General features: G+C 38.6%; 4 protein-coding genes across 4 annotated transcripts; all 4 read left to right on the top strand.

Annotated features, from left to right (window-relative positions):
• Window positions 1-7,517: 7,517 nt before the first annotated feature.
• LOC121393872 (vomeronasal type-2 receptor 26-like) lies at window positions 7,518-12,973 on the top strand. The gene is made up of 2 exons (XM_041563633.1): window positions 7,518-7,698; window positions 10,548-12,973. The coding sequence occupies exons 1-2, from the start codon at window positions 7,683-7,685 to the stop codon at window positions 11,447-11,449; spliced, it is 918 nt and encodes a 305-aa protein (XP_041419567.1). The 5' UTR covers window positions 7,518-7,682; the 3' UTR covers window positions 11,450-12,973.
• A 34,149-nt stretch (window positions 12,974-47,122) lies between these two features.
• LOC121393961 (vomeronasal type-2 receptor 26-like) lies at window positions 47,123-55,452 on the top strand. Its single transcript, XM_041563821.1, has 5 exons — window positions 47,123-47,398; window positions 47,506-47,922; window positions 50,851-50,991; window positions 52,692-52,815; window positions 54,445-55,452. The coding sequence occupies exons 1-5, from the start codon at window positions 47,123-47,125 to the stop codon at window positions 55,326-55,328; spliced, it is 1,842 nt and encodes a 613-aa protein (XP_041419755.1). The 3' UTR covers window positions 55,329-55,452.
• Window positions 55,453-66,579: 11,127 nt separating this feature from the next.
• LOC121393960 (vomeronasal type-2 receptor 26-like) lies at window positions 66,580-92,593 on the top strand. Its single transcript, XM_041563820.1, has 7 exons — window positions 66,580-66,687; window positions 68,180-68,362; window positions 81,661-81,792; window positions 82,141-82,329; window positions 87,004-87,228; window positions 89,073-89,196; window positions 91,484-92,593. Exons 1-7 carry the CDS (start codon window positions 66,580-66,582, stop codon window positions 92,365-92,367), a joined length of 1,845 nt encoding a protein of 614 aa, XP_041419754.1. The 3' UTR covers window positions 92,368-92,593.
• Window positions 92,594-102,119: 9,526 nt separating this feature from the next.
• On the top strand, window positions 102,120-127,761 carry LOC108716268 (vomeronasal type-2 receptor 116). Its single transcript, XM_041563819.1, has 9 exons — window positions 102,120-102,392; window positions 102,512-102,603; window positions 103,859-103,982; window positions 114,961-115,147; window positions 115,952-115,994; window positions 116,882-116,990; window positions 123,778-123,918; window positions 125,427-125,550; window positions 126,838-127,761. The coding sequence occupies exons 1-9, from the start codon at window positions 102,120-102,122 to the stop codon at window positions 127,719-127,721; spliced, it is 1,977 nt and encodes a 658-aa protein (XP_041419753.1). The 3' UTR covers window positions 127,722-127,761.
• The last annotated feature ends 16,418 nt before the right edge of the window (window positions 127,762-144,179 follow it).

Here is a 144,179-nt window from a genome sequence, read left to right as displayed (position 1 = left end):
TATATGCTAGCAGGTTCATTGAGGCTGCCTATTCCCGAAACTATAGGACGTCCGGGTGGCGACTGAGCATTTTTGTGAATTTTTGGAATTGTGTAAAAGGTGGGGATAATCGGGGATTTCACCCTTAGGAAATTGTATTCTTCTTTGCTTATGAGTTCTTTCTCTCTGCCTGATTGTAAGATCTGAGTTAGTTCAGACTGGAAGGTTTTCGTTGGATCGCTGCTCAGTTGAATGTAGCAGCTAGTATCACTAAGTTGGCGTTTGCACTCCTTTACATAGGATGTGCTCTCCATGATGACGATGTTCCCTCCTTTATCACTAGATTTAATTGTGATGTCTGAATTATTAGTTAAATCCCTTAAGCCCTGTCGTTCTTTAAACGAAAGGTTACTTAGGTAGTGTCTGGTCGAGCCTCTAGTCAACTGTAGTGCCCTCAAGTCCTCGACACAACTTTCAATGAAAATTTCTACCTTTGGACAGAGAGCATTGGGGGGGGTGAAGGTACTTTTAGATTTTAAATCAGTGAAAGGACCTTCTATTCTATTTCTGAAAAACTCATTATCATCTAAAAGATAACACAAATCCTGTAAGGCTTTTTGTTCCTCAACTGAACAGCTATTTTGTTTATTCTCTTTTATGAAATATTTATGTAATAGCAACTTTCTTCCAAATAGATGTAAGTCCTTTATCCAGTTAAAGGTATTAAAGGAACTCGTAGGAGAGAATGACAGACCCTTTTGTAGTGCAGTAACTTGATGTTTGCTCAGTTCATATTGAGATAAGTTAAAGATTTGTAGTGTATCAGTACCAGTTATTTGTTGAATCGGTAACCCCATCTTTTTCTGTCTCTCAGTCTCCCCCTCCCTTTTTCCCCCATTTGCCTTTGTTCTAAAAAAGTCATCGGGTTGAGGTACTATCTGACAAAGAAAGAGATGGCGGGCTTTCTGTCCTGCTCCGCTCATGTGAAAACTTTTTTTTAAAATTCGTTGGTCTTATTGAAGCAGCTGCACCTTCACTGACATCACTCTCTGATGTGTAATCAGAAAAGGATGAAAGGTTTTTAGCATTGATAGAACTGGACTGTGAGCCAAAGTCAGTGCTGTATATTTTGCCTAACGCAAAATCGGTTTTGTCTCGATTGAATTTCTTCCATTTGCGTGACTTAAGTTCATTAGCCAGTTTATCAATGTTCGTTTGTAAGTCGTTTTCTTATGGAATCCCTACCTAAAAATAAAAAACAAACTCCTAAACCATATCTTCCTAGCAGCCAGAATGAAGCAAAATACTGGAGATCCCCCTGCTATGTTTAAAATTAAGATTGACAGGAGATTTACTAATGAAAAACTTATCAGCATTATTACAGATAAATAAAAGGTTTGGCAACCCTGGATAATTTATAGGCTCAATAGAACCCTACCCACCTGCCTCTTTACAATATAATGGCACTAAGTTGCTGCAGGACAGAAAGAATATAGAACAAACGTGTATCAGCTATTTAGCCAATGTTTCAAGATTATTTAGGTTGTTAACCCAAATCTCACTCTAAGAAGCCATTAAGTTTCTCAGCAACTGCTTCAGGCCTCCCTGCTGGGGATACCCCTCAATTTTGGAAAAATCTATAGAATTATCATCATGGAAACCCCCCTAGCCTATAATCACCCCTCTTCCAACTAACCTTCCCATCTCTATATTTGTACATGCTTATAAAATGTATTATGTTAGTTCTTTTCTTTTAGTTGTTTTTTAATGAGCTAGTGGGCAGGTTTTGTAGGTATTCAAAACTGATTGTAATATGTGTGTGTGTATAGTGTAAGGATTACATGCAGTCATTTGCATCTTAAGAAATACCTAATTACTAACTGTGACATGCATTTTTACAGTTGTGGTCCTACGCTGTTTTTAAAAACTACAGGGACATTCAAGTATCTGATTTCTGTTAAATGATTCAGTGTTGGTATTGAATGTGGCATCCTTGCAACAGGATCTTGACAAACTGGCAATTCGGGCAGCTAAGTGGCAAATGAGATTCAAGGTTGATAAATGTAAAGTCCTGCACCTGGGATGTAACAATATCCACTTATACCCTTAATGGGACTGCACTAGGCAAATCCAATATGGAAAAGGACCTTGTAGATGATAAACTTGGCTGTAGCAAGCAATGGCAGTCAGCAGAATCAAGGGCAAATAAGGTCTTGAGCTGTATTAAAATGGATATTGATTCACGGAAGGAGGGGGCATTTTTCCACTGTATAGAGCACTGGTAAGGCCCCAGCTAAAATATGCCATACAGTTTTGGTCTCCAATGCTCATTACAGCACATTATAGTATTAGAGAGGTTCCAGAGGGAAACAAAGCTGCTAAAAGTTATGGAAAATCTTAGCTATGAGGAAAGACTGGCCAAATTGGGGATGTTCACACTGGAGAAGAGGAGCTTAAGGGGAGATATGATAACTAAGTATAAATATAAATATATCAGGTTGTATCCAAGGACAAACTTTGGTTTCCCCACAGTTCAGCACTTGCAGGTCCTCCTCCACCTGTTTGAGACGATCTCCAAGTACAGAAAATAAAGTGCTAGAATCCTCAAAAATTCATTGAGGAGGGGGATTTAACAGAAAGGATAAAATATAGTGTAGTATTTTTTCAAAAAAATTTTTTTTGTTATTTGTTTTTTTTTAAAAGAATTTCTTAAACACCCACCGTGATTATTGACAGTGATAATAGTGTTCTTTTATTTGACTTAGAAAAAAAGAGAGCCCAAACTGTGATGGTTGTGAAATAACAAGTGAAAAAATATATATAAAAAAATGAAAAATGAAAAATAAAAAATAAAATATAAATAAAAATAAAAATAAAAATAAAAAATAAAAAATAGAAAAGAGTGAAAAGTGAATTTGTTCAGTGAATTAATAAATACCCACGATTTCTTTCCAAGTGATAATAAATGCAGTGTTATTCATTACTTAAAACACATTCAGTGCAGTAGGTGAATATTAATCTGATTAGTGAATATTTAGTGTGGGTTAAACTTCCCCTTAGATTTTTCTCGTTTGAGATCCACACTCTATGGATTAGAGGAAAGGTAACGTAAAATACTTTGCCACAATTCCGGTACAACCGGTTGTGCAGCTCACTCACCAAATGTGAGTTAAGGGAGAGCGTCTGATAGGTCCTGTTCGCGCTGTTTCCACTCTTTTTCTGCTATCCAGGTTTTTGTAAGAGGGATAAAAATGGAGAGGGGCATGTGCAGGGATCACTTTAAAACAGTTTAATAGAATAAAAATACACTCACAAACACGATCGGTAAAACTGCAAAAAGGATTGGTAAAAGTCCCGCGAAAGTCGCTGTGTTTCCTTGGCGTCCCTCGGAAGGTACAGACGTCTCTCTGGGTCGGGTACTCCTGCAAAAGGTTAGCGTGGTCTTTTTCGCTTACGCGTTTCGCCTGGCTGGCTTCTTCCTGAGCTCAGGAAGAAGCCAGCCAGGCGAAACGCGTAAGCGAAAAAGACCACGCTAACCTTTTGCAGGAGTACCCGACCCAGAGAGACGTCTGTACCTTCCGAGGGACGCCAAGGAAACACAGCGACTTTCGCGGGACTTTTACCAATCCTTTTTGCAGTTTTACCGATCGTGTTTGTGAGTGTATTTTTATTCTATTAAACTGTTTTAAAGTGATCCCTGCACATGCCCCTCTCCATTTTTATCCCTCTTACAAAAACCTGGATAGCAGAAAAAGAGTGGAAACAGCGCGAACAGGACCTATCAGACGCTCTCCCTTAACTCACATTTGGTGAGTGAGCTGCACAACCGGTTGTACCGGAATTGTGGCAAAGTATTTTACGTTACCTTTCCTCTAATCCATAGAGTGTGGATCTCAAACGAGAAAAATCTAAGGGGAAGTTTAACCCACACTAAATATTCACTAATCAGATTAATATTCACCTACTGCACTGAATGTGTTTTAAGTAATGAATAACACTGCATTTATTATCACTTGGAAAGAAATCGTGGGTATTTATTAATTCACTGAACAAATTCACTTTTCACTCTTTTCTATTTTTTATTTTTTATTTTTATTTTTATTTTTATTTATATTTTATTTTTTATTTTTCATTTTTCATTTTTTTATATATATTTTTTCACTTGTTATTTCACAACCATCACAGTTTGGGCTCTCTTTTTTTCTAAGTCAAATAAAAGAACACTATTATCACTGTCAATAATCACGGTGGGTGTTTAAGAAATTCTTTTAAAAAAAAACAAATAACAAAAAAAATTTTTTTGAAAAAATACTACACTATATTTTATCCTTTCTGTTAAATCCCCCTCCTCAATGAATTTTTGAGGATTCTAAGTATAAATATGTAAGGGGATCATATAATGATTTATTTACCAGTAGGTCTTTCCAGCTGACACAAGGTCACCCATTCCGATTAGAAGAAAAGAGGTTCCAGCTAAATATTGGGAAGGGGTTTGTTACAGTGAGAGCTGTGAAGATGTGGAATTGTCTCCTTGAATCAGGGGTACAGGCTGATACATTAGATAGGTACAAGGAAGGGTCGGATGATTTATTCACCAGTAGCTCCTCCCAGCAGACAGGAGGGAGCCAATGAGATTAGAGAAGGGAAAGGGGTGTTACAGGGAGACCTGGGAAGTGAATCAGTGGTACAGGCTGATACATTAGATAGGTATAAGAAGGGGTTGGATGGTGTTTAGCAAGTGAGGGAATACAGAGATATGGAAGATAGCTCATAGTACAAGTTAATCCAGGGACTAGTTCCATTTTGGAGCCAGGAAGGAATTTTTTCCCACTCTGAGGCAAAATTCAGATGGGTTTTTTGCCTTTCTCTGGATCAACTGGCAGATAGGCAGGTTAAAAACAACAAAAAGGTTGAACCTGATGGTTGTGTGTCTTTTTTCAGCCTAATTTACTATGTTACTATGTATTTTTTTTGTTTAAAGGGATACTGTCATGGACATGGGTTTTTTTCCAAAATGCATCAGTTAATAGTGCTGCTCCAGCAGACTTCTGTGCTGAAATCATTTTTTTTCTAAAAAGAGCAAACTGATGTTTTTTATATTTAATGTTGAAATCTGATATGGGGTTAGATATATTGTCAGTTTCCCAGGTGTCCCCAGTCATGTGACTTGTGCTTTGATAAACTTCAGTCACTCTTTACTGCTGTACTGCAAATTGGAGTGATATCACCCTCCTCCTTTCCCATCATCATAACAATGGGAAGGTAATCAAATTACAGCTCCCTGGTACAAATAAGAACAACACTCAATTGTAAAATCCAGGTCCCACTGTGACACATTCAGTTACATTGAGAAGGAGAAACAACAGCCTGCCAGAAAGCAGTTCCATTGTGCAGCACTGGATCTTTCTGAAAGCACATGACCAGGCAAAATGACCTGAGATGGCGCCTACACACTAATATTACAACTAAATAAAATGTTGGATTAGGAATCACATTTTATATGGTAAAAAGTAAGCAAAATCATGACATAATCCCTTTAAGAAAGATTCTTTGCGAGGCAACTTTACATATTTTATTAAATTTCTTATTCTAGCTAAATAAATACATCCGTAATTTGAATTTTACGACATCTACTGGTGACACCATCTTCTTTAATGACAATGGAGAGCCCCCTTTTGCTTTTGATATAGTCAAGTGGTTTTTCCTGCCAAATGATCCAGTTATGAGACAAAAGGTTGGGAAATTTTATCTATTAAACAGTGAAAAACAGTTTTATATAAATAGCAGAGATGACGTATGGGGTCCTTATTTCAAAAAGGTAACAATTATATAATTTTTTCTCTAAATGTGTGTATGTGTATTGTACTGTAATGTAGCTGGAGGGGTGTTGGGAGTAAAGGGGGAAAATATGTCCATAGAAGGGACAAGCACAGACTTTTTGCTAGCTCATCACCAAACCCCAAAACTACGATTCACTGCATAAAGTTAATAACATCCCATTTATCCAGACTATTTCCAAAGACTTTGATCTTTCAAAAACTGTATAATTATGTAACATTATGTTAATTATGTAACATTAACAGTTGTTTCTGAAAAGGGGTTGGAATGTTTAGGATTACTATGACAAACAAATTGTATTGATTTGTAGGGAAGCAGTGATGCTTAGAATTCTAGGGGAATGCTGCATTGTGGGAATGTGCAAGATCCGAGACAAGTTTTATAAAATCACAATTCACTGGATGCTGCCAAAGTTATAAAAAATCAGAAAAAATCATGTATATGTAGGAATGGTTGCCCCTGGCCTGGGCAAACCATGTTATTGCCCTTTATTAGAAGAAAAGAATATTGAGGTCCTCCTAGAATATGTAACCAGTAGGTTGTAATGATTTAGGTGACCTGCAGTCCCAGAATCAGTTAAGCACATTTGCCTAACATCATAAGAATCATTTTTTTAAGAGGTCCATTTATTAAAGGTTGAATTTTGGAAATAGAGCTTTTTGAAACAATTAAGATTAAATATCAGAGTTAAAAAAGTATGACCAGTACGCTTAACAATCTGAAAAAATATGAGTAACTCATGAAACCTCTATAAATTTGTGGGCAATTACAAGCAAAATAAAATCCAATATTGTCTAAAACACTAAATGGTTAAATATAATCAGTGCATTTCCCATTGACTTTTATGGGACCTCTACTGTTTTTTCTTGGCAAAATTTTGTATTCGAGTTTTTCAAAATGTTTACACTTCTGGAAGCTTTAGAATTTTAGAGAAATAAAAAAAACGATTTTTTTAGAGAAAATTATGATTTGTAAAAAAAAAGTAGATCCACATATTAGTAAAAAGGTTCAATAGTGTCTAAAGAACTAGCACAAATTGCCATGCTTTCATGCTCTGCCCTACGTTGAACTTTTTTAAATTGCTGCAGGTCTCTGATTTCCAAAACGGCATGTTTCCCATGAATACAGTACTATCTGCATTTATCACGCTTAAGAGGACTGGCAATTTATTAAGCATTGGGCAAGTAGGGTGCAAAATACAAATTTCAGTTGCAAGCCACCATAGGTCTCATTTACAGTGTAGGATGCAGTGTGCAAAGAAAGGTCCCAATTAGCTTTTTTGTGCACTTTGTAGGCTGCATCCACATGTCTCTGCCATTTGTTTTTGGAGCACAGAGACCTGCAGCTCCTCCCATTAATAAAGCACTGACTGTGTTAGTAAATACTGGTTAGAGGAAGGTGAGGAGACACTAAGACTCCCCTCTATCACCAGTACAGGGTCCCTAATGTAAATGAGTAAAAATTAGGGTAAACAGTGCTTCCATTAGAAACAAAAACTGTGGTGTAATTTTTGGAATGTGCTAATGTGAACTTGAGAACTGGATTTGATATTGATTGATATCGATATTGGATTGCTTGCACAAGGAAACAATTTTTGTTTATTGTCACAAATACTTCAATCACATAATTACTGTAGCTATTTATAAACCCATTTTATTTTAAACTCTTACTGAGCTTACAAATTATACAGCCATATTTACATGGTTTAACCATTCTTAGCCCACAGGCTAAATAATCTTTATATCTGCCACATGTAGATTCCTAAATCTCAATGCAATGAACCCTGTTCCCCAGGATACAGGAAATCTAAAATAGAAGGAAAACCATCTTGTTGTTATGATTGTATCAAGTGTGCAGATGGAGAAATGTCCAACACAACAGGTAAGTCGTAGATAAAATTTTATTTCTGAAGGCCAGAAGTACAAATATGTGGAAAAACATTTTTAAAAATCTGTTTTTCACTTTTTTTCAGGAGTATTTCAGGTATTTACTATTATTAGCAGTTATTTTCCCCATGCAAACACACACAAAAATCATTTTCAGCAAGCCAAACACTGCCTTATGTGCCCTATATAAGAATTTTTACCTGGCTCCAAAAATGTTTGATGACTTTTACAATCGATCAAACAAGTTAATTTACAGAAATTGATTTTTCCGATTTTTTTTAAAGCCATAGGCAGACATTCTGTAAATTACCTTGTTTGATTGTAAAATTCAAGGTTCAAAAATCAATCATCTTTGCCGTCGTCTTGCGACGTGCAAGTTTTTATTCTTATTTGTGTGCAAATGTGTTCATTTATCGAATTTAATTACATTTCCCCCATAGTGTTTGGTACATCTTCTTGTTGATTTATAGAAAATTCTCCCCCAATACAGTCATTGGGTTTGAGTATGTTATACATTGGGTTTGAGCTGAGTCAAGATAAACATTAGTATTTAATTGAAAACAAAATGATTTCATGAAAAATTCAAAAGCACTTCCCTCCTCAACTCTGTTAATTCCTTTGATGTTACTGAATACTTTTTTAAAGGTTTTGGAGCCTTCCTGGTATTCTTTTGTAACCCTATATTGACCACCACCTATATTATAGGATATACACCAGTAATATCTTACCATCCACAGGTCCTGAATAGGGATGGGCAAATTTTTTGCCTTGTTTCGCCGAAAAAATGACGCCCATAGACTTGAATGGCGGCGTGCTTAAAAAAAAAAGATGCGCGTCAAAACAATTTCAACGCGCGACAACATTTTTTTGATGCCCATAGACTTTAATGGGTGTCTGCGACATTTTGCCGCTGGCGAATTTTTGGCGAAGCGAAACGAGTCAAAATCGCCCATCCCTAGTCCTGAATCCCCTTTGCTAAATAAAAGGGTACTGAGAATTTCTCTCCATGGCAGGGCTCCAGAGATACACACAGAGATGTCCCACTAGGAGACAAATACTACACACCAATGCAGTAAAACAAATAAGCTTTATATAACTGGCAAATATGAAAATTCACTTACATAATATCATATAAATAATAATACCCCGCCCTGTGGATTCAGTTTCCCTATCCTGGCACAGTCCTTACCAGGGAAAAGTACCACACTCCACTTTGGGTGGACAAAGCAAGTCACAGCCCCTTTTTCCCCCTAGAGCTATTGAACTTTTCCCAGGTAACACTACCTGCCCAAATACTTCTCTTATTGGACAGAGGTAGTGGCTCCCATGTTGCAGGTCCATGAACAACACCTGTTCTCAAACAGGGGACACACACGCTGGAGCCATTCTGATACCTTTACCTCAGGCAGATCACTCACCGAGGACTCACCAGTAATAACTTTTCCTCAGGCCAAAATTCACGGAGGGCTCACACAGAACTGTTGAGCATATCCCAGCCTCTTTCACAGGGAACCTTTTCCTGGAAGCTCCTTTACTCTCTCTGTTGCCTCTGAACACTAAATGATTATCAGGGTTGCTTTATCCCCAAGGCCTACCTGGGAACAATCACTCCATACTGAAGTGAGACTGGAAAGAACTGAGCAGAACAGACCCTGAGCACATGGCAGCTTAGCCTTTTATACACCTTACGCATCAATGGTACCTTCTGGCCAAATCTATTCCCAATTTAGGCACAACACCTAGGGGCACATTTACAAAGCTCGAGTGAAGGATTTGAATTAAAAAAACTTCGAATTTCGAAGTGTTTTTTTGGCTACTTCGACCATCGAATGGGCTACTTCGACTACTACTACGACTTCGAATCGAACGATTCGAACTAAAAATCGTTCGACTATTCGACCATTCGATAAGCGAAGTACTGTCTCTTTAAGAAAAACTTCGACCCCCTACTTCGGCAGCTAAAAGCTACCGAAGTCAATGTTAGCCTATGGGGAAGGTCCCCATAGGCTTGCCTGCGTTTTTTTGATCGAAGGATATTAGTTCGATCATTGTATTAAAATCCTTCGAATCGTGCGATTCGAAGGAATTAATCGTTCGATCGAACGAATAATCCTTCGATCGTTCGATCGTAGGATTAGCGCTAAATCGTTCGACTTCGATATTCGAAGTCGAACGATTTTAGTTCCTAGTCGAATATCGAGGGTTAATTAACCCTCAATATTTCGACCCTTAGTAAATCTGCCCCTTAGTTGTCCACAGCAGGTGATTTCCAACCACGTGGATCTTTTAGACCATAGGGGAATGTAACCCTATGGGTCCCTCCATTTTGTTGGTTAAACCATGTTGTGCTCATTTGGGCAGTTTTCAATGTATTAATATCTTTGAGAATTATGTTTGGATTTTGATCTAAGTCCACACAAAGTGACCTTCTGATCTCTACTATGCATATGTCTAATTCAACCTAGTTTATTTGCCTCCTATGCCACTGATGTTACTTGTGGTGTTATATTTAGAAACAATGATTATATCATGACCTAGTGTGCTTAGGTAACCTGCTATTTCTTTCTACTATTTACTCAAGTTCCTGTAATATGGTTTGTCAAATAATGTCTGTGTCTCCTTTTTAAAGAGTTATAATACTGAGGCGCTCTGTCTCTGTCACAATTAATATCTTGGAATATCCCAGATTGGTAGCCTGCATAAAATATGAATTCCACGTTATATCCAAAGAGTATATTTTGTTACAGTTATTTCATGGGGAACTGAAAAAGATTAAATTTTTCTGTCTTTGTGTTATTATTTTGTTTTTTTAATTCTTTAACATCTTGATATGTTGTATTTCAGATGCAGCAAATTGTGTGAGATGTACTGAGTATCAGAAGTCTAATACAGAGAGAACTGAATGTCTCCTTAAAGCTATAAACTTCCTTTCCTATACAGACACAATGGGAGGCAGTTTTACTTCCATTGCCTTGATCTTGTTCATCACAGCTTCCACAGTTTTGGGAATCTTTGTGAAATATTGGGGCACTCCGATAGTGAAAGCTAATAACCAACATCTCAGTTGTATCCTCCTCATCTCTCTCATGTTGTGTTTCCTCTGCACTTTATTATTCATTGGACGCCCAACACAAATATGTTGTCTACTCCGACAAGTAACATTTGGAATTGTATTTACTATTTCTGTTTCTTCTATACTGACTAAAACTCTCACAGTTATTATTGCCTTCAATGCCACTAAGCCTGGGAGCAAGCTGAAGAAGTATGTAGGAACCACAGTGCCCATTGTGTTAGTTATAATATGCACTCTGGGTTCATCTGTAATCTCTGCTGTATGGATGGCTTCTCACCCACCCTTTTTTGAGGCTGATACATTTTCAGAAATGGACACAGTTATTTTAATGTGTAATGAAGGATCTGTATCCCTTTTCTTTTGTGTTATTGGATATAAAGGAACCTTGGCCCTACTAAGTTTCATTGCTGCATTTCTAGCCAAGGATTTCCCTGACAGATTTAATGAGGCTAAAAACATCACATTCAGTATGTTGGTGTTCTGTAGTGTGTGGGTGACATTTGTCCCTGCATACCTGAGCAGTAAGGGGAGTAGAATGGTGGCAGTTGAGATATTTGCCATCTTATCCTCTAGTGCTGGATTATTGGGCTGTATATTTGTCCCTAAATGTTATATTATTTTTCTTCAACCTGAATTAAACACGAGAACATTTAAGATAAATCCTTTTGCTTGATATATTGATCTCCTTCAGAAAGCACAATAGTCATTCTTTTGCAGGTACCATAGATATAGCAGAAATAGTAAAACAATGGGATATATTCTATATTTGATAGACAAGAATGTGCCTATATAGATGAAGCAAAGTTTTGACACAGCAACCTTTTGTTCACGGATACTGCAAATTTCTGCAGTGGGGAAAGTGCCCCTTCTTTATTGGTTTATATCATCACCAACATTTGGGGGGTACAACATCCCTTCATCGTGTGTGTGCAGAACCGTGAACAAAAAGTTTCTGTTGCTAAGGGACCGTGCCGGGTCAACTGAGAACCAGCACCACTACTGCAAAGTGAGTAGTTTCCAGGTGTGCAGTGTATTTATTGGATAACTGTTGATTTTCGGCAAAGTATTGACACCACACATTGCATACTGTGAACTAAAATTAAATTTCAATAAAAGTGTCATGTTAATGAGTAGGGGATATAAGGAGTTAACAATTCCCACAATGGGGAACTGTACCTGTACCCTGGGGGAGGGATGTGTTCCCTTGTGGGGTTATTTATCAAAAATTCAAATATCAAATTTGTGAAGTTTTAGATGTTCATTTCTACTTTGAATGAATAATTTTTTAAAAACACTAGTATGTTTGCTTATTTATTAAAAAAATCTGAATATAAAAAAATCAGTTACATACAATTATGGAAAAACACTTGATTAGCTTGAATTTGTGAGTTTAATAACTCCAAAAACTCAAATATGTGAGTTTACACGCTTCAAGAAACCTTGAATTTAAAAAAAAAAAAAGGGCTAGAATTTTGCCTAGGACAACTCCCACTGACTTCTATGTGAACTTGCAAGCTTGTAGATCCCGAAGTTTTATATTTATAATTTTTTAAAGTCTTTTGAAAATATAGTTTGCGTTTTTTTGTGCAAAACAATTTGAATTGTGGAAAAAAATTGGAATTTGAACCTTGATAAATCACCCCTGAAAGAACTTGGGTAAAATGACAGGTATCTCTTGTTAAAGAGCACTTCAAGTATGCTAGATAGTCAATGTGAGGTAGTCAAAGTAGCTTTGTGCTCCACCAAGGATTGTAGTGTGGGGTAATTCCCTAGGCAATGCCAGACTGTGGGGACTCTATTTGCTAGGGATCAGTGAAATAGAGTAAATTTGGTGATATTTTGCTGGGGGCAGACTCCTATAGTGTATGTATTATAAAATATGAATTTGTTGTTATTCTTCTATCTGTTATCTGTGGAGGTTAGTGTAAAGTTGTCTACATGTTTATATTTAACCTTTGACCTAGGCACATTCATAGGTATGCCTATAGAGTAGTTTGAACTACATTATATGGAATTGTTCAAATCAGAATATTACCATATTAACATGTATACAGTGAGTTTTAGAAAACAGTCATTTGTAATTGTTGGAATAGTATAAATATATGTCTTAATGATTTGCTCAGGATCAGTAATCTCTTTGTATTGCTGGTCTACACAATTGTTTGTAATAAATCTTAATAAAAACTATTGGAATTTTCTTGGTCTCAGCTTTTGTTTATGCTTAAAAGTGAACATAAATCTTTTATATTGAGACTGGATACAGAGCCTGGGAAAGGATAAATAAGGGACTCACTAGTATTGGTGGCTGTTTAGCCTTTTCTGCTGTAACTGTGCCATTCTCTTTTAAGATTGTTATGGAGATAAATAAGACTGCTACTAATGCTTGGAGGAGGTCATCCAGGGACTCTACTTTAAGTATAGCAACTACTTGCTTGCTCTGTGTTGTGCAACTGTCATCTGTGATGTTTGGCAAAGCTTTTACAATCATTAATGTCTACAGAAAAACTTTGATATGTGATTGAATGATTTTTAGCTCATCTGTAAAGTTATTGACATGGTGGAGTCCATTCTGCTCATTAATGCATAACTGTACATCAGCAAATTATAGGCACTCAGTGGTAAGACAGATCCAGAATCCAGACTAGATCCTGATCATTTCAGAGCAGCAATAATACACTACTGTGCCTCACAACTGCAAGTCATCCCCATTCATAGTGGGCTGGGGGGAGCTTTCAACGTATCATTTTTCTTAGAAATAAAATATATTGGCTTAATATAATATAAATTAGTGTGTGAAACAGATGAAAAGTTGGATATGGGAACTCCCAGCACTCTCACTTCTACCATTCAGTGCTGCTCTACCCAAGTCCTACACAGTAGGTAACCTCTTGCTATTGGTTCTCTTATTTGTGAGATGTAGAAGTTCACAAATACTGTAAGTGGCCCTCCCAGCATTTCATGACAGAAACAGTCTGTGGGCCCCCAGCACTTCATGACATAAACTCAAGACTTTCACAAAAGAGACAGATGCACCCCCAGCATTATAAAACAGACAGATCTCTGGGTAATTAAATTTTTAAATTGATTGTACAATCCAGAGAGAAACAGGAAAATATTTTTATAAAAAATTAAAACTGGCTAAAAAGATAGGTTGTACAAAATAAAAACTGTTTTGAATACAGTTAGTTAGCCAAAAATATAATCTAAAAATGCTGGATTCAACATTACACTTTTGGCTAACTGTTTTTTATTTTGCACAGCCTATTATTTTTTAGACAGTTACATTTTTACAATAAACTGCTTCTTTAAGATAAGATTAGGTCAAAGTACTCACCAGCACACCCTGACCCTTAGAATTATGGTTCTGCCTGGTGCTTAATGTCTCCCGAGGGATGGGAATCCCCCAATAGGGATGTAGCGAACGTCGGAAAAAAAGTTCGCGAACATATTCGCGAACTTGCGCAAAAACGCGAGCGGTTCGCGAACGGTTCGCGAACCCCATAGACTTCAATGGGAAGGCGAACTTTAACATCTAGAAAAGACATTTCTGGCCAGAAAAATGATTTTAAAGTTGTTTAAAGGGTGCAACGACCTGGACAGTGGCATGCCAGAAGGGGATCAAGGGCAAAAATGTATCTGAAAAATCTGCCTGTGTGTGCTTGGAAGAGATAGTGTAGGGGGAGAGCTGTTAGTGATTTCAGGGACAGATGATAGTAAGTTTGCTGGCTAGTAATCTGCTTGATACTGCTCTGTATTGGAGGGACAGAAGTCTGCAGGGATTTGAGGGACATTTTAGCTTAGGTAGCTTTGCTGGCTAGTAATCTACTGTTCTCTTTAAACAACTGCCATACGTTGACCTTGTAGGCATTGTTTGCCCAGTTTTTTTGGACGCAGCCACTGAAGCACAGTTGCCAGAAAAAATATGCCATATAAATGCTGAAAATAGTAATTTTTCGCCATACGTTGACCTTGTAGACATTGTTTGCCCAGTTTTTTTGGTTGCAGCCACTGAAGCACAGTTGCCAGAAAAAATATGCCATATAAATGCTGAAAATAGTCATTTTTTGCCATACGTTGACCTTGTAGGCATTGTTTGCCCAGTTTTTTTGGTCGCAGCCACTGAAGCACAGTTGCCAGAAAAAATATGCCATATAAATGCTGAAAATAGTAATTTTTTGCCATATACGTTGAGTCAACGTATGGCAAAAAATGACTATTTTCAGAATTTATATGGCATATTTTTTCTGGCCTCTGTGCTTCAGTGGCTGCGGCCAAAAAAACTGGGCAAACAATGCCTACAAGGTCAACGTATACACTACTACAGCGGTGGATACGGATTACGTAAAATATATGAATGCTGCTTGAAAAAAAGTAACTCAAGTGGTTTTTCTAGAGACGATAATATTATCAATATTTAGACAAAATGTGAACAAGCTCACACAGCTAGATGGCGGTTTGAAGAAAACACTGTGCAAATAATGCCTACAAGGTCAACGTATACACTACTACAGCGATGGATACGGATTACGTAAAATATATTATGGCTGCTTGAAAAAAGTCACTCCGGTGTTTTTTCTGGAGACGGTAATATTATGGATATTTAGACAGAATGTGAACAAGGTCACACAGCTAGATGGCAGTTGGTTGAATAACACACTGGGCAAAAAATGCCTACAGGGCAAATAATGCCTAAAAGGTCAACTTATACACTACTACAGCGGTAGTAAAATAAAAAAAAGTAAAATAAAAAAAAATGAATATTAAAAAAAAAAATTAAAGTTGGTGCTGCTGAACTACTAGGAGCAGCAGATTAGCACACCAGTCCCACTCCCCAACACTGCTAGACTAATAGCACTGGGCTCTTATAGTAGTAGTAGTAGTAGTAGTAGTAAAACAACAAAAAAATAAATAAAAGCAGTCCTTACAAGGACTACTGTTATTGCAGCAGTCAGCAGATGAGATCAGAAGCAGGACAGCTGCCCACTGCAGCTACATACAGAGCACTGCAGTAGAAGGTAGATTACTAGCCAGCAAAGCTACCTAAGCTTAAATGTCCCTCAAACCCCTGCAGACTTCTGTCCCTCCAATAACAGAGCAGTATCAAAACGATTACTAGCCAGCAAACTTTCAACTGTCCCTGAAATCACTAACAGGCAGCAGCTCTCTCCCTACACTATCTCTTCAGCACACACAGGCAGAGTGAAAAAACGCTGCAGGGCTTCGGTTTTTATAGGGAAGGGGAGTGGTCCAGGGGAGAGCTTCCTGATTGGCTGCCATGTACCTGCTGGTCTGGGGTGAGAGGGCAAAAAAAAGCGCCAACAATGGCGAACCCAAAATGGCGAACGTCGCGCGACGTTCGCGAACTTCCGGCGAGCGCGAACACCCGATGTTCGCGCGAACAAGTTCGCCGGCGAACAGTTCGCGACATCTCTACTTGTAGACCACAACTTTTGAAGTTGACGTGGTCCATATTTTTGCTTACATTCATAACTATAGGCTGTTGGAATAGTTATCAGTCTTAACGATCTCACTAATTAGCATCTATGTTCTACGAGTGGACTTATTCCTGCTTATTAAGAAAATAAGATAAGTACGGTATCCTGCTTTTGCGATAGGATTGCCCTGGGGGCTAAATGGATGTAGACATGTATACAGTCATATATACACTTAACAAGGATTCTAATATCGCCACAGCTGGAGATCAGGCAAGATAAATGTTCTGTATATTCCAATGATAAATCAAGGTCTATTTATAAAACTGGTATGATATTCATCAGGATCTCTTTCTTGGTTACAGGGGTGCAACTTATCTGGTCTCAGTCTGGAAGACAGTGGGTACATCAGTCAGTGCAAATTTTTGGTTAATTCACATATACTGTATTCACTACTGCCACAGGGTTTTAGAGCCTTGTAATGAGGTATTTTATAGTACAGACCTATTTAGTTTGTCTCAAATACAATAGGGTCAGCTCTCGGACTATATACTCATGGAACATATTATATTAATGGGTACCATATAAAGCTGGCTGTAAAATTAGGTATTCTCCATCAATTCAGTTATAGCTAAAAGTTTTGATGCACAGGTTCATTATAACAGGCTATTTCTGTAATGTTAATCCTTATGGTGGACAGGAAGCATGCAATCTTGGCATGCTGGGTTTTCTAAAGGTCTATGTTACTCTGGGTTTAGCCTTTTACACCACCATAGACTGGCCTGGCTAGTTGAGGTAAGTATCATAGGGCTTAACATCAAGCTATAAAAAGGGTCTTATTGACTTTATCCTTTTAGACCGAGGCTGCAGTATCGGCCTTAGGCAAGGCCCTGGTTATTGCATCTCTTACCAACAGGCTTGGACATGCTAGTATGGAGTTCCACTGCAGATTAATAGGTAAATAATTATATCTCCATACCTAGATTGATTTTAATCTTGAACACTTAAGGATGGTCTCATGAACTGTCCATGTCCGGGGATTTGAGAATAACCAATCTCTAGCACTATTGTTGGTTGTAATACTTCCTTGAGTCATTCAAATTTCTTCCTATATGGTAAACTCATGGGAGCATACCATACAGATTGTTTATAGGCCCAATCTATGGGGTACAATAACTCCAGCTATGTACAGGTCAGATCCGTGAAGGCTCGAGGACTGTATCATAGCAAGGTTATGCATATCTGCAGGCATTTCTTTTACCTGGTCTACTCCAGGGCACGCTGATCTTTAATACTATCCAGTCTTGTTTGGTGTTGGATCATGAGCTAAAGATAAAAACAATTTCAATCTGTACAGACTGCAGAATGCTTCTAGATACCTCACAGGGCAGGTAAGGTATTCCCACATTGACAGCACTCATTCTCCATAAGTCATTCTACGGACCTCTCATTGAGAGGTGTATTGGTTATGGTCTATACAGGTTCCTTAGTATTAAAGAGACAGGGAACTACACTAGGTGATGCCATGTACCGGTAGTGTCATACAGAGTGGGGTCATGTAGAATACTAGTGATGGTATTTTTTCCTTCCCCCTACTAAATCCTCTTTTGCAGGTACCATGCTTTGTTCTCTGTAGTTTGGTGAGGGGTTTACTCTGATTTTGACTCTGATTTTTGACCTGTAAGTCATTATTGCTTCTAATGAATATATATATCCATGAAACTACATTTAATTCTAATTCATCATCATTTATTTATATAGCGCTGTCAAGATACGCAGTGCTTTACTGCAGTTATAGCAAACAGGGAATAAATGGTGGATAACAAACAAGGATTACAGAGTACAATAGGGTTAGAAGGACCTAGAGATTAGATTTTACAAACTAAAGGTTAGGGTACAATTGAGACATTAGGATTGTATAAACACTTTGTCATTTTTGATACAGCAATGATTAATTAAGGTACATCGAATAAGCCTCTTTAAACAGATGGGTCTTTAAGGAGCACTTGAAAGTTTGGAAAGAAGGAGAAAGTCTGACAGCTTGTGGCAGAGAGTTCCAGAGAAAAGCAGAAGCCCGAGAGAAGTCTTGTAGACGAGAATGGGCAGAAGTGACCAGAGGAGAAGTGAGGCGAAGATCAGAAGCAGAGCGTAGGTTTCATGAAGGAGTGTATTTGGAGATTAGAGATGAAATATAGGGAGGGGTTTCATTATTAAGGGCCTTGAATGTGAGTGTAAGTAATTTGAATTTGATTCTAGAAGAAATTGGGAGCCAGTGAAGGGACATACATATGGGAGCAGCTGATGTTCAGCGGCGAGATAGATGAATGAGTCTAGCGGCCGCGTTTAGAACAGATTGGAGTTGTGAAAGGTGATTTGTTGGAATACCTGTGAGGAGTAAGTTGCAGTAATCAAGGCGGGAGATGATGAGAGACTGAATCAGTGATTAAGTTGATTCTGAACTGAGATATGGTCGTATTCGAGCAATGTTGCGCAGTTGAATACGGCAAGATTTTGCAAGTCTTTGAATGTGTGGTGAAAAAGACAGATGAGAGTCTAAGATAACTCCTAGGCAGCATGTCTGTGTGGTGGAATGAAAGGTGGTGTTGTTTACGGTGAGTGATATCTGAGGGAAAGGGGAAAATCTTGGAGGAAATATAATGAGTTCTGTTTTAGAAAGGTTCAGTTTCAGGTGGTGCTGTGACATCCAGGAGGAGACAGCAGAGAGACAGTCTGTGACTTGGGAAAGGACAGAATTAGAAAGATCAGGAGTAGACAAGTAGAGTTTGGTGTCATCAGCATAAAGGTGATACTGAAGTCCAAATTACTGAATACGTTTTCCTAGTGAAGTTGTATAGAGCGAGAACAGCAGGGGGCCAAGAACAGAGCCTTGAGGAACTCCAACAGAGAGTGGGAAAGTAGTAGAAGTAGAGTTAGAGAAGGAAACGTTAAAGGAACGGTCAGACAGATAAGATGTAAACCATGAAAGAGCAGTGTCCCGAATGCCAGATGAATGTAGAATGTCAAGGAGGAGTGTGTGGTCAACTGTGTCAAAGGCTGCAGAGAGATCTAGAAGGATTAGAATGGAATAGTGACCTGTAGACTTTGCCAATAGAAGATCATTGGTTACTTTGGTGAGTGCAGTTTCAGTGTGATGGGCGGAAGCCAGATTGCATAATTAACTATAACTTATTACATGAATACATGTCATAGTGTAAATAATAAATAACTATATAACCGTATTCACGGACAGATTGCACGTCACTACTATCAAACATTGAGTCACTGTTAATTAATAATTAAGGTATTGTCCCTTTAACCTTAACAAAACAGAAAAGTTTTTATAATGCATGTAATTAAAAAGCAAGTGTTTGTTATCTGTTAACATGTTAAGGCAACAATTTTGAAAGTTACACACACATTTCTATTTTGGCAGACTTCTTATATAAATATATTTAATCATTGTTTTTCAGTATACAATTTCAGTAATTAGAAAAATTGTTACTAAAACATAGGACAGATATTTATGCCATTTGGTAAAAGTTTGGAGCCAATAATGTTTGCGATTATTAAAACATTTATATTTAATATTATTACCCTGCGGCTCTTCTCTTCTTTTCCCACATAGAAATATTGTAATGGTTATTGTTAAAAAACTAAATAAGGGATCTTTAAAAAGTCAGAACTTTAAATTAAATTGTATTACTTGTGCTTTAAATTGATTCGTTGATGTAACCTTCTCTTCTCCACCACCAGTTTTTGATCTTTTTTTCTCTATATCACTCAGTTTATCTTTAGTACGGCTAGAAATGTAAATATAATTACATTTGTGTAAAATGACATCAATACATTCACCAAAGTAGATGTCTGCAAGTATGGCAGTACTATATAGTAACAGTGTAAACAAAAAAATATTTTTTAACATTGTCAACTAGACAAACTGATACGTAATTTTGACAGCTGAACAAAGAATCCGCACACTGGAGGACGAACTGGAAAAAACACAAAAAACAGTGGACACACAGCAAAGGGAAAAATCGAAGCAGGCGGAAAAACTTTCGGATAGTTGGTATCCCAGAATCAGTAAAAGGAGCTGAACTGGAACAGCTACTAACCACCAAATTACCAAACCTACTAAAAATGAATGAGTCACAATCCAATATTGTAATAGAAAGATTTCACAGAATCGGACCAACACCAACAACAGATTGAACAAGACCAAGACAAGTAATATTCAAACTGCTTAACTACACAGACAAAGTTAATATCTTAACAGCAAACAGGAAAACAAAAACAATACAATACGAAGACAACCGCATGAAAAGAATTTTCATCAATCTGCACGACTCTTTTCACCTCAGGATACAAATTCTCTGTGCTGTTTCCAGCAAAATAAAAAATCATCGACAAAGACACTGGGAAACCCTTGTTCTTCATAAAATCCTAAACATGCCATGGAATACCACAAAGCAAAGTCAAGACAGACATGAAAACACTCAGTTACAGGGATAGACTGAAATGTTCAGGACTTTTCCTCTGCCATCTTAGTGAATATTATAACTAATGTGGATTCCTAACGTGACCTATGACTCTCTAACACCCTACACAACTTCAGCACCCTAGCTGAACCCAATAGGCAGGGCAGAATGAGAAGTGGTTACAGTCTTTTTGCTTCTTTTAACTTACTCATTTACTTACTTTTTCTCTTTTACTAAACTATTATAGATTTAATCATAATCATTATGTTATTATTAATATTTTTATTACAAATGTTTGCAACAGCTCAAATGACCTCATACAAAAGATACATAGACAAGATATTTATCACACCATTTTAGACCATCATTTCAAAATCAACCATGGACAAGCATTGGTAAAAAAAAAAATGTGTGATTGTGGTGACCCTTTGGGAGCACCACGACACAAACTTGAATTTAGCAAGGCTATAAAGAATTGGGTGGTAAATAGGGATGGGTGAAATTTGTTTGCCTTGTTTCTCTGCAGAAATTACGCCCATAGACTTGTAAGGTGTCGTGCATCAAAACAATTTCACTGTGCGTCAACATTTTTTTGACGCCCATAGACTTTAATGGTCGTCGGCGACATTTCACCGGTGGCGAATTTTTGGTGAAACGAAACGGGTCAAATTCGCCCATCCCTAGTGGTAAAGGCAGTGTATCAAGAAACAAGTTAAATGTTCATGTGCAACATAATTCGAGATGTAGTCAAATGTGCATCATGCGGCCTCAAAATACCCACTATTGACAATCACCGTAAGCTACCTCCAAATATTGCACCTTTACAAAAACCAGACAAAGCTTCAATGGTGGCCAAGCATCTACAGTATCAAGATTTTCCTATTGAACTGAAATGTACATGAACACCTCTCAGTACAGTAGTTTTAGTAGTAGGTGTGTTCATTACCGTATGCCATCCTAATAGGCTTGCACTGAAGATTAAAATTTGAGGATACACTTGCTCAACCTGGAAAGTCAAAACTGCACCAGACTGCAACATTTTACCTATGATAGTGTCTTACCTTTGTACAGCCTAATAATAATATCACTTTGTATTGTTTTCCAAATAAATGTTTTTTTTTTTTTGGCTCAAGACGGTTTTTATTGATAACATTGCATAGCAAATATTACATTTTGTTCATTACTAAGTTCTCATTTGTTAGAAAGGGGAAAAAGACTTGCCGGGAATCAAGCCAAACTCTAATTATCCCTCTGGGTGTCACCAATACTAAAAATCCAATGCCATGTCAGCAGCATCGATATCCTCTGCATAAAAGAAACCAGTATATTTTCCCTTTGGGTCAGGGAATGTGAATCGTACAGTTTGAACAATACAAGATGGGATCAGCAGGCGATACTTCGGCCCTAGAAAGCCATGGACCAAAACCGTAATGATCTATAAGCTGCTTTGCAAAGAAATCTAAAGAAAAAAATGAATGTAAAAATGAATTACAATTTATATTTTTAACATATTATTTTATACATTTCAATAACTAGCTTACATGTACATAGTGGACAACCTTAACTCATTTAAATAACATTGGTTTGTTACCCAGTCTTTCCAACACATCCGTTTAGGGGGTCAGTGATTTTTACAAAGCACAGTGAGAGGTTTATTGATCAACACTAGAGACTGAAATCACCTTTTGTTTTCTAACTTGTCAGTGACCACTGAAATGTAAAAGCTGATTGTTTGCCAATGGGTTGTCTCTATTTATGCCAGTTTGAAATACAATCTCCTTTTGTACAACTTATTTCACAACCACACAAAATGGCAACTTTTCAAAATTGTTTGTGATATTTAACATACCGGTGCTTGTGTTCTTTAAACTGACTTGCTGAAACTTTGTTATGGAATCAAATCATCAATGTTAACATATCCTCACACAGTATTATCTCTTTTACAGCTGGTTAATGCAGGAGATGTCTTCACTGAGGTGTTATTTTAGATCATCGAGCTCATGACAACATATAGATTCAGTGAATGTAGGCATAGAGACACATAAACTGCAAACACACCAGTTTGTGTTGCCAATCCTGGAGTTTTTAACATTTTCATCAAGAATGTTGGACCCAATAGGCCATACAGCAGTGATCCCCATCCAGTGGCTCATGAGTAACATGTTGCTCACCAACATCTTGGATGTTTCTCCCAGTGGCCTCAAAGCAGGTGCTTATTTTTTCATTTCTGGCTTGGAGGCAAGTTTTGGTTGTATAAAAACATGATCTACTGCAAAACAGAATCTCCTGTAAGATATCAGTTTACATAGGAGCTACCAAATATACAATCACTTTACTCTCTTTACAGACCTTAACCCAGTTTATAGGGAGTCCAGATCCTTTCATATAAAAGAAAATTGTAACAAACATAAGCCTTTTAAATAAACCAATTGCATAATGAGAAAAAGTAGCCATACACAACCCAGAAGACGGCCAAATTATAATGTAATTATAATGTAGTATTTGAACCAGAAAGTATTCTCATTGCAACGGTCCCATATCTTTTTGGAAAGGTTTAAAGACATGATTGGGAGGACATTTACCGATAACGATGGGCCTGTATGCTAGCCGAACTTTACTAAAGAGAAAATAATTTTTATTTAAATATCTGCAGTGGGTAGCAGAGCAGAATTAGTCCAAAGCTGTTGCTAAAGACAACTAATGAGACTCATCGGGTCACAGACAGTGTCTATTAGGTCATTGTGGTCTCGCTCATCTTCAGTGTCCTTAAGTGAAAAGAAATTAAAATAATTTAAGTTTGTGTTGTTTTTGTGTTCATATATATATATATATATGTATATATATTAAAATACATGACCAACTACAAACCTCAGAAGTGCTTAATTCTGTTGATTTTAACATCAGAATCCTAGGAGAAATTAAAAAAGTACATGTAGACTAAACTTTGATATTTCTGCATAATAATAAAATATACAGCTAAAAGATTTGAAAACATTATTTTAACAGTACATTTTAACAAACTATTAGGGTGTCATGCTGTAGTTTGTTGTATGTTGTATGAAGTTGAACCAAAACTTAGTTTAGGTTGAAATAGTGGGTGAATATATATATATATTTTGGCGATTTGTGTTATGGGACTTTCTGGTACTTGTCCACTAGATTGGAAAATAGAGAATGAGGAGGAGGAAACAAGCATTGGGGAGAAGGAAGGACAAGTATCTGGCAATGCAGGCATTTGCTTTATTTAGGCACAGGCAGGATAGACATGGTATGGTATCACTCATGTGTGAAAAAATGTATTAAGTCATATTAGGACATACCCTTAAATCCATATGCCTCCTCCTCCCCTGTGGATAATGCAGCAACCTCTAGCATATGATTAAACACTTCAGGGGATTTGCTCACCTTACCCCAGCAGAGTATGGCACATGCAGGCAGAGTATGGCACACACAGGGAACATAAGGAAGGCATAGTATGGCTCATACATGGAGCATAGGGCAGGCAGAGTATGACACACACAGGCAGAGTAGGACAGGCATAGATCATGGAGCATATGGAAGGCAAAATGCAGCAGGAGACTGGGAAGCCTACCAGGACCACTCTAAGATGAATAGTTCATACTATGCTACATACAGTGACACAGTGCTGGAGCCCCTCCAGCAATTTGAAAGTTCACCTGTTCACAATTGATACAGCCTTGGTTAAAGGTGTTAAAAGTATATGGTTTTAGGGGTGTGAACAATAGAGGAGTTACAGGTGTGAACAATGCAGGAATTTACTATCTGAATTTGGGTGTAAAAAATGTAGGGGTCAGTTAATCTCAGTACTGATACCATGTAAAGTTTACACAAGATAAGCAGACACAGCAGGTAGACTTTATCTGGGGGCAACACAAGTGGAGGTTGTGGGCCTGATTTGGCCTGTGGACCACCAGTTGGACAGCACTGCTCTACATGATAATCCTTGTGTTTCCCTTTTGTAACTGGGAACATTGACCCACATGAATTCCTGTAGAAGAAATGTCATTATTTCCTTTGTGATGAAGATCAACATCCCTGGCAAAATGACACATTCACTGATATTTTCCTCCTAGTCCATTATGTTAATGTTACATATAAATAATTGGATTTCAGCAGAATTTTACCACTTCAGTGACATTTCTACTTTTCAACTGATAACCGTTTCAACATCTCTCCAGTGCTGATGGAAATGTTTTGAATCTTAAGAACAAACAATTGCAACATTGATGTAAAATGTTTAAGTTAATTGAGGCAGTGTAATAAAAATACCTGTGTGTCAGGGTCGCCCGCCGCATGCTCCAACGCCGGCGCCATCGCCGCCATTTTGCCCCACTATGGGCACGCGCCTCCGTATCCCTTAAAGGCGCAGGTGCGCTGGCTTGATGACGCCAGCGCGCAATGGCGCCAAATTTAAACAGTATAAATAGACTGAAAGGGCTCTCTGAGGGTGCCCGTGATAGAATCTTGGTTCTGTGGTTCCTGAAGCTTTGTGCTGTCTCTGTAACTTGTGTCTGTTAATCTGGTTTTGATCCCTGCCTGTTCCTGACAATTCTGATATCCGAATCCTGACTTTTGCCTGCATCTCGACTACTCTTTCTGCCTGACACCATCTGTTTGATTACCCGGTTTTGACCCTTGCCTGCCTGACAATTCGATACCTTTTTTCGCCTTGACAAAGCTATTCAGCGAAACGTACGTCGGCGTTCTTAGTAATCCTCTTGTGCTCAAATTGAATCTTTTTGTAAAATCGATCTACAATTAATAGTCGGGCTGGGTTCTTTCAACGGAAGTGGGGGCAAGAAATTTTTGGGTCAAATCCTCTTCTACCCTATACAACCTCTTATAATCTTCCTTCTATTCTAAGGGGCCGACGGTTTGTGGCTTTTTAGGGTTACCTAGCCTCCTGTAAACATCTAGGGCAAGTTAAATACCAAGGCCACAGCCCCGGTTACCCTGTCCTGCCTTATCTTTGTGGTGTCCCAGGCTCTAGAAAAAATCAGGTAGCTAGTTTACGGGACAACTCCACCATCTATTCTTTCCAATTTCTATCATCTAATTCTTTGGATTGTGACTACAATTTTTAACCCACTACCATGTTTGGTCATTTTTAACAATTTTTTTTTTTTTAAATCAATTAATTTATCTTCTTGGGTCTAATATTCTAAATTATTGCACTGCACTTTACTTAAATAATGAATTTTCTATTTATGGATGAATTTATAGCGGCACTGGCACTTTAAAATCTTATTACAATTTTTAGGAATTATTGTTATTAAACAAGTAGGGTGCATCACCTTTTGAATTTTTCTGATAACTTTAGAATCATAACTATTGGTGGGGTTTCTTTTTCTTTCTCTTAAAATTCTTGATATCTGCCTGCCTCGACCCAGCCTGTTTTGACGATTCCTTTGCCTGCTCCATTTGTACTGTGACCTTCGGCCCAAAAGACTCTGCTAACAGCCGTGCCCCTTTGACAGCCAGAACATCTCGCCTTGTTCCCCTCGTTAAGTCCAGGTGGCACCCGAAGCCCAACGGTGGTCACACTACTGGTGAAGCCGAGACCAGGGTACTTGGCATCTGTTCTGGTATTGGGTGCCGGTGGTGACATTATCACGGGCCATGGAGGACGAAAGTCACGATGAAGCTGCTGCTGCTCCTCCAACTACCACCGAAGTGCTTCTTACCACCCTGTTACAGTGCTTGGAGGACCATGAACAGAAGCAAAATTATCTCCTGCAGGGTTTCCACAACCTAACCCAACAGCTGGAGACTACACAAGCTTCACAGCAGCAACCTGTTCCTCTTCCTCCTCCTGTGGGTTCAACCAGACACCATGAACCTAAAATTGTGTTCCCTGAAAAGTTCAGTGGGGATCGCACTCAGTTTTTTGTCTTTAAAGAGGCATGCAAGCTGTACCTTAGTTTCTTTCCTCACTCTTTCCAATCAGGTGAGGAGAAAGTAAATTCGTCATGACCCTGCTTTCGGGTGACCCCCAAATTTGGGCCCTCAGGCTGCCTTCCTCTGACCCTGCTCGTTATTCCCTTGATACTTTCTTTAACAGTATGGCAATTCTTTACGATGACCCGGATCGTGCATCTTCTGCCGATACCGCGATTCATAAATTGCACCAAGGGAAAAGGGATGCGGAGGTGTATTGCACCGAATTCCGCCGGTGGGCAGTAGAAACTGGGTGGAACGATTTGGCTCTATGGAGTAAATTCCGGTTGGGGTTATCAGATTCTGTAAAGGATAGTCTGGTTATTTATCCCTTAACCTCTAACCTGGATGATCTCATGTCCCTCACCATCCAGGTAGATAGAAGGCAAAGGGAGAGAAGGGGTGAGAGGAGTACAAACTTCTCTGGGGTTACTAATCTAAGATCTAATGTGGTAACCAATGTAAAATCTTCTAACCCCTCTGTGCCTTTGCCTCAGGAGGAGCCTATGCAATTAGGCATATCCCATCTATTTCCTGAGGAAAAGGCACGCAGGCGTTCCCTGGGTCTTTGCATGTATTGTGGTGAAAAGGGACATTTTCTAAACCAATGCTCTAAGAGGCCGGAAAACTCTGAATCCTAAATGGAGATGGGGAGCTCCATTTGGGTGCAGGAATTTCCTCTCCCCAATCTGCCCCTAAGGTTCTGTTACCAGTCAACTAACCTGCCCTACGGGCTCTGTCAGGGTGTCCACTTTTGTGGATTATGGGGCAGAGGGGAACTTTTTGGACGCTGCATTTGCAGCCAAACATAACATTCCATTGGTTCCTCTAAGTTCCCCCCTGAAAATTTGGGCAGTGGACAAAAGACCCTTAGGGTCGGGTATAGTGTCTAAGAAAACTATTTTTCTTTCTATTTCTGTTAATCATCTGCATGGTGAGGAGATAGCGCTGTACCTCATTGAGGGTGCTACTTCTCCTCTCATCTTGGGGATACCATGGCTCCAGAGGCATAACCCTCTAATTGATTGGGTTTCAAAGAGGGTAGTTCGATGGTGTTCAGAGTATGAGGGGTCTGTATTCCTAGTAGTAGCTACTACCTCTCTAGAAGGGTTACCTGCAGCTTATGCTGAATTTGAGGATGTTTTCTCTAAAAAGGCTGCTGAACCTTACCCCCACATCGGCCATACGATTGCCCAATTGATCTTACCCCAGGGTCTACACCTCCTCGTGGGAGAACCTACCCTCTTTCATTGCCAGAAGCCCAGGCTATGAAAGAATATATTCGGGAAAACCTGGAAAGAGGCTTCATATGGCCTTCCTGTTCCCCTGCTGGTGCTGGGTTTTTCTTTGTTGGGAAAATAGATGGTGGTCTTCGTCCCTGTATAGACTATAGGGGGCTCAATAAGATCATCAAATGGTAAACACACTGGCACACAAGGAACTTTATGCAGGGTTACCCCTTGCGTTTATTAAGTGCGGACGTGCAACGTTTCGGGGCGAGCCCCTTTTATTGGAGGTCGCCGGACTCCTAGCACTGAGCACCAGGAGTTTCTCGTTATCCAATCTCCAGGAGTGTGCTCTGCTTCACTCTTTGTCGCTCAAAAAGATCACCATAAAGAACCGCTATCCTCTCCCTTTAATTTCTGAACTTTTTGACCAGGTTAAAAGTGCTAAGGTCTTTACCAAACTTGATCTTAGGGGGGCTTATAACCTGATACGTATCAGGGAGGGTGACGAGTGGAAGACATCGTTTAACACCAGGGATGGCCACTACGCAGTGTTCCAGGAGTTTGTCAATGACATCTTCCAGGACCTGCTGGGGATCTTCATAGTGGGTCTACCTGGACGATATTCTTATTTTTCCTCCAATATGGAAGAACATCAAAATCATGTTTGTGAAGTCTTACAAAGGCTAAGGGGAAATAATCTTTATGCGAAGGCTAGAGAAGTGTACTTTTGGGGTTTCTTCTGTTCAGTTTTTGGGGTTTAACATTTCCAGCAAGGGTCTAGAAATGGATCCAGGCAAGGTGAGAGCAACCCAACCCCTTTCGTTACGTGCAACCCAAAGATTTCTTGGTTTTGCTAATTATATTGGGCAGTTTATCAAAAATTTTCCCTCATTGTGGCCCCCATCACTAATCTGACTAAAAAGGGTGCTGACCCCAGCATGTGGCCTCCTGAGGCCATTCAAGCATTTGAATCTTCAAAAAAGAATTCAGTTCAGCCCCATTCTCAGACACCCCGATACTTGCACTACCTCTTCTTTAACATTTCGGCCAGGGTCTAAAATACCAAGGCGGATGCACTCTTTAGGAGTTTCGAATCCATTTCTCCTGACACTAGTGAGTGTTCTCCCATCATCCCTAGGGAAATGATTGTAGCAACCCTAGAATCTGACCTTTCTTCTTTATTGCTCCCCTTACAAACATCCGCTCCCAATGATACTCCTTCTGGGAGATGGTTTGTACCTCAGGAGTTAAGGGAACAAGTATTAAGGGAGGTTCATGATTCTAAAATGGCAGGACATCCAGGCATTGCTAAAACGGTGTCTCTATTATCTCGACATTTTTGGTGGCCTTCATTCAAACAAGATACTAAGGCCTTTGTAAATTCTTGTTCAGCCAAAGGTCAAAGTCCTCTCGAAAATCTTCCCAGGGTTTGCTACTTTCTTTACCTATCCCAGAAAAACCATGGACCCATCTTTCGATGGATTTATTGTAGATTTACCTCCTTCACAGGGGAAAACTGTGATCTGGGTGGTGGTGGATAGGTTTAGCAAGATGAGCCATTTTGTACCCCTTCCACACCTCCCTTCTGCTAAATCCTTGGCTGATCTGTTTGTCACTCACATTTTTAAGTTACATGGTTTTCCTGAAAATATTGTTCTGACAGGGGGGTTCAGTTTGTATCTAAATTTTGGCGTGCCTTCTGTTGTTTGGTTGGGGTTGAATTATCCTTTTCTTCTGCTTATCACCCCCAAACCAACGGTCAAACCGAAAGGGTAAACCAGTCCCTTGAGCAGTACCTCAGGTGTTATGTTTCGGATAACCAGTCCACATGGGCAGGAACTTTTACCCTGGGCAGAATTCGCATACAATAATGCTACCCATTCCTCCTCAGGGGGAGTCCCCTTTTTTTGTGGTTAATGGGTTGCACACCAAAGCATTTTCATTTTCTGGTTCCGGTTCCCCTGTTCCCTCTGCTAATTCTTGTATTGACCGTTTTTCTAAGGTTTGGTCGCAGGTTCACGCTTCCTCAGCTCAGAAAAAAGCTGCTGACAGGACCAGTAGAGAAGCACCCCAATATAAAGTGGGAGACTCAGTGTGGCTCTCTACAAGGAATATTAAACTGAAGGTTCCCTCTCTCAAATTGAGGGCCTAGATTCATTGGTCCATACCCCATTTCTGAAATTATCAACCCTTCTTGAGTTTGTCTTAAGTTACCCTGCTAATTTCAAGATTTCTGACTCATTTCATGTTTCTTTGTTAAAACCTGCTAACCTTGTTCGTTTTGTTTCTGTTCCTCCCCCTGTTCTAGTTGAAGGTCAGCCTGAATTTGAGATCCAGGAGTTCCTTGATTCCCACCTTGTGCGTGGTAAGTTACAATATCTTACCAGATGGAAGGGCTTTGGCCCTGAAGAGAACTCCTGGGTCTCAGTTGATGACATCAGGGCTGACCGCCTCAGGAAGCAATTCCATCTAAAATTTCCTGGTAAGCCTGGGGGTCCAGTGCCCCCCCTGGAGAGGGGGGTAATGTAATAAAATACAAGTGCGGCCGGGTCACCCGCCGCATGCTCCATCGCCGGCCCCATCGGCGCCATCTTGCCTCCATATCCTTAAAGGCGCAGGTGCGCTGGCGTGATGACGCCAAAACAGTATAAATAGACTGAAAGGGCTCTCTGAGGGTGCCCGTGATAGAATCTTGATTCTGTGGTTCCTGAAACCTTGTGCTGTCTGTTTGTAATAACTTACCCCGGTAGGGGTTGTGGAGTGCGACGGGGACGCTCGTCGCACTCCAAGCGGGGACGCCCGCAGGGATCTTCTGCGCCTAGGGCGCGCACGCCGCTTCCGTCCGCGTCTTAAAGGCGCAGGCGCGCTGACGTGTGACGTCAGCGCGCAATGGCGCGAGTTTTGAATGTATTTAAAGGGACAGTTTGTAATTTTAGAATTGCCCGTGATAGGATTTGTTCCTGGTGCTTTAGCTGTTGCTATTCTGTGTGAATCTGTTCCTGATTATCTGTTTTGACCCTTTGCCTGCCTGTTTGACTATTCTGATCTCTGGAACCTGACCCTTGCCTGAAACCGACCTTGACTCTGCTTAATCCTCCTGTTTGACGTTCCGTTTGACCTCTGCCTGTTATTTGACTCCGATTCTGCCTCAACCATCTGATTGATCACCTGGTTTTGACCCTTTGCCTTCCTGACGATTCTGTTATCCGCCTGCCTCGATCCAGCCTGTCTGACCATCCGCTTGCCTTGACCTTTTGTACCGTGACCTTCGGCCTAAAGACTCTGCTAAACAGCCGTGCCCCTTTGCCAGCCAGAACATCTAGCCTTGCACCCCTCGTTAAGTCCAGGTGGCACCCAAGTAAGCTGAGGGCTCCTCCCGAAGCCCAACGGTGGTCACACTACTGGTGAAGCCGAGCCGAGACCTGGGTGCTTGGCATTTGTTCTGGTATTGGGTGCCGGCCGTGACATTATCACGGCCATGGAGGACGAAAGTCTAGACGGTGCTTCTGCTGCTGCTTCCGTTTCACCTCCTCCAACTACCACTGAAGTACTCCTTACTGCCCTGCTACAGCGCATGGAGGACCATGAGCAGAAGCAAAACTATTTGCTTCAGGGGTTTCACAATCTGACCCGCAAGCTTGAAACTTCGCAGCAGCCAATCAGACCAGTTGTCTCTTTCCCTGAGGGTTCTTCTGCTGTTTGGGGTGATTCTGCTAGACCCCAGGAACCCAAAATTGCATTCCCTGATAAGTTCAGTGGGGATAGAGCAAAATTTTTTGTCTTTAAAGAGGCATGTAAATTATACCTGGGTTCTTCCCTCACTCCTTTCCAACAGGTGAGGAGAAAGTAAGGTTCGTTATGACTCTATTACAGGGTGATCCCCAAATTTGGGCTCTTAAGACTGCCCGCCTCTGATCCAGCCCGTTTTCTCCTTAGATACTTTCCTTCGAGACCATGGCCATACTCTACACGATGACCCCGGATCGCGCCTCTTCGGCCGATACCACGATTCGTAAGTTGCGCCAGGTGAAACGGGATGCGGAGGTGTACTGCACTGAGTTCCGCCGGTGGGCAGTAGAGACCAGGTGGAACGATATGGCTCTACGTAGTCAGTTCCGTATAGGGCTGTCAGATCCTGTCAAAGACAGTCTGGTAAATTTCCCCCTATCTTCCAATCTGGATGACCTCATGTCTTTCGCCATCCAGATAGATAGGAGACAAAGAGAGAAGGGGTGAAAGGGGGACTTCTTCTTATTCTGGTGTCACTAATGTTAAGGTATCTAACCCATCTGTGTCTTTACCTCAGGATGAGCCTATGCAGTTAGGCCTATCCCACTTATCTCCTGAGGAAAAGGCACGCGCAGGCGTTCCTAGGTTTATGTATTTACTGTGGGGAAAAGGGTCATTTCCTTAATCAGTGTACTAAGAGGCCGGGAAACGCCCAAGCCTAAATGGAGAAGGGGAGCTCCATTTGGGTTCAGGCGTTTCCTCTCCCCAATCTGCCTCCAAGATTTTATTACCAGTTAAATTGTCTTGGCCTACGGGTTCTGTTAATTTGTCCGCTTTGTGGACTCTGGGACGGAGGGTTTTTTGGATACTGCTTTCGCAGCCAAACATGGTATTCCTCTGGTCCCTCTGTGTACCCCCATGAGAAATTTAGCGGTGGATAAAAGACCCCTAGGGTCAGGTGTAATTAACAAAAAAAACTGCCTTCTTATCATTGTGTATTAACGATTCTCACAGTGAGGAGATAGCCCTTTTTCTTATTGAAGGTGCCTTTCTCCTCTTATCTTGGGTTACCCTGGCTCCAGGCTCATAATCCTCATATTGATTGGGTTACGGGGGAGATTTCTCAGTGGGGTTCAGATTGTGGGGGCGTATGTATTCCACCAACAATAGCAACTACCTCAATTGAGGGTTTACCTGCAGCCTATTCGGCATATGCCGATGTTTTTTCCAAAAGGGCTGCTGAAACCTTACCCCACATAGACAGTATGATTGTCCATTGACCTAGTTCCAGGTTCCACTCCTCCTCGTGGTCGTACGTATCCTCTTTCTTTACCCGAAGCCAAGCAATGAGGGACTATATTGAAGAAAACCTTGAGAGAGGTTTCATCCGACCCTCTAATTCTCCTGCCGGTGCTGGGTTTTCTTTGTGGGTAAGAAAGACGGTGGTCTTCGCCCTTGTATAGATTACAGGGGTTTAAATAAAATCACCATTAAGAACCGCTACCCCCCTTCCTCTAATTTCTGAGCTATTTGACCAGGTTAAAGGTGCCCAAGTCTATACCAAGCTTGATCTTAGAGGTGCTTACAATCTCATTCGTATTAGAGAGGTGGATGAGTGGAAACAGCATTTAACACCAGGGATGGCCACTACGAATACTTAGTAATGCCCTTTGGGCTCTGTAACGCCCCCGCAGTTTTTCAAGAATTTGTCAATGACATCTTTCGAGATCTGCTGGGGGTATTCGTAGTGGTCTACCTTGACGATATTCTTATTTTTCTTCCAATCTAAACGAACACCGTAATCATGTTTGCGAAGTCTTACGTAGGCTAAGGGAGAATAATCTTTATGCAAAACTAGAGAAATGTACCTTTGAGGTTTCTTCTGTTCAGTTTTTGGGGTTTATTATTTCCAACAAGGGTCTAGAAATGGATCCCAGGCAAGGTGAGAGCTGTCCTGGATTGGGCCCAACCCCTTTCGTTACGTGCTGTTCAAAGATTTCTTGGTTTTGCCAATTACTATCATCAATTTATTAAGAATTTTTCTCTTATTGTAGCCCCCATCACAAGTTTAACCAAGAAGGGCGCTGATCCCAGTATTTGGCCTCCTGAAGCCTTACACGCCTTTGAAACCCTCAAAAGAGAGTTCTGTTCTGCCCCTATTCTTCAACACCCTGATCCCGCTCTTCCTTTCATTGTAGAGGTTGATGCTTCTGAGGTGGGAGCGGGGGCAGTCCTTTCCCAAAGGCATCCGATTTCCAACAAATTGCATCCCTGTGCCTTTTTCTCTAAGAAGTTTTTTACCTGCAGAGGTAAATTACGACATAGGGAACAGGGAATTGTTGGCTGTCAAATTGGCCTTTGAGGAATGGCGGCATCTCCTAGAGGGTGCAAAACATGTGGTGACGGTCTATACTGATCATAAGAATTTACTTTATATTGAATCCGCTAATCGCCTAAATTCTAGGCAAGCCAGATCGGCCTTATTCTTCTCAAGGTTTAATTTTGTTTTAACTTTCAGGCCTGGTTCCAAAAATACCAAGGCGGATGCACTCTCTAGGAGTTTTGAATCTTTCCCCTCCGACTCTAGTGAGTGTACTTCCATCATCCCCAAAGAATTAATTTTAGCCACTTTAGAATCCAATCTTTCCTCCCTATTACTTCCCTTACAAACATCTGCTCCTACCGATACTCCCCCTGGGAGATGGTTTGTTCCTGAGGAGCTTAGGGAGCAAGTTTTGAAGGAGGTTCATGATTCTAAAATGGCAGGGCACTCAGGAGTTACTAAGACTGTTTCTCTACTGTCCGTCATGTTTGGTGGCCTTCTTTCAAACGGGACACAAAAATTTTTGTCAACTCCTGTCCAGTCTGTCAAAGATCTAAATCCTCTCGTCAGTTATCTCAAGGTCTGTTAAATCCATTGCCAATTCCTGAGAAACCTTGGTCCCATCTTTCGATGGACTTCATTGTAGATTTTGCCCCCTTCCCAAGGGAAGACTGTGATTTGGGTGGTGGTGGATAGGTTCAGTAAGATGGGCCATTTTATTCCCTTCCACACCTCCCTTCTGCTAAAACCTTGGCTGATCTATTCATTACTCACATTTTTAAGTTACATGGTTTTCCTGAGAATATTGTTTCTGACAGGGGGGTCCAGTTTGTTTCGAAGTTTTGGCGTGCTTTCTGTTCTTTAGTAGGGATTGAATTATCCTTTTCCACTGCATATCACCCCCAAACGAATGGTCAAACTGAAAGGGTAAACCAGTCCTTGAACAATACCTTAGATGCTATGTGTCTGATAATCAGTCTACATGGTCCGAACTGTTACCCTGGGCAGAATTTGCATACAATAATGCTACCCATTCCTCCTCAGGAGAGTCTCCCTTCTTTATTGTCTACGGGTTACATCCCAAAGCATTTTCTTTTTCTGGCTCTAATTCCCCTGTACCTTCTGCCAATTCCTCTGTCGTTAAATTTTCTGAAATTTGGTCTCGGGTACACAACTCTTTGTCCGCAGCTTCCCTAGCTCAGAAAAAGCTGCTGATAAATTCCGTAGGGAAGCACCCAAGTACAAGGTGGGGGACTTGGTATGGTTGTCTACAAAAAACATCAAGCTGAAGGTCCCCTCTCCCAAATTGGGTCCCAGGTTCATTGGTCCATACCCCATCATTGCTATAATCAATCCATTCTCTGTACGTCTTCAATTACCCGCTAATTTTAAATTTCTAACTCCTTCCATGTTTCTCTCTTAAAGCCTGCCACTAATGTTCGTCACTTGTCTGTTCCTCCCCCAATGTTTGGTTGAAGGTCAGCCTGAATATGAGATCCAGGAGTTCCTCGACTCCCGCCTTGTGCGAGGTAAGCTACAATACCTTACTAGGTGGAAGGGCTTTGGTCCTGAGGAGAACTCTTGGGTCTCAGTTGAAGACATCAAGGCTGATCGCCTCAGGAAACAATTTCACACCAAATTTCCTGGTAAGCCTGGGGGTCCAGTGGCCCCCCTAAGAGGGGGGTAATGTAATAACTTACCCCGGTAGGGGTTGTGGAGTGCGACGGGGACGCTCATCGCACTCCAAGCGGGGGAGCCCGCAGGGATCTTCTGCGCCTAGGGCGCGCGCGCCGCTTCCGTCCGCGTCTTAAAGGCGCAGGCACGCTGACGTGTGACGTCAGCGCGCAATGGCGCGAGTTTTGAATGTATTTAAAAGGGACAGTTTGTAATTTTAGATTGCCCGTGATAGGATTTGTTCCTGGTGCTTTAGCTGTTGCTATTCTGTGTGAATCTGTTCCTGATTATCTGTTTTGACCCTTTGCCTGCCGTGTTTGACTATTCTGATCTCTGGAACCTGACCCTTGCCTGAAACCGACCTTGACTCTGCTTAATCCTCCTGTTTGACGTTCCGGTTTGACCTCTGCCTGTTATTTGACTCCGATTCTGCCTCAACCCATCTGATTGATCACCTGGTTTTGACCCTTTGCCTTCCTGACGATTCTGTTATCCGCCTGCCTCGATCCAGCCTGTCTGACCATCCGCTTGCCTTGACCTTTTGTACCGTGACCTTCGCCTAAAGACTCTGCTAAACAGCCGTGCCCCTTTGCCAGCCAGAACATCTAGCCTTGCACCCCTCGTTAAGTCCAGGTGGCACCAAGTAAGCTGAGGGCTCCTCCCGAAGCCCAACGGTGGTCACACTACTGGTGAAGCCGAGCCGAGACCAGGGTGCTTGGCATTTGTTCTGGTATCGGGTGCCGGCCGTGACACTGTTCCTGTGTAACTTGTGTCTGTTAATCTGGTTTTGATCCCTGCCTGTTCCTGACAATTCTGATATCCGAATCCTGACTTTTGCCTTCATCTCGACTACTCTTTCTGCCTGACCCCATCTGTTTGATTACCCGGTTTTGACCCTTGCCTGCCTGACAATTCTTGATATCTGCTGCCACGAACGGCAGCCTGTTTTGACGATTCCCTTTGCCTGCTGCCATTTGTACCGTGACCATTGGCCCAAAAAGACTTTTGCTAACAGCCGTGCCGCCTTTGACAGGCCAGAACATCTCACCTTGTTCCCCTCGTTAAGTCCAGGTGGCACCCAAGTAAGCTGAGGGCCTCCTCCAGAAGCCCAACGGTGGTCAACACTACTGTAAAGCTGAGGCCAAGACCAGGGTACTTGGCATCTGTCTGGTTGTTGGGTGACGGTCGTGACAGACAGTAAATGTGCTGAATTATTTTGGAATACATTCACACCCCAAAATTATGTAGATAAACAATTTTGGTTTAATCACAGGGGGCTGGAGAACCCCTGGAGGCCGATTGCAACAAAATGCAGCCATTAATTTATGTCATTTTTCAGATATTTATCATGTTTCCTGATTTGGTGTGTTTAATTTCCCGTCTCTCTCCTGCTCACAAGGTTCTGACATTTATATTGTCCAGTGCTGATATTAGCTCATTCCCTTTTAGGACTTGTATTTGGTGAAACTACGTTAAAAAAAGTTCCAAAAGCAGACCTTTGTCTTTAAAATTCTCACTTGGAATGATATTTTAAAGCGCCTGCCGCAAAGTATATACTTGGCTCTGCTGAATGGAGAATGACATTATGGGAGGCTGCTACTGTACCTGTCTATTTCCACTGAAAGAAACATGCTACGCTGATAATAATTCTGCTTGTGGTATCAGAGGTATCAGCGGCATGCCGGGCACATCAGATCAAATTCCAGACAGTGGGTGCACTTAGGAGGTCACTATTTTCCAGTCAATTTAAAGCTGGGGACTTTGTTATTGCAGCATTTTTCACGGTTATAGTGAATATAAATTATTTTACAGCGGTATTCATTATAAATCATAATCCATATTGAACTATTCATGTAGCAAGTAAGTATTTGTCTCTGTGTATTTACTGAGATTGTGATGTAATCAAGAGCTACAGTATAGCAAGCCCCTGCTCTGATTACATTGATTTGGTAGGGAAAGGTTTCTCCACCAAAATAGCACTACCTGTCTTTCCACGATTGTTCTTTGGCTTAACATATATTAAGGGGGTTGTTTATGTTCAATTTTGAATGTTAAAATCTCTCGAAAATTTTAAGAAAGACTACATTTTTTTAAAGGAAAAAAAACTATTTTTTTTTAGATTTATGAAAATCCGCCATCTCAGACCTGTGAACCGAGGTCCCTGTATAGGTAAATTTGAAGTTTCTGTGGTCGTGAAGCTGGGTTTAGCCCAAAAAGTCTTACTTTTTTCGGAGTTTTTAGCAAAAAAACTTGAAAAATTGTAAGTGATTTGGGTAAAAACTGCCTGAAAGAAAAATATTTGAAGCAATTTGGGATAAAGCCCAAAAAAAAGTTTATGTTGGGTTTTTCATTGAGTATAGCAAAACTTTGAAGAGGGTCTCCAATAGAAGTAGAATTATTACTCCCCTACATTAGGGATGTGGCCCAAAGGTTGCAACTGACGCTTAAGGTCCTCAGCATAGGAGCGGACAAAAACCGAAAAGTATTATGGAGGCAGCCACTCAAATGAAAGGCTAAATCTTCTGCCAACTTTTTTAATACTTTGCTAACAACTACTTGGTGAAATATTGCCTTTATTTTGAGTGCCTGCTCCATACATACTTTTCGTTTGTCCCTCTCCCTATGTTGAAAGCTATGGACATACTACAGTAGTAATATGGTGAAATATGGGAAAGAAATCAATCATAATACACAGTGTATTGTTTAAATGGCTAAAATAATTGCAGCAATAGAAAAAGCCTGCTTGTATCAGCGCAGGAGAAATTATTAAAAATATCTAGAGAAGCATATACGTGTTTCCACAATAGTCAGTAGATTGAGGATATCTTCCAGTGGCAGACTAAGGGGAACTCCCTGACATCGCTATCTCAAACACTTGGTTCCTTACTCTGGGTCAGTAATACCTGGGATCTTAATCCCTCAATCTCTCGGCAGAGCCTTGAGCTGCTCACTAAATAACCTCTCTATCACTGCCTAGAGCGATCTATAAACCGTATAGCTGTTCTATTAGCTAGGGCCAAGGCGCCTAGGGTCAGCAACTACCCATTCCCTTCCAGCCTGCTTGGTTTGGCTAAAAGCAATGGACCCAGAGCACATGGTTCTAAACCTTTTATACTCTGGCACAGTGCCATCTGGTGTACACTGTGTGAACTGCAGGGGTTACATAAGCACAAGGTCCCGATAAGGACCACTGAGGTGTCCTATTACTAGGGTGCCTGTCTGTAAAGTGTAAGGGTGTCTAAGATTTTCACATCCCTACATAAGCATAATTCAATGGCTTCACTGTGATTACTAGGGGCAGATTCCCATCGAAGGTGTGGAGATTAGAAGTTTACCATGAAAAAAATGGTGCCCAACTTTCTATTCTTCCTATCAGATTTTCAAGAGGCGTATTTACAAATGGTGGACAACTAAGGCGGTCAAGATTTTTATCAAGGGTCGAAGTGAATTCGAGGGAATTTCGAAGTTAAAAAAAATTCGAAATTCAAATAAATTTTTGGATACTTCGACCAATGGGAATAGGAAAGTAACGACTTCGAATTTACTTTGGAATTAGATTCAAAGTAAAAATAGTTTGGAATATCGACCATTCGATAATCAAAGTACTGTCTCTTTAAAAAAAACTGTTGACGCCAAATGAAATGCTGCCCAAAGTGCTATGTTAGCCTATGGGGAACTTCTAGACCCATTTCTACTATAAGTCTTCAACATCAAGTAAAATCGTTTGAATCGAATGATTATTACTTTGATCCATTCGATGGCCAATTCCGGTGAAAAAATACTTTGGCTTCAATATTCAAATATTTTCTATTTTCATGGTCGAAATTTCTGGAGTATTTTTTACTTTGAAATTCGACTCATTGATAAATCTTGCCCCTAACTTTCACTTAATGATAAATGCACTTCTAAAGATCCCTAGAAATTATAGAAAGAAGTGGGGTGAAACGCCTGAACTTCAACTTGTTTGACTGCTATGGCATCTTGACAGTTTAGGTGGCACAATTTTCAATTTAATTTATTTTAAATCATTTTTTAAATCTTATTGTAATTGTATTGTCTTTTAAATAAAAAAAAATAATAAATATGAATCATGTTAACAAATCACGAATTTGCAATCAAACATGCAAAATTACATCACACTTGTTATGAAATTTTTCTTAATTTTATTGTTTTATTCCTAGCACTTGGAAATCTGGCATTATTACTCCTGCTTTAACCCTCCTCCCTGTCCAGAAACGTAGCTCTCTATGTTATTTTAAAAAAAGGCTGGGCAAGTGCCAAGAAGTAGGAGCTACGTTCTTTCCTTTTAATCAAACTGCTGCTCTGCACTCCTGCAAAAATCGAAGTGCAGAGAGGTTCCCTGGCCCCTCCACCCCCTAACAAGGAGCCTAGGGGGCTGCCAAGTCGGGTTCCTATTGCTTCGATTGTCGGCAGGATCCGACTTCTTACCTGATCCTGTGGTGCTGTCTGCCTGCTCCTGTGGCTGCTTCTTCCTGGAACGCAGACTCGTGGTAAAGCTCCGCCACGCACATTCCTGCTGCTGTTCTATGTGATCCTAGAGTCTGCAGATCTGTTTCTGAAGCCCTTCTTCTCCAAAAAAACTGTAAGTGCCCTTCCTATTACACAGTTACAACACACACATACAGTGGCAATCACACCCATACTATACATGCATTATACACATGCACAGTCCAGCACAAAAAAAATTCTGGCTTTTTTATTGTATTTTAGCAGAGTCACATACAGATATACACACACACTAAATACCACTTGTCAGAGCTGTAGCACACATGTATACACAACACAATCACATGTATCACAAACACAACACACTTATTAGGATCTGTGTTACTTTTTTTTTTTGTTTTTTAGTTCTTCAGTTTATCAGTTTCCGCCTTCTTGTTTATTGCCCTAAAAAACTGTTGCCTTTAACCAGTGTGACTAGTGGAATCAAAGCATATCTGAGCGACTAACCGCAACTGTTGGATCAGTTATTTTGTTTATTTATTGATTTGCCTAATTGTATTTGAGTTTTTGTGATTTTTTGCTTTCACTTGTAGTTCCTTTTACATTTTTTTTTAGAGTCATTTGCTCTTTGATCATTTGGAGGTACAAACACATTTTTAGCAATTTTTTGGGTTCGTCAGAATGGTGTACTTTCCAAATATAAATATGGTTTTGGGGGTCTTTGTGCCGTTAGGAGGGTCTTGGTGCACACTGTGCAGTCAAGGTCTTTGTTCATGCAGAAAGGCGAATCGGCAGCCCTGAAAATTCATATGCAACTATTTGTTGATTTGGGGTCCGCAAATGCAGTGCCTTGGTATATCTATGCATATTGGGCATCAAACTGTTCAGATAGACCCTTGGCATTCAAATATTTAGAGTGTTTTTACAAAATTGGTAAGTAGAAATTGGGTGAGAAAAATGCAGCCAATTACAATATTTTTAGGTGATTTTTTTAGAAATGTCCCATAAAAACCACAGCCTTTAGCGTAGCTTTTGCTAGTATGGTACTTTGGAGTACAAAGACATCATACCAAATTTGTATTTTAGAGGAATGTGTACTTTCGCGATGGTGTTCTGGGGTGAAATTACTCTTTTCTAACTTTGCCCCTCTCACAATGATGTAAATGTGTTGTTTTGCGGTACCCTGAAATGACAGACCATATGGGGGGGTCTTTTCGGTTTTGTGGGGCCGCCTATACTGCACATGCTTGGGGTACAGCCTATACTATCGGGCATCAAACTGTTCAGAGGAACCCTAGGCTTTCATATGTGGGGTGATTTCTCTTGATAGCTAAAGGTATGTGGGTAATACGATAGCCTGCAGGGTGAATTTTGAGGTATTTTTGTAAATATCAGCAAATTAGGAATGGTTTGCGGGCTTGGTACTATGGAGTACAAGACGCCATACCCGAATTTAGATTCGTGGGAATGTGTACTTTCCGAAAATATATGGTTTTTCTGGTTGAACCTACTTTTTTTCTACTTTTCCCCCAAAAACGATATAAATGTGTTGATTTTTTGCAGTACTGAAATGAACAAGAAGCATATGGGGGTCCTTCATTTTGGGGCTCCTGTAAATGCCACGTGACTTGGGTACAAACCTATACCATATTGGGCATCAAACTGTTCAGAGGACCCTAGGCTTTCATATTTGGGGTCAGCTTTTCTTGATAACTAAAAGTAAATTGGTTTAAATATATGCTGCAGGGTAGAAATTTTGAGGTGATTTTTTTGGAAATGTCCAGCAAAATCACCAAATTTTAGGAATGGTTTTGCGGCTTGTAACTTTGGAGTTAACAAAGACATGCATACCAATTTAGATTCGTGGGAATGTGTACTTTCGAAAATATATGGTTTTTTCTGGGGTGAACCTACTTTTTTCTACTTTTCCCCCCCCCACCAAAACGATATAAATTGTGTTGATTTTGCAGTATCTGAAAGAACGCTATTGATGGGGGTCTTCCTTTTGGGGCCCCTGTATGCCACGTGCTTGGGTACACCTATACATATTGGGCATCAAACTGTTCAGAGGACCCTAGGCTTTCATATGTGGGGTGATTTCTCTTGACACCTAAAGGTATGTGGGTAATACGATGCTGCAGGGTAGATATTTTGAGGTAATTTTTGTAAATATCACCAAAATCACCAAATTTAGGAATGGTTTGCGGCTTGGTACTATGGAGTACAAAGACGTGCATACCCAATTTAGATTCGTGGGAATGTGTACTTTCCGAAAATATTTGGGGTGATTTCTCTTGATACCTAAAAGTATGTGGGTAATACGATGCTGCAGGCTAGAAATTTTAAGGGGATTTTTGGAAATTTCGCCAAAATCACCAAATTTAGGAATGGTTTGCGGCTTGGTACTTTGGAGTACAAAGACATGCATACCCCAGATTCGTGGGAATGTGTCCTTTCCGAAAATATATGGTTTTCTGGGGTGAACTTACTTTTTTCTACTTTTACACCCCCCCCCCCAAAAACGATGTAAATGTGTTGATTTTGCAGTATCTGGAATTACAGAACTGATCGCTCAAATGAGGTGTCTATATTTTAGGGCCCCTATATGCCACATGCTTGGGTACACCTATACATATTGGGCATCAAACTGTTCAGTGGACCCCAGGCTTTCATATTTGGGGTGTTTTACATTGATACCTAATGATGTGTGGGAGATATGATTCTGTAGATTGGAAGCTTTGAGGTAATTTTTCACCAATTTCTATAAAACATTTTAACTTTAGGAAACAATTGCAACTTGGTAGTTTGGAGTACAACGATATATTTACCTATTTTTGATTCACCAGATTCTGTTCTTTCTAATAATGGGTAGTTTTCTAGAGTAAACCTACTGTTAGTGGAATGTTTGGCCTTGAAATCAGAAGTATGCCGTTTGGGGAGCGGTGCTTTGGACATTTGGTAGTGTACTGCTTGTAGATTTTGATCTATACAAGTGAGAAATCTCCATAAAACTATATATATTTGGTATTGCCGCGTTCAGGAGACATAGACCATTCCAAATCGTCTGTGTTCTCGTACATAAAATAAATGATGTTTTCTGATATATGTGATTGTTCTTTGTGAAACATGAATTTTTTCATTTTATTGGACACTTAGAAGCCTAATATTTTTTACAGAAGTAGAATTAAACCAAAATTCTTGCATATTTGAAAGTTCAGGTTGTCCTGAAAAAACAATATATTGTTTTCCTGGGTAAACTAAAAGACCGCCCCAAGAAAGGCCCTTAAAGTGAAAGAGTGCAAAATATCTAAAAACTGCTTGGCAGTAGATGTTCGCATCTAGGACAAAACGGCTGGCAGGGAAAGGGTTAGTGTTCTGAAAGTTCAGAAAAGGTCACAGGATAATGTCACATTTAAATAATGTTCAGCAAAATAGAAGCAGTAAGCACACCTGGTCTCTCAGTATCCTCACCGGTGCTTGGGGTTAAAGGAGGACGGCACCTCCAACCAATGATCAATAAGACGAAACTCCAGCACACGAATGCTTACAGGGTTCATAACCCGTGTTTATTGTCAATGCCAAACAGGAAACAACGTTTCGGGGGCGCACCTGACGAAGGGGTACGCCCCCGAACACGTTGTTTCCTGTTTGGCCATTGACATAAACACGGGTTATGAACATTAAATAATGCTCATTTGTTAGCAGCCTCTTAAATATAACTGTTATTCATGTTTTTACTATTGTTCAATGTAGTAGACAAGCAGTCAGCACAACGATTTTCACTCCTTTTGTGGATGGTGCACGTTCACCAGTGGCCACTTTCCACTGGCACCAAAAATCAACAAGAACTTCAGGACAGCACCAACAATTCTTTTGTATTAAAACGCCTTTATTCGTGCTTCACAGGGCATCACGGCAACGTTTCAGGCCACATGGCCTTTTGTCAAGCTTACTGGCACATAATCAAAAATGGCTTTTTATACTCTATCTCACCACCCAGTGGTCTAAAAGTGTTAATACATTCACTTCAATAACAATCCAGAAATAAAGTGCATATTACCAAATGTCAAGTGTCCATCATATCCTCACATGCAAGTCCATCGTATAAAGTGCAAATTAGACAAAAAGTCTACAATATTAAGATCTGTAGAAAAGATAAAAGCAGACATAATCAAAAGGGACATTTGTCACATTATCAGTATTATCCCAAACACAAACAACTGTTTAAGAAAAATATAGTTATTTGTTTTAAAAGGAAGGGGCTGACATACCTAAAAGATTTTTATATATAGCATTAAAATTATCTAAAAATAGGGCCCAGGTCATATTCTTTATTTAAGCCATATGGCTCCAAAGTCTCTAGTTTCCTGATCCAATATGCTTCTCTATACAAAGTTCCTTCTGTTTGTTACCCCTCGTTGTTTAGTTTCAATAGTCTCTATTATTGATATTTTAACTGGTTCACCTTATGGGCATGTCCAAGAAAGTGCCCTGCCACTGCTTGTTCCTTTTTACCTGTCTTAATTGCCGACTTGTGTTCCCTCATGCGTTCGCGGACCGTTCTTTTTGTTTGTCACACATACGCTAATCCACACGGGCATTTAACTACATATATAGCATATGTTGAATAACAGGAATAACGGCCCTTGATCTTAATTGGATAACCCTTTGTAGGGTGGAATACATTCTATCCCAGTTGGACATTCGAGCAACAATTACAATTATAACAGGGGAAAGTCCCCACCTTTCCATGGTCTTTTCACCAACCTTTGTGCTCTTCCTTATATCCGAATGTACCAACATGGAGCCCAATGATTTTTCTTTTTTGTATGCTATAACTGGTGGTCTAACAAAAGCAGAAACTTGTGGCAAATTCTCTTTCAACATTGGCCAATTTCGCCGTAAAATGTTGGAAATATGCTTGCTAAGTGTGTTATACTGAGTTATAAACATCACTTTATTTTCCCTATTTTTTGGCTTTTTCTATTGTTCAATACAAAAAAATATTTGAAACATATTTTTTTGGTGTTAATCAAGAGATAAGGAAATTCTAGATAAAAAAAAACATTGATTGTCAGTAGCTATTTGAATAGACAAAATGATCCTCTTGATTCATCAATGTCTTCACTAAATAATAGATTTTCCTGTGAGCTACTTCTGTATTACAGCATACGATTTATTTGGATAAATTAATTAAAGGTAAATATATCCACCAGGCCATCGTTCCAAAACTATCGCCATTATCTGGCTTTCCAATTTGCAGTTGATGAAATAAAATAACAGTTCAAAGATTTTACCGAATATTTCCCTGGGATACAAGATATATGACTCTTGTGCAAATGAAGTGAAAACACTCTACGATATGTTGGCCATAATGTCTGGAGCAAGAATTCAAATTCCAAATTATGATTGCTGGCAGAAGGCAAAGTTAGTGGGATACTTGGGAGATGTGACTTCTAGCACAAAATTCTGCCTTGCCCAAATTGCATCAATGTTTAGATATCCACAGGCAAGTAGATCCATAATTTACTATTTTCTTTTGATATGGAGCCCTGGAGAAGCTCAGTCTTTATCTGATTTCACTTTCATAAATAAGTGCCTATGTGAGCAATTTAGGAAATATTTGTCGGCCATTTTTTCCAAGGAAAGCAAGAACAAAGCTAATAAATTTAACTTTAAAAGATCTGCATTTTGTGTGTCTGAATTATTTTCCCCTAGACTGGTTTCAGTGGAGGCTGCCACTAACGAAAGGAGAACCTCTTTGAGGCTTGTGTTTCTTTTAAAGCCACATTTGTCATGTTGCCAAATATTAATCTGATTATAATCTTGCTAAGAACCCTCTAGTAGGAGGATTTAGATTTTTGCTACAGTAATTAAACAGTCTGTTAATCCTCTTTTGGTAATTCCTTAAAACAGTTGAAACACCCCTCTTCTGGCCCAACTTGTCAAGCTTGGGGTCACACAACACACAGAATTGATGTCAAATAGTTATGTAATTAGATCATTTTAAGATAATTTTTTCCTGTCACAGAATCCCTTTAATTCAAATATGAACTAGCCCTATAAGGTGTCAGCTCTGTCCTATCATTTAACCCCTTTGGGCATATTGTATTCAATGTAAGTATATACCTGTTTTTTCTTAACACCAAATTATCTGTATTGCTTCCCCTTTTATACTCATCATCTCCTAAGCATCTTATCACTGCGAACACACTCTTATCAAATACACACCAACGTTTTGAAAATAAAATTGCTTGGAAATGCACAGGATCCACACTCCTCCCTGTAATAAAAAATCAGCTTTATTCATATAGTTCATGTGTAACCAATCTTAAAGGTTAAAGATCTATTAGTTTCCAACATATCTAAGTTTTTTGTTTTTTTACCATACCTGAGTAAACAGCTCTAGAGACTGTCTGTTTGTTTAGGGTAGAAGCTGCCATATAAGCTTGCTGTAACATCACTTTACAGCAGTGATGGGAAGAGGAGCAAACTGAGCATGCTCAAGCCCTAGCCCTGGAGGTATAAGCTGAAAACAGGAAGTCTGATACAGAAGCCCATGAGTACACAATAGAAGGAAAGAAATGTGGTGTTTCTTTTGACAGAGGACTCAGAGCAGCATTAGAGGGTTTATTGGTGTATTTATATAGACCTTTCTGATAAAGCTTACTTAGTTTTAGCCTTTCCTTCTCCTTTAATCAGATACATTTCCCTAAAGTATATTGGCAATTAAATAATCTCCCAAACGGAATTGTAAAACTATCTTTGTGGGGGCGGCCATTGCAAAAAGTATCCTTTTTACATTTCTCAGTCTTTTGGGGGCCACCATTTCTGTTATATTAATAATACTTTTGAACAGGAATACAGGGGATTTTCCCCAAAAAAGTTATACAGCACTTCCTCTTCACCAAGGCTATAAGAAAATAATTTGTATCCACTAATTTATAAAATGTGTTATTAGTCTGATTATTCTGAAGTACATTGGATAGTATAAGTTTCATCTATACATTTCCTTCTTTATATTTAAGATCAGTTACAGCACCACAGACCCAGTACTCAATGACAGGATCCAGTTTCCATCATTCTACAGAAACTATCCCCAATGAAGAGGCAGAAATTGATGGGATTGTGCAGATACTGAAGCACTTTGGCTGGAAATGGGTCGGACTCATTATATCAGATGATGACACTGGATACAGAGCCCAGGAAAGGATAAGTACAGCACTTTCCACTTATGGGGGCTGTTTAGCTTTCACTACTGTATTTAGAGACATATATTTCAGCTACCATCATGCAGAAGAGATTGCCCAGCCAATCAGGAAAACATCTGCTCATGTGATTGTCGTGTATATAAGCACACAATATGGTTTTGTCTTTACAACTATATTTGCAATATATCGATTCCCAAAAAAAATTTGGATAACGTCGTCTTTTTTCCCCAGAGTTATGGTTTTCAGACATCAAAAATTAAAACCACATTTAATGGATCGTTGACATTGTTAATACAGGAAGGAGAGATTCCCGGCTTTGAGCAGTTTTTCCGTCGATTTTCTCCTAATCGCTACAAAGATGATTTAACTATAAATACCTGGGCATGGTTATTTGGCTGCAATTTTCCAAGACGTGTCCGTGTTAGACTTGAGACAGGTGAAATGGCTGAAGACTGCACAGGGAATGAGACTCTCAGTGATGCAGATTTATCAGTGTATGGGAATCACAATTACAGAGTCACTTATAGAGTTTACACTGCAGTCTATGCACTGGCACACGCCCTGCACAATCTCTACTCTGCTCAGCCACCGACTAACCAACACTTAAACAAATTAAAAAGTTTGACAGCAAAAATAAAGCCATGGCAGGTAGGGTGTTATTCATAATACTGTTGTCTATCTGTCCTGTTTTGCTTCTATAGGTGTAATCCAAATAGTTAAATAGTGAACTTTTCATGCAAATCTCAGCTCTCCTGAGAGTTCCTAACTGCCCACAAAACTGTGCTCCCGACATTCTGCTTGAGCTATTGCTTAACTTTTAGGGGCAGATTTATTAGAATGTGAGATTGATCACACCTCAACGTTGGAAACAGTTATAATTCGAATATTCACCACCTAAAACCTGCCGAGTTCATTTACAAGTCAATGGCAGAGGTCCGTTGAACCATTTGATGATGATAATTGTCTTCCTGACAGTCAAGTTTTTTTTCTGCGAAAACCTCAATTTGAATTAGATTCAAATATTAGATGTTCCCATTCAAGTTGTGAGTACATTTGAATTTATTAGAGTTAAAAAAATTCACATAACTTCGACCTTTGATAAATCTGTCCCTTAGCTTAAACATGGATTCCAGGATATTTGCCAGATATCTTGCTAAAAGCTTGATTCACTACTTGCTTCATCTTATCCATACAGATCAAGTAGACAAGTTATACCAATTTAATATAAATACAAAACTAATATTGCTATCAAGAGAAGCTGAGGATGCTTTTCTTTCCTCAGTGACCCTCCAAAACAGATAAACATGGCCCCCACTGTCCAGTTCACAATCATGACCATTCACAGAGACGCTTCAGTCTATATTTAAATCAGTAACTCTCTTGTTTAGTTGCTGTAACGTGTTCTTTGAAAGGCAAGTGCTATCAATTCTATAGATTTCAATGTAAAACCTTCCCAAACGTACTAGTTAAATTACAACCCAATCCTGTCCTAAATAAAGGCAGATTCAGATTACTTAAAATCACCAACACCAATATTCAGAGACACATTCAAATACATTATTGAAAGAGATGCAAGCCTGCATTTTAATGGGGAATCCAGGGAGATGGGGAAATCGTAAGAGGTTTAGACTCAAGTAAGAAAAACTTATTCTTGCAGACTCTAAAAGAGGCTAATAGGCAAAGGGGTTTATGACAAAATTATATAACAGCAACAAAAGCCCAGTTAATTCACTGTAAAATAATCAACTGGTGGTACAGTGATCCTACATACTCTTAGCTTATTTACAGATGATGTAACAATACTTATATGTCAGCTACTTACATCATTACCTAATTTATAAAACATATTGTAGAAATATTGCACTAGTAATAACCCCTGCTAAAACCAAAGTCTAAAATATGTCCCAAAAAATCAAAGCTATATAATTTCTCTACTGTAATATTATTTCACCCAAAAATATTACAAATATTGCATATATTACTTCTTAGTAAAAAGACTTGGGAGCGTAGTTGAAAGAAGACGACTGGTTTAAATATTAATATTGTTAATATTGTTTTATCAGAAGAATGCTATAAGGTGTTCTTTTGCTAATATTTAACCCCAGTCAAGATAGAAAAATATTTTTCCAAGGCTGCTTGATGCCAGGCACCATGAGTTATATATGGTGGATCTGTGTTACAATTAAACTTACAGAAAGACCCATATGAAGGTCTTATGGGATCCCTACCTAAAGCGATCCCCAAAATGAAAAAAAAAACCTCTTAAACCATATCTTCCTAGCAGCCAGAAAGAAGCAAGCTATTGAAGATCCCACTGTTATGTTTAAAATCAAGATTGACAGGAGTTTTACTAATGAGAAACTTTATTACAGATAAATAAAAGGTTTGGCAACCCTGGATAATTTATAGTCTCAATGGAACCCTACCCACCTGCCTCTTTACAATATAATGGCACTAAGTTGCTGCAGGACAGAAAGAATATAGAACAAACTTGTATCAGCTATTTAGCCAATGTTTCAAGATTATTTAGGTTGTTAACCCAAATCTATAAGTAGCCATTACGTTTTCCAGCCACTGCTTAGGCCTCCCAACTAGGGATACCCCTCAATTTTGGGAAAATCTATAAAATTAGCATCATGGAAACCCCCCTAGCCTAAAATCACCCCTCTTCAAACTAACCTTCCCATCTATAGATATTTCATTTGTACATGCTTATAAAATGTATTATGTTAGTTCTCAGATCATATATATCATATTCTCAGATCCCATTTAACACCCTTGTTTTCTTAATGAGCTAGTGGGCACATTTAGTAGGTATTCAAAAATGATTGTAATATGTGTGTGTGTATAGTGTAAGGATTACATGCAGTCATTTGTATCTTAAGAAATACCTAATTACTAACTGTGACAAGCATTTTTACAGTTGTGGTCATACGCTGTTTTAAAAACTACAGGGACATTCAAGTATTCTGTTAAATTATTCAATGTATATTTTTTGTTTAAAGGGATACTGTTATGGGAAAACATGTTTTTTTCAAAATGCATCAGTTAATAGTGCTGCTCCAGCAAACTTCTACACCAATATCCATTATTTTTTAAAGAGCAAACATATATTGTCAGTTTCCAAGGTGTCCCCAGTCATGTGACTTGTGCTCTGAAAACTTCAGTCACTCTTTACTGCTGCATTGCAAATTGGAGTGATATCACCCACCTCCTTTCCCATCAGTAGAACAATGGGAAGGTAACCAGATAACAGCTCCCTGGTAGAAATAAGAACAATGAGTAGGAGAAACAACAGCCTGCCAGAAAGCAGTTCCATTGTGCAGCACTGGATGTTTCTGAAAGCACATGACCAGGCAAAATGACCTGAGATGCACCTACACACCAATATTACAACTAAAAAAAAATAAACTTGTTGGATTAGGAATTACATTGTATTTAGTAGAGTGAACTATTTGCAGTATAAACAGTGTAATTTAGAAATAAAAATAACACCATAAAAATCATGACAGAATCCCTTTAAGAAAGATTCTTTGTGAGGCAATTTTACACATTTTATTAAATTTCCTATTCTAGCTAAATAAATACATCCGTAATTTGACTTTTACAACATCTACTGGTGACACCATCTTCTTTAATGACAATGGAGAGCCCCCTTTTGCTTTTGATATAGTCAAGTGGTTTTTCCTGCCAAATGATCGAGTTATGAGACAAAAGGTTGGAAATTTTTATCTATTAAACAGTGAAAAACAGTTTTATATAAATAGCAGAGATGAAGTATGGGGTCCTTATTTCAAAAAGGTAACAAATATCATTTTTCTCTAAATGTGTGTATGTGTATTGTACTGTAATGTAGCTGGAGGGGTGTTGGGAATAAAGGGGGAAATATGTCCACAGAAGGGACAAGCACAGACTTTTTGCTAGTTCATCACCAAACCCCAAAACTATGATTCACTGCATAAAGTTAATAACATCCCATTTATCCAGACTATTTCCAAAGAATATGATTGTTAAAAAACCCTGTATAATTATGTAACATTAACTGTTGTTGTGTTGATTTGTAGGGAAGCAGTGATGCTTAGGATTCTAGGGGAATGCAGCATTGTGGGAATGTGCAAGATCTGAAACAAATTTTATAAAATCACAATTCACTGGATGCTGCCCAAAGTTATAAAAAATTAGAAGAATTCATGAATATGTAGGAATGGTTGCCCCTGGCCTGGGCAAACCATTTTTATGCCCTTTATTAGAAGAAAAAAATATTGAGGTCCTCCTAGAAAATGTAACCAGAAGTTTGTAATGATTTAGGTGACCTGCAGTCCCAGAATCAGTTAAGCACATTTGCCTAACTTCGTAAGAATCATTTTGTTGAGGTCCTTTTATTAGGTTGAATTCTAGTAATATTAGAGCTTTTTGAAACAATTAAGATTAAATATCAGAGTAAAAAAGTATGACCAGAACGCTTAACAATCTGAAAAAATATGAATAACCCATAAAACGTCTAAAAATTTGCGGGCAATTACATGCAAAATAAAATCCGATATTGTCTAAAATGCTGAATGGTTAAATATGATCAGTGCAGTTCCCATTGACTTTTATGGGACCTCTACTGTTTTTTCTTGGCAAAATTCTGTATTCAAGTTTTTCAAAATGTTTACCTTCTGGAATTTTTTGCGTTTTAGAGAAATAAAATAAAATATGATTTGTAAAAAAAAGTAGATCCACATATTAGTAAATAGGTTCAACAGTGTCTAAAGAAGTAGCACAAATTGCCATGCTTTCATGCTCTGCCCTAGGTTGAACTTTTTTAAATTGCTGCAGGTCTCTGATTTCCAAAACTGCATGTTTCCCATGAATACAGTACTTTCTGCTTTTGTCACGCTTAAGAGGACTGGTAATTTATTAAGTGTGCAAAGAAAGGTCCCAATTAGCTTTTTTGTGCACTTTGTAGGCTGCATCCACATGTCTCTGCCACCTGTTTTTGGAGCACAGAGACCTGCAGCTCCTCCCATTAATAAAGCACTGACTGTGTTAGTAAATACTGGTTAGAGGAAGGTGAGGAGACACTTAGGCTCCCCTCTATCACCAGTACAGGGTCCCTACTGTAAATGAGTAAAAATTGGGGTAAACAGTGCTTCCCATTAGAAACAAAAAACGGTGGTGTGATTTTTAGAATGTGCTAATGCAGACCTGAGAACTGGATTTGATATTGATTGATATCGATATTGATATTGGATTGCTCGCACAAGGGAACAATTTTTGTTTATTGTCAGAAATACTTCAATCACATAATTAGCTATTTATAAACCCATTTTATTTTAAACTCTTACAGAGCTTACAAATTATACAGCCATATTTACATGGTTTAACCATTCTTAGCCCACAGGCTAAATAATCTTTATATCTGCCACATGTAGATTCCTACATCTCAATGCAATGAACCCTGTTCCCCAGGATACAGGAAATCTAAAATAGAAGGAAAACCATTGTGTTGTTATGACTGTATCAAGTGTGCAGATGGAGAAATGTCCAACACAACAGGTAAGTCGTAGACAAAATGTAATTTCTGAAGGCCAGAAATACAAATTTGTGGAAATGTTCTCTATAAATCTCTATTTTTCACTAGGTGTATTTCAGGTATTTACTATTATTATCAATAACTTTGGGTGGACAAAGAGGGTCATAGTGTAAATAAACTACCTGGGGGTCTAGTGGGGGTGCAATGAGGATGCCCATTGCACCCAAGGTGGGGGAGCTGCAATCCTCTTTGGTGCACCTGTCGGCTATGTAATGGCAGCACATCACTTCCTGATTTTCACATGTCACTGCGTGTGATGTCATTGTGCACCTGCAAATATTTAAAAGGCTCTTCTGCAAGTGTTTCTTGCCCAACGTAGGTCTATTCACTTAGTTCCTGAGTGCATTTTCCAAGTATTCTGACTTGTTCTTGACCCTGCCCAAACCTTGTCTACTGCCTGTCCTGACCCTAGCCTGAGTCTGACCATTCCCTCGGATCCTGTCTAGTGATTGTAATTTTTGTATACCGACCCGGCCTGTGACCTTGACTATGCTTACGTCTCTTGTTTTGGTACTGCACTTCCTGATTTGGTATTGACCTGGCCTGTTCTTTGACCACACTTCTATTCTCTGTTCCTGTTGCATGTATGGTTCCCTTGCTCGCTCAGAACTCTCCCCTTGGTCCTCTCACATTAAGACCTGGTGGCATCTGAGTAGGGGAGAGCTGCTCCCAAAGCGAAAGGCAGTTGTTAAAGGCAGAACATTGAGCTGAGACCGGGGCCTTGGGGTTAGTTCTGGGTTTTGGGATATCTAACGTCACACACAGTAATTTTCCCCCAAGAGCTCTAAAAACTTTTCCCAGGTAGCACTAAAATACCAAAATACCTGCCAAAATACCTCTCCTGTTGGACAGAGGTAGTTGCTCCCATGTTGCGGCACACACACACACACACACACATATATATATCTATATATATAGATATATATAGATATAACGCAAGAAAGAACCGCACACACAGGTCTTTTATTGAAAAACAAAACTTGGCTTTATTACGAAGTTTTGGCTCCTAAACTCAAGCCGTCATCAGGAAGTTCATCACTTCCTGATAACGGCTCGAGTTTAGGAGCCAAAATGTCGTAATAAAGCCAACAAGTTTTGTATTTCACTAAAAGACCTGTGTGTGCGGTTCTTTCTTGCGTTATGGATTACTGTTTATAACCAGCACCCAGGCATTACTACATAGTGACTGGTGCACCAGATTTGAACTGTATATATAGATATAGATATATCTGATATAACTTGTGGTATTATATTTAGAAACAATGATTATATCATGACCTAGTTGGATCCCAAGTTGCTTAGGTAACCTGCTATTTCTTACTTCTATTTCCTTGTGTTCCTGTTAAATGGTTTGTCAAATAATGCCTGTCTCCTTCTTAAAGAGTTATATACTTATGGAGCTCTGTATCTGTCACAATTAATATCTTGGGATATCCCAGATTGTTAGCCTGTATATATTATAAATTCCAAATTTTACTCAGAGTATATTGTGTTTGTTATATCACAGGGAACTGAAAAAGGTTAAATGTTTCTCTCTTTGTGTTTTTCTTTGTTTTTTTTATTCTTTAACATCTTGATATGTTGTATTTCAGATGCAGCAAATTGTGTGAGATGTTCTGCGTTTCAGAAGTCTAATAAAGAGAGAACTGAATGTCTCCTTAAACCTGTAAACTTTCTTTCCTATACAGACACCATGGGGGCCAGTTTTACTTCCATTGCCTTGATCTTCTTCATCACAGCTTGCACAGTTTTTGGAATCTTTGTGAAATATTGGGGCACTCCGATAGTGAAAGCTAATAACCAACATCTCAGTTGTATCCTCCTCATCTCTCTCATGTTGTGTTTCCTCTGCACTTTATTATTCATTGGACGCCCAACACAGATATGTTGTCTTCTCCGACAAGTAACATTTGGGATTGTATTTACTATTTCTGTTTCATCTGTGTTGGCTAAAACTCTCACAGTTATTATTGCCTTCAATGCCACTAAGCCTGGGAGCAAGCTGAAGAAGTATGTAGGAACCAAAGTGCCCATTGTATTAGTTATAATATGCACTCTGGGTTCATCTGTAATCTCTGCTGTGTGGATGGCTTCTCACCCACCCTTTTTTGAGGCTGATACATTTTCAGAAACGGACACAGTTATTTTAATGTGTAATGAAGGATCTGTATCCCTTTTCTTTTGTGTTATTGGATATATAGGAACATTGGCCCTACTAAGTTTCATTGCTGCATTTCTAGCCAAGGATTTCCCTGACCGATTTAATGAGGCTAAAAACATCACTTTCAGTATGTTGGTGTTCTGTAGTGTGTGGGTGACATTTGTCCCTGCATACCTGAGCAGTAAGGGGAGTAGAATGGTGGCTGTTGAGATATTTGGCATCTTATCCTCTAGTGCTGGATTATTGGGCTGTATATTTGTCCCTAAATGTTATATTATTTTTCTCCGATCTGAATTAAACACAAGAACATTTTAGATTAACCACTTTGCTTATCCTCCTTCAGCACAATATTCATGCCTTTATAGGTACCCTAGAAAAAGCAAAAATAGTAAAATTATATTTTATAGACAAGAATGTTCCTATACAGATGGAGCAAAGTTTTGACACCACACATTCCATACTGTGAACTAGAATTTAATTTCAATAAAAGTGTCATGTTAATGTGTAAGGGATGTAAGGAGTTAACCATCCCTACTTTTTTTTGGTAATTCTGCTTATCCATATACTGCTATATACACCATCCTATTGCAACTCCTTATTCTGGTAACTCTGCTTATATCCCTACTTGTATCTGTTAACCCCAATAGTGTCTGTTAGGCCTACTCTGCTTTAGTTCTTTTGATAAATATCTCAAACACACATCTGAGTCCACTCCTCAGTGAACAAGAGATATTTTTATAGCCCCAAACTTGTTTCTGGTGTCTGTAAAACTCTGCCCTTTGATACCTGGTTAATTGATTAATCAGTCAATTAGGCTCTGGTTTTCCCAATCAGCTGCATTTAAATTCAGACCCAGCATAGGGGATGGTTATACAAGGCGGTGCTAATATTTCAAAAGTGCTTAGTTGGACAAGGCATTGACAAGGCAAAAAGAACTGGATTCCCCTGCGATCAACAGTGAACCAGCAGGGAGAACAAGAAAACAAAATTTTTTGTACCTGCTAGTTTGTTACTTCTTATTACAAAAAATCCCTTATAATGTATTTCTCCTCCTTTCACTCTCATACTTCCTAAAAAAATTTTCACCACCTCCACCATCAAGTCACAAATCTATACAAATCTCAGCCTCTCTGCTTTCCTCTCCACACATGAAGTTTATAAAGTACTCTGTCTAGCTATTCCAAGAAACTCCTTTGTTTCATGCAAACAAAGAATTTACAAATCACACTCTTACATAGTCTCTCTCTCCTTCCTATTGCTGACAGCTGGGGACATTTCCCCAAACCCTGGCCCCTACCCCATCCCAGTTATATCACGGCCATGGGCTCCTTCTCTCCAGTGCAAATTCCAACAGTACAGAACTTTTCACCCCTATACCCAAAAACCCAGTAAATCTTTCCCGTGCTCTCTGGAACAAACTCATCGATATACACAACCATTTCATTGCAAATTCCTTCAACCCTCTCGCACTTACTGAAACCTGTATTTCTCCTACTGACACTGCTTCACCTGCTGCCCTGTCCTATGGGGCCTACACCTTACTCATACTCCCACTCCTGGTAACAGACCTGGAGGTGGGGTAGGTTTGCTTAGATCTCATATTTACCAGACTCTGTTCAACCACCAATTTTATGAACTCACCATTTCCCTTCTCTGATCACAATATGCTCACATTTTAACTCTCACTAACTCCCTCCTCAACCCCTGCTATTCCCCAAACATGTACTTACCGTGACTTGCAAGCTCTAGATGTGTCACATCTCTCTTCTTCCTTTGACTCTCTTCACTCTAATATATCTGCCTTCTCTTGTCCTAATGTAGACTCTGTCTACTACAGCACACTCACCACTGCCCTTAATGAGCTTGCTTCTGCATAAACGAAATGTGTTAGACCCAAACCACTTCAACTTGGTATACTGCTCATACAAAAGTGTTCCAAAGACATTCACGTGCACTTGAGCGTCGCTGGCGCAAATACCAATTAGAATCAGACTTTTGGAGCTACAAATCTCCCTTTCTAAAAACGGGCACAACTTTTCTCCACCTTTAACACTCTTCTCTTCCCTTCTCCGCCCCCTCCGTGCCCATCTGTCTCTGCTCAAGATATTGCTGAGCAAAAAACTGACACTATCAGAAGGGACATCACACTGCTCAACCCCCCTAGACTTCCACCACCCTCCCTCCACACTCCCCAGTCTCTCCTGTGTTCCTTCACCCCTGTCACTGATGAGGAAGTCTCAAAACTGTTGGCCTCTTCTCACCTTACCACCTTCCCGCTTGATCCTATTCCTTCAAAACTTCTCCACAATGCCAATCCCTGTGTAATCAAAGCCTTAACACATCTATTTAATTTCTTGCTCTCAAAAGGAATCTTTCCATCTTAACTAAAACATGCTCTTGTCACCCCCATTCTAAAAAAACAAACCTCTTTTGATCCCTCCAATCTTGACAAGCTCCGGCCTTTCTCACTGCTACCTTTCATATCTAAACTACTTTAGCACCTAGTCTACAACCAACTAACCCCCTACAATCTGGTTTTAAGCAACAACACTCCACTGAAACTGCCCTAACCAGACTAACTAAAGACCTTTTGACAGCAAAAGCCAACAATCACTTCTCACAACTAATGCTACTTGATCTCTCCACTGCATTTGATATTGTAGGCCATCCTCTTCTTCTCCAGTCCCTCCATTCACCTGGATTTTGTGGCATGGCCCTGTCCTGCTTCTCTTCTTACCTCACTAATTGTTCCTTCAGTGTCTCCTACAATGGAGTAGCATCTTCTCCCCTTCCTCTTTCTGTTGGGGTCCCTCAAGGCTCTGTCCTGGGCCACTTATTATTCTCCCTCTATATTTCCTCCCTCGGCAATCTAAGCAAATTGTATGGTTTCCACTACCACCTCTATGCTGATGACACTCAGATCTATCTCTCCTCTCCTGATCTCAACCCAGAAGGCCTTACTCTCCATCTGCCTGTCCTCTATCTCTACTTGGATGTCGCAATGTTACCTTAAATTAAACCTCTCCAAAACGGAAATGGTTCTCTTCTCTCCAACTAACACCATTAACATCCCAGAAGTATCCATCATAGCTAACAATTCCACTATCACCCCATCTCCCAGGCTCTGTGCCTTGGGGTTATCCTAGATTCTGCCCTGTCCGTCACTCCTCATATCCAGTCACTTATTAAATCATGAATCATGTCACTTCCACCTAAGGAACATATCCAAAATACGATTATTTATCACTCAAGATGCTGCCAAAGTTCTTATTCACTCTCTCATCATATCACGTCTAGACTACTTTAACGCTCTTTTAATTGGCCTTCCCTTCCAGAGACTGTCACCTCTCCAGTCCATAATGAACACTGCCGCGAGGCTCATAAACCTCAGCAACCGCTCCTTCTCTGACAATCTCTGCACTGGCTTTTGCTACCTTTCAGAATAAAATTCAAATGAATGACCCTGACATTCAAAGCACTTCATAACTCTGCCCCACCCTACATCTCTGATCTCATCTCTATATACCCAACCGCTTGCTACGCTCCTCTACTGACCTGCTACTCAACTAGTCTCTTATTACCTCCTCACATGCTCGCATTCAAGACTTTGTAAGGGCTGCACCCCTCCTCTGGAATTCTCTCCCACAGTCTGTCCGACTTTCTCCCAACCTTTCTGCTTTTAATAGATCTCTTAAAATGCACTTCTTTAGAGAAGCCTATCCCCACTCTGCTTAACTACCAAGTGCAATTCCACGTACAGTACCACATCTCTCACCCACTCAATTCTGATCTTGCCCACTCCCAGATCTTGTGTCTTATTCCCTTCCCTTTAGATTGTAAGCTCTTTTGCACAGGGCTTTCCTCACCTTTTGCACCGGTATTGGTTGTGATGTATGTAACGCCATATGTTCTATGTATGTAATTAATGTGATGTAGTTGTATAAACACATTTACTTTACAGCACTGCGAATTATGCTGCCGCTATATAAATAAATGTTAATAATAACAATGAGTAGAGGATGTAAGGAGTTAACAAATCCTACTATGGGGAAAGTTCAATTGTGAGATATGAGAATAACATGCAGAGAGCAGAGTACCTGCTTATTAGTGTTTATTGTGCATCCACATATACTATGGGGAACTGTACCTGTACCCTGGGGGAGGGATGTGTTGCCTTGTGGGCTTATTTATAAAAAAATCTAATAACAAATTTGTAAGGTTTTAGAGTATTTTTTCTTCTTTGAATTAATAATTTAAAAAAAAAAAACTAGAATATTTACTTATTCATTAAAAAATCCAAATATAAAAACTCAATCACATACAATTATAGGAAAACACTTGAATATCTCTAATTTGTTTACAAGCTCAAAAAATCTTGAATTTTAAAAAAATGGCTTGAATTTTGAATAGGAAAACTCCCATTGACTTCTGTGTGAATTCATAAGCTTTTAGATGCCAAAGTTTTATATTCGGGTTCTTTTTAAATCTTTTGAAAATATAATTTGTGAGTTTTTGTGCAAATAAATTTGAATTGTGAAAATTTTTTTTAATTTGTACCTTGATAAATCACCCCTTAGGGAAGTTGGGTAAAATGGCAAGTATCTCCTGTTATTGAGCACTTCAAGTATGCTAGATAGTCAATGTGTGATAGTAAAAGCAGCTTTGTGCTCCACCAAGGATTGTAGTATGGGGTAATTCCCTAGGCAATGCCAGACTGTGGGGACTCTATTTGGTAGGGATCAGGCATATAGAGTAAATCCACATTGTGGTGATATTTTTATGCTGGGGCAGACCCCTATAGTGTGAGCAATACAAATTATGAACATGGCGTTATTATTTTTTTGTCGCCCATAGACTTTAATGGGAGTCAGCAACATTTCACCGGCGGTGAGTTTAAAAAAATAGTCATTTGTAACTGTTGTAATGGTATAAGTATATGTATTAATGATGTGCTCAAGATCAGTAATCTCTTTGTATTGCTGGTCCACACAATTGTTTGTAATAAATCTTAACTATTGGAATTTTCTTGGTCTCAGCTTTTGTTTATGCTTTAAAATGAACATAAATCTTTTATATTGAGACTGGAAACAGAGCCTGGGAAAGGATAAATAAGGGGCTCACTAGTAATGGTGGCTGTTTAGCCTTTTCTGCTGTAACTGTGCCTATGTCTTTTAAGATTGTTGAGGAGATAAAGAAGACTTCTACTAATAAAGAGGTCCTAGTGGGACTTTCCTTTAAGAATAGCTACCAAAGGCCAGAAAACTACATATAAAATGATTTCATGGTGGTTTCATAGTCTCATTTTTCAACATCCAACAATGGAAGCCACCCAAAGGGTTACAGGCAATATTCTACCACATATTGCCAAATTCACCCAAATTACTATCCACTCTTTCAGTCCGTTTTAATTTTTGTCATGGACAGTAGAGGGTTCAGACGCTTTCAGAAATCTTAAAATTGCTCTACAACAAGCTCCTGCTTTAGTACTTCCAGAATAATCTAATCATTTTTTCTATTTTGTCATGAATCTAATGGACATGCTGTTGGTGTTTTAGGTCAAACATATCTTGAAAACTATAGGACGTTGGCCTATTAAAGCTAACAGTTAGATCCAGTTGCCAAACTCATTTGTTCTCATTGTTATCAGATTGTAAATGACACTGAATCAGGCATTGCTGATGTCCCTCATGACTGACCTGCTTATGGTGCTGGTACCCCCTTTTGTTTTGGAAGTGGGTGGTTTTGGAGGGCAAAAGTGTGTCCAGGGACTTTTATGTATTGTTTCTGCATTGCGTTATTTCTTTTTACAAAAAATAAGTAATACATTAATATCTACAGAAACACTTTTGTATGTGAGGAGATGGAATGATTTGTAGCTCATTTGTAAAGTTATTGACATGGTGGAGTCCATTCTGCTCATTAATGCATAACTGGGGGGAGCTTTCAACATATCATTTGTCTTAGAAATAAAAGCAAACTTTCGGGGAAGCCCCTTCATCAGATGTACTAGGGAGTGAGGCAGTGCAATTCTTATAGGGTAACACCAGTGACATCATCAAAATAAACATATAGAATTGATAAAAAAAACCTTGATACTAATGTGAGTGAAAAAAGTGAGTTTACACCCATGGGTAATTTTTCATCCATTGATGTCTTTGAAGCATTCGTAATGATGGATTCGGAAACAAGTTTGCACAGTAATAATAACAAAACACCGAAATAGAGAAATATTTCTTACCCTGAAAAAATGGCTTTAAATCATCATTACACAGGCGGATAAGGGAGGTGGAACTGTTCTTTCTAACTCTACACATTATAAAAAATTAAGACAGTGATCCCAAATGAAAGGCTGAAATGTAAAAGGGCAAGTCAACCCCAAAATTTGCCTAATAAAAGTAAACATAATTCTAAGCAACTTTCTAATAATAATTTATTACAAATTGTCAGTGCTTTTAAATTATATGTAATAACAATTGCTATTGAAAGCAGTTTTAGCTTACCTCCTGGTTGTGCAAAGACAGGTCTATTACTCAGCTGCCTTGTCTTACATGGGTTCAACAGTCTGAGCCAGCAGTGCTGAGAACAGAAAGGGGCAGACACTGCTTTCAATAGCAAACCATATAATGTGTAATCAATGTGAATTGCAAAGTTCCTTAGAATTTTTATTTTGGGGTTTACTTGCCCTTTAATATTATGTTAATATATGTTATATACCAATATTATGCAACAGTAATAGAAGGAATTACTACTGAGGAATTATATAGAATATTATTTTGCAATCATCCAAAGGGCACCTTACATTTATTATTTGCCCAAGATCCATAAGAGCCTCACAAACTCTGACCAAAATTTCTAATGTGGGTTCTCTTACTTACAACTCAAAGGCCGTGCCATGGGTGAGAAATATGGCTCCATCATATGCCAATGTGTTTATGGATTGGTTTGAGTCTAGCTACATTTTTTAAACAAGGAATATGAGTGTTTTATCCAAGCATACATATGTGGACAACACTTTTTTTCTGTGGACAGGAACAAGCACTAAGCTGCAAGAATATTGAGTTTTCTTAATTGTGTTCATCCCACTATTAAATTAACGTTGGAGGCGCATATCACTTCTTTGCATTTCTTTGATGTTAACCTCATGTAACAGACTGCCTGGATTTGAATGGGGGACTCACTGTTTGCTGTGCGGTCTCCCTATAGGTGATTTGTATTAACCTATAGCCTATAAATCCCTACTTCTCAGTTCCTACCATGGCCGTTATAGGTCTATCTAGCAAAGTTATAGTATAGAATTTTTCAAAATGCATCAGTTAATAGTGCAGCTCCAGCAGAATTCTGCACTGAAATCCATTTCTCAAAAGATCAAGCAGCTTTTTATATATTTAATTTTGAAATCTGACATGGGGCTAGACATATTGTCAGTTTCCCATGTGTCCCCAGTCATGTGACTTGTGCTCTGATAAACTTCAGTTACTCTTTACTACTGCACTATAAGTTGAAGTGATATCATCCTCCTCCTTTCCCACCAGCAGAACAATGGGAAGGTAAACAGATAACAGCTCATTGGTACAATTAAGAATGACACGCAATAGTAAAAACCATGTCCAACTGCGACCCCTTTCAGTTACATTGATTAGGAGAAACAATAGCCTGTCAGAAAGCAGTTCTATCCTAAAGTGCAGCACTGGATCTGTCTGAAAGCACCTGACCAGGCAAAATGACCTCAGATGGCACCTACACCCCAATATTACAACTAGTGATTGATGAATAAATTTGCCAGGCATGGATTTGCATTGAATTTCTTCGTTTCATCTCCCTTGAATGCATTTGTGAAACTGTGATGAGAATTCGGCAGTGAAAAAAAAAAACCAGCATGTCAAAATCGTTTGCGAGCATAAAATTGTCGAGCGTCAAAATTATTTGGATGTCCATTGACTTTACAGCATTTTGACAACCATTCACCGTTTCATGAATTTTTCGCCGTTTTCTGAGTTTTTTTGGCAAAACGCCACCGATTTGTCCATCACTAATTACAACTGAAAAAAATACACTTGTTGGATTAGGAATAAAAACTACACCATAAAAATCATGACAGAATCCCTAAGAAAGATTCTTTACGAGGCAACTTTACACAATTTATTAAATTTCCTATTCTAGCTAAATACATCCGTAATTTGACTTTTACAACATCTACTGGTGACACCGTCTTCTTTAATGACAATGGAGAGGCCCCTTTTGCTTTTGATATAGTCAAGTGGTTTTTCCTGCCAAATGGTCACGTTATGAGACAAAAGGTTGGGAAATTTTATCTATTAAACAGTGAAAAACAGTTTTATATAAATAGCAGAGATGAAGTATGGGGTCCTTACTTCAAAAAGGTAACAATTATATAATTTTTCTCTAAATGTGTGTATGTGTATTGTACTGTAATGTAGCTGGAGGGGTGTTGGGAATAAAGGGGGAAAATATGTCCACAGAAGGGACAAGCACAGACTTTTTGCTAGCTCATCAGCAAACCCCAAAACTATGATTCACTGCATAACATCCCATAATAACATCCCATTTACCCAGACTATTTCCAAAAACTTTGGGGCAAATTCATGAACCTGGAAAATCCAACACTTTGCCAGGTGAAAATTCGCTCAGACAACGCTAACTTACGTATATGCGAAGTTGCGTCCAGGGTGGCGAACACTGGCAAATTTTTGCAAGCGTTACTTCAACAATCAAAGTGAAGATGCGCTAGCTAATTTATATACGGCAGGAAATGATAAAGTTGAATGGACGTATAAGTTGCAGCAAATACATTACATTACACAAGTCCAGGGAAACCTTAATAAAAAAAATAGAGTTGTTATATTGCCCTACATATGAGCCCGGTAAATAGTTTATGTTCCATATGTAAGTAAAAAAAAAATTTGCAGGCTATCACTCTGAAAAAAGGAAAAGACGCCAGCGTTTTTTGGGACTTTGAAAAATTTCCACAAAAATTGAGGAAGATCTATGCACGCCATTGCACTTTGCCTGGTCTGAGCTGGCGAAGTCAAGTCTGACGAAAGAGGTAATGTTCAGTAAAATCCACATCTTAGTGAATTTGCGGAGTAACCTCCATTTGCCAGAGCAAACATTTGGCTGGCGACAGAGTGCAAATGATCGCTAGGGTCTGTCTCTTTCGCTAGCGAAGTTACGCCTGCGGTTACTCACTTCGCCCTTTAGCAAATCTTCCCCTTTGAACTTCCAAAAACCTTGTATTTAGTTTTATAAAATCACAATTCACTGGATGCTGCCCAAAGTTATAAAAAAATACAGGGTGTGTTAGCGGAAAAAGTTCAGTTTGTGACCAGATACAGCAGACAGTTCTATCGCATACTTGATATAGTCAAGAGATATCCACCTATTTTTTATGCGGACGATGATTTTCATAAAATATTAGTATCAGGTGTAGCAGTATCCCCGGGCGCTCACATACATTGAGGGACCTGTTGTCACCGAGTACGTATAGTGAGAAGAACAAAGGAGATAGAATAGGGAACATGGGTCCTTTAAGGGTGGAGGGGTGCTATAAGTGTGGCAGCCATAGATGTATAACATGCCAACATTTAAAAATATCAAAGGAGTTTAAATTAACTGTAACAAGTAAAAGTTTTAAGATTAGAGATTATTTACATTGCAATACATCCACGGTGGTCTATCTGGTGACATGTATAAAATGTCAAAAACAGTATGTGGGGTGCACAAATAGAACACCTAAAGAGCGCACACGCGAGCACCTGAGTCAGATTAAAAATTGCAACTTGGTTTAAACGATGAGTTTGACGTAACATATTTTACTTGATACATGGCTCAGATGATACAGGGTTAAAACATTCAAAATATTTATGATATGTATTTGTATTAATAGAATCTTTTCATTGTAAAGTAATGACATTCGATGTGTATATTATACTATATTGCTTTTAATATGTAATGGCTTGATGCGTTAATTATGTGACATGAATATTGTTTAGAAAATACCAAGGGATTTGTGCTAATTTGTTTAAAGTAAGGGCATACGAAAAGGATTATGTGACCTAATTGATTTGATATGCATTGTTGCTTTAACATCAGAGTGTGACGTGGCAACAGGTTATTGGTTTTAAGGTTTGAGGGAGGGATCTCTATGGGTTTAAATGTTGGAGCCAAATGTAGCATTACTAGTGCCTATGATTAAGTACCAGTGGGTATGAAACATGTAAGGCGGAGCATCAATGAGTCTGTATGCCTACTTTTTTAAATTTTGTACTGAAGAAATATTGATTTTAACATTCATTGGCAGTGGGAAAGCATACACTGCACTAAGTTGATTATAGTTTCCTCACGAGCAACTTTGGAAAGTGACTATTTACTTTATTGTCTTTTGGAAAATATTGTCCGTAGTGAACATTTAATTACTGACAAAAGATGTCCCAACACTTGAGTGAGAACAAATAGCCACAGGCCTCTGTGCTCAGTTTCATAGTACAGAGAACTGCCCGTTAGTACTATTGCGCTTGCACCTAGGGCTTAAATAATGTGGCCTAATTTGCTGTACAAACTTTTCCTCGCGATCAGTAAAACACACACATAGATCAGTCTCGGCATTATATGCGATTGAATAGAATTTTATCAAAATATTTTCAAAACTGAGTTTATACCATTTGTAAAATCCCACACGTGTAATGTCCAGACTATTAATAATATACAGTAAATGAGTAAATTACATTATTGAAATCTAATCATAAATTTCTCTCACAGCATTAAAAATGCCAAGGTGCATTGTTGATGGATGTTCCCATGGCAGCAAAGAGAAGCCTATGCCTGCAAATGTAATTCTTCATGCATTTCCAACAACATTTGGAGCAGATTATAAAATGTCTTATGGCTACAGGTTAGAATTGTGAAGATCTTAAGATATTTCCAAATGCTGAAAAGAAACAGATAACTATAGATTATGCTTGGTACATTTAACTGAGGACTGCTATAAACCTAAGAGAAAACAAGAGATCTCCAAAAGAATGTCATACCCAGTATATGTTCCTGAAGAAATAGGTCAAAAAATTGATCCTGTAAAAGAAGCATGTCAGTTTTATCTGTCAAGAACATCTTCATTAGCTGTTTCTTCCTTTTTTTGGAAAGTTTTGAAAAATTCTGATGGCAGCATGGTTGGAATTAAAGGAAAAACTCAAAAGCCCAGTGTATGCAGAGTCATTGGCATCTCTACAGACTATTTTACATTAATAAAAGAAAAAAGTCACCAGTACTAATCCAATACTTGGCAGGAAAAATGCTTTGTGTACTGCTGTGAAAATGAAAGATCAAAGCACAATGTGTGACCTTTCACATTTCAATCTTTTTTTAGTGCAGAAAGTATGACTTTCCTTCAGCAAAAATGAGTTTCATTCACACCTATAAAATCTGTCCCTGGTGGACCCCTAGCAATTACACCATGGTTGGAAAATAGTAGTTCTCTTTCTGATATAAGAAAAGAAATGGAAGACACAACTTCCTTCAAAAATGGACAGTTCTCCAGAAAGTGATTTTCAAGATGCAGATGAATCCTACATGCCACACAAAGACACTTGAATATTTCACATTTGTAAATGACGATTATGATGAAGATCCTGAGTTAACAATTAGAGATGATATGAATCATGTAGAAACAGGGACAATTAACACAAATGATAAAACCTTCCTTGTGTTCGAATCTTGTCTAGACAAATTATTGTTTTCTGCAAAATGCACTCAACAACCATCATGTAGCAGTCCAATAAGGAGAAACTAAAAATATGTTCAAGGCTCAATTTAGTTAAAGCTGTATGTTCTTCTGGGCATTATTTCCACTTATGGGACAGTCAGCCACATACAGGGAGACTGCATTATGGCAATATAATAATGGACGCAGCAATCTTGCTAAGTGGATCACATTTTTTCAAGGTTTACTCGATGAATCAGCTTTTGCATTTCCATCAAATTTCTCAGGCATCGTTTTACAGATACCAGTATATGTACATTTTTCTGTTGTCAACCATCACTGGGTTCTGAAAAAAAAAACTCATTAAAGAATTTGAGGGTAAGGCTGTAGCATTATCTGGGGATGGACAATGTGACAGTCCTGGTTACTCAGCTAAATACTTTGTGTATACCCTAATGGAGCAGACAACTAAAAAAGTCTTACATTTTGACATACAGCAAGTATCCCTTCAGTATGCTCCAATAATTTGGAGAGGGAAATCTTAAAGATATGTCTGAATGAACTAATTGATGAGAAAATAAATGTTAAAATTGTATCCACTGACCGGCACAAGTTGGTAAAGAAAATCTTGAAAGATGAATATCCTTTAATATGTCACAAATTTGGCATTTTGGAAAATCTTTATGTTCCAAGCTGACAGCAGCAAGTAAGAAGAAAAACTGAGAAGAAATTGTCCAATTTCTGCCATACAGGCAATCTTAAAACATTTCACAGTACCGTATTGAAATATGATCAAAACACAACCATTATTTTTACGATGGGATGCTATGTAGAGCACAGCTGGCCATTTTAGACCATCAGTTCAACATCAACCGTGGACAAGAATTGGTAAAAAAAACTATTTGATGGTGGTGACCATTTGGGAGCACCACGACACACAATTTGAATTTACCAAGGCTATAAAGGATTGGGTGGTAAAGGCAGTGTATCAAGAAACAAGTTAAATGTTCATGTGCGACATAATTCAAGTTGTAGTCGAATGTGCATCATGTCGCCTCAAAATACCCACTATTGACAATCACCGTAAGCTACCTCCAAATATTGCACCTTTACAAAAACCAGACAAAGCTTCAATGGTGGCCAAGCATCTACAGTATCTAGATTTTGCTATTGAACTGAAATGTACATGAACACCTCTCAGTACAGTAGTTTTAGTAGTAGGTGTTGCTAAACCTGGAAAGTCAAAACTGCATGCACCAGACTGCAACATTTCACCTATGATGGTGTTTTACCTTTGTACAGCCTAATAATAACATCACGTTTTATTGTGTTATGCAATAAATGAATGACATTTTCCAAATAAATTGTTTTTTTTGCTCAAGACAATTTTATTGATAACATTGCAAAGCAAATATTACATTTTGTTCATTACTAATTTCTCATTTGTTTAAAGGGGAAAAAGACTTACCGGGAATCAAGCCAAACTCTAATTATCCCTCTGGGTGTCACCAATACTAAAAATCCAATGCCATGTCAGCAGCATCGATATCCTCTGCATAAAAGAAACCAGTATATTTTCCCTATCATAGCAAGCACGGATAATCCAAATAAAAGGACAAGCTTACCGCTTATCTCGGTGAGTGCTCATGCCCCAGACCTTCAGCAAGGGGAGCAACACACGAAAATTTTGAATGACGTGCAGGCACCACTCCGGAACACCAAATCAAACAGTCAATGGAATCCAGGAGGTAAAATTTTGAATAGTAGAAAAAAAATCGTTATCTTACATTGTATATAAAAAGCTAAAAGCCTGACACATTTTGTGTCACTCCTGGACACTTAATCATAGGCTAACTTGTTTCTGATACATGCACAGTATTTAAAAGAAAGGGAGCCAATAGGAAGTATCTTGGGCGGAGTTAAAATAGATGTATGTCTGTATGTCCTTGCCCCTAGTGGCTCATTTGTAGAATCACAATCTGTATAGTTAAAGTACAACTAAGTATTAGATAGATAAAAAAAAAATATTTGTTTAGGTACATTTTATAAACATAATGCAAATGAATGTACATAGGCGACTGATGTCACATCCAAGCGTCCAGGAAGTAACAAGCAACAAGTGGAGCGTGAAGGAAACGCGGGTCAGAACCTTTAACACAAACCTCTGGAAAGACTTGTAGCAGGACGGACTTGCATGAAAAAGAGACGTTATGCCTATTTTAACTACTGAAATGTGAGTGTAACCAATTGGTTTTTACTGTTATGCAAATAAAAAGGATTTTACACTATATTTGCACATTTTTAACCTCCTCCAGCTAGAAAGAATATTTAACAGCTTCATTTTCTACAAATCCTGATGTGCATGTGTTAGACTTAAACGTCTGTAAGAACCCATCTAATAGCCACATGTTGTGAATCATAAAGGGTAACTGCACCAAAGAGTTCATTTTGGTTGTGGAACTACAACTCTCAGTAATTACTACACTATAAAAAAAATGTTTTTCCCTTTTTCATCATATTTTTTCCCCCTGAGCTTTGAATTAGTGTTGACCCTTAAAAAAATCTTGGATTCCTGCTTTTTACTCGAGGAGAAACGAGGACTGTCGGGTCGGATTCAGAGACTTTGGTCACACAACTTTTTATAAGTTTATTTATATATGCAAATTAATGTATAACTATATATATATATATATATACACAAATATTCAAAAAATACAAATTAATATAGATGCATAAATATAAACAAATATAAATACAAATATAGAAAAGAGATATCAAAGTTTAGTTTAAACCTAATGGTTGTCTGGTTCCTAGGTGGAAAATCCATTTGGCTTCTTTTCTTAGAAGGTCAGAAGTTCTATTCCCTCCACGAATATTTGGTACTATTTTATCCTCTCCTGATTAAGTGTCCAGGAGGGACACGAAATTCGTGAGGCTTTTAGCTTTTTCTATACAATGTAAAATAAAGATTTTTTTCTACTATTCATAATTTTGGCTCCTGGATTCCATTGACTGTTTGATTTGGTGTTCCCGAGTGGTGCCTGCCCGTCATTCAAAATTGTCGTGTATTTTCACTCTGGGTCAGAAAATGTGAATCATACAGTTTGAACAATACTTTTTGAGGTAGTGGTTTGTCCACGAAATGCGTCAAAGCTATGGAGCTATTGAGCTCATTAAGCTCTGTTTTCACATTTTAATGATTTTCAAATAAATGGATGTTTTAAACCTGCTGGTGCTCCGTGGTCGCAAGAGTTTGAACAATACAAGATGGGATTGTCAGGTGATACTTCGGCCCTAGAAAGCCATGGACCCAAACCGTAAACGATCTATAAGCTGCTTTGCGAAGAAATCTAAAGATAACAAATGAATGTAAAAATGAATTACAATTTATATTTTTAACATTATTTTATACATTTGAATAACTATCATGTACATAGTGGACAACCATAACTCATTTAAATAACATTGGTTTGTTACCCAGTCTTTCCAACACATCCGTTTAGAGCAGGCATGTCCAAAGTCAGGCCCTGTGGGCCAATTGCGGCCCATTATATAATTTACACCGGCCCTCAGCCTACATCATGAAATTGATAATAATGCGGCCCCCCAGCACAGTGTGATCAGGAACCGCGTAGCCATAGCAGTAATATTTGGGCAAATTAGTGAAATGATCTTCCACTTGGTCTATACTGCTGCCTGTGAGCTGAAGGGATTAGTAATAGACACATAGGGGCAGATTCACCAAGGGTCGAATTTCGAAGTAAAAAATACTTTGAAATTCGACCCTCGAATTGAAATCCTTCGACTTCGAATATCGAAGGATTTAGCGCTAAACGTTCGTTCGATCGATCGAAGGATTTTTAATCCAACGATCGAAGGAAAATCCTTCAATCAAAAAAAGTTTAGCAAGCCTATGGGGACCTTCCCCATAGGCTAACATTGACTTCGGTAGGTTTTATCTGCCGAAGTAGGGGGTCGAAGTTTTTTTTAAAGGGAAAGTACTTCGACTATCGAATGGTCGAATGGTCGAATAGTCGAACGATTTTTCGTTCGAATCGTTCGAATCGAAGTCGAAGGTCGTAGTCGAAGGTCGAAGTAGCCCATTCGATGGTCGAAGTACCCAAAAAATACTTCGAAATTCGAAGTATTTTTCATTCGAATCCTTCACTCGAGCTTAGTGAATCGGCCCCATACTGACACGCCGCTCTCCCATACTTTTTTAGAGCTGAAGGTGCAATAGACGTACTGACGTTCCAATACAGTAAAATAAAGACGTATGTGAGAGCAGCTCGTCACTATGTGCCATAACGTGTCTATTGATAACACCTTCAGCTCACAGGCAGCAGTATAGACCATCATTTCACTAATCATGTGCCCAAATATTACTGCTACGGCTACGCGATTCCTTGTTTAAATGAGGCGCAGAGAATAAGTCCAAACAGACTCCACTTCTCCACATCCTAAACGCAGTGTACGCGTCCATCTCCAGGAGTGAATGATCCTGATCACAAGTTAGCTACATCGCAATGAATATCAGGCTGAATGGTCGACCCTCACACATTTTAAATCTGGCCCTTGTTGCAAAAAGTTTGGACACCCCTGGTTTAGAGGGTTCATTGATTTTTACAATGCACAGTGAGAGGTTTATTTATCAACACCTTTTGTTTTCTAACTTGTCAGTGACCACTGAAATGTAAAAGCTGATTGTTTGCCAATGGGTTGTCTCTATTTATGCCAGTTTGAAATACAATCTCCTTTTGTACAACTTATTTCACAACCACAAAAAATGGCAACTTTTCAAAATAGTTTGTGATATTTAACATACCGGTGCTTGTGTTCTTTAAACTGACTTGCTGAAACTTTGTTATGGAATCAAATCATCAATGTTAACATATCCTCACACAGTATTATCTCTTTTACAGCTGGTTAATGCAGGAGATGTCTTCACTGAGGTGTTATTTTAGATCATCAAGCTCATGACAACTTATAGAGTTAGTGCACAAAATTTTTTTTTTGGAATAGATTAGTGATAGATTCAAACCCTACCAATAGGATAGGTGATTGACTTAAATTAAAGTGCAATGCGTGCCTATTTTTATTAGTTCATCAATGATAATATATATGAAAACCAATCACTTCCTAAATTAATTAATTCCAAGCCAATTCATAAATAAATAACTATAAAGTGCAAATTAGTGCATATACCCAATGACTGCTGTCCAGTTAATGGTAACACCCAGTTCATTGACAATTCATGATTGGACTTGAATAAATTAAGTGAAAAAATACCCAAATTCATTAGGAAGTGCCCAAAGTTTATACACACGTGCTTAATAATAAATTGATGTTATTCTTTTTTTTAAAAAAAAAAATTATTCTAGGTAAAGTGCCAGGCATACAATTATCTATTACTAAAAAGATAAGTTAATGAGAAAAGTTTAAATCTAATTGATTATGACCAAGGATTGGGTAAAGGTCAATCAGAGAGCTGCGGTCTTAAGGAAAGAAAGAAGGATATAATGAAAAAATAGAGGGTGGAGCTGTCCCAAACTAACTGCCTATTATTTTCTAAGACTGGGACACGACAAAGAGGAGGCAGGACAGGGTAACCAGGACTGTGGCCTTGTATATTAACTTGCCCTGATCTTATTGGAGACTAAGTTAAACCTGAAAAGCCACAAATCACAGGCCCCTTAGAATGGAAAAAAGATTGCGTAGATAGCAGATCAACCGTAGCAACACTGAATGAACCCAGCCCAATTAAATAACACAAAGATAAAAGTTTGTTAAAAACCAGAGAAATTGAGCAGCTCGCCAACGCGTTTCGCTTAACAGCTTTATCAAGGAGAAATGGACGGTCTCTTTGGATGCGCTCCTAAAGTAATTTCCGTGTTTGGCGTCATATTGCGTCATTCGGGCGCTCTCGCGTGATTACAACCAGGAAGCGCTAATCCGATTCGTTCCTGCAGCCGACACGTCAAGCCTGTCATCAAGAAGTCTGGCGACTGGCGTCTTTTACTTTTTATAGGGTGATAGGTTGAAAATCGAAAAAAAAATTTTTAGGGTACCCTCCTTCCCCCCTACATTTGATAACATATGGCACCTAAACTATACTGTGGGCACATGTGTAGGGCATTAGAATACATTTATTAAGGTTCCCTGGCCTTGTGCAGTTTAATGTGTTTTCTGCTGCATATACGGCCATTGTACTTTAACTGCACACCATATGCTAATTTCCAATCACTAGCACAACTTCGCAAACGATCGGTAACTTGTGCGCAATTTCGGTTCTTCGTGAATTTGTGCAGCCCTGGCGAATCTACGCTGGCGCAACTTTGGAGGTAAGTAAATTTGCCCCTAACTCTCTTTACATTTGAATGTGGCTCACAGGTATAAAAGGTTGGGGACCCCCTGCTATACAGGGTCATTTTACATAGTAAGTAAGGTTGAAAAAAGACACACGTCCATCAAGTTCAAGCTTTTACCTTTTTTTAACCTGCCTAACTGCCAATTGATCCAGAGGAAGGCAAAACCCCCATCTGAAGCATCTTAAATGTGCCTCAGAGGGGGAAAAAATTCCTTCCTGACTCCAAAATAGCAATCAGACTAGTCCCTGGATCAACTTGTACTATGAGCTATCTCCCATATCCCTGTATTCCCTCACTTGCTAAGCACCATCCAACCCCTTCTTATACCTATCTAATGTATCAGCCTGTACAACTGATTCAGGGAGACAATTCCACATCTTCACAGCTCTCACTGTAACAAACCCCTTCCCAATATTTAGCTGGAACCTCTTTTCTTCTAATCGGAATGGGTGACCTTGTGTCAGCTGGAAAGACCTACTGGTAAATAAATCATTAGAGAGATTATTATATGATCCCCTTATATAGTTGCCCTTCTCTGTACCCTCTCTAATACAATAATGTCCTGTTTGAGTGATGGAGACCAAAACTGTACGGCATATTCTAGATGGGGCCTTACCAGTGCTCTATACAGTGGAAGAATGACCCCCTCCTCCCGTGAATCTCTGCCCCATTTAATACAGCTCAAGACCTTATTTGCCCTTGATGCTGCTGACTGGCAATGCTTGCTACAGACAAGTTTATTATCTACAAGGACTCCAAGGTCCTTTTTCATAATGGATTTGCCTAGTGCAGTCCCATTAAGGGTATAAGTGGATTGGATATTCTTACATCCCAGGTGCATGACTTTACACTTATCAAAATTGAATCTTATTTGCCACTTAGCTGTCCAGATTGCCAGTTTGTCAAGATCCTGTTGCAAGGACAGCTAAAGACAACTAATGATACTCACCGGGTCACAGACAGTGTCTATTAGGTCATTGTGGTCTCGCTCATCTTCAGTGTCCTTAAGTGAAAAGAAGTGTGAACAGATGAACTTTCAGTCTGGGTCAGGGGTGTGAAAAGTATAGGTCTAAGCGGTGTGAACAATAGAGGAGTTACAGGTGTGAACATTGCAGGACCTTACTGTCTGAATTAAGGTGTAAAAAATGCAGGGGTCAATTAATCTCAGTAATGATACCATTTAAAGCTTCCACAAGGTAAGCAAACAGAGCAGGTAGACTTTATGTGGGGGTGACACAAGGGGAGGTTTTGGTCCTGATGTGGCCTGTGGACCACCAGTTGGACAGCACTGCTCTACATGATAATCCTTGTGTTTCCCTTTTGTAAATGGGAACATTGACCAACAAGAATTCCTATAGAAGAAATGTCATTATTTCCTTTGTGATGAAGATGACACATGATGAAGAAAAATAACACATTCACTCATATTTTCCTCCCAGTCCATTATGTTAATGTTACATATAAATACTTGGATTTCAGCAGCATTTTACCACTTCAGTGACATTTCTACTTTTCAACTGATAACCGTTTCAACATCTCTCCAGTGCTGATGGAAATGTTTTGAATCTTAAGAACAAACAATTACAACATTGATGTAAAATTTTCAAGTTAATTGAGGCAGTAAATTTGCTGAATTATTTTGGAATACATTCACACCCCAAAATTACAGTTATGTCATAAACAATTTGGTTTAATCACAGGGGGGCTGGAGACATGCACAAACACACCCAATTTAATATATGTCCTTATTTTTCAGATATTTATATGTTTCCTAATTTGTGTTTTGATTCCCTCCTTCTGCTGCTCATGAGGTTCTGACATTTATATTTTAGTGCTGCCATTAGCTCATTCCCTTAGGACTTGTATTTGTGAACTATGATTAAAAAATAGTCTCCTCATCAAAACAGACTTTGTCTTAAAATTCACATTTGAAAATGATATTTAAGCACCTGCAAAAGTATAACTTGGCTCTGCTGTTGGAGAATGACATTATGGGAGGCTGCTACTGTACCTGTCTATTTCCACTGAAAGAAACATGCTAACGCTGATAATATTGCTGCTTGTGGTATCAGCGACATTTGGCAATCAGTTTGATCCCAGACATGGGTGCGCTTTAAGAGGTCACAATTATCCAATCAAATTTAAAGATGGGGACTTTGTTATTGCAGCTTTTCTACGGATAAGTGAATACATTATTCTTCAGTGGTATAAATATAAATCATATCCAACTGAATATTCATGTGGACAGTAAGTACTTGGTTCTTTGTTATTTACTGAGATGTGATGTACAGAAGCTACAGTATATATTAGCCCTGCTCTGATTATATTCATTTGTAGGGAAAGGTTTCATCACCTGACTCTCACATTTTCTTGGCTTAACACACATTAAGGGGGTTATTTATTAAAATCTGAATGATAAAAACTAGAAAACTCTTTAAATAAAATTTTTAGAGGGGGAACAAACTAAAATTTTTGTGATTTATTATACCCTGATGTTGCAAAAAGCCCAAATCCGAAAATCCGCCACATCAGACCTGTCGAGGTCCGGTATAAGTTAATTTAAAGTTTCGGTGGTCTGAGCTGGGTTTAGCCGAAAATCCGACTTTTTCAGTGTTTCGGGAAAAAACTTAAAAAATTTGAGTGATTTGGGGAAAAAAGCCCAACAAAAATTTGAGCAATTCGGGAAAAAGCCCAAAAAATTCAAGTGATTCAGGTTTTTGCTCGATTGTCAAGCTTTTCTGTTTTTTCATGAGTATAGTAAAACTTGAAGAGGGTCTCCATAAAGTAGAATTATTACTCCCCACATTAGGGATGTGGCCCAGGTGCACTGACCTGAGCCCTCAGCACAGGGAGTGGACAAACCTAAAAGTATTATGGAGCAGGCACTCAAATGAAGGCAATCTTCCGCCAAGTAGTTGTAGCAAAGTAAAAAAGGTTTATTGTGTCCACAGCTTTTTTGTGGACATAATAAACCTTTTTTACTTTGCTACAACTACTTGGTGGAGTGCCTGCTCCATAATATTTTTCAGTTTTCAGCTCCCTATGCTGACAGGCTGTGGACACAATAAACCTTTTTTACTTTGCTACAACTACTAGTCAGAAGACTTTTTCTTTTGTTATGAGTTCTATTCAACATTTTTGATAAAAATGCCTCATTGTGGGAAATGGAGTCCTGGGTGGTGGGAAGCTGCCTACTTAAACATTGGGGCATATTTATTAATGAGCTAATTCTCAGATCATCTAATTCTACCAAAGATTGCAGGAATAGGGCAGGAACATTTTTTAAGTCATACTGCAAGTGTAATATGGTGAAATATTGTTCAAATAGCTAAAGGAAAACACTGCTGTATCAACCAGTAAGAAATTATTTAAAAATATCTAGAGAAGCATATACGTGTTCACACAATATTTCACCATACAACTATAATGGGTAATGACACCATAAAGCAATGAGGTATGTGGGGTATTAACAGGGAAGATGTGACTAAGATAATAAGAAACTAAAGTGCCTGGTTTATCTTTATATTGGATTTTCAAAAACCTGGTAGTAGCAAGATTCCAGTGCTGAAACCACAGCTAATTTATCTCTAAGTAAGCACTGCAATTAAAATTTCTTTAAAATACAGTTATGGGACCTGTTATCCAGAATGCTTGTGACCTGGAGTTTTCCAGATAAGGTGTATTTCTGTAATTTGGATCAACTTGTCTTAAATCTGCTAAAAAACATTTAAACATTAAATAAATCCAAAAAAGATTAATTAAATCTTAGTTGGGATCAAGTACAAGCTACTGCTTTGTTATTATAGAAAAAGAGGAAATTGTTTTGTAAAATGTAAATAATTTGATTAAAATTGAATATATGGGAGGCAGCCTTCCCGTAATTCAGAGCTTTCTGGATAACGGATCCCATACCTGTAGTTAAAATTATATGAATGAATGTGGTAAAACTGCTAAGGGCCATATTTATCAATATCTGCATGACCACAGTAAAAAATCACAAATGTGAAAAAAGTAACAAAATTGATGTCAATATTTTCCACATTAACATTTTTTTTAAAATTGCTTGCATATTTCTGGCAAATCTCTAATGGCTTCACTGTGATTACATAGGGGCAGATTTATTTTAGTGTGGGATTAGCGTTTACCACAAAAAAAAATTGCCTTCTTCTATTCATTCCTATAAGATTTCAAGAGGCGTATTTAACAGATGGTGGACACTAACTTTCACCTATTGATAAATGCACTTCTAAAGATCTCACAGAAATGAACAGAAAGTGGGTGAATTTTTCTGTTAAACTCTAATCTCACATTTTGATTAAACTGCCCCTCAATGTTAAACAATTGAAAGTCACAGTTTTTCCATTGACATTCAATGAGCGTGAAAGATGGTGCCTCGTGCAAAAACTGTGGGAAAAAAAACCCTGAACTTCAACTTGTTTGACTGCTGTGGCAGCAGGTTTAGGTGGCACAATTTTCAATTTAATTTCATTTTAATTGTATTGTTTTTTAAATAAAAAACAATAAATATGAATCACGTTAACAAATTTTGCTGTTTCACAGTCATTCTGGAAAAAAGGCATTTAGTGCAATCGTGATTTGTTAACGTGATTCATATTTATTGTTTTTTAAATAAAAAACAATAAATATGAATCACTTTAACAAATCACGATTGCACTAAATGCCTTTTTTTTCCAGAATGACTGTGAAACAGCAAAATTACAACCACACTTATTAATAAATCTGAGTTATATTTTCTTTAATTATGATATATTTTTTATTGATTTATTGTTTATGCTAGCACTTGGAAATCTGCATTATTACTCCTGCTTAAAGTGTTCTGAAAGTTCAGAAAAGGTCACAGGATAATGTCACATTTAAATAATGCTCATTTGTTAGCAGCCTCTTAAATATAACTGTTATTCATGTTTTTACTATTGTTCAATATGAAAAACTATTTGAAACATATATTAAGAATGTTTGTGGTGTTAAGCATGAGATAAGGAAATTCTAGATAAAAAAACATTGATTGTACAGATGAAGCCACTTGGATTTGTGAGTTAAATGCGTCATGACTCAGGGTTAATTGAATAAACTGTGTTATCTAAAGTCATCTTAACTCATTTAATGCATTTAACCTTTTCATTAGCATACCAAAGCACCATTGTTCACAATGGTGAATGCTTTGATTAGGTGGGATGTTGTGACACAGTTTTCTGTGTTAAATGAGATAAATGGGATATCTGTGTTTAGTTATTCTGTGTCAAACAGATAAACCAAAGTGGCTGCATCTGTAAGTAGCTATTTGAATAGACAAAATTATCTTCTTGATTCATCATTGTCTTCACTAAATAATAGATTTTCCTTTGAGCTACTTCTGTATTACAGCATACGATTTATTTGGATAATTTAATCAAAGGTAAATATATCCACCAGGCCATCGTTCCGATACTATCGCCATTATCTGGCTTTCCAATTTGCAGTTGAAGAAATAAATAACAGTTCAAAGATTTTACCGAATATTTCCCTGGGATACAAGATTTATGACTCTTGTGCAAATGAAGTGAAAACTCTCTACGATATGTTGGCCATAATGTCTGGAGCAGGAATTCAAATTCCAAATTATGATTGCTGGCAGAAGGCAAAGTTAGTGGGATACTTGGGAGACGTGACTTCTAGCACAAAGTTCTCCCTTGCCCAAATTGTATCAATGTTTAGATACCCACAGGCAAGTAGATCCATAATTTACTATTTTCTTTTGATATGGAGCCCTGGAGAAGCTCAGTCTTTATCTGATTTCACTTTCATAAATAGGTGCCTAAGTGAGTAACTAAGGAAATATTTTTCAGCCACTTTTTGCAAGGAAAGCAAGAACAAAGCTAATAAATTTAGCTTCACAAAATCTGCATTTTATGTGTCTGAATTATTTTTGCCCTAGACTGGTTTCATTGGAGGCTGCCACTAATGAAAGGAGAACCTCTCTGAGGCTTGTGTTTCTTTTGAGGACACATTTGTCATTTTCCCAAATATTAATTTGATTATAATCTTACTAATAATACTCTAGTAGGTGGGTTTAGATTTTTGCTACAGTAATTAAACAGTCTGTTAAGCCTCTTTTGTTAATTCCTTAAAACAGTTGAAACACCCCTCTTCTGGCCCAGCTTGTCAAGCTTGGGGTCACACAGAACTGATGTCAAATAGCTATGTAATTAGATAATTTATATATATATATACATTTACTTTAGTTTGCCCTTTGTTGTTGAAGTGTGAGTGGTATCACTATGCCTAGATTAAGCTCTCTGGGGCCTTCAGAAAGAAGGTTATAAATGCCTATTAGTCTGGAAAGGGATTTAAAAAGATCATCAAACAACAAACATTTCACTGTCCAAAAGATCATCCACACAGATCATCTAAAAGTAAAGAAGATTTCATACAACTACCAAGCTTCCTAGGCTAGAATATCCCAGGAAGTTCAGCCCATGAGCAGAAAGCAAAATGGCTAAACAAATCTCTAAGAACCCTAGAATTTCATCATGGGACCTACAGGTAACTCCAATGCCTCCTTAAAGACACCTCTCAAATTACTTGGAAAGAATTACTAATACTCCTTCAATTAATGAATACAGTGTGCCATTCAATGTTAATTAATAGATAAAATTAGTGAAATCCTATGGCTATAGCTATAAATTAAAATTTTAAAATCACAAAAACATTCCCAGCTCTTTTTACTGTACAATTAGAAAATTGTATCAAAATTCATAAACTCAGAATCAAGATTAAATTCTGTTATAGTTGTTAAAAGGACAATTGCATTCTGAGAGAATTCACAATTAAATTTTGTTTTTTTAAAATGTATTTTTGTTCCACAGCTCTCCAGTTGAATTATAGCAGCTATCTGGTCTAGTGTCCAATTTACCGTTGCAACCAGGCAGTGTTTTTTAGTGAGAGATTGATTTATGAATAGTAAGGGTATTGAACAGACAGATAAGTGGTAAAAATTAGCAACAACAATAAAATTGTAGCCACACAGAGCAATAGTTGTTTGGTTTCTGGGATGAATGACCCCCACCCCACATGGGAGATGGAAAGAGTCAGAAGAGGGAGGGAAATAATTCATAAATTGTAAAAAAAAAACGTTAAAACATTTGCTAAGAATAGACCATTCTGTAACATGCTAAATGTTACAGGGATTCTGTCTTGATTTTTATGGTGCAGCTTTTACTTCTAAATTACTACTACTACTATTACTACTAACTATTTACATACTTTATACATATATTTACTAAATAATTCACTCTATCATATATTTTTTTTATTCCTGAACCAAGTGTATTTTTTGCTATAATATTGTCGTGTAGGCGCCATTTAATGTCATGCCTGGTCATGTGCTTTCAGAAAGAACCAGCACTGAGGCTTGTGTTGTTCTCATATATATCAGGGAGCAGTTATTTAGTTACCTTCCCATTGCTCTGTTGATAAGTTGCTAGGGGAAAAGGGAGGGGGGGCGATTCCACACCAACTTGCATCATTGCAGTAAAAAGTGAACAAAGTTTACCAGAGCACAAGTCACATGACTGGGGGCACCAGGGAAACTAACATGTCTAGCCCTATGTCAGATTTCAAAATTAAATATAAAAAAATCAGTTTGCATTTTTGAAAAACAGATTTCAGTGCAGAAGTCTGCTGCAGCGGCTTTATAAACTGGTCCGTTATGAAAAAACATGTTTTCCCATCACAGAATCCCTTTAAATCAAATGTGAACTAGCCATATAAGGGTGTCAGCTCTGTCCTATCATTTAACCCCTTTGGGCATATGGTATTTAATGTAAGTATATACCTCTGTTCTTTTTTTAACTATAAATTATCTGTATCACTTCCCCTTTTATACTCATCATCTCCTAAGCCTCTTATCACTGCCACCACACTCTTATCAAATACACACTAATGTTTTTGAAAATAAAATTGGTGGGAAATGCACAGGATCCGCTCTCCTCCCTGTAATGAAGAATTCATTTTATTCAATTAGTTTATGTGTTCCCCAAGTTTTATTCATTTAGTTTATGTGTTCCCCAATCCTCAAGGTTAAAGATTTATTAGTTTCCCACATATCTAAGTTTGCAGCTTCACAACAAATATTAGACATTCTAATTTTTCCTTAAATAACCTCCCAGTCGAATTGTGAGTATATTCAAATTAAAAAAAATTACATGAATATGAAATTTGAACTTTGATAAATGAGCCTCTCTATGTATTGTAATCTAATACTATAGTAAGCTTTTATCTTTATTCTCCTTTCCTTCTTGTGACGTTAATAAACCTTCCTTACTTATTTCACCTGCTACTTCCAAGACTTTTGCTATAACAAGTTTATTTTACCCTTTTAAGCTTCCTTCTGCAGTTTTTGCTTGTGCCCAGAAATCCTCCTCCTTTGAGAACTTCCTCTTCCCCAAGGCTATATAAGAAGAGAATTTTTATTCACTAATTTATAAAATGTGTTTTTAGCCTGATATTTCTGAAGTACATTGGATAGTATAAATTGCATCTTTACATTTCCTTCTTTATATTTAAGATCAGTTACAGCACCACGGACCCAGCACTCAATGACAGGATCCAGTTTCCATCATTCTACAGAACTATCCCCAATGAGGAGGCAGAAATTGATGGGATTGTGCAGATACTGAAGCACTTTGGCTGGAAATGGGTCGGACTCATTATATCAAATGATGACACTGGATACAGAGCCCAGGAAAGGATAAGTACAGCACTTTCCAGTTATGGGGGCTGTTTAGCTTTCACTGCTGTACTTAGAGAAATATATTTAAGCTACAGTCATTCAGAAGAGATTGCCGGGCCAATCAGGAAAACATCTGCTCACGTGATTGTCGTGTATATAAGCACAAAATATAGTTTTCTCTTTACAAATATATTTGCAATTTATCAATTCCCAAAAAAAATTTGGATAACATCGTCTTTTTTCCCCAGAGTTATGATTTTCAGACATCAAGAAATTAAAACCACATTAAATGGATCTTTGACATTGTTAATACAGGAAGGAGAGATTCCCGGCTTTGAGCAGTTTTTCCATCGATTTTCTCCTAATCGCTACAAAGATGATTTAACTATAAATACCTGGGCATGGTTATTTGGCTGCAATTTTCCAAGACGTGTCAGTGTTAGACTTCAGACAGGTGAAATGGCTAAAGACTGCACAGGGAATGAGACTCTCAGTGATGCAGATGTATCAGTGTATGGGAATCACAATTACAGAATCACTTATAGAGTTTACACTGCAGTCTATGCACTGGCACACGCCCTGCACAATCTCTACTCTGCTCAGCCACCGACTAACCAACACTTAAACAAATTAAAAAGTTTGACAGCAAAAATAAAGCCATGGCAGGTAGGGTGTTATTCATAACAATGTTGTCTATCTGTCCTGTTTTGCTTCTATAGGTATAATCCAGAGGTGCTAAAATTTCAAACAAGATCTATTCAAGTAGATTAGTAGAGGTGAAACAATAAAGCCAATTGGTAAATGCAGTGCTGTTACCTTCCAACAGGGGACACTGTGTTTTGGCCTCTACCTGCCCTTAGCCCAGCCAGGTGAGGAGCAACTCTGAAACTCAGAAGGGCCCTCACTATTTTGGTAGAAGAAAGGTACTGCAGTTTACTATAACTCTCAGGTTAAATAAATCAGTTGGGCGCCAGTGGTTCTTAAACAATAAAAGTTTATTTGCTGGATCAGAAAACAATCACTTTAGAGGATGAAAAAAGATGATGCAATATAATTGATCAGTAATTAGCTCTCAGGTGACTAACGATGCTTTCTCAGTTCCGGTATTAATGACAATATGTAGAATATTACCCACCATTTCTTATGCAAATCTCAGCTCTCCTGAGAGTCCTTAACTGCCCACAAAACTGTGTTCCGTAAACAGGATGAAGTCCCGACATTCTGCTTGAGCTTCTTAGGGGCAGAGTTATTAAAATTCGGATGGTTATTTGAATTCAAAATTTTTGGGGGGTAAAATCACCAACTGGAATTTGAATCTGAGATTGATCACACCTCGACCCTGGAGACTGTTATAATTTGAATATCCGCCGCCTAAAACCTGACAAATTCATTTACAAGTCAATGGCAGAGGTCAGTTGAACCATTTGACAATGTTAATTGCCTTCCTGACATTCAAGTTTTTTTTCTGAGGAAAACACAATTTGAATTAGATTCGAATTTTTGTGTCTTTCAAAGTCGATCAAACATTACACATTCAAGTTTTTTCATAAATAACTTCCCATTCGAGTTGTGAATTTATTAGAGTTAAAAAATTTCACATAACTTCAAAATTCGACCTTTGATAAATCTTTCCCTTAGCTTAAAATGGATTCCAGGATATTTATCAGATATCTTATGAAAAGCTTGAATCACTTGCTTCATCTTATCCATACAGATCAAGTAGACATGGTCCCTCTGAAGGAGGCAAGTTCTACCAATTTAAAACATGTTTTTAAACTATATAAATACAAAACTAATATTGCTATCAAGAGAAGCTGAGGATGCTGTTTTTTCCTCAGTGACCCTCCAAAACAGATAAACATGGCCCCCACTGTCCAGTCCACAATCATGGCCATTCACAGAGACCCTTCAGTCTATATTTAAATCAGTAACTCTCGTTTATTTGCTGTAACGTGTTCTTTGAAAGGCAAGTGCTATCAATTCTATAGATATCAATGTAAAACCTTCACAAACGTACTAGTTAAATTACAACCCAATCCTGTCCTAAATAAAGGCAGATTCAGATTACTTAAGACCAGCCATCACCAACACCAATATTCAGAGATAATTCAAAGACATTATTCAAAGAGATGCAAGCCTGCATTTTGATGTGGAATCCAGGATGATGGGGAAATCTTAAGATGTTTAGACTCAATTAAGCAAAATGTATTCTTGCAGACTCTAAAAGAGGCTAAAAGGCAAAGGGATTTTGGGCAAAATTATATTATAGCAACAAAAGCCCAGTTAATTCACTGTAAAATAATCCACTGGTGGTACAGGTTCTACACACTACATAGATTAGTACTACACTACACAGATAGTATTTCAGATAATTGTAGGTAATGTAAAACTAAAACTAGGTCTTGAAAGGGGCACACAGCAAGGTTGCCTCTTGTCCCTCTTGCTATTTGATATAGCTATAGAGCCCTTCGCAATAGCCATAGGAAGTTACCTATATATCTATGGCCTTTAGGTAGGATCCTACATACTCTTAGCTTAATTGCAGATAATGCAGTATTGCAGACATTCTGGACTAGTAATAAACCCTACTAAAACCAAAGTCTTAAATATGCCCCCAATACGCTGCCCTCACAGTTATATAATTTCTCTACTGTAATATTATTTCACCCAAAAATATTACAAATATTGCATATATTACCTCTTGGTAAAAAGACGGGAGCGTAGTTGAAAGAAGATGACTGGTTTAAATTGTGGAACAACTTGAAGCATAGCTCAGTTAATATTGTTTTATCAGAAGGAGGCTATAATGTGTTATTTTTCTGATATTTAACCCCAGTCAAGACAGAACAATATACTGTAGTCCAAATAACTATTATTTCCAAGGCTGCTTGATGCCAGGCACCATGTGTTATATACAGTGGATCTGTCCAGGAGTTTGAGATGACAGTATATAACTCGGTCCTCTCAGTGTTATAATTAAACTTACAGCAAGATGCTTATGAAGGTCTTATGGAATCCCTACCTAAAGAGGTCCCCCCCCCCAAAAAAAACTCCTAAACCAAATCTTCCTAGCAGCCAGAAAGAAGCAAAATACTGGAGATCCCCCTGCTTAAAATTAAGATTGACAGGAGTTTAACTAATGAAAAACTTATCAGCATTATTACAGATAAATAAAAGGTTTGGCAACCCTGGATAATTTATAGGCTCAATGGAACCCTACCCACCTGCCTCTTTACAATATAATGGCACTAAGTTGCTGCAGGACAGAAAGAATATAGAACAAACTTGTATCAGCTATTTAGCCACTGTTTCAAGATTATTTAGGTTTTTAACCCAAATCACACTCTAAGAAGCCATTAAGTTTCCCAGCCACTGCTTCAGGCCTCCCTGCTGGGGATACCCCTCAATTTTGGAAAAATCTATAGAATTATCATCATGGAAACCCCCCCCTAGCCTATAATCACCCCTCTTCCAACTAACCTTCCCGTCTCTACATTTGTACATGCTTATACAATGTATTATGTTAGTTCTCAGATCATATATATCATATTCTCAGATCCCATTCAACACCCTTGTTTTCTTAATGAGCTAGTGGGCACGTTTAGTAGGTATTCAAAAATGATTGTAATATGTGTGTGTGTATAGTGTAAGGATTACATGCAGTCATTTGCATCTTAAGAAATACCTAATTACTAACTGTGACAAGCATTTTTACAGTTGTGGTCCTACGCTGTTTTTAAAAACTACAGGGACATTCAAGTATCTGATTTCTGTTAAATTATTCAATGTCAGTATTGAATGTGGCATCCTTGCAACAGGATCTTGACAAACTGCCAATCTGGGCAGCTAAGTGGCAAATGAGATTCAATGTTGATAAATGTAAAGTCATGCACCTGGGATGTAAGAATATCCACTTATACCCTTAATGGGACTGCACTAGGCAAATCCATTATGGGAAAGGACCTTGGAGTCCTTGTAAACTTGGCTGTAGCAAGCAATGCCAGTCAGCAGCATCAAGGGCAAATAAGGTCTTAAACTGTATTAAAAGTAGCATAGTCACTGGAGGAGGGGGTCATTCTTCCACTGTATAGAGCACTGGTAAGGCCCCATCTAGAATATGCCGTACAGTTTTGGTCTCCATCACTCAAACAGGACATTATTGTATTAGAGAGGGTACAGAGAAGGGCAACTAAGCTGGTGAAAGGTATTGAAAATCTTAGCTATGAGGAAAGACTGGCCAAATTGAGGATGTTCACGCTGGAGAAGAGGCGCTTAAGGGGTGATATGATAACTATGTATAAATATATAAGGGGATCATATAATAATCTCTCTAATGATTTATTTACCAGTAGGTCTTTCCAGCTGACACAAGGTCACCCATTCTGATAAGAAGAAAAGAGGTTCCAGCTAAATATTGGGAAGGGGTTTGTTACAGTGAGAGCTGTGAAGATGTGGAATTGTCTCCCTGAATCAGTGGTACAGGCTGATACATTAGATAGGTATAAGGAAGGGTTGGATGGCTTTTTAGCAAGTGAAGGAATACAGGGTTATGGAAGATAGCTCATAGTACAAGTTGATCCAGGGACTAATCCCATTTTGGAGTCAGGAAGGAATTTTTTCCCCCTCTGAGGCAAATTGAAGAGGATTCAGATGGGGTTTTTTGCCTTCCTCTGGATAAACTGTCAGATAGGCAGGTTAAAAAAAGTAAAAAGGTTGAACTTGATGGACGTGTGTCTTTTTTCAACCTAACTTACTATGTAACTATGTATATTTTTTGTTTAAAGGGATACTGTCATGGGAAAATGCATCAGTTAATAATGCTGCTCCAGTAGACTTCTGCACTGAAATCCATTTTTTTTTTTAAAAAAAAAGAGCAAACTGAGTTTTTTATATTTAATGTTGAAATCTGATATGGGGTTAGATATATTGTCAGTTTCCCAGGTGTCCCCAGTCATGTGACTTGTGCTCTGATAAACTTCCAGGCAAAATGACCTGAGATGGTGCCTACACACTAATATTACAACTAAAAAAAATGTTGAATTAGGAATAACATTTTATATGGTAAAAAGCAGTGTAATTTAGAAATAAAAATAACACCATAAAAATCATGACAGAATCCCTTTAAGAAAGATTCTTTGCGAGGCAACGTTACATGTTTTATTAAATTTCCTATTCTAGCTAAATAAATACATCCGTAATTTGACTTTTACAACATCTACTGGTGACACCGTCTTCTTTAATGACAATGGAGATCCCCCTTCTGCTTTTGATATAGTCAAGTGGTTTTTCCTGCCAACTGGTCGAGTTATGAGACAAAAAGTTGGAAAATTTTATCAATTAAACAGTGAAAAACAGTTTTATATAAATAGCAGAGATGAAGTATGGGGTCCTTATTTCAAAAAGGTAACAATTATATCATTTTTCTCTAAATGTGTGTATGTGTATTGTACTGTAATGTAGCTGGAGGGGTGTTGGGAATAAAGGGGGGAAATATGTCCATAGAAGGGACAAGCACAGACTTTTTGCTAGCTCATCACCAAATCCCAAAACTATGATTCACTGCATAAAGTTAATAACATCCAATTTATCCAGACATTTCCAAAGACTTTGATCTTTCAAAAACTGTATAATTAAATAACATTATGTTAATTATGTAACATTAACAGTTGTTTCTGAAAAGGGTTTGGAATGTTTAGGATTACTATGACAAACAAATTGTATTGATTTGTAGGGAAGCAGCAATGCTTAGAATTCTAGGAGAATGCTGCATTGTGGGAACATCCAAGATCTGAGACAAGTTTTTTAAAATCACAATTCACTGGATGCTGCCAAAGTTATAAAAAATCAGAAAAAATCATGTATATGTAGGAATGGTTGCGCCCCTGGCCTGGGCAAACCATTTTACTGCCCTTTATTAGAAGAAAAGAATATTGAGGTCTTCCTAGAAAATGTAACCTGTAGGTTGTAATGAAATAGGTGACCTGCAGTCCCAGAATCAGTTAAGCACATTTGCCTAACATCATAAGAATATTTTTTTAAGAGGTCCATTTATTAAAGGTTGAATTTTGGTAATATTAAAGCTACTGAAACAATTAAGATTAAATACCAGAGTAAAAAAATTATGTACAGAACACGTAACAATCTGAAAAAATATGAATAACTCATGAAACCTCTATAAATTTGCGGACAATTATAAGCAAAATAAAATGCGATATTGTCTAAAACACTTAATGGTTAAATATGATCAGTGCAGTTCCCATTGACTTTTATGGAACCTGTACGTTTTTTCTTGGCAACATTTGTTTTCGAGTTTTTCATCATTTTTACACTTAGTAAATCTGGAATTTTTTGAGTTTTAGAGAAATAAAAAACATGAATTTTTTGAGAAAAATATGATTTGTAAAAAAAAAAGTAGATCCACATATTAGTAAATAGGTTAGATAGTGCCTAAAGAACTAACACAAATTGCCACGCTTTCATGTTTCATGCTCTGCTCTACATTGCACTTTTTTAAATTGCTGCAGGTCTCTGATTTCCAAAACTGCATGTTTCCCATGAATACAGCACTATCTGCATTTGTCACGCTTAAGAGGACTGATAAGTAATTTATTAAGCATGGGGAAAGCAGGGTGCAAAATACAAATAACAGTTGCAAGCCACCATAGGTCTCATTTACAGTGTAGGATGCAGTGTGCAAAGAAAGGTCCCAATTAGCTTTTTTTATGCACTTTGTAGGCTGCATCCACATGTCTCTGCCATTTGTTTTTGGAGCACAGAGACCTGCAGCTCCTCCCATTAATAAAGCACTGACTGTGTGTTATATAATGTTTAGAGGAAGGTTAGGAGACACTTAGGCTCCCCTCTATCACCAGTACAGGGTCCCTACTGTAAATTAGTAAAAATTGGAGTAAACAGTGCTTCCCCTGATAGAAACAAAAAACTGTGGTGTGATTTTTAGAATGTGCTAATGCAGACCTGAGAACTGGATTTGATAAAAGATAGATAGATAGATAGATAGATAGATAGATAGATAGATAGATAGATAGAAGAAGAATTTGATATTGGATTGCTCGCACAAGGGAACAATTTTTGTTTATTGTCAGAAATACTTCAGTCACATAATTAGCTATTTATAAACCAATTTTATTTTAAACTCTTACAGAGCTTACAAATTATACAGCCATATTTACATGCTTTAACCATTCTTAGCCCACAGGCTAAATAATCTTTATATCTGCCACATGTAGATTCCTACATCTCAATGCAATGAACCCTGTTCCCCAGGATACAGGAAATCTAAAATAGAAGGAAAACCATCATGTTGTTATGACTGTATCAAGTGTGCAGATGGAGAAATGTCCAACATAACAGGTAAGTCATAGACAAAATGTTATTTCTGAAGGCCAGAAATACAAATTTGTGGAAAAACATTTTTAAAAATCTGTTTTTCACTTTTTTTTTGTATTTCAGGTATTTACTATTATTAGCAACTATTTTCCCCATGCATACACACACAAAAATCATTTTTGAGCAAGCCAAACACTGCCTTATGTGCCCTTTATAAGAATTTTTACCTGGCTCCAAAAACGTTTGATGACTTTTACAATCAATCAAACAAGTTAATTTACAGAAATTGATTTTTCTGATTTTTTTTAAACCCATAGGCAGAAATTCTGTAAATTACCTTGTTTGATTGATTGTAAAAGTCATCAAACATTTTTGGGCCAAGGTTCAAAAATTAATCATCTTTGCCTTTGCGAACCCTTTGCCCCTCATAATGATATGTAATAAAGCTTCTTAAGGAAAGAGTTGTAATGGCTCCAAAAGTTTACGCTACCTTCAAGCACGTCTTATGAGTTTGCAATTAAGATTCACAATACAATAAAAGTCTAATGAAAAATATTACATTGCGACATGCAAGTTTGTATTCTTATTTGTGTGCAAATGTGTTCATCTATCGAATTTAATTACATTTCCCGCATAGTGTTTGGTACATCTGCTTGTTGATTCAGAGAAAATTCTCCCCCAAAACAGTCATTGGGTTTGAGTATGTTATACATTGGGTTTGAGTTGAGTCAAGATAACTCTGTTAATTCCTTTGATGTTACTGAATACTTTTTTCAAGGTTTTGGAGCCTTCCTGGTATTCTTTTGTAACCCTATATTGGCCACCACCTATATTATAGGATATACACCATCTTACCATCCACAGGTCCTGAATCCCCTTTGCTAAATGAAAGGGTACTGGGAATTTCTCTCCATGGCAGGGCTCCAGAGATACACACAGATGTGCCCCAGAGGTGCATACCAATGCAGTAAAACAAATAAGCTTTATAACTGGCAAATAAGAAAATTCACTTACATAATATCATATAAATAATAATACCCCTGTCCTGTGGATTCAGTTTCCCTATCCTGGCACAGTCCTTACCAGGGAAAAGTCCCACACTCCACTTTGGGTGGACAAAGAGAGTCACAGCCCCTTTTCCTCCCAAGAGCACTTAAATTTTTCTCAGGCAGCGTTACCTGCCCAAATACTTCTCTTATTAGACAGAGGTAGTAGCTCCCATGTTGCAGGCCCATGAACAATACCTGTTCTCAAACAGGGGACACACGCTGGAGCCATTCCAATACCTTTACCTCAGGCAGATCACTCACCGAGGACACACCAGTAATAACTTTTCCTCAGGCCAAAATTCACGGAGGGCTCACACAGAACTGGTGAGCACATCCTAGCCTCTTTCACAGGGAACCTTTTCCTGGCAGCTCCTTTACTCTCTCTGCTGCCTCTGAACACTAAATGATTATCAGGGTTGCTTTATCCCGAAGCCCACCACGGGCATCACCACCCTTGTAGCTTCTCTCAATAGCCTGGGACCTTTGCCATAAGAGCTCCACCTGGGAACAATCACTCCATACTGAAGTGAGACTGGAAAGAACTGAGCAGAACTGACCCTGAGCACATGGCAGCTTAGCTTTTTATACTCCTTGTATATCAATGGCACCTTCTGGCCAAATCTATTCCCAATTTAGGAACAACACTTAGCTGGCCACATCAGGAGATTTCCAACCATGTGGATCTCTTAGACCATAGGGGAACTTAACCCTATGGGTCCCTCCATTTTGTTGGTTAAACCATGTTGTGCTCATTTGGGCAGTTTTCAATTTATTAATATCTTTGAAGATTATGTTTCAATTTTGATCATAGTCCACACAAAGTGACCTTCTAATCTCTACTATGAATATGTCTAATTCAACCTAGTTTATTTGCCTCCTATGCTACTGTACCCTACCCTCTTTCACTGATATTACTTGTGGTATTATATTTAGAAAAAATGATTATATCATGACCTAGTGTGCTTAGGTAACCTGCTATTTATTTCTACTATTTACTTAAGTTCCTGTAATATGGTTTGTCAAATAATGCCTGTGTCTCCTTCTTAAAGAGTTATATACTGATGGAGCTCTGTCTCTGTCACAATTAATATCTTGGAATATTCCAGATTGGTAGCCTGTATAAAATATGAAATCCACATTATACCCAAAGAGTATATTGTGTTACAGTTATATCATCGGGAACTAAAAAAGGTTTAGTTTTTCTGTCTGTGTTATTATTTTGTTTTTTTAATTCTTTAACATCTTGATATGTTGTATTTCAGATGCAGCAAATTGTGTGAGATGTTCTGAGTATCAGAAGTCTAATACCGAGAGAACTGAATGTCTTCTTAAAGCTGTAAACTTCCTTTCCTATACAGACACAATGGGAGTCAGTTTTACTTCCATTGCCTTGATCTTTTTCATCATAGCTTCCACAGTTTTGGGAATCTTTGTGAAATACTGGGGCACTCCAATAGTGAAAGCTAATAACCAAAATCTCAGTTGTATCCTCCTCATCTCTCTCATGTTGTGTTTCCTCTGCACTTTATTATTCATTGGACGCCCAACACAAATATGTTGTCTTCTCCGACAAGTAACATTTGGAATTGTATTTACTATTTCTGTTTCTTCTATACTGACTAAAACTCTCACAGTTATTATTGCCTTCAATGCCACTAAGCCTGGGAGCAAGCTGAAGAAGTATGTAGGAACCAAAGTGCCCATTGTGTTAGTTATAATATGCTCTCTGGGTTCATCTGTCATCTCTGCTGTGTGGATGGCTTCTCACCCACCCTTTTATGAGGCTGATACATTTTCAGAAATGGACACAGTTATTTTAATGTGTAATGAAGGATCTGTATCCCTTTTCTTTTGTGTTATTGGATATATAGGAACATTGGCCCTATTAAGTTTCATTGCTGCATTTCTAGCCAAGGATTTTCCGGACCGATTTAATGAGGCTAAAAACATCACTTTCAGTATGTTGGTGTTCTGTAGTGTGTGGGTGGCATTTGTCCCTGTATACCTGAGCAGTAAGGGGAGTAGAATGGTGGCAGTTGAGATATTTGCCATCTTATCCTCTAGTGCTGGATTATTGGGCTGTATATTTGTCCCTAAATGTTATATTATTTTTCTTCGACCTGAAATAAACACAAGAACATTTTAGATAAATCCTTTTGCTTGATATTTTGTCCTCCTTCAGGAAGCACAATATTCATTCCTTTGCAGGTACCATAGATATAGCAGAAATAGTAAAACCATGGGATATATTCTATATTTGACAGACAAGAATGTGCCTATATAGATGGAGCAAAGTTTTGACACAGCAACTTTTTGTTCACGGATCCACACACACGCAAATTTCTGCAGTGGGGAAAGTGCCCCTTCTTTATTGGTTTATATCATCACCAACATTTTGGGGGTACAACATGCCTTCATCATGTGCGTGCAGAACCGTGAACAAAAAGTTGCTGTTGCTAAGGGACCGTGCCGGGTCAACTGAGAACCAGCACCACTACTGCAGAGTGAGTAGATTCCGGGTGTGCAGTGTATTTATTACATAACTGTTGATTTTCGGCAAAGTTTTGACACTGCACATTGCATACTGTGAACTAAAATTTAATTTCAATAAAAGTGTCATGTTAATGAGTAGGGGATATAATGAGTTAACAATTCCTATGATGGGGAACTGTACCTATAACCTGAGGGAGGGATGTGTTCCCTTGTGGGCTTATTTATCAAAAATTCAAATATGAAATTTGTGAAGTTTTAGAGGTTCTTTTCTACTTTGAATGAATAATTTAAAAAAACTAGAACGTTTACTTATTTATTAAAAAATCTGAATATAAAAAAATCAGTTACATAGAATTATGGAAAAACACTTGATTATCTTAAATTTGTGAGTTTACAAGCTCAAAAAACTCAAATATGTGAGTTTACACACTTCAAGAAACCTTGAATTTAAAAAAAATGGCTTGAATTTTGCCTAGGACAACTCCCACTGACTTCTATGTGAACTTGCAAGCTTGTAGATGCTGAAGTTTTATATTTATATATTTTTTAAAATCTTTTGAAAATATAATTTGTGAGTTTTTGTGCAAAACAATTTGAATTGTGGAAAAACCTTGAACCTTGATAAATCACCCCCTTAAAGAACTTGGGTAAAATGACAGGTATCTCTTGTTAAAGAGCACTTCAAGTATGCTAGATAGTCAATGTGAGGTAGTCAAAGTAGCTTTGTGCTCCACCAAAGATTGTAGTGTGGGGTAATTCCCTAGGCAATGCCAGACTGTGGGAACTCTATTTGCTAGGGATCAGTGATATAGAGTAAATGTGGTGATATTTTGCTGGGGGCAGACCCCTATAGTGTATGTATTATAAAATATGAATTTGGTGTTATTCTTCTATCTGTTATCTGTGGAGGTTAGTGTAAAGTTGTCAACATGTTTATATTTAACCTTTGACATAGGTATGCCTATAGAGTAGTTTGAACTACATTATATGGAATTGTGCAAATCAGAATATTACCATATTAACATGTATACAGTGAGTTTTAGAAAACAGTCATTTGTAACTATTGGAATAGTATAAATATATGTCTTAATGATTTGCTCAGGATCAGTAATCTCTTTGTGACGCTGGTCTACACAATTGTGTGTAATAAATCTTAACTATTGGAATTTTCTTGGTCTCAGCTGTTGTTTATGCTTTAAAGTGAACATAAATCTTTTGTATTGAGACTGGATACAGAGCCTGGGAAAGGATAAATAAAGGACTCACTAATATTGGTGGCTGTTTAGCCTTTTCTGCTGTAACTGTGCCATTCTCTTTTAAGATTGTTGAGGAGATAAATAAGACTGCTACTAATACTTGGAGGAGGTCCTCGGGGGACTCTACTTTAAGCATAGCAACTACTGATGAGCACATTTTTTTGCCAGCCATGAATTCGTGGCCAAATTCCACATTCAGCCATCTGTAATTTTTTTTGCAAAACTGAAGCAAAAATGTTGCTATACATCCATTGACTTTAATGCATTTGGAGCGAGGAAAGTTGACGTGCGTAATTTTTTTTTTTTTTAATGTCTATTGACTTTTCGTGTATTTTTTGTCGTTTCACAAATTTTTCACATTTTTGCTAATTTAAGTAATGGAAACAACCCAAATGTTTACAGGCCAAAATCTACCACATGTTGCCAATTTCACCCAAATTACTATTCACTCTTTCAGTTCCACCTCAAATTTTGCCATGGACAGTAGAGAGTTTTGGGAAATCTTAAAATTGCTCTACAGCAAGCTTCTGCTTTAGTACTTCCAGACTATTACAAACAATTTACTCTATTTGGTCAGGAATCTAATGGGCCTGCTGCTGGTGTTTTAGCTCAAAAATATCTATACTAAACTATAGGACTGTGGCCTATTATAGCTAACAGTTAGATCCAGTTGCCAGACTCGTTTGTTCTAATCAGTGCTGTCACCTGTAAACTACACTGAATCAGGCATTGTTGTTGTCCCTCATGACTTTGCACAGAAGGCTGACACTCGTATGGTGCTGGTTCCCCCTTTTGTATCAGAAGTGGGATAAAAAACTCAAATATGCTTGCTGTGTGGTGTAACTGTCATCTGTGATGTTTGGCAAAGCTTGTACAATCATTAATATCTACAGAAAAACGTTGGTATGTGAGGAGATTGAATGATTTTTAGCTCATTTGTAGTGATGGGCGAATTTGCGCCGTTTCGCTTCGCCGAAAAATTCGCGAATTTCGCGCGAAATTCGCGAAACGGCGAAAAATTCGCGAAACGGCGCCGGCGTCTCGTTTTTGACGCCGGCGCCCGTTTTTGACGCCGGCGCCCGTTTTTCCGACGCTGGCGCCCGTTTTTGGCGCCGGCGACTTTTTTCGGAAAAAAATTTTTTTGACGCCGGCGAATTTTTACCGCGAATTTTCGCGGGCGTTTCGCGAATTTATTCGCTCGCCGCGAATCGCGCAAATTCGCAGCGAATTCGCGCCTGGCGAATAAATTCGCCCATCACTACTCATTTGTAAAGTTATTGACATGGTGGAGTCCATTCTGCTCATTAATGCATAACCGTACATCAGCAAATTATAGGTACTCAGTGGTAAGACAGATCTAGAATCCAGACTAGATCCTGATCATTTCAGAGCAGCAATAATACACTACTGTGCCTCACAACTGCAAGTCATCCCCATTCATAATGAGGGGGGAGCTTTCAACATATCATTTGTCTTAGAAATAAAATAAAATATATTGGCTTAATATAATATAAATTAGTGTGTGAAACAGATGAGGATTAAAAGTTGGATATGGGATCTCCCAGCACCCTCACTTCTACCATTCAGCTCTGCTCTACCCAAGTCCTACACTCACACTGATATCACAGTAGGTAACCTCTTGCTATTGGTTCTCTTATTTGTGAGATGTAGAAGTTCACAAATACTGTAAGTGGCCCTCCCAGCATTTCATGACAGAAACAGTCTGTGGGCCCCCAGCACTTCATGACATAAACTCAAGACTTTCACAAAAGAGACAGCATATGGGACCCCCATGACAGAGTACATGCACCCCCAGCATCTCTGGGTAATTAATTTTTAAATTGATTGTATAAAAATAATCCAGAGAGAAACAAGAACACATTTTTTATAAAAATAAAATATTTTATCGGGAAAAAAAGTTGTTCAGGGAGTACTGATCCAAAACAAGGTACACAAAGCTATGGAACATAAACAAAAGGTCAGAACAGAAATAAAAGTACACAATGCAATGGCAATAGTTTGCAGGAAGATGCAGTTATGGAAACTGATAATAAATTATTGCACTTAGTCTCTACACCAATAAAGGGTATACCATTGCCCCCTTTAAATTTCACTGAATATGGTGAAATACAAATAAACCCATGTGAAAACCTCAGTGACAAGGAATTATCAGTATATAAGGAGAGCGATAATAATAATATCTATAAAAACAAACAACATTCAACTTTGCAATTTACAAGATGAATCTTATAATCCTGGAGGGCACCAAAGGGTGACTAGCGAAGGTGTCTGGGACTGGGAGGAGTGGCTGTATGGAAGCTTGGATTTCTGGGTAGCATAGTCATGAGTGGGTGGTGGGCATCGGAAGGGGAGGGTTGCTATAAAGAAGTGAAGAAGTGCATAACCCTCTTCCCTTGTGGATCCTGGAGCACTGGTGGAGCTGAGCTGCTACCTCGTGTCCGGTTCTTCAGCGTGGCAGATTCATTAGCTGCTCAGGTGAGGGATAGAGTGCGGCAGCAGGGGACAGGATGAGTGGTACAGTTCTTAGCAGAGCTGATTCCATCCCCTGGTTGACACAGGCACTGGGCGTAGCAGGACTGAGAAAAACAGGAGCTGGTCCTGTGTGGCGTTCCTGCCCCCCTCTCCCAGTTCAGTCCAAGTGCTCCCCCTCCTAGACCAAGAACCCGAAGAGCGACTCAAACTGCAACCACTCGCAGTGGTTCTCAAGGAGATAAGGCAGCTAACACGGAGACAGAAGCTCTTCAAGTGATTAGCATGCCTTCACTGAGAAAACCGGCCACAGGCAGCTAAACGCCCAGCTGTTGCTCCCCCCACCTCAAATGCTGCACAAGTAACAGGGCTGCCCTCTGCAGCTCCTGTAATATACCACACAGTAACACAACACACAGGAATACACCACACAGTAACACAACACACAGGGTAGAGCAATAGGGCCATATCCCCTTCATTAATAAATGCTGCCCCTATCTCTTCATGGCAGGATAGTGACCACCCACACTTAACTGACCTCTCTGAGCATGAGGATGGTGGTCTTTCACAAGCTTCACTGACCCACTATCCAGGGCTGCCATCAGAAATCATGGGGCCCCGTACAGCAGAATTTTCTGGGCCCCATGGTCCCCACCCCCCTAAGCCCCACCCAGACCCCACACCACGGTAAAAAGTCCATACAGACACCAGCGCTAAAAAAGGTAAACCCCCTCACTCACAAGTTATATAAAGCCATTGGTGGTCATGGCCCGCTTATAATTGAAAAAAAAATTGGTGGCCAGGGTCCCACATAAAAGTTTTTACAAAAACATCGGTGGTCAGGGCCCCCTACAAGTTTAAAAAAATCATTGGTGGCCAGGCCCCCCATAAATAAAAAAAAACTGCGCCAAGGCCCCCCCCCCATAAAAGCTTTCAAAAACATTGGTGGTCAGGGGCCACATAGAATACTTTAAAAAAGTCTTGGTGCCAAGGGGTTCAGTAAGAAAAAAAAACATTGGTGTTTAGTGAAACTTACCTTAGGTTCTTCTTTAGCTTCTTCGGCTCCTTTTGTAGCTTCGGGTCTTTTCGCGGTTTCAGGACTTCCACGTAGGGTCTTTTCATGGCTTTGGGTCTTTGGCACTGCAGGAACTTTAACCCAGCTGGGCCCCCATTTAGCCCCAGGCCCGGTACAGCTGTACCCCCCTGATGGTGGCCCTGACTACATGGCAGCACACTGGCATTGAATGGCATTACACTGATACACATGGATTACACCGTACTCACTGGCACTACATTGGTATTACAAATGCAATATATTGATCGCCCATTGGCACTAAATTGACATTAGACATGCACCATGCTGCACTATATTGGCACAACATTGATACTACAGGGGACTATGCAATTCCTTAAAGGGGACATTTTGTATAATACTCATTTTCTACTATAATATTTCTACTTGCTAACAGTATGAAATAATGCAGGCAAAAAAACATTTTGAAAGTTTTTTACCTCTAGAAACTATCATTATATCAGAGCTGCAGAGAGATTCTTCTACGTCGGAGGCTAGGCTGAAATGAGGAATGGGAGTGTCTCTTCATTCTTCACAGGAAGTGGTTATAGCTTTTACTGATAGGCTGAACTCTGCATTAGCAGAGAAAACCCCTCCCACCATCCTCCCTGCGTGTTCCGTCCCCAACTTGCCCATTGCAATTAACAGTTTCTGCACATTATTTATTTTTTATCCAAGCAAATGTATTTGCTGTGTAACTCCCTTCATATTTTATTACTAAGCCAAAACATATGTATACCGTGCTGTCTATTGTATGTAGGATGTACATATGTTTCCCAATTGGACACAACACAAAGTACAATCAATATATGTCCAGACTATGACAAGTTTATTCCATACCTAAGCCCCAGATCACTATTAGGGAGATCACTGCAGGCAGGAGAGAGCTTAACACAGCGGGTGGGAGGAATCTAAACCCTGCGAGCAGAGCTGATAAAGCAGGGTGTGAGGGAGTCGGATGTAACTTGAACACTGCGGGCAGGAGTGAGCCGTGCAGGACGGGTGGGAGGGAGCCGGGAGAAATCTAAAAACCACGAGCAGGAGAGAGTTGAGCAGGGAGGGAGCCATGAGAAATCTGAACGGTACAGACAGGAGAGACGAATACTATGCTCGGGCAGACAGATCAGCTTGGCAGTTAAAGAGTGAGCCGACCACCACGTGTCACAAGAAGCTCCTCCTGTCTCTGCCGGCCCCATGCACAGTGCCTGTTGAACCCTGTCTTTTACATGGGAGAGAGCCGACGCCGCAGAGACAATCAGTGAGGACTCAGACAGGGAATGGGTAAAAGAGGGTGGAACAACAGCCGTTTTTATCAGCTTTAAAATATATTTACCCCAAAAGGCATGGAAAAAAGAGTGATGCCTTCTATTTTAGTTTATATACCATCTATTTGCGCAAAATAAAAAATTATGGTATATGTCCCCTTTAATAAGGAGAGGAATCACTTGCATCTGTAAAGTTTTTTTTATTATGTCCAGTTAATTTTCCTTTATGCATGTTTAAATATATGTGTTGATAGTAATGTAGCACTCTATTATAGTTTTAGGGGAAACATTTAATTTAATATAATAAAAAGTCACATCCCACTTCACACTGTAACCTCTGCACATTGCCTTTTCTGCTCCATCTGACCACTCTCTTCAGGATTCCTTATGAGGGGGCTGGGCTAATCCAGGTTGGGGCAGGCTACACCAATGAAAGCTGGATGTGGGTGGGGCAATCCGTGTTGGGGGCAGGCTGGGCTGATTGGTTGGAGGCAGGCTGGACCATTTATAGTTTTGGTGGGCGGAGCCAATTCAGGTTGGGGGCAGGCAGGACCAGTCAGCTGGAGGAAGGCTGTGTCAGTGAGAGTTGGAAGTGAGCGGGGCCAATCCGGGTCGGGGGTAGACCGGGCAGAGGAAGGAAGGAAGGCTGGGCTAATGAGGCTTGGGGTAGGCTAAGCAAATCAGAGTTGAGGGCGGCATGGCCGTTCCATGTTTAGCCAATGGGAGTAAGTAAATACTCACGGCCTTATGTGCTGCTGCAGTGTGGTTTCTCATAGTCTCTGTACACTGAGAGAAGGGGGCAGACAGGCATAGTCGCCATCGCTCTGCCGGTTGACATTCAAAAAAGGGTGCACGGTCCCCAAGGGCCACGGCCACAGACAGGGATCACAGGTCCAATCCCCGGTGCCCTATGACTCCTACACATCGGAGTCTCAATCAACATACTCCCATCCTCTTCCTCACACGGGAGTTCAGAGGATCGGCAGCAGAGAAAATCTCGCAAAACACACCGGGTTTCACGCCTGCGTTGCAGTTCACATAGGGATGACAACAGAGTACAACAGCAAAGTCACACTGCTACTACACACCTGCTCTCAAGGTCTGGTAAGTATGATTGATGGATTGAAGCTCCATCAGCGGGTACATTCAAAGATGTGTATATTTGTGGGGTTAGCCTGCTGGGCTCTCATTTATCAGCGGAGATATGGGAAACATTTGGAAAAACACGTTTTTCAATATTTGGTCCCTAATCTCACCTGATCAGGTGACCGTCGATAAAGAGAGGCGTTATGATAAAAGTGAAGACAAAAAGCTGAGAGTCGCTAAGGCGTTTGGGAATTGGCTTCAAGCCTTTTCCGTGCTGGCAGGTGTTATTGGTCAAAAACACCCAGACAAGTGTTCTCAGTTTTTTGCACATCAAGATCTTATTTATGGGGATATAAAGTGCACAGGGGTTCAGCCTTGTGGCGATATGAAGAGGAATTGCGAAGGAAGCTTGCTCTTCAACCAGATCTAGGTTGGGACATGAAAGCCACAGATGTGTGGATTAGACTTATGATGGCTCAACGCCCCCCTCCCTTTCTGCCAGGGGCCACTGGGCAATTAGAGGCCAGCTCTGCAGCCCCCAGACTGCCTGGGGTTTGCTGGCTCTTCAATGAAGGGCACTGCAGATTCTTCGGGACATGCAAATTTAAACATGAGTGCTCTATTTGTTGGGGAGCCCACTCAGCCCTCAGGTGTTTTAAAAAGGGCAAGACCCTGCCAACCCCTCTAGTCCCAGGTAGGACAGAGAACACCAGTGAACGTTCTCACGACAAAATTTAAACCAGTATTTGCCAATAACCTCAAGTCAGCGAAGGAACATCAGGGTGTGGTGTCAGAGAAGTTAAGAAAGGAAGTCGAGCTGGGCAGAATAGAGGGCCCCTTTGATTCTTTACCTTTTCCTAACTTGAGGGTTTGCCCTTTGGGAGCAGTTCCTAAAAAAAGAATGTAAACAGAGAGAGAACTAACAGAAGAGTCATAATGCGTCGCACCATCCATATATCATAATAATGTGAAATAGAGAAAGTTAAATTGATGTGTTATATATGTACAAAATCAATTTGTGGTCATCCAAAAATACATTGTATGTCAAAAATTCATTTCAGTTCATCATGTGTCTCATTATTGTAGTTATAAATACTTATAAATTCATTGGTTAGTTAAATATAAAGTGCTTAAAGTTTAAAGTGTAAAGTACGTTTACGCCAACTACTCAAATATGTCCAGCAGTACAGATATTTGGAGAACTAGTAATGAAGGATTTCAGTTTGTTACCTGATAATAGAGTCTCTGATAATTTGTCTCTTTCAGAAAAAAGAGCCATCAATGAGATACAAAAATGGATGATAAAGTGATCAAGGCCGCAGATAAAGGTGGCAATATAGTTATTTGGCCCAAAAATATGTATATAGCTAAAGCTCTAAAACAATTACATGACACAAAGTGTTATCAGAAATTATATCATAATCCAACCAATATTTTCCCTAATGAATACCCTGTTAAAGGATGCTAAAGATTCAGGATTATTATCCTCCCAAGAATATAATGCATTGGTTAATCACAACCCAAGGATACCTACCTTTTTATGTTACCTAAAGTTCACAAAAATAAAGACAAACCACCTGGCTGACCAATTATATCAGGTAACAGCAATTTATGTGAAATAGCAGGACAATACATTGACATGAAATTACATCCTTTTGTCGTTTCTTTGCCCTCCTGTTTAAAAGACACAGGAGATGTTTTATGCAAATTACAAGACTTCAAAGTAAATGACAAGACCTTACTGGTCACCTGTGATGTCACATCCTTATACACATGTATTAAACATAAGATGGGGATTAAATCTGTATATGATTTACTTGAGAGTGAAAGCAATTACGATATTGATTACAGAACATTTTTGACAGATCTGCAACAATTCTGTTAGACTTATAATTATTTTGTTTTTAATGACAAATATTACCTGCAGGTACAAGGAACTGCCATGGGAGCACCCTTCGCACCCACCTATGCAAATGTATTTTTGGGGTGGTAGGAACAATTTTTTGTTTTCTCTGAAAATACAGATTAATGGACATGTAATATTAATCAATGGCTACGATATATAGATGATCTACTCATTATATGGGAAGGCTCAGCCGAATCTCTAAATGAATTTTTCCACTTTCTAAATGACAATAATCTCAATTTAAAATTGACCTACACATATAGTACAGATCAGATAGAGTTTCTGGACATTACTATTATAAAAGATAAAGAAGGTTTTCTACAAACTGACATGTTCAGAAAAGAAACTGTCACCAATTCTACATTGCATTTCTCCAGTCATCATATATCTAATGTCAAAAAAGCCATCCCAGTTGGAGAACTTTTGAGAGTTCGGAGAAATTGTTCTGATGACAATATCTTTAAACAGAGGTCCAGAGAAATGTCAGATAGACTTAAGAAACGTGGATACAGCAACAAAATCATTAAGAAAGGTCGATCTAGAGCCTTCAGAACCCCAGGATCTGACACTTTGAATTCAAAGAGAAAAGCAAATCAGGAAATTGTGAGATTCATTACTACCTATTGTAATCAGTGGGATAACATCAAACTATCCTAAGAAAACATTGGCACATACTACAGACTGATTCTAAATTGTGTGCATATATAGGTTTGTATCCATAGTTAACCTCTAGACGTGCTCCCAATCTTCGTGACATGTTGGTTCGAAGTCACTTTGTTAAGAAAAAAATCAAATCAATCCAATCACCCATCAGGTACTTTTCCTTGTGGTTCGTGTACTATCTGTGCTTTTATTAAAAATATTAGAGAGATAAAAGACAGATTTGGAAAAATACACTGTATTAAACAATGGAATAACTGTAACACAATTGTCTGCACATCCATTACCAGTTGATACTTCTCTTCTTATCTGGCAGTGATTGTTTGTTAGTAGGTGCGGTAAAACAGATATTTAGTTCCTAAAAAAGAGCCTGGTAAGTTTAGGTTAATACATCACCTATCCTACCCAAAAGGTGAATCCGTTAATGATGGGATTAGTAAGGCAGATGCTTCGGTGTCTTATGCCCCATTTGATCGAGCAATTGCATTGGTTTGGCAGGTGGGCACTCCTGGCTAAGACTGACATTGAATCAGTGTTCTGACCCCTGCCAATCCACAAAGAATGTTTCAATCCATTGGGGTGCTTTTTTGAAGACCGTTTTTACTATGATATGTGCCTACCAATGGTTTGCTTAATCTCTTGCTTCTATTTCAAGATTTTTAGTTTTTTCCTGGAGTGGGTCGTTAGAAGTGAGTCAGGCTCCCGTTCAGTAACCCACTACCTGAATGACTTCTTGTTTGTAAGCCCATCGTCCAACAACATTTGCCCTGGCCTGCTATGCACCTTTAATTTTTTTTCACTGGTGGTGTCCCTCTCGCTGATTACCTACAGTAGTTTTGACATTTCTTGGCATTGAGATCAACACCATGGAGATGGAGTTCCAACTTCCGAGTGAAAAAATACTTAAGTTGCTGGCCTTAGTTGAACAAGTCAAGGCTGCATCTAAAGTTACGTTGAAAAAGCTTCAATCCTTATTAGGCTTACTGGTATTTGCATGCAGAATCATGCTTATGGGGAGGGTTTTTTCCTGTAGGTTGTCACTGGCCACAAAAGAGGAAAAATCCCCCCTATCACTTTCTTATTATCATTCTGTAGTACTAGTGTACAATGGGAGGTCTTGCTGGATGAGCCTTGATGTACCTAATAGTGACTTATCCCTGTTTACTGATGCAGCAGGTTCAGTGGGTTTCGGGGCCATCGTAGGCGACCAGTGGTGTTTTGGTGCCTGGCCAGAGTACTGGGCGGAGTCTGGGCTTTGCAGGAATCTGACCCTACTTGAGCTATTCCCTATTGTGGTGGCGGTTGAACTGTGGGGTGCTGTCATGGCAAATAAAAAATATGTTTCTGGACGGATAGCATGAGCGTTGTCTTTTCAATTAACAATTTGACTTCTTCTTTTTCTGTTTTAGCTCTATTGCGCCAGCTGGTGCTGTTTGTTTAACGCACAACATCGGGTTTCACACTAAGCACGTGCCAGGGGTCTCCAATGCAGCTGCTGATGCTCTCTCATTCACAGTGGCAGAGATTCAGAGAGTTAGTCCCAGAGGCAGGAATGCCCAACTTCCTTGTGGGAGATAGTGGAACGCAGCTTATGAGCCTGGTATGAACTTCGTGGCGCCTTCTAAATGGGTTGCGCATCGTAAGGCTTGGGTAGAGTGGGTATCTTTGTTCCCACATGGCACCCCTTGGACATCTGAGAACTGTTTTCAGGTTGTAGTTGATTATATGTTGCAGCTTCGGTGTCGAGGCCGCTCTGTGGCAGTCACTAGAAAATATTTATCGGCCTTAGCTTTCTTGTTAAAACTTACTGGGGTGGAAGATGTCACAAAATACTCCAGGCCATGAAGGGCCGGAGATGGAGCTATGTCCAAAAAGAGTCCAGGAGACCAGTGTCCTTTGCACTATTGCAAAGGCTTTTGTTAATATTGCCTGCAGTCCTCCTATGAGCTCTCTCTATTCAGATGAATTTTGTACTAGCGTTTTTTGCAGTGTTGAGAGTCAGTGAGCTAGTCCCGCCCAGCAAAGTAAAAAAATGGGGGTTTGTTAGTAAGTGATGTCCTATGCCACTAAGTCAAGATTTGCTTGCACATTAGGAGGTCAAAGACATATGTTTTAGGCCAAGGGTGTTGGATCCCACTAATAGCCATAGGCAGCCCGGCCTGTCCATTTACCATAGTTTCAGAATTCTCAGCAATTAGGTCCACGGGTGATCGTTTTCTATCAAACCTATATGGTTCCGTTGAGCTGTTTTCAATTCCAGTCCATATTTAAGTGTAGCTTGTGCAAACTTGGCTAAATCAGGCTGAATTTGGGACTCACTTATTCTGCATCGGTGCAGCTAGTCAAGCCTGAGCGGGCTCAAGGATTTTCAAATAAAAAAGCTGGGTCATTGGAAATCAGCGTGTTTTGCAAATAATGTACATCCAGATTTAAATTCTTTCAGGACCTACAACAGCGACGGCTTTGCTGGTAGGGCACTCCAGAGAGCATCATTTCCTCCAGAAAGAGACACATTGGGGTTTATTGGGGTACACTTTTAATGGCGGGGCATGGGGGCTTACGCTGGCTACAGGTATTACCAGACATTGTGGCAATTAGTTGTGGCAATTAGTAGAGTCACCCCACCCCCAGTTGTACTGGTAATTCACACAGGCGGCAATGACCTAGGCCGGGTCCGCGTAGTGGAGCTTTTGCCTCTTATAAAATCTGATATGGGCAGATTTCAAGCCTTTTTCTCAGAGATGATCATGGTTTGGTCAGAAATCCGTCCTAGGCTATGTTGGAGGGGCGCAAGGGACCTTGGTGCAATCGAGAGGGCCAGGCACCTTTTTAATACAAGGATCTTCCTTTTTGTTCAAGAAAAAGTGGGAATAGCAATTTGGCACCGACAGTTGGAAGGTAATACTCAGGGCCTCATGTTAAGGGATGGCGTCCATTTAAATGATATCAGTTTGGATATCATTTCTGGTTTACAGGATAGAATCGACGAGGCTCTTTCGTGTTTGGGTGGGGGTTGGAGTTGCATGTTTACAGGAACTCCTCCATGGCAGGGTAAAAAACGGTGTCCTTGCCATTTGTTATCAATGCTGTATTGGCTTTACCTACACGGCCATGGTGGCTGGCATTTGAATAATTGATGTTTGGTGATCTAATGGCAAGTTTTTTGTTAACGGAAAGAATAATAACATGTTTAAAATAAAAGCTGTGGCCAACCCCCTAGCAAGTAGTTGGTTGCAAAGAAATCACGCATGTCTCCTCAGTCTTTAGATGAGACAGGACAATCAGATAACAATACAGATATAACAATGAATAGTAGTGTATATTCAGAAAGTGAAATAACATTACCTGCTATTGTAAATAATAATGTTACTGAGCCAAAATACATAGTCTTTGAATCTTGCTTGGATTCATTATTATTACCATGTAAAGTATGTGGCATCGCAATAGAAAAATTAGAGAAGCATGTTTTAGGCTCTTTTCTTTCTGCAGATGCTGTTTGTCAAAAGTCACACAAGATCAGATTGTGGGAAAGTCAAAAGAGGGAAAAATACCATTTGGCAATATATTATTGTCATCCGCAATAGTTATGAGTGGATCCAATTTTGATAAAAGTGTCTAACACGTTTAAGCTTATGGGTTAAATGCCATTGGAAAGTCAACACATTACCAGAATCAAAAGTTATATATATATTTCCTACTGTAAAATTTCACTGGAATTTGCAGCGTAACAGAATTATAGACAAGATAAAAGATGCGGCTGTATACAGTAGCTGGAGATGGGCCATGCAACAGCCCAGGCTTTTCTGCAAAGTTTTTTGGATACAAAGTCAAAATATATCATTGATTTTTGTGTTGAGTAAGTGCAAGCAGATATTTCTTCCGAATTGCTCGAAAAAATTGCTTTTCAAAAGCTGTTAGTAAAACTCTTACAGGAGGGCATTAATGTGAACATGGTTTGCACTGATAGACACAAGTCTATACGATCAAACGATGGGATGCTATGTAGAGCACAGCTGGCCATTTTAGACCATCATTTCAACATCAACCATGGACAAGCATTGGTAAAAAAAAAATGTGTGATGGTGGTGACCCTTTGGGAGCACCACAACACAAACTTGAATTTAGCAGGGCTATAAAGAATTGGGTGATAAATAGAGATGGGCGAATTTTTTCACCTTGTTTCTCTGCGGAAATGACGCCCATAGACTTGTATGGCGTCGTGTTCAAAAAAAAATGTCACAGCGCGTCAAATTTTTTTTGACGCCCATAGACTTTAATGGTCGTCGGCGACATTTCACCGGCGGCGAATTTTTGGCGAAACTAAACGGGTCAAATTCGCCCATCCCTAGTGGTAAAGGCAGTGTATCAAGAAACAAGTTAAATGTTCATGTGCGAGATAATTCGAGATGTAGTCGAATGTGCATCATGCCGCCTCAAAATACCCACTATTGACAATCACCGTAAGCTACCTCCAAATATTGCACCTTTACAAAAACCAGACAAAGCTTCAATGGTGGCCAAGCATCTACAGTATCTATATTTTCCTATTGAACTGAAATGTACATGAACACCTCTCGGTACAGTAGTTTTAGTAGTAGGTGTGTTCATTACCGTATGCCATCCTAATAGGCTTGCACTGAAGATTAAAATTTGAGGATACACTTGCTCAACCTGGAAAGTCAAAAATGCACCAGACTGCAACATTTTACCTATGATAGTGTTTTACCTTTGTACAGCCTAATAATAACATCACTTTGTATTGTGTTATGCAATAAATGAATTATATTTTTCAAATAAATGTTTTTTTTTTGGCTCAAGACGGTTTTTATTGATAACATACCGGTGCTTGTGTTCGTTAAACTGACTTGCTGAAACTTTGTTATGGAATCAAATCATCAATGTTAACATATCCTCACACAGTATTATCTCTTTTACAGCTGGTTAATGCAGGAGATGTCTTCACTGAGGTGTTATTTTAGATCATCAAGCTCATGACAACATATAGATTCAGTGAATGTAGGCATAGAGACACATAAACTGCAAACACACCAGTTTGTGTTGCCAATCCTGGAGTTTTTAACATTTTCATCAAGAATGTTGGACCCAATAGGCCATACAGCAGTGATCCCCATCCAGTGGCTCATAAGTAACATGTTGCTCACCAACATCTTGGATGTTTCTCCCAGTGGCCTCAAAGCAGGTGCTGATTTTTTAATTTCTGGCTTGGAGGCAAGTTTTGGTTGTATAAAAACATGATCTACTGCAAAACAGAATCTCCTGTAAGATATCAGTTTACACAGGAGCTACCAAATAGACAATCACAGCCCATGTTTGGCACCCCCAGTTTTTTTCATGCTTGTGTTGCTCCCCAACTCTCTTTACAGACCTAAACCCAGCATATAGTGATTCCAGATCATTTAATATAATTAATTAATTAATATTTTGAAATAAACCAATTGCATATGGAGAAAAGGTAGCCATACACAACCCATAAGAAGGCCAAATTATAATGTACTTATAATGTAATTATAATGTAGTATTTGAACCAGAAAGTATTCTCATCTCAACGGTCCCATATCTTTTCGGAAGGTTTAAAGATGTGATTGGGAGGACATTTACCGATAACGATGGGCCTTTATACCAGCCCAACTTTTAGTAAAGAGAAAATAATTTTTATTTAAATATCTGCAGTGGGTAGCAGAGCAGAATTAGTCCAAAGCTGTTGCTAAAGACAACTAATGATACTCATCGGGTCACAGACAGTGTCTATTAGGTCATTGTGGTCACTCTCATCTTCAGTGTCCTTAAGTGAAAAGAAATTAAAATAATTTAAGTTTGTGTTGTTATTGATTTTGTGTTTTTATATATACAGTATATATATACAGTATATATATATATATATATATATATATATATATATATATATATATATATATATATATATATATATATATATATATATATATTGAAATACATGACCAACTACAAACCTCAGAAGTGCTTAATTCTGTTGATTCAACATCAGAATCCTAGGAGAAATTAAAAAAAGTACATGTAGACTAAACTTTTTTTAAAAATATTTCTGCATAATAATAACATATACAGCTAAAAGATTTGAAAACATTATGTTAACAGTAAATTTTAACAACCTATTAGGGTGTCATGCTGTAGTTTGTTGTATGTTGTATGAAGTTGAACCAAAACGTAATTTAGGTTGAAATAGTGGGCGAATATATATATATTTTTTGGCAATGTTATGGGACTTTCTGGTACTTGTCCACTAGATTGGAAAGTAGAGAATGGGGAGGAGGAAACAAGCATTGGGGAGAAGAAAGGACAAGTATCTGGCAATGCAGGCATTTGCTTTATTTAGGCACAGGTAGGATGGACATGGTATGGTATCACTCATATATGAAAAAAAATTATTAAGTCATATTAGGACATACCCTTAAATCCATATGCCTCCTCCTCCCCTGTGGATAATGCAGCAACCCCTAGCATATGATTAAACACTTTGGGGGCTTTGTTCACCTTACCCAAGCAGAGTATGGCACATGCAGGCAGAATATGGCACACACAGGGAACATAAGGAAGGCATAGTATGGCTCATACATGGAGCATAGGGCAGGCAGAGTATGACACACACAGGGAGCAGAGGGCAGGCAGAGCGTGGCACACATGGAGAAGGCAAAGCATGGCACACACAGAGCATAGGGCAGGCAGAGTATGGCACACAGGTATCATAGGACAGTCAGAGTATGACACACACAGGGAGCATAGGGCAGGCAGAATATGGCACACACAGGCAGAGTAGGACAGGCATAGATCATGGCACACACAGGGAGCATATGGAAGGCAGAATGCAGCAGGATACTGAGAAGCCTAGCAGGACCACTCTAAGATGAACAGTTCATACTATGCTACATACAGTGACACAATGCTGGAGCCCCTCCAGCAGTTTGAAAGTTCACCTGTTCACACTTGATACAGCCTGGGTTAGAGGTGTTAAAAGTATAGGGTTTAGGGGTGTGAAAAATAGAGGTGTTGCAGGTGTGAACAATGCAGGAGTTTACTGTCTGAATTAGGGTGTAAAAAATGCAGGGGTCAGTTAATCTCAGTACTGATACCATGTAAAGCTTCCACAAGATAAGCAGACACAGCAGGTAGACTTTATCTGGGGGCAACACAAGGGGAGGTTTTGGTCCGGATGTGGCCTGTGGACCACCAGTTGGACAGCACTGCTCTACATGATAATCCTTGTGTTTCCCTTTTGTAACTGGGAACATTGACCCACATGAATTCCTGTAGAAGAAATGTCATTATTTCCTTTGTGATGAAGATCAACATCCCTGGCAAAATTACACATTTACTGATATTTTCCTCCCAGTCCATTATGTTAATGTTACATATAAATAATTGGATTTCATCAGAATTTTATCACTTCAGTGACATTTCTACTTTTCAACTGATAACCGTTTCAACATCTCTCCAGTGCTGATGGAAATGTTTTGAATCTTAAGAACAAACAATTGCAACATTGATGTAAAATGTTTAAGTTAATTGAGGCAGTAAATGTGCTGAATTATTTTGGAATACATTCACACCCCAACATTATGTAATAAACAATTTGGTTTAATCACAGGGTTGCTGGAGACACTGGAGTCCTGCACAAATGCAGCCATTTAATATATGTCATTTTTCAGATATTTATATGTTTCCTGATTTGTGTTTTAATTCCCTCTCTCTCCTGCTCACAAGGTTCTGACATTTATATTTCAGTGCTGATATTAGCTCATTCCCTTAGGACTTGTATTTGTGAACTACGATTAAAAAGTTCACAAACACACTTTGTCTTAAAATTCTCACTAGAAAATGATATTTAAGAGCCTGCCGAAAGTATAACTTGGCTCTGCTGTTGGAGAATGACATTATGGGAGGCTGCTACTGTACCTGTCTATTTCCACTGAAAGAAACATGCTAACGCTGATAATATTGCTGCTTGTGGTATCAGAGGTATCAGCGGCATCCGGCAATCAGATCAATTCCAGACATGGGTGCACTTTTAGAGGTCACTATTATCCAGTCAAATTTAAAGCTGGAGACTTTGTTATTGCAGCTTTTCTACGGTTGAGTGAATATATTCTTTTACAGCGGTATTCATATAAATCATATCCATTTGAATATTCATGTGCACAGTAAGTACTTGTCTCTGTGTTATTTACTGAGATGTGATGTACAGAAGCTACAGTATACATTAGCCCTGCTCTGATTATATTGATTTGTAGGGAAAGGTTTCTCCACCAATAGCACTACCTGTCTTTCACATTTTCTTAGCTTAACACATATTAAGGGGGTTATTTATTTGAATGTTAAAATCTCGAAAAATTTTATTTATTTTTACTACAAAACTCAATTTTACCCCAGCAGCAGTATATTATACCCCGATGCTGCAAAACGCCTGAATCTGAAAATCCGCCATCTCAGACCTGTCGAGGTCCTGTGTAGGTAAATTTGAAGTTTCTGTGGTCTGAGCTGGGTTTAGCCCAAAAATCTTACTTTTTCAGGGTTTTCGGGCAAAAACTTGAAAAATTTAAGTGATTTGGGTTAAAAGCCTCAAAAAATTTGAGCAATTCGGGATAAAGCCCAAAAAAAAAGTTATTTGGGTTTTTCATGAGTATAGCAAAACTTGAAGAGGGTCTCCATAAAGTAGAATTATTACTCCCCACATTAGGGATGTGGCCCAGGTGCACTGACCGAAGTCCTCAGCATAGGGAGCGGACAAACCGAAAAGTATTATGGAGCAGGCACTCAAATGAAGGCAATCTTCCGCCAAGTAATTGTAGCAAAGTAAAAAAGGTGTATTGTGTCGACAGCCTTTTTGTGAAAACAATAAACCTTTTTTACTTTGCTACAACTACTTGGTGAAATATTGCCTTTATTTGAGTGCCTGCTCTATAATACTTTTCGGTTTGTCCTCTCCCTATGTTGAAAGACTGTGGACATACTACAAGTGAAATATGGGAAAAGAATCATCATAATTACACCAGTGTATTGTTTAAATGGCTAAAATAATTCCAGCGATAGAAAAGCACTGCTGTATCAGCCAGTGAGAAATTATTTAAAAATATCTAGAGAAGCATATACGTGTTCACACAACATTTCACCATACAACTATAATGGGTAATGACACCATAAAGCAATGAGGTATGTGGGGTATTAACAGGGAACATGTGACTAAGATAATGAGAAACTAAAGTGCCTGGTTTATCTTTATATTTGATTTTCAAAAACCTGGTAGTAGCAAGATTCCAGTGCTGAAACCACAGCTAAATTATCTCTAAGTAAGCACTGCAATTAAAACTGTTATCCTGAGTTTTCCAGATAATGTGTATTTCTGTAATTTGGATCAGCTTGTCTTAAATCTGCTAAAAAACATTTAAACATTAAATGAATCCAAAAAGGATTAATTATATCTTAGTTGGGATCAAGTACAAATTACTGCTTTGTTATTATAGAAAAAAAGGAAATAGTTTTGGAAAATGTAAATTATTTGATTAAAATTGAGTTTATGGGAGGCGGCTTTCCTGTAATTCAGTGCTTTCTGGATAATGGATCCCATACCTTTAGTTGAAATTATATGAATGAATGTTGTAAAACTGCTCAGGGGCATATTTATCAATATCTGCATGATCACAGTAAAATAATCACAAATGTGAAAAAAAAGTAACAAAACTTAATGGCAATATTTTCCACACTAACATTTTTTTAAAATAAATTCTGCAATTGCTTTCGTATTTCTGAGCAAATATCTAATGGCTTCACTGTGATTACATAGGGGCAGATTCATCGAAGTGTGAGATTAGAGTTTACCATGAAAAAAATGTGCCCACTTTCTATTCATTCCTATCAGATTTCAAGAGGCGTATTTAACAAATAGTGGACACTAACTGTCACTTAATGATAAATGCACTTCTAAAGATCCCATAGAAATTAATAGGAAGTGGGTGAAACCCTGAACTTCAACTTGTTTGACTGCTATGGCATCTTGACAGGTTTAGGTGGCACAATTTTCAATTTAAATTTTTTTAAATAATTTTTTAAATTTTATTTTAATTCAATTGCTTTTTAAATAAAAAAAACAATAAATATGAATCGTGTTAACAAATCACGATTGCACGAAAAGCCTTTTTTCCAGAATGACTGTGAAACATCAAAATTACAATCACACTTGTTATGATGTTTCTTAATTCATTTATTGTTTATGCTAGCACTTGGAAATCTGCATTATTACTCCTGATTAAAGTGTTCTGAAAGTTCAGAAAAGGTCACAGGATAATGTCACATTTAAATAATGCTCATTTGTTAGCAGCCTCTTAAATATAACTGTTATTCATGTTTTTACTATTGTTCAATACAAAAAAATATTTGAAACCTATTTAAAGAATGTTTGTGGTGTTAATCAAGAGATAAGGAAATTTTAGATAAAAAAAACATTGATTGTCAGTAGTTATTTGAATAGACAAAATGATCTTCTTAATTCATCATTGTTTTCACTAAATAATAGATTTTCCTGTGAGCTACTTCTGTATTACAGCATACGATTTATTTGGATAAATTAATTAAAGGTAAATATATCCACCAGGCCATCGTTCCAAAACTATCGCCATTATCTGGCTTTCCAATTTGCAGTTGATGAAATAAATAACAGTTCAAAGATTTTACCGAATATTTCCCTGGGATACAAGATATATGACTCTTGTGCAAATGAAGTGAAAACTCTCTACGATATGTTGGCCATAATGTCTGGAGCAAGAATTCAAATTCCAAATTATGATTGCTGGCAGAAGGCAAAGTTAGTGGGATACTTGGGAGACGTGACTTCTAGCACAAAATTCTCCCTTGCCCAAATTGCATCAATGTTTAGATACCCACAGGCAAGTAGATCCATAATTTACTATTTTCTTTTGATATGGAGCCCTGGAGAAGCTCAGCCTTTATCTGATTTTCACTTTCTTGCAAGGAAAGCAAGAACAAAGCTAATACATTTAACTTTAAAAGATCTGCATTTTGTGTGTCTGAATTATTCTCCCCTAGACTGGTTTCAGTGGAGGCTGCCACTAATGAAAGGAGAACCTCTTTGAGGCTCGTGTTTCTTTTAAAGCCACATTTGTCATGTTGCCAAATATTAATCTGATTATGATCTTGCTAAAAACCCTCTAGTAGGAGGATTTGGATTTTTGCTAAAGTAATTAAACAGTCTATTAATCCTCTTTTGGTAATTCCTTAAAACAGTTGAAACACCCCTCTTCTGGCCCAACTTGTCAAGCTTGGGGTCACACAACACACAGAATTGATGTCAAACAGTTATGTAATTAGATCATTTTAAAATAATTTTTTCCCATCACAGAATCCCTTTAATTCAAATGTGAACCAGCCCTATAAGGGTGTCAGCTCTGTCCTATCATTTAACCCCTTTGGGCATATGGTATTCAATGTAAGTATATACCTCTGTTCTTTTCTTAACAACAAATTATCTGTATCGCTTCCCCTTTTACACTCATCATCTCCTAAGCCTCTTATCACTGCCAACACACTCTTATCAAATACACACCAATGTTTTTGAAAATAAAGTTGCTTGGAAATGCATGGGATCCACGCTACTCCCTGTAATAAAAAATCAGCTTTATTCAGCTTTATTGCTCATGTATACCCCAATCTTCAAGGTTAAAGATCTATTAGTTTCCCACATATCTAAGTTTGCAGCTACACTTAAAGGAGAAGGAAAGCTCCAAGACAGTTTATTGCCAACAGATTAGCCCCAATAGTGCAAGCTACAACGCCATTTTTATTCCTTAGAATGCTTTACCATACCTGAGTAAACAGCTCTAGACACTGTCTGTTTGTTTAGGATAGAAGCTGCCATATTAGCTTGGTGTGACATCACTTTTACAGCAGGGATAGGAGGAAGAGAAGCAAACTGAGCATGCTCAAGCCCTAGCCCTGGAGGTTTAAGCTGAAAACATGAAGTCTGATACAGAAGCCCATGAGTACACAATAGAAGGAAAGAAATGTGGTGTTTCTTTTGACAGAGGACTCAGAGCAGCATTACTTTGAGTGTTTACTGGTGTATTTATATAGACCTTTCTGATAAAGCTTACTTAGTTTTAGCCTTTCCTTCTCCTTTAATCAGATACATTTCTCCAAAGCATACTGGCAATTAAATAATCTCCCAAACAGAATTGTAAAACTATCTTTGCGGGGGGGGGGGCATTGCAAAAAGTATCCTTTTTATATTTCTCAGTTTTTTGGGGGCCACCATTTCTGTTATATTAATAATACTTTTAAAGAGGATGTTTCCCTTAAAAATGTATACAGCACTTCCTCTTCCCCAAGGCTATATAAGAAGAGAATTTTTATCCACTAATTTATAAAATGTGATTTTAGCCTGATATTTCTGAAGTACATTGGATAGTATAAGTTTCATCTATACATTTCCTTCTTTATATTTAAGATCAGTTACAGCACCACAGACCCAGTACTCAGTGACAAGATCCAGTTTCCATCATTCTACAGAACTATCCCCAATGAGGAGGCAGAAATTGATGGGATTGTGCAGATACTGAAGCACTTTGGCTGGAAATGGGTCGGACTCATTATATCAGATGATGACACTGGATACAGAGCCCAGGAAAGGATAAGTACAGCACTTTCCAGTTATGGGGGCTGTTTAGCTTTCACTGCTGTACTTAGAGAAATATATTTCAGCTACCGTCATTCAGAAGAGATTGCCGGGCCAATCAGGAAAACATCTGCTCATGTGATTGTCGTGCATATAAGCACAAAATATAGTTTTCTCTTTACAAATATATTTGCAATATATCGATTCCCAAAAAAATTTTGGATAACGTCGTCTTTTTTCCCCAGAGTTATGGTTTTCAGAAATCAAGAAATTAAAACCACATTAAATGGATCGTTGACATTGTTAATACAGGAAGGAGCGATTCCCGGCTTTGAGCAGTTTTTCCATCAATTTTCTCCTAATCGCTACAAAGATGATTTAACTATAAATACCTGGGCATGGTTATTTGGCTGCAATTTTCCAAGACGTTTCAGTTTTAGACTTAAGACAGGTGAAATGGCTAAAGACTGCACAGGGAATGAGACTCTCAGTGATGCAGATTTATCAGTGTATGGGAATCACAATTACAGAATCACTTATAGAGTTTACACTGCAGTCTATGCACTGGCACACGCCCTGCACAATCTCTACTCTGCTCAGCCACCGACTAACCAACACTTAAACAAATTAAAAAGTTTGACAGCAAAAATAAAGCCATGGCAGGTAGGTTGTTATTTATAACACTGATGTCTATCTGTCCTGTTTTGCTTCTATAGGTGTAATCCAGAGGTGCTAAAATCCCAAACAAGATCTATTCAAGTAGATTAGTAAAGGTGAAACCATAAAGCCAATTGGTAAATGCAGTGTTGTTACCTTCCAACAGGGGACACTGTGTTTTGTCCTCTACCTGCTCTTAGCCCAGCCAGGTGAGGAGCAATTCTGCAACTCAGAAGGGCCCTCGGTAGAAGAAAGGTACTGTAGTTTACTATAGCTCTCTGGTTCGAAAAATCAGTTGGACGCCAGTGGTTCTTAAACAATAAATGTTTATTTGCTGGATCAGAAAACAATCACTTTGGAGGATGAAAAAAGATGATACAATATAATTGATCAGTAATTAGCTCTCAGGTGACTAACGGTGCTTTCTCAGTTCAGGTATTTTTACCCACTCAAAAGTGTCCAATTCTTTCCTTGTTTACTGACTACCTGATCCTAAGTGGCAGATTTATAAAAATGTGAGATTAGAAAAAACAAAATTACGCACTTTCTGTTCAATCTTTTTAGATTTTTTTAGCAAATAGTGAAATTCTCATGCAAATCTCAGCTCTCCTGAGAGTTCCTAACTGCCTACAAAACTCTGCTCCCGACATTCTGCTTGAGCTTTTGCTTAACTTTTAGGGGCAGATTTATTAAGATTCGAATGGTAAATTTGAATTCAAATTTTTTGCGGGGTCAAATCACCAACTGGAATTTGAATTAGAATGTAAGATTGATCATACCTTGACCCTGGAAACAGTTATAATTTGAATATTTGCCGCCTAAAACCTGCCGAGTTAATTTACAAGTCAATGGCAGAGGTCCATTGAACCATTTGATGATGTTAACTGCCTTCCTGACATTCAAGTTTCTTTTTCTGAGGAAACCTCAATTTGAATTAGATTCAAATTTGTGGGTCTTTCACAGTCAATCGAATATTAGACGTTTGGGATTTTTCATAAATAACCTCCCATTCAAGTTGTGAGTACATTTGAATTTATTAGAGTTAAAAAAATTCACATAACTTCAAAATTTGACCTTTGATAAATCTGTCCCTTAGCTTAAACATGGATTTCAGGATATTTGCCAGATATCTTGCTAAAAGCTTGATTCACTACTTGCTTCATCTTATCCATACAGATCAAGTAGACATGGTCCCTCTGATGGAGGCAAGTTATACCAATTTAAAACATGTTTTTAAACTATATAAATACAAAACTAATATTGCTATCAAGAGAAGCTGAGGATGCTTTTCTTACCTTAGTGACCCTCCAAAACAGATAAACATGGTCCCCACTGTCCAGTCCACAATCATGGCCATTCACAGAGACCCTTCAGTCTATAACCCTCATTTTTATTTTATATATTTATTTTTATTTTTTCCTGTTTTGATCTGTAACTGGGATAATGAGCGCTAGCAAGATTGAAGGTCTGACTCAGTGCACAGTCTGCCATATGTATGCAGATTTGGAACAAGAGATCCAAAATGCTTACCTCTGTGGTGGTTGTGAGCAAATTACCACTTTGGAGGCTCAAGTTAGAGCACTAGAGCAACAAATTGCAACACTGCGGTCGATTGACAATCTTGAAAGGAGTCTTTTGCTCACTGAGCAGGACCTAGCAGGGTCAGATAGTTTGGGGGGAACAGAACAGCAGCAGGATATTGAGGCAGCTAGCTGGGTGACAGTTAGAAAATCTAAGGTGGGCAAAAGGAAAATGGAGGCTGATCCGGAGATTATACATCGCAACAAATTTGCCAGATTGTGTGAAGATGATGGGAGTATGAACTCTGGATTGGCAATTCTAGATGGGGCTGATCTCTCTAACAGCCGGGAGACCAGTTTCTCTAGTAGTGGTGGGGAGGAGAGTAGAGTCAGGCCTAAGCAGATTGTGGTTGTAGGGGACTCAATTATTAGGAAAGTGGATAGGGTAATTTGTCGTCCGGATCGCTACAACCGAACAGTTTGCTGTCTACCTGGTGCCAGGGTTCGGCATGTGGTTGATCGGATAGACAAATTATTGGGTGGGGCTGGGCATGACCCAGCTGTCTTAGTGCATATCGGTACTAATGACAAAATAAATGGTAGATGGAAGACCTTAAAGAATGATTTCAGGGATCTAGGCTCTAAGATCAAGGAAAGGTCTTCCAATGTAATCTTTTCTGAAATTTTGCCTGTGCCACGTGCAAGTTTAGGAAAACAGCGGGAGTTTAGGGAGCTAAATGCGTGGCTCAAGTCTTGGTGCAGGAAGGAAGGGTTTGGGTTCCTAGAGCACTGGGCTGACTTTTCGTTGGGGTACAACCTATACAGCCGTGACGGTTTGCACCTCAATGGAAGGGGGTCGCGGTGCTAGGGGAAAGAATGGCTAAGAGGTTGGAGGAGTGTTTAAACTAGGCAAGGGGGGGGTGGGTGAGATAAAGGATTATGGGGAAGCTAGTGTAGACGGGGCAGTGGGGTTAGTAAGGGGTCATGGGGGAGGAGTGAGGGGGGCATACAGTTTACCAGCTAAGGAGGTCCCTCTGTTACAAGGAAAACAGAATAATACTAACTTAACATATAATTCTTCACTAAGTAATGCACATTTCAAAAGTAAAAGTAGTAACCTCCGCTGTATGCTGCAAATGCACGGAGTTTGTCAGGTAAAATGGGTGACCTAGAATTAATTGCATGCTCTAAAAATTATGATATAATTGGTATCACTAAGACCTGGTGGGATGAAACATGTGACTGGATTGTGAATTTAAATGGTTACACCCTTTTTAGGAGGGACAGAGGGATTAAAAAGGGTGGAGGAGTGTGTTTGTATGTAAAGCCTGAATTAAAGCCATGCGCTAAAGAAATAAAAATAGCTGGCACTGGTGAGGGTGTAGAATCACTCTGGGTAGAGATTTTGACTGGGCAAAAGGTAACAAAAAGAATTATCATTGGTGTATGCTATAAACCACCTCGTATAAGTGTCGAGTATGAAGCCCAGCTACTCTTGCAGATACAAGCGGCTTCACAGCTGGGTCAAGTTGTTGCTATGGGTGACTTCAATTATCCAGACATTGACTGGGGTAATGGGGTTGCTAAGACAGAAAAAGCTAGTAGGTTTGTAAATATGCTGAATGACAACTTTTTATTCCAGCTCGTTCAAGAACCTACTAGGAATAACTCTCTTTTGGACCTTGTAATAACTAACAATACTGAACTCATCTCTAACATTTGTGTGGGTGAGGGGCATTTAGGGAATAGTGATCATAACATGGTCTCCTTTGAGATTCTGTTGCAGAAGCAATTCTATAAGGGAGTAACTAAAACACTAAATTTCAGACGTGCAAACTTTGACGGTATAAGGGCATCTCTGCAAAATATTAAGTGGGAAATGCTTTTCACAGGGTTAAACACAGAACAAAAATGGGAATTCTTTAAAATGCTGCTTAATAAATATACTTGTCAGTATATTCCACTTGTAAGCAAGGAACGCCATTGCAAAGCAAAACCTTTTTGGTTCAATAGAAGCGTTGGTGTTGAGGTGGGTAAGAAAAGACGTGCTTTTAATGCTTTCAAGTTAGCTGGTACAGCCGAATCATTTATAAGGTACAAGGAGGCCAATAAATCATGCAAAGAAGCTATAAGGCAAGCTAAAATTGATATAGAAAAGGATATTGCAGCAAGCAGTAAAAAAAATCCAAAATTATTTTTTAAATATGTTAATAGTAAAAAAATGAAGCAGGAAGGGGTGGGACCCTTACTATCAGAGGGGGGTCAGCTGGTTGATGAAAACAAAATAAAAGCGCAGATTCTGAACTCATATTTTTCATCTGTCTACACAAATGAGGAACCAGTAAGTGAAGGTTTCCTTCTTAACAGTCCCAATTCTAGTAATACAACTAATGATGCATGGTTAACACATGAAGAAATTCAAAAGAGACTTGAACATGTTAAGATTAACAAAGGTCCAGGGCCAGATGGTATTCATCCCAGGGTAATTAGTAAGCTTAGCTCTGTGATTGCCAAACCTCTTTACTTAATTTTTCAGGATTCATTGAGATCTGGCATAGTGCCGAGAGACTGGCGAATTGCTAATGTGGTGCCTCTATTCAAAAAAGGATCCCGTTCTCAGCCTCAAAACTATAGGCCAGTTAGTCTGACATCAGTGGTAGGAAAGCTTTTCGAAGGGTTAATAAAGGATAAGATACTGGACTTCATAGCAAATCATAATACTATGAGTTTGTGCCAGCATGGTTTTATGCGTAATAGATCTTGCCAGACTAACTTAATTTCTTTTTACGAAAATGTAAGTAGAGACCTCGATTCTGGGATGGCAGTGGATGTGATTTACTTAGACTTTGCTAAAGCATTTGATACAGTGCCACACAAAAGGTTACTGGTTAAATTAAGGAATGTTGGCCTGGAACATAGTATTTGTACCTGGATAGAGAACTGGCTAAAAGATAGACTACAAAGAGTGGTGGTAAATGGAACATTTTCTAATTGGACCAGTGTTGTTAGTGGAGTACCGCAGGGCTCTGTACTAGGTCCCTGTACTAGGTCCCTTGCTTTTCAACTTGTTTATTAATGACCTGGAGGTGGGCATTGAAAGTACTGTTTCTATTTTTGCAGATGATACTAAATTGTGCAGAACTATAGGTTCCATGCAGGATGCTGCCACTTTGCAAAGTGATTTGTCTAAACTGGAAAACTGGGCAGCAAACTGGAAAATGAGGTTCAATGTTGATAAATGCAGGTTATGCACTTTGGCAAAAATAATATAAATGCAAGTTATACACTAAATGGCAGTGTGTTGGGAGTTTCCTTAAATGAAAAGGATCTAGGGGTCTTGGTAGATAACACGTTGTCTAATTCTGGGCAGTGTCATTCTGTGGCTACTAAAGCAAATAAAGTTCTGTCTTGCATAAAAAAGGGCATTAACTCAAGGGATGAAAACATAATTATGCCTCTTTATAGGTCCCTGGTAAGGCCTCATCTGGAGTATGCAGTTCAGTTTTGGACTCCAGTCCTTAAGAGGGATATAAATGAGCTAGAGAGAGTGCAGAGACGTGCAACTAAATTGGTTAGAGGGACGGAAGACTTAAATTATGAGGGTAGACTGTCAAGGTTGGGGTTGTTTTCTCTGGAAAAAAGGCGCTTGCGAGGGGACATGATTAGACTTTACAAGTACATTAGAGGACATTATAGACAAATGGCAGGGGACCTTTTTACCCATAAAGAGGATCACCGTACCAGAGGCCACCCCTTTAGACTAGAAGAAAAGAACTTTCATTTGAAGCAACGTAGAGGGTTCTTCACAGTCAGGACAGTGAGGTTGTGGAATGCACTGCCGGGTGATGTTGTGATGGCTGATTCAGTTAATGCCTTTAAGAATGGCTTGGATGATTTTTTGGACAGACATAATATCAAAGGCTACTGTGATACTAAACTCTATAGTTAGTATAGGTATGGGTATATAGAATTTTAATTAAAATTGGGGAGGGGTGTGTGTATGGATGCTGGGTTTTCATTTGGAGGGGTTGAACTTGATGGACTTTGTCTTTTTTCAACCCAATTTAACTATGTAACTATATTTAAATCAGTAACATGTTACATTCACTCAAGGAAAAGTTAAATTTTCTTTGAAAGGCAAGTGCTATCAATTCTATAGATATTAATGTAAAACCCTCCCAAACATACTAGTTAAATTACAACCCAAACCTGTCCTAAATAAAGGCAGATTCAGATTACTTAAAATCACCCAACACCAATATTCAGAGACACATTCAAATACATTATTGAAAGAGATGCAAGCCTGTATTTTGATGGGGATTCCAGGGAGATGGGGAAATCCTAAGATGTTTAGACTCAAGTAAGAAAAACGTATTCTTGCAGACTCTAAAAGAGGCTAATAGGCAAAGGGGTTTTTGGCAAAATTATATAATAACAACAAAAGCCCAGTTAATTCACTGTAAAATAATCAACTGGCGGTACAGTGATCCTACATACTCTTAGCTTATTTGCAGATGATGTAACAATACTTATATTCCAGCTACTTAAATCATTTCCTAATTTACAAAACATATTGTAGAAATATTGCACTAGTAATAAACCCTGGTAAAACCAAAGTCTAAAATATGCCCCCAATACTCTGCCATCAAAGCTATATCATTTCTCTACTGTAATATTATTTCACCCAAAATATTACAAATATTAAATATATTACCTCTTAGTAAAAAGACTTGGGAGCGTGGTTGAAAGAAGATGACTGGTTTAAATATTAATATTGTTAATATTGTTTTATCAGAAGAATGCTATAAGGTGTTCTTTTGCTAATATTTAACCCCAGTCAAGATAGAAAAATATTTTTCCAAGGCTGCTTGATGCCAGGCACCATGAGTTATATATGGTGGATCTGTCCAAGAGTTGTTAGATATGAGGTGAGAGTATATAACTTGGTCCTCTTAGTGTTACAATTAAACTTACAGAAAGACCCATATGAAGGTCTTATGGGACCCCTACCTAAAGTGATCCCCAAGATGGAAAAAAAACTTCCTAAACCATATCTTCCTAGCAGCCAGATAGAAGCAAACTATTGGAGATCCCCCTGCTATGTTTAAAATTAAGATTGAAAGGAGTTTTACTAATGAGAAACTTTATTACAGATAAATAAAAGGTTTGGCAACCCTGGATAATTTATAGACTCAATAGAACCCTACCCACCTGCCTCTTTACAATGTAATGGCACTAAGTTGCTGCAGGACAGAAAGAATATAGAACAAACGTGTATCAGCTATTTAGCCAATGTTTCAAGATTATTTAGGTTTTTAACCCAAATCACACTCTAAGAAGCCATTAAGTTTCTCAGCCACTGCTTCAGGCCTCCCTACTAGGGATACCCCTCAATTTTGGGAAAATCTATAAAATTAGCATCATGGAAACCCCCCTAGCCTAAAATCACCCCTCTTCAAACTAACCTTCCCATCTCTAGATGTTTTATTTGTACATGCTTATAAAATGTATTATGTTAGTTTTCAGATCATATATATGATCAGATCCCATTCAACACCCTTGTTTTCTTAACGAGCTAGTGGGCACGTTTAGTAGGTATTTAAAAATGATTGTAAGATGTGTGTGTGTATAGTGTAAGGATTACATGCAGTCATTTGCATCTTAAGAAATACCTAATTACTAACTGTGACAAGCATTTTTACAGTTGTGGTCCAACGCTGTTTTTAAGAACTACAGGGACATTCAAGTATCTGATTTAAATTATTAAATTATTCAATGTATATTTTTTGTTTAAAGGGATACTGTCAGGGGAAAACATGTTTTTTCAAAACGCATCAGTTAATAGTGCTGCTCCAGCAGACTTCTACACCGATATCCATTATTTTTTAAAGAGCAAACTGATTTTGTATTATGTATATTTTTTTAAAATCTGACATGGGGCTAGATATATTGTCAGTTTCCCAGGTGTCCCCAGTCATGTGACTTGTGCTCTGAAAACTTCAGTCACTCTTCAGTCACTCAGTTTACTGCTGCATTGCAAGTTGGAGTAATATCACCCTCCTCCTTTCCCATCAGTAGAACAATGGGAAGGTAACCAGATAACAGCTCCCTGGTAGAAATAAGAACAGCACTCAGTAGTAAAAAGCATGTCCCACTGCGACCCCATTCAGTTACACTGTGTAGAAGAAACAACAGCCTGCCAGAAAGCAGTTCCATAGTGCAGCACTGGATGTTTCTGAAAGCACATGACCAGGCAAAATGACCTCAGATGGTGCCTACACACCAATATTACAACAACAAAAATAAACTTGTTGGATTAGGAATTACATTGTATTTAGTAGAGTGAACTATTTGCAGTGTAAACAGTGTAATTTAGAAATAAAAATAACATCATAAAAATCATGACAGAATCCCTTTAAGAAAGATTCTTTCCAAGGCAATTTTACACGTTTTATTACATTTCCTATTCTAGCTAAATAAATACATCCGTAATTTGACTTTTACAACATCTACTGGTGACACCGTCTTCTTTAATGACAATGGAGAGCCCCCTTCTGCTTTTGATATAGTCAAGTGGTTTTTCCTACTAAATGGTCGAGTTATGAGACAGAAGGTTGGAAAATATTATGTATTAAACAGTGAAAAACAGTTTTATATAAATAGCAGAGATGACGTATGGGGTCCTTATTTCAAAAAGGTAACAATTATATCATTTTTCTCTAAATGTGTGTATGTGTATTGTACTGTAATGTAGCTGGAGGGGCGTTGGGAATAAATGGGGAAAATATGTCCATAGAAGGGACAAGCACAGACTTTTTGCTAGTTCATCACCAAACCCCAAATCTATGATTCACTGCATAACGTTAACAACATCCCATTTATCCAGACTATTTCCAAAGAATTTGATCGTTAAAAAACCCTGTATAATTATGTAACATTAACTGTTGTCTCTGAAAAGGCTTTGGGAAGTTTAGGATTACTATGACAAACACATTGTGTTGATTTGTAGGGAAGCAGTGATGCTTAGGATTCTAGGGGAATGCAGCATTGTGGGAATGTGCAAGATCTGAATCAAATTTTATAAAATCACAATTCACTGGATGCCGCCCAAAGTTATAAAAATTAGAAGAATTCATGTATTTGTAGGAATGGTTGCCCCTGGCGTGGGCAAACCATTTTACTGCCCTTTATTAGGTAAAAAAAAATATTGAGGTCCTCCTAGAAAATGTAACCAGTAGGTTGTAATGAATTAGGTGACCTGCAGTCCCAGAATCAGTTAAGCACATTTGCCTAACATCATAAGAATCATTTTGTTAAGAGGTCCTTTTATTAAAGGTTGAAAAAAAAGTAGATCCACATATTAGTAAATAGGTTCAATAGTGTTTAAAGAACTAGCACAAATTGCCATGCTTTCATGCTCTGCCCTACGTTGCACTTTTTTAAATTGCTGCAGGTCTCTGATTACCAAAATGGCATGTTTCCCATGAATACAGCACTATCTGCATTTGTCACGCTTAAGAGGACTGGTAATTTATTAAGCATGGGGCAAGCAGGGTGCAAAATACAAATGACAGTTGCAAGCCACCATAGGTCTCATTTACAGTGTAGGATGCAGTGTGCAAAGAAAGGTCCCAATTAGCTTTTTTTGTGCACTTTGTAGGCTGCATCCACATGTCTCTGCCATTTGTTTTTGGAGTACAGAGACCTGCAGCTCCTCCCATTAATAAAGCACTGACTGTGTTAGTAAATACTGGTTAGAGGAAGGTGAGGAGACACTTAGGCTCCCCTCTATCACCAGTACAGGGTCCCTACAGTAATTGAGTAAAAATTGGGGTAAACAGTGCTTCCCATTAGAAACAAAAAACTGTGGTGTGATTTTTAGAATGTGCTAATGCAGACCTGAGAACTGGATTTGATAAAAGATAGATAGATAGATAGAAGAAGAATTTGATATTGGATTGCTCGCAGAAGGGAACAATTTTTGTTTATTGTCAGAAATACTTCAATCACATAATTTATAAACCCATTTTATGTTAAACTCTTACTGAGCTTACAAATGATACAGCCATATTTACATTCTTAGCCCACAGGCTAAATAATCTTTATATCTGCCACATGTAGATTCCTACATCTCAATGCAATAAACCCTGTTCCCCAGGATACAGGAAATCTAAAATAGAAGGAAAACCATCATGTTGTTATGACTGTATCAAGTGTGCAGATGGAGAAATGTCCAACACAACAGGTAAGTTGTAGACAATTGTTATTTCTGAAGGTCAGAAATACAAATTTGTGGAAATTTTCTCTATAAATCTCTATTTTTCACTAGGTGTATTTCAGGTATTTACTGTTATTATCAACACTCCACCTTGGGTGGACAAAGAGGTCACAGTGTAAATAAAGCACCTGGGGGTTTAGTGGGGGTGCAATGAGGATGCCCATTGCATCCAAGGCTGGGGAGCTGCAATTCTCTTTGGTGCACCTGTCGGCTATGTAATGGCAGCACATCAATTCCTGATTTTCACACATCGCTGTGTGTGATGTCATTGTGCACCGGCAAATATTTAAAAGGCTCCTCTGCAAGTGTTTCTTGCCCAATGTAGGTCTATTCACTTAGTTTCTGAGTGCATTTTCCAAGTATTCTGACCTGTTCTTGACCCGGCCCAAACCTTGTCTACTGCCTGTCCTGACCCTAGCCTGAGTCTGACCATTCCCTCGGATCCTGTCTAGTGATTGTAATTTTTTTATACCGACCCGGCCTGTGACCTTGACTATGCTTCCATCTCTTGTTTTGGTACTGCACTTCCTGATTTGGTATTGACCTGGCCTGTTCTTTGACCACACTTCTATTCTCTGTTCCTGTTGCATGTATGGTTCCCTTGCTCGCTCAGAACTCTCCCCTTGGTCCTCTCACATTAAGACCTGGTGGCATCCAAGTAGGGGAGAGCTGCTCCCAAAGTGAAAGGCGGTTGTTAAAGGCAGAACATTGAGCTGAGACCGGGGCCTTGGGGTTAGTTCTGGGTTTTGGGATATCTAACGTCACACACAGTCCCTTTTCCCCCAAGAGCTCTTAAACTTTTCCCAGGTAGTGCTACCTGCCAAAATACCTCTCCTGTTGGACAGAGGTAGTTGCTCCCATGTTGCAGGCACATATTTATTTAGATATATATAACTGATATAACTTGTATTATATTTAGAAACAATGATTATATCATGACCTAGTTGGGATCCCAAGGTGCTTAGGTAACCTGCTATTTCTTACTTCTATTTCCTTATGTTCCTGTAAAATGGTTTGTCAAATAATGCCTGTCTCCTTCTTAAAGAGTTATATACTTATGGAGCTCTGTTTCTGTCACAATTAATATCTTGGGATATCCAAGATTGTTAGCCTGTATATAATATAAATTCCACATTTTACTCAGAGTTTATTGTGTTCGTTATATCACAGGGAATTGAAAAAGGTTAAATGTTTCTGTCTTTGTGTTTTTCTTTTTTTTTTTATTCTTAAACATCTTGATATGTTGTATTTCAGATGCAGCAAAATGTGTGAGATGTTCTGCATATCAGAAGTCTAATACAGAGAGAACTGAATGTCTTCTTAAACCTGTAAACTTTCTTTCCTATACAGACACCATGGGAGGCAGTTTTACTTCCATTGCCTTGATCTTCTTCATTACAGCTTGCACAGTTTTGGGAATCTTTGTGAAATATTGGGACACTCCAATTGTGAAAGGCAATAACCAAAATCTCAGCTGTCTCCTCCTCATCTCTCTCATGTTGTGTTTCCTCTGCACTTTATTATTTATTGGGCGCCCAACACAGATATGTTGTCTCCTCCGACAAGTAACATTTGGGATTGTATTTACTATTTCTGTTTCATCTGTGTTGGCTAAAACTCTCACAGTTATTATTGCCTTCAATGCCACTAAGCCTGGGAGCAAGCTGAAGAAGTATGTAGGAACCCAACTGTCCATTGTGTTAGTTATAATATGCACTCTGGGTTCAATTGTAATCTCTGCTGTGTGGATGGCTTCTCACCCACCCTTTTTTGAGGCTGATACATTTTCAGAAACGGACACAGTTATTTTAATGTGTAATGAAGGATCTGTATCCCTTTTCTTTTGTGTTATTGGATATATAGGAACATTGGCCCTACTAAGTTTCATTGCTGCATTTCTAGCCAAGGATTTCCCTGACCGATTTAATGAGGCTAAAAACATCACTTTCAGTATGTTGGTGTTCTGTAGTGTGTGGGTGACATTTGTCCCTGCATACCTGAGCAGTAAGGGGAGTAGAATGGTGGCAGTTGAGATATTTGGCATCTTGTCCTCTAGTGCTGGATTATTGGGCTGTATATTTGTCCCTAAATGTTATATTATTTTTTTTCGATCTGAATTAAACACAAGAACATTTTAGATTAATCACTTTGCTTATCCTCCTTCAGCCCAATATTCATGCCTTTATAGGTACCCTAGAAAAAGCAGAAATAGTAAAACCATGGCATATATTCTATATTTTATAGACAAGAATGTATCTATACAGATGGAGCAAAGTTTTGACACCACACATTCCATACTGTGAACTAAAATTTAATTTCAATAAAAGTGTCATGTTAATGAGTAGGGGATGTAAGGAGTTAACCATCCCTACTTTTTTTTGGTAATTCTGCTTATCCATATACTGCTATATACACCATCCTATTGCAACTCCTTATTCTGGTAATTCTGCTTATATCCCTGCTTGTATCTGTTAACCCCAATAGCGTTTGTCTGTTAGGCCTACTCTGCTTTAGTTCTTTTGATAAATATCTCAAACACACATCTGTGTCCACTCCTCAGTGAACAAGACATATCTTTATAGTCCCAAACTTGTTTCTGGTGTCTGTAAAACTCTGCCCTTTGATACCTGGTTAATTGATTAATCAGTCAATTAGGCTCAGGTTTTCCCAATCTGCTGCATATAAATTCAGACCCAGCCTAGGGGATGGTTATACAAGGCAGTGCTTATATTTCAAAAGTGCTTAGAATTGGCAGTTATACAAGGCAGTTGGACAAGGCATTGACAAGGCAAAAGGAACTGGATTCCCCTGCGATCAATAGTGAACCAGCAGGAAGAAGAAGAAAACAAACTTTTTTGTACCTGCTAGTTTGTTACTTCTTATTACAAAAATCCCTTATCATTAGTGATGGGCGAATTTATTCGCCAGGCGCGAATTCGCGGGCGAATTTCTGTGATTCGCCGCCAGCGCGCAAATTCGCCCATCACTACTTATCATGTATTTCTCCTCCTTTCACTCTCATGCTTCCTAAAACATTTTTCACCACCTCCACCATCAAGTGACAAATCTATACAAATCTCAGCCTCTCTGCTTTCCTCTCCACACATGAAGTTTATAAAGTACTCTGTCTAGCTATTCCAAGAAACTCCTTTGTTTCATGCAAACAAAGAATTTACAAATCACACTCTTACATAGTCTATCTCTCCTTCCTATTGCTGACAGCTGGGGACATTTCCCCAAACCCTGGCCCCTACCCCATCCTAGTTATATCATGGCCACGGGCTCCTTCTCTTCAGTGCAAATTCCAACAGTACAGAACTTTTAACCCCTATACCCAAAAACCCAGTAAATCTTTCCTGTGCTCTCTGGAACAAACTCATCGATATACACGACCATTTCATTGCAAATTCCTTCAACCCTCTTGCACTTACTGAAACATGTATTTCTCCTACTGACACTGCTTCACCTGCTGCCCTGTCCTATGGGGCCTACACCTTACTCATACTCCCACTCCTGGTAACAGACCTGGAGGTGGGGTAGGTTTGCTTAGATCTCATATTTATCAGACTCTGTTCAACCACCAATTTTATGAACTCACCATTTCTCCTCTCTGATCACAATATGCTCACATTTCAACTCTCACTAACTCCCTCCTCACCCCCTGCTATTCCCCAAACATGTACTTACCGTGACTTGCAAGCTCTAGATGTGTCACATCTCTCTTCTTCCTTTGACTCTCTTCACTCTAATAAATCTGCCTTCTCTTGTCCTAATGTAGACTCTGTCTACTACAGCACACTCAACACTGCCCTTAATGAGCTTGCTTCTGCATAAACGAAATGTGCTAGACCCAAACCACTTCAACCTTGGCATACTGCTCATACAAAAGTGTTCCAAAGACACTTACGTGCACTTGAGCGTCGCTGGCGCAAATACCAATTAGAATCAGACTTTTGGAGCTACAAATCTCCCTTTCTAAAAACAGGCACAACTTTTCTCCACCTTTAACACTCTTCTCTCCCCTTCTCCGCCCCTTCCGTGCCCATCTGTCTCTGCTCAAGATATTGCCGAGCAAAAAACTGACACTATCAGAAGGGACATCACACTGCTCAACCCCCGTAGACTTCAATCACCCTCCCTCCACACTCCCCAGTCTCTCCTGTGTTCCTTCACCCCTGTCACTGATGAGGAAGTCTCAAAACTGTTGGCCTCTTCTCACCTTACCACCTGCCCGCTTGATCCTATTCCTTCAAAACTTCTCCACAATGCCAATCCCTGTGTAATCAAAGCCTTAACACATCTATTTAATTTCTTGCTCTCAAAAGGATTCTTTCCATCTAAACTAAAACATGCTTGTCACCCCCATTCTAAAAAAAAAAACCTCTTTTGATCCCTCCAATCTTGACAACCTCCGGCCTTTCTCACTGCTACCTTTCATATCTAAACTACTTTAGCACCTGGTAGTCTACAACCAACTAACCTCATTCTTCTCTGACAATAACCTACTGGACACCCCTACAATCTGGTTTTAAGCAACAACACTCCAATGAAACTGCCCTAACCTGTTAGGAATTTAATGTGTTAGTTGAACCCTGTATTGTGCAGCAATAAGAACACCGTGATGAATTCAATTAAACTCTTTATTTTCAGGTCTCACAGAAGGACAATCCCTGCACATCCCAAGAAGGTAAACCCGCAGTAGTTCTGGAAATAAGCAGGAGCTTCTAGGAGAGCATAATGTGTTAGGAAAGTCCTTAGAAAGTAAACAGTCTTTGAAAAAGTAGTTTTCTTCCCACAGGAAATCAGAGGAGCAGATATGACCTTGAATAAGTCCTCTTTTAGGAAAGGAAACTTGACTGTACATAGAGTGAGAGCAAATTAATACTCAAGGTAAGTAGCAATACACACGGTAACTGGAACAAGCATGAAAGTCTTGGATTGGGGAATAACCATCTGTACCCCCGTTAACAGAAATAGGCAATAGATCAAAGGTTAATGAGCACAGTCTTGGTGTAGACACAGGCAGGCTGCAGACAAGGGTTAATGAGCACAGTCTTGGCTGGATGCAAGCATGAAGTAATGAGCACAGACTTGATGTAGACACAGGCAGACCGTTGCTATGGATGTTGCCGGGGAAGAATTGTTGGTGAAGAGGAAACTGTTAGCAATTTCCTGGAGACTGAAGCTGGACGTTGATTACTGAAATGAGGAGGAGGAAGCTGTGGTTGCTAGGGTAGATCTGTCTAGCAACGGATCGAGCAACAGTTTGAAGATGCCGGTTCAAGTGAGATGCTGGAGCAGGCCAGGAAACTGATGAGGCAAGGCTGAGAAAAAGTAGAAGGACTGGGAACAGGAGACTGCAGGCAAGATGATTCTTGACATGAAGATCTTGGAGCATGAGAGACACCAGCCTTACTTCCAGATGGAGTAAGTATAACTGTGCATCGTTACTGCACCTGTGCAAACTTAAATAGGCTGAGGGGGAGGCGGCCGCAAGCTCCATGACAGAGCTGCGGTGCCTTACATAACCAGACTAACTAAAGACCTTTTGACAGCAAAAGCCAACAATCACTTCTCACTACTAATGCTACTTGATCTCTCCGCTGCATTTGATATTGTAGACCATCCTCTTCTTCTCCAGTCCCTCCATTCACCTGGATTTTGTGACATGGCCCTGTCCTGCTTCTCTTCTTACCTCACTAATTGTTCCTTCAGTCTCTCCTACAATGGAGTAGCATCTTCTCCCCTTCCTCTTTCTGTTGGGGTCCCTCAAGGCTCTGTCCTGGGCCCCTTATTATTCTCCCTCTATACTTCCTCCCTCGGCAATCTAAGCAAATTGTATGGTTTCCACTACCACCTCTATGCTGATGACACTCAGATCTATCTCTCCTCTCCTGATCTCAACCCAGAACTCCTAACTCTGGTCTCCACCTGCCTGTCCTCTATATCTACTTGGATGTCGCAACGTTACCTTAAATTAAACCTCTCTAAAACGGAAATGGTTCTCTTCCCTCCAACTATCACCATTAACATCCCAGAAATATCCATCATAGCTAACAATTCCACTATCACCCCATCTCCCCAGGCTCGGTGCCTTGGGGTTATCCTAGATTCTGCCCTGTTCTTCACTCCTCATATCCAGTCACTTATTAAATCATGTCACTTCCACCTAAGGAACATATCCAAAATACGATCATTTATCACCCAAGATGCTGCCAAAATTCTTATTCACTCTCTCGTCATATAACGTCTAGACTACTGTAACGCTCTTTTAATTGGCCTTCCCCTCCAGAGACTGTCACCTCTCCAGTCCATAATGAACACTGCCGCGAGGCTCATAAACCTCAGCAACCGCTCCTCCTCTGCCAATCCCTGCACTGGCTTCTGCTACCTTTCAGAATAAAATTCAAATGAATGACCCTGACTTCATAACTCTGCCCCACCCTACATCTCTGATCTCATCTCAACCGCTTGCTACGCTCCTCTACTGACCTGCTACTCAACTCTTCTCTCATTACCTCCTCACATGCTCGCATTCAAGACTTTGTAAGGGCTGCACCCCTCCTCTGGAATTCTCTCCCACAGTCTTTCCAATTTTCTCCCAACCTTTCTGCTTTTAATAGATCTCTTAAAACGCACTTCTTTAGAGAAGCCTATCCCCACTCTGCTTAACTACCAAGTGCAATTCCACATACAGTACCACATCTCTCACCCACTCAATTCTGATCTTGCCCACTCCCAGACCTTATGTCTTATTCCCTTCCCTTTAGATTGTAAGCTCTTTTGCACAGGGCTTTCCTCACCTTTTGTACCGGTATTGGTTGTGATGTATGTAACTCCATATGTTCTATGTATGTAATTAATGTGATTTAGTTGTATAAACACATTTACTTTACAGCACTGCGAATTATGCTGCTGCTATATAAATAAATGTTAATAACAATGAGTAGCGGATGTAAGGAGTTAACCAACCCTACTATGGGGAAAGTTCAATTGTGAGATATGAGAATAAAATGCAGAGAGCAGAATACCTGCTTATTAGTGTTTATTGTGCATTCACATATACTATGGGGAACTGTACCTGTACCCTGGGGGAGGGATGTGTTCCCTTGTGGGATTATTTATAAAAAAATCAAATAATACATTTGTAAGGTTTTAGAGTTTTTTTTCCTACTTCGAATTAATAATTTAAAAAACCTAGAATATCTACTTATTCATTAAAAAATCCTAATATAAAAACTCAATCACATACAATTATAGGAAAACACTTGAATATGTCGAATTTGTTTACAAGCTCAAAAAATCTTTAATTTTTTAAAAATGGCTTGAATTTTGCATAGGAAAACTCCCATTGACTTCTGTGTGAATTCGTAAGCTTTTAGATGTCAAAGTTTTATATTCGGGCTTTTTGAAATCTTTCGAAAATATAATTTGTGAGTTTTTGTGCAAATAAATTTGAATTGTGAAAAAAAAAATTTAATTTGTACCTTGATAAATCACCCCTTAGGGAAGTTGGGTAAAATGGCAAGTATCTCCTGTTATTGAGCACTTCAAGTATGCTAGATAGTCAATGTGTGATAGTAAAAGCAGCTTTGTGCTCCACCAAGGATTGTAGTATGGGGTAATTCCCTAGGCAATGCCAGACTGTGGGGACTCTATTTGGTAGGGATCAGGCATATAGAGTAAATCCACATTGTGGTGATATTTTTATGCTGGGGCAGACCCCTATAGTGTGAGCAATACAAATTATGAACATGGTGTTATTATTCTATCTGTTATCTGTAGAGCTTAGTGTAAAGATGTCTACTTGTTTATATTTAACCATTGACTTAGGCACATTCCAAGGTATGCCTGTATTGAAGTTCAACCTATATGAAATTGTGCGAAACAAAATATACCATGTTGACATGTATACAGTGACTACGGATGGGCGAATTTTTTCGCCTTGTTTCGCAGCTGAAATTACGCCCATAGACTTGTATGGAGACGGCAACATTTCGCCGGCGGTGAGTTAAAAAAAATAGTCATTTGTAACTGTTGTAATGGTATAAATACATGTATTAATGATGAGCTCAAGATCAGTAATCTCTTTGTATTGCTGGTCCACACATTTGTTTGTAATAAATCTTAACTATTGGAATTTTCTTGGGCTCAGCTTTTGTTTATGCTTTAAAATGAACATAAATCTTTTACATTGAGACTGGATACAGAGCCTGGGAAAGGATAAATAAGGGGCTCACTAGTAATGGTGGCTGTTTAGCCTTTTCTGCTGTAACTGTGCCTATGTCTTTTAAGATTGTTGAGGAGATAAAGAAGACTTCTACTAATGAAGAGGTCCTAGTGGGACTTTCCTTTAAGAATAGCTACCAAAGGCCAGAAAACTACATATTAAATGATTTCATGGTGGTTTCATAGTCTCATTTTTCAACATCCAACAATGGAAGCCACCCAAAGGGTTACAGGCAATATTCTACCACATATTGTCAAATTCACCCAAATTACTATCCACTCTTTCAGTCCCTCATAAATTTTGCCATGGACAGTAGAGGGTTCAGACGCTTTCAGAAATCTTAAAATTGCTCTACAATTCTGGATATCTGCGAACCTGACAACCTTATTGGATTTTGTCTCTGAAGGGACTGTTAAATCTTTCCAACAATTTAGGGACGAATATAGTATTCCCCATGCACAATACTATCGCTACTTACAGATTCGGCACTATGTGAACATTGCTTGCAAAGCCCAAACGTCTTCCACTCTTACATACTTTGAAAAGCTGTGTCGCAACCACTCATACCCAACACACCTTATCTCACTTCTGTATGTTAGCCTCTCGACTGACAACACAGTTACACGTCAGCCTTACATGCAGAAGTGGGAAGAGGATTTAGACCTGACCATTTCTGATAAGTCCTGGTCGGAAATCTGGGACACGGCCAGGCGAACTTCAATATGTGCAGCCTCTAGTGAGAGAGCTTATAAAATAATTTTTCGGTGGTATTACACCCCCTCACGAATTGCTACCCTCAGCGGTAACCCTGATCACTCGCAATGCTTTAGAGGCTGTGGAGAAAGGGGTTCCTTCCTGCACACCTGGTGGACCTGTACAGTGGCTCAGATATTTTGGAAGATGGTGGCAACTTTGCTCTCTGAAGTTCTGCGTTGCGTTATACAGCCCTCCCCACACACTTTTCTCTTGGGAATGAGGATTAGGGCCATACGCTTGAAACAAACACGTATTTTAGCCACTCATATCCTGACAGCAGCAAGATCATTACTGGCAGCAAATTGGAAGAGACCTACACTTCCGAGCTTACAAATTTTGATATCAAAGGTGAATTGGATTAGGGCGATGGAATCCATAAGGAACAGACTTCAGGATAGAAGTTATGAGGGGGAACTGGAGTGGTATCCGTGGGCTCAGTATCTGGAGACTTTGCGACTTCGAGGTATCGTACAATGATCTACCCTTTCTACCTTCCCAGACCTCGTCAGACCTGTCTATTTTTCTATATTCCTTTATCTTTTTCTTTTTCTCTATCTACCTTTCTACTAAACTCATTTATTTCCATACGGATTCATTTTCTCGTTATGGCAATATTCATCTCCATGATATGATGCATATGTGTTGATTGTGCTACTTGAACAGTCATATTCTGTTATGCAGTAGCTACTACTGTCACTTGAATATCCTTCTGCATCTTTGTTGTACCTCTTGTCTTTCTTTGAAAATGATGGTTAATAAAAATTTTAAATTAAAAAAAAAAAAAAATTGCTCTACAACAAGCTCCTGCTTTAGTACTTCCAGACTAATCCAATCATTTTTTCTATTTGGTCATGAATCTAATGGACATGCTGTTGGTGTTTTAGGTCAAACATATCTTGAAAACTATAGGACGGTGGCCTATTATAGCTAACAGTTAGATCCAGTTGCCAAACTCATTTGTTCTCATCAGTGTTATCAGATTGTAAACGACACTGAATCAGGCATTGCTCATGACTGACCCGCTTATGGTGCTGGTACCCCCTTTTGTTTTGGAAGTGGGTGGTTTTGGAGGGCAAAAGTGTGTCCAGGGACTTTTATTTATTGTTTCTGCATTGCGTTATTTCTTTTTACAAAAAATAAGTAATACATTAATATCTACAGAAACACTTTTGTATGTGAGGAGATGGAATGATTTTTAGCTCATTTGTAAAGTTATTGACATGGTGGAGTCCATTCTGCTCATTAATGCATAACCGTACATCAGCAAATTATAGGTACTCAGTGGTAAGACAGATCCAGAATCCAGACTAGATCCTGATCATTTCAGAGCAGCAATAATACACTACTGTGCCTCATAACTGCAAGTCACCCCCATTCATAGTGAGACTGGGGGGAGCTTTCAACATATCATTTGTCTTAGAAATAAAGCAAAATTTTGGCTTAATATAATATATATTATGGTGTGAAACAGATGAGGATGAAAAGTTGGATAAGGGAACTCTCTGCACCCTCACTTCTACCATTCAGCTCTGCTCTACCCAAGTCCTACACTCACACTCACAGATGTTGACCTATTGCTATTGGTTCTCTTATTTGTGAGATGGAGGAGTTCATAAATACAGTAAGTGGCCCTCCCAGCATTTCATAACAGAAACAGTCTGTGCCCCCCCCCCAGCACTTAATGACAGAAAGTCTCAAGACTTTCACAAAAGAGACAGTGTGTGCCCACCCCGCAGCATTTCATGACAGAGTACATGAACCCCCAGCGTTATAAATCAGACAGATCTCTGGGTAATTCAATTTGACAATGATTGTATTAAAACAACCCAGAGAGAGACAAGAACACAGTTTATTGTAAAAATAAAACAGGCTAAAAAGATAGGTTGTACAAAATAAAAAAATTTTTTAATATAGTTAGTTAGCCAAAAATGTCATCTAAAAATGCAATTTTTAAATATTACAACATAAAATATTACATCATCTAAATATTACAATTTTGGATAACTTTAAAAATATTTTTTATTTTGCACAGCCTATTATTTTTAAGTCAGTTTTATTTTTTACATTAAACTGTTTCTTTAAGATAAGATTAGGTCATAGTACTCACCAGCACACCCTGACCCTTAGAATTATGGTTCCACCTGGTGCTTAATGTCTCCCAAAGTGATGGGAACCCTCCAATTCATAGTAAGTAGATTGTAAACGGCACATCAAGGCTTTAACAAGCGGGATAAACCCTGCATATTTACTAATTGCAAGTGATGTAACATTTCGGGGGCAAGCCCCTTCATCAGATGTACTAGGGAGTGAGGCAGTGCAATTCTTATAGGGTAACACCAGTGACATCATCAAAATAAACATATAGAATTGATAAAAAAAACCTTGATACTAATGTGAGTGAAAAAAGTGAGTTTACACCCCCGGGTAATTTTTCATCCATTGATGTCTTTGAAGCATTCGTAATGATGGATTTAGAAACAAGTTTGCACAGTAATAATAACAAAACACGGAAATAGCGAAATATTTCTTACCCTGAAAAAATGTCTTTAAATCATCATTACACAGGCGGATAAGGGAGGTGGAACTGTTCTTTCTAACTCTACACATTATAATAAATTAAGACAGTGATCCCAAATGAAAGGCTGAAATAAAAGGGCAAGTCAACCCCAAAATTTGCCTAATAAAAGTAAACATAATTCTAAGCAACTTTCTAATAATAATTTATTACAAATTGTCAGTGCTTTTAAATTATATGTAATAACAATTGCTATTGAAAGCAGTTTTAGCGTACCTCCTGGTTGTGCAAAGACAGGTCTATTACTCAGCTGCCTTGTCTTACATGGGTTCAACAGTCTGAGCCAGCAGTGCTGAGAACAGAAAGGGGCAGACACTGCTTTCAATAGCAAACCATATAACTTACCAATCATAAAAAATGTGTAATCAATGTAAATTGCAAAGTTCCTTAGAATTTTTATTTTGGGGTTGACTTGCCCTTTAATATTATGTTAATATATGTTATATACCAATATTATGCAGCAGTAATAGAAGGAATTACTACTGAGGAATTATATAGAATATTATTTTGCAAACATCCAAAGGGCACCTTACATTTATTATTTGCCCAAGATCCATAAGAGCTTCACAAACTCTGCCCAAAATTTCTAATGTGGGTTCTCTTACTTACAACTCAAAGGCTGCGCCATGGGTGAGAAATATGGCTCCATCATATGCCAATGTGTTTATGGATTGGTTTGAGTCTAGCTACATTTTTTGAAACAAGGAATATGAGTGTTTTATCCAAGCATACATATGTGGACAACACTTTTTTTCTGTGGACAGGAACAAGCACTAAGCTGCAAGAATTACTGAGTTTTCTTAATTGTGTTCATCCCACTATTAAATTAACGTTGGAGGCGCATATCACTTCTTTGCATTTCTTTGATGTTAACATCATGTAACAGCCTGCCTGGATTTGAATGGGGGACTCACTGTTTGCTGTGATTTGTATTAACCTATAGCCTATAAATCCCTACTTCTCAGTTCCTACCATGCCCGTTATAGGTCTATCTAGCAAAGTTATAGTATAGAATTTTTCAAAACACATCAGTTAATAGTGCAGCTCCAGCAGAATTCTGCACTGAAATCCATTTCTCAAAAGATCAAGCAGCTTTTTATATATTTAATTTTGAAATCTGACATGGGGCTAGACATATTGTCAGTTTCCCATGTGTCCCCAGTCATGTGACTTGTGCTCTGATAAACTTCAGTTACTCTTTACTGCTGCACTATAAGTTGGAGTGATATCATCCTCCTCCTTTCCCACCAGCAGAACAATGGGAAGGTAAACAGATAACAGCTCATTGGTACAATTAAGAATGACACTCAATAGTAAAAACCATGTCCAACTGCAACCCCTTTCAGTTGCATTGATTAGGAGAAACAATAGCCTGTCAGAAAGCAGTTCCATCCTAAAGTGCAGCACTGGATCTGTCTGAAAGCACCTGAACAGGCAAAATGACCTCAGATGGCACCTACACCCCAATATTATAACTAGTGATTGATGAATAAATTTGCCAGGCATGGATTTGCATTGAATTTCTTCGTTTCATCTCCCTTGAATACATTTGTGAAACTGTGATGAGAATTCGGCAGTGAAAAAAAAAAAAAGCGCGTCAAAATTGTTTGCGAGCATAAAATTGTCGAGCGTCAAAATTATTTGGATGTCCATTGACTTTACTGCATTTGGACAAAATCATAATGATTTTGACGACCATTCACTTCAAAGCGTTTCATGAATTTTTTGCCGTTTTGTGAATTTTTCAGTAAATTTGCAATTTTTTTGGCAAAACGCCACCAATTTGTCCATCACTAATTACAACTGAAAAAAATACACTTGTTGGATTAGGAATTTAATTTTATATTTGCAGTGTAAACTGTAATTTAGGAATAAAAACTACACCACAAAAATCATGACAGAATCCCTAAGAAAGATTCTTTACGAGGCAACTTTACACATTTTATTAAATTTCCAATTCTAGCTAAATAAATACATCTGTAATTTGACTTTCACATCATCTACTGGTGACACCATCTTCTTTAATGACAATGGAGAGCCCCCTTTTGCTTTTGATATAGTCAAGTGGTTTTTCCTGCCAAATGGTCGAGTTATGAGACAAAAGGTTGGAAAATTTTATCTATTAAACAGTGAAAAACAGTTTTATATAAATAGCAGAGATGAAGTATGGGGTCCTTATTTCAAAAAGGTAACAATTATATAATCTTTCTCTAAATGTGTGTATGTGTATTGTACTGTAATGTAGCTGGAGGGGTGTTGGGAATAAAGGGGGAAAATATGTCCACAGACGGGACAAGCACAGACTTTTTGCTAGCTCATCACCAAACCCCAAAACTATGATTCACTGCATAACATCCCATAATAACATCCCATTTACCCAGACTATTTCCAAAGACTTTGGGGCAAATTCATGAACCTGGAAAATTCACCAGCGACGGCTTTGCAGCCATCACAACACTTCGCCAGGTGAAAATTCGCTCAGACAACGCTAATTTAGGAAAATGTGAAGTTGCGTCCAGAATTTTCACTAGCGTTACTTCGACAATCAAAGTGAAGATGCGCTAGCTAATTTATATACGGCAGGAAATTATAAAGTTAAATTGACATATACAGTAAGTTGCAGCAAATACATTACATTACACAAGTCCAGGGAAACCTTAATAAAAAAATAGAGTTGTTATATTGCCCTACATATGAGCCTGGTAAATAGTTTATGTTCCATATGTAAGGAAATGTATGGGGGAACCCAGTTACCCCTAAAAAAAAATTTGCAGGCTATCACTCTGAAAAAAGGAAAAGACACCAGAGTTTTTTGGGATTTTGAAAAATTTCCACTGAAAATTGAGGAAGATCTATGCACGCCATTGCACTTTGCCTGGTCTGAGCTGGTGAAGGCAAGTCTGATGAAAGAGGTAACGTTTGCGGAGTAACGTCCATTTCCCAGAGCAAACATTTGGCTGGCGACAGAGTGCAAATGATCGCTAGGGTCTGTCTCTTTCGCTAGCAAAGTTTTGCCTGCGGTTACTCACTTCGCCCTTTAGCAAATCTGCCCCTTTGAACTTCCAAAAACCTTGTATTTAGTTTTATAAAATCACAATTCACTGGATGCCGCCCAAAGTTATAAAAAAATACAGGGCGTGTTAGCGGAAAAAGTTCCCTTTGTGACCAGATACAGCAGACAGTTCTATCGCATACTTGATATAGTCAAGAGATATCCACCTATTCTTTATGCGGACGATAATTTTCATAGAATATTAGTATCAGGTGTAGCAGTATCCCCGGGCGCTCACACACATTGAGGGACCTGTTGTCACCGAGTACGTATAGTGAGAAGAACAAAGGAGATAGAATAGGGAACATGGGTCCTTTAAGGGTGGAGGGGTGCTATAAGTGCGGCAGCCGTAGATGTATAACATGCCAACATTTAAAAATATCAAAGGAGTTTAAGTCAACTGTAACAAGTAAAAGCTTTAAGATTAGAGATTATTTACATTGCAATACATCCACGGTGGTCTATCTGGTGACATGTTTAAAATGTCAAAAACAGTATGTGGGGTGCACAAATAGAACACCTAAAGAGCGCACACGCGAGCACCTGAGTCAGATTAAAAATTGCAACTTGGTTTAAACGATGAGTTTGACGTAACATATTTTACTTGATACATGGCTCAGATGATACAGGGTTAAAACATTCAAAATATTTATGATATGTATTTGTATTACTAGAATCTTTTCATTGTAAAGTAATGACATTCAATGTGTATATTATACTATATTGCTTTTAATATGTAATGGCTTGATGCGTTAATTATGTGACATGAATATTGTTTAGAAAATACCAAGGGATTTGTGCTAATTTGTTTAAAGTAAGGGCATACGAAAAGGATATGTGACCTAATTGATTTGATATGCATTGTTGCTTTAACATCAGAGTGTGACGTGGCAACAGGTTATTGGTTTTAAGGTTTGAGGGAGGGATCTCAATGGGTTTAAATGTTGGAGCCAAATGTAGCATTACTAGTGCCTATGATTAAGTACCAGTGGGTATGAAACGCGTAAGGCGGAGCATCAATGAGTCTCTATGCCTACTTTTTTAAATTTTGTACTGAATAAATATTGATTTTAACATTCATTGGCAGTGGGAAAGCATACACTGCACTAAGTTGATTTCCTGACGAGGAAACTTTGAGCAAACTTTATTGCCTTTTGGAAAATATTGTCCGCAGTGAACATTTAATTACTGACAAAACATGTCCCAACACTTGAGTGAGAACAAATAGCCACAGGCCTCTGTGCTCAGTTTCATAGTACAGAGAACTGCCCGTTAGTACTATTGCGCTTGCACCTAGGGCTTAAATAATGTGGCCTAATTTGCTCTACAAACTTTTCCTCATGATCAGTAAAACACACACATAGATCAGTCTCGGCATTATATGCGATTGAATAGAATTTTATCAAAATATTTTCAAAACTGAGTTTATACCATTTGTAAAATCACACACGTGTAATGTCCAGACTATTAATAATATACAGTAAATGAGTAAATTACATTATTGAAATCTAATCATAAATTTCTCTCACAGCATTAAAAATGCCAAGGTGCATTGTTGATGGATGTTCCCATGGCAGCAAAGAGAAGCCTATGCCTGCAAATGTAATTCTTCATGCATTTCCAACAAGATTTGGAGCAGATTATAAAATGTCTTATGGCTACAGGTTAGAATTGTGAAGATCTTAAGATATTTCCAAATGCTGAATAAAAACAAATAGCTATAAATTATGCTCAGTACATTTTACTGAGGACTGCTATAAACCTAAGAGAAAACAAGAGATCTCAAAAAGAATGCCATACCCAGTATTTTTAATAAACAGAGCTCTATTGCTGTTCCTGAAGAAATAGGTCAAAAAATTGATCCTGTAAAAGAAGCATGTCAGTTTTATCTGTCAAGTACATCTTCATTAGCTGTTTCTTCCTTTTTTTTGGAAAGTTTTGAAAAGTTCTGAAGGCAGCATGGTTTGAATTAAAGGAAAAACTCAAAAGCCCAGTGTATGCAGAGTCATTGGCATCTCTACAGACTATTTTACATTAATAAAAAAAAAAAAGTCACCAGTACTAATCCAATACTTGGCAGGAAAAATGCTTTGTGTACTGCTGTGAAAATGAAAGATCAAAGCACAATGTGTGACCTTTCACATTTCAATCTTTTTTTAGTGCAGAAAGTATGACTTTCCTTCAGCAAAAAGGAGTTTCATTCTCAACACCTATAAAATCTGTCTCTGGTGGACCCCTAGCATTTACACCATGGTTTGAAAAAAGAAGTTCTCTTTCTGATATAAGAAAAGAAATGGAAGACACAACTTTCTTCAAATATGGACAATTCTCCAGAAAATGATTTTTAAGATGCAGATGAATCCTACATGCCACACAAAGACACTTGAATATTTCACATTTGTAAATGACAATTATGATGAAGATCCTGAGTTAACAATTAGAGATGATATGAATCATGTAGAAACAGGGACAATTAACACAAATGATAAAACCTTCATTGTGTTCGAATCTTGTCTAGACAAATTATTGTTTTCTGCAAAATGCACCCAACAACCATCATGTAGCAGTCCAATAAGGAGAAACTAAAAATATGTTCAAGGCTCAATTTAGTTAAAGCTGTATGTTCTTCTGGGCATCATTTCCACTTATGGGACCGTCAGCCACATACAGGGAGACTGCATTATGGCAATATAATAATGGACGCAGCAATCTTGCTAAGTGGATCACATTTTTTCAAGGTTTACTCGATGAATCAACTTTTGCATTTCCATCAAATTTCTCAGGCATCGTTTTACAGATATATACATTTTTCTGTTGTCAACCATCACTGGGTTCTGAAAAAAAAACCAAAACATTAAAGAATTTGAGGGTAAGGCTGTAGCATTATCTGGGGACAGACAATGTGACAGTCCTGCTTACTCAGCTAAATACTTTATGTATACCCTTATGGAACAGACAACTAAAAAAGTCTTACATTTTGACATACAAGTATCCCCTTCAGTATGCTCCAATAATTTGGAGAGGGAAGTCTTAAAGATATGTCTGAATGAACTAATTGATGAGAAAATAAATGTTAAAATTGTATCCACTGACCGGTACAAGTTGGTAAAGAAAATCTTGAAAGATGAATATCCTTTAATATGTCAAAAATTTGGCATTTTGGAAAATCTTTACGTTCCAAGCTGACAGCAGCAAGTAAGAAGAAAAACTGAGAAGAAATTGTCCAATTTCTGCCATACAGGCAATCTTAAAACATTTCACAGTACCGTATTGAAATATCGATCAAACCGCACCCATTATTTTTACGATGGGATGCTATGTAGAGCACAGCTGGCCATTTTAGACCATCAGTTCAACATCAACCGTGGACAAGCATTGGTAAAAAAAACTATGTGATGGTGGTGACCCTTTGGGAGCACCACGACACAAATTTGAATTTGGCAAGGCTATAAAGGATTGGGTGGTAAAGGCAGTGTATCAAGAAACAAGTTAAATGTTCATGTGCAACATAATTCAAGATGTAGTCGAATGTGCATCATGCCGCCTCAAAATACCCACTATTGACAATCACCGTAAGCTACCTCCAAATATTGCACCTTTACAAAAACCAGACAAAGCTTCAATGGTGGCCAAGCATCTACAGTATCAAGATTTTCCTATTGAACTGAAATGTACATGAACACCTCTCATTCTCTGTATAGTGCAAATTACAAAAAAAAAATTAAAAAAAAAATGTTAGCAAAGACTAAATGCATTATATAATAACAATAGTAGCACATGGCACAAATGATAATGACATAACTAAACACTCTTTGAAACATATGAATGAGAGAGAGCAGGAGCTGCACTACACAGGGAAGGTACTGGTTACCAGGGTTTTGTGTTATATTTTGATTCTTTTGTTTTTAAGTTGGTGTTGGGAAAGCCACCCAACTGTAGTTAGGCTGCCAACTGTGTTTAGCCAGCACTCTGGTGCAGAGGTT

The sequence above is a fragment of the Xenopus laevis genome, chromosome 5L, assembly GCF_017654675.1.
Source record: "Xenopus laevis strain J_2021 chromosome 5L, Xenopus_laevis_v10.1, whole genome shotgun sequence".
In the NCBI taxonomy this organism is placed as follows: Eukaryota; Metazoa; Chordata; class Amphibia; order Anura; family Pipidae; genus Xenopus; species Xenopus laevis.
This window is presented reverse-complemented; position numbering and strand designations above follow the sequence as displayed.

Excerpts from the sequence above, each read along its gene's own strand:
- LOC121393961 (XM_041563821.1), top strand. The coding sequence starts at position 47,123 with ATGACAGGATCCAGTTTCCATCATTCTACAGAAACTATCCCCAATGAA. Across the intron at positions 50,992-52,691 it reads ATCGAGTTATGAGACAAAAG|ATTCCTACATCTCAATGCAA; the intron begins GTTGGAAATTTT and ends TGCCACATGTAG. Across the intron at positions 52,816-54,444 it reads AGAAATGTCCAACACAACAG|ATGCAGCAAATTGTGTGAGA; the intron begins GTAAGTCGTAGA and ends GTTGTATTTCAG.
- LOC121393960 (XM_041563820.1), top strand. The coding sequence starts at position 66,580 with ATGCAGATGAATCCTACATGCCACACAAAGACACTTGAATATTTCACA. Across the intron at positions 66,688-68,179 it reads TTAGAGATGATATGAATCAT|GGGAAAAAGACTTACCGGGA; the intron begins GTAGAAACAGGG and ends ATTTGTTTAAAG. Across the intron at positions 81,793-82,140 it reads AGCACTTTGGCTGGAAATGG|GAAGGAGAGATTCCCGGCTT; the intron begins GTCGGACTCATT and ends TTGTTAATACAG.
- LOC108716268 (XM_041563819.1), top strand. The coding sequence starts at position 102,120 with ATGTTCAGAAAAGAAACTGTCACCAATTCTACATTGCATTTCTCCAGT. Across the intron at positions 102,604-103,858 it reads TCAATCCAATCACCCATCAG|CTCTATTGCGCCAGCTGGTG; the intron begins GTACTTTTCCTT and ends TTTCTGTTTTAG. Across the intron at positions 116,991-123,777 it reads ACATGGTCCCTCTGATGGAG|CTAAATAAATACATCCGTAA; the intron begins GCAAGTTATACC and ends TTCCTATTCTAG.